This window comes from Tachysurus vachellii, chromosome 3, assembly GCF_030014155.1.
Source record: "Tachysurus vachellii isolate PV-2020 chromosome 3, HZAU_Pvac_v1, whole genome shotgun sequence".
In the NCBI taxonomy this organism is placed as follows: domain Eukaryota; kingdom Metazoa; phylum Chordata; class Actinopteri; order Siluriformes; family Bagridae; genus Tachysurus; species Tachysurus vachellii.
In genome coordinates, this window is record NC_083462.1 from 29,180,451 (window position 1) to 29,324,629 (window position 144,179).

General features: G+C 38.6%; 6 protein-coding genes across 19 annotated transcripts in view; 1 reads left to right on the top strand and 5 right to left on the bottom strand.

The window, feature by feature from the left end:
* Positions 1–5,110: 5,110 nt before the first annotated feature.
* igfbp3 (insulin-like growth factor binding protein 3) lies at positions 5,111–18,360 on the top strand. The gene is made up of 4 exons (XM_060866632.1): positions 5,111–5,712; positions 9,064–9,350; positions 10,191–10,310; positions 15,581–18,360. Exons 1-4 carry the CDS (start codon positions 5,334–5,336, stop codon positions 15,698–15,700), a joined length of 906 nt encoding a protein of 301 aa, XP_060722615.1. The 5' UTR covers positions 5,111–5,333; the 3' UTR covers positions 15,701–18,360.
* Positions 18,361–19,346: 986 nt separating this feature from the next.
* On the bottom strand, positions 19,347–22,187 carry igfbp1a (insulin-like growth factor binding protein 1a). The gene is made up of 4 exons (XM_060866634.1): positions 21,662–22,187; positions 21,303–21,475; positions 20,742–20,870; positions 19,347–20,493 (listed from the first exon to the last, which is right to left on the bottom strand). The coding sequence occupies exons 1-4, from the start codon at positions 22,029–22,031 to the stop codon at positions 20,368–20,370; spliced, it is 798 nt and encodes a 265-aa protein (XP_060722617.1). The 5' UTR covers positions 22,032–22,187; the 3' UTR covers positions 19,347–20,367.
* A 12,280-nt stretch (positions 22,188–34,467) lies between these two features.
* On the bottom strand, positions 34,468–78,019 carry adcy1a (adenylate cyclase 1a). Its single transcript, XM_060865112.1, has 21 exons — positions 77,992–78,019; positions 72,044–73,086; positions 65,577–65,726; positions 61,827–61,945; positions 60,893–61,004; positions 58,512–58,639; positions 53,710–53,868; positions 51,701–51,842; positions 51,162–51,317; positions 50,661–50,852; positions 48,905–49,002; positions 48,306–48,390; positions 47,984–48,073; positions 47,574–47,827; positions 47,202–47,328; positions 45,379–45,495; positions 42,091–42,237; positions 41,532–41,630; positions 38,953–39,067; positions 37,689–37,813; positions 34,468–37,611 (listed from the first exon to the last, which is right to left on the bottom strand). Exons 1-21 carry the CDS (start codon positions 78,017–78,019, stop codon positions 37,300–37,302), a joined length of 3,798 nt encoding a protein of 1,265 aa, XP_060721095.1. The 3' UTR covers positions 34,468–37,299.
* A 9,686-nt stretch (positions 78,020–87,705) lies between these two features.
* Positions 87,706–95,487, bottom strand: sirt5 (sirtuin 5). 7 transcript variants are annotated; one of them, XM_060866636.1, is made up of 10 exons: positions 95,349–95,487; positions 94,349–94,464; positions 93,762–93,895; positions 93,330–93,401; positions 92,197–92,350; positions 91,858–91,945; positions 91,708–91,761; positions 89,889–90,012; positions 88,268–88,383; positions 87,706–87,941 (listed from the first exon to the last, which is right to left on the bottom strand). In XM_060866636.1, the coding sequence occupies exons 2-10, from the start codon at positions 94,440–94,442 to the stop codon at positions 87,869–87,871; spliced, it is 909 nt and encodes a 302-aa protein (XP_060722619.1). In that variant the 5' UTR covers positions 94,443–94,464; positions 95,349–95,487; the 3' UTR covers positions 87,706–87,868. The 7 variants fall into 7 exon arrangements, with proteins under 7 accessions (XP_060722619.1, XP_060722621.1, XP_060722620.1 ...); XM_060866638.1 differs by having other exon boundaries at positions 94,349–94,430; positions 95,349–95,458; XM_060866637.1 differs by lacking the exon at positions 95,349–95,487 and adding an exon at positions 95,177–95,327.
* A 15,815-nt stretch (positions 95,488–111,302) lies between these two features.
* LOC132843372 (uncharacterized) lies at positions 111,303–133,117 on the bottom strand. Its single transcript, XM_060866642.1, has 6 exons — positions 133,002–133,117; positions 120,623–120,740; positions 114,648–114,908; positions 114,485–114,511; positions 113,256–113,315; positions 111,303–112,992 (listed from the first exon to the last, which is right to left on the bottom strand). Exons 2-6 carry the CDS (start codon positions 120,696–120,698, stop codon positions 111,770–111,772), a joined length of 1,647 nt encoding a protein of 548 aa, XP_060722625.1. The 5' UTR covers positions 120,699–120,740; positions 133,002–133,117; the 3' UTR covers positions 111,303–111,769.
* Positions 133,118–141,249: 8,132 nt separating this feature from the next.
* LOC132843374 (NAD-dependent protein deacylase sirtuin-5, mitochondrial-like) overlaps positions 141,250–144,179 on the bottom strand; it is a 7,853-nt gene continuing 4,923 nt past the window's right edge. For all 8 annotated transcript variants that reach the window (XM_060866645.1, XM_060866644.1, XM_060866649.1 and 5 more), the window contains 3 exons: positions 143,483–143,606; positions 141,811–141,926; positions 141,250–141,481 (listed from right to left, as the gene is read on the bottom strand). In XM_060866645.1, the coding sequence (XP_060722628.1) occupies positions 141,409–141,481; positions 141,811–141,926; positions 143,483–143,606 (313 nt within the window). In that variant the 3' untranslated portion in view covers positions 141,250–141,408. The remainder of the gene's footprint in view (positions 141,482–141,810; positions 141,927–143,482; positions 143,607–144,179) is intronic.

Sequence of the window (144,179 nt, forward strand, 5' to 3'; positions counted from 1 at the left end):
CACAGATACACAGTAAATCTAAGAAGGGTTACCCTGGGCCATTGATCCAGAAGTCAGATTATTCCTTGAAGCCCATTTTCTATTTCTAAGAAATTGCTGACAAATATTAAGCTCAGATGAAGGGTAAGAACACAGTTTTATTTTTTTTTTTAGCAATTGTGTTTCAGCACTTTTAAGAACAAAGATCGAACGCTTGAGAAGATGGATGTGGGTGACATGGTTCTCATTAAAAAAATCTCTGCTGCAAACTCATCAAAGACCAAGACATTTGTAACAGTACGATCAACACCCCCCACCAACCCCTTATAATACAAACATGCTTTCTCATGTATTTATTAGTTTCATTTGGGATACCCAAAATAGTCTTGGTTCAATAAAAAAAGCAATAACTTTTGAAGTTATAACACATTGACATGTGAAAATATTTACCAAAGTTTAATCAGATTTTATTTCGACATTTTCACAGTTGTAGCATTACAGACTTGTATGTTAAAACTGAGCTTCCCGAAGACTCATAAATCCCTGAGCCTGCTGCTGAAGTTTTAACTGGTGACATCAGACTCTCCACTGACCTGGCTAAGCAAATGAGACATTACATACCTTTAGATAAATATATATTACCCATGCATTACCCCCTACACAGTGACAACACTCCTTTGTGGAAACCACGTCCAAGGAACATGGCGACAAAAACAGGAAAGCGACTAGCTAGCAGGTCTTTTTTCTTAGCACAATCATGTTTTGCAGAACCTCTTGCAAGATAAGTGAACAACCGAAAAAAAAAAAAGCCTGCAGTTTATGCTGGAAAATGCCCAGCATTGGTTTCCAAGTGCTCTCACTTCCTGTCACAATGGCACACCTTGAGACATCCTGTCGGTAGTGGAAGTCCATTCTGTCATTACACTGAGTGAGCTAGGGACTGCATATGACTTGCTTTCTCAAACCCTTCCTGGCAATGGGCGAAAGAGTTTTTTGTGGGAGCTTTATTTACTCTTTTCTATCAAACTGCCTGCAGCCAAATCACACACACACACACACACACACACACACACACACACACACACACACACACACACACACATGTTTATCCTACTCTGTTATTAGTTCCTAGTGGAGACGAGGAAGTATAAAAGAGATCCATGAAGATCTGAGTGTTTTGGAAGTCTTTGATGGTTACGTGTGTCACCATGAAACCATCTGTTTCAAGCATGATGAGGTCTTACACTCAGCTCAGCCCTATTGTACCTGTCGCTTTACAACTGTATGCTTAATCTGCATGAATAATCTTACCATTTCTGGTCAAAACGGGCTCCATTGCCAAACAATACGGACAATACCGCTCAACTAATTATAGCCAGGCTTTGACAAAACTTCTAGTACGGACTATATTCCAAATTCGGTACTTTCCCCTCACTTTACTAAGGAAGCAATCTCATACAGATTGCTACATGCATTCAGACAGGTAATTGTTGAAGAGGAAGTGGTGAACAGGTTACCTGTATGAGCATTCATGCCTTATATCCACCACTGCCTGCTTCCTTTATTGTTCTAGTTAATGGTGGATAAACATTCCTTTTAAGTGCTCTGCTCCAGCGCAACCTGCTTTTGAACCAGAACACCAGATTATGCCATGCTGGAATTTGATCCCGCTGCTCACATGCATCTGCAGTGCTAGACTTGGATGAGTAGGGGGTTTAGATGTTTGTTCAGCCTTTAACAGCTCCATCCTGGAAAAAAAAAATGTTCCTCCTGTTTTAATTACAATCCAGTGCCTGGACCATGTCTCTGTGCTCTGTAAACAAGGATGACATTTGGCAGGATTTAGTTGGCATAAGATACTGTATATTTGAGGGTGATCTATTCGAGCTGTGTATTTAAACATGTTACCATTGCAATTTAGGCCATCTGAGAACTTGTTTACATATTTTAAAGCTACGCGGTGATTTTTTAAAACAATCTTGTTTATATCAGTGTTGGTGTATACACATTTAATCTTGAAGTCAATCTCTGTTACATCTCTCATCCTACTATGAGGCTCAGGACTCAATGCTGTTTGATGTATGAGACAAGTAATCATTATGTAAACAAAGCAATTAGGGGTTTAAAACAATTGAACATCGATTTATCTATCGATATCAGAGATGATGGCATCTTGAACTATAGCGATGTACACCATCTTATAGCTTTTGGAACAAATCCACTTTGATGGATTGAAATCATAACATATATCATATATACAGAGGTCCAAGATACCAAACATGGGAGTGTGTGTGTGTGTGTGTGTGTGTGTGAGAGAGAGAGAGAGAGAGAGAGAGAGAGAGAGAGAGAGAGAGAGAGAGAGAGAGCAAAGGTGCAATCAGTTAAGGCCATCTGCAATGCTGTACTAAATACAATATGCTATAGGGATCCTTCATCCCTCTTGTCTCTCGTCTCATCTTCATTCCCCTCATTAGGTCTGATACACTGTACATCTGAACAGAACCTGTAGACAGTCTAATGTTTGTTCCTCCCTGATTCCAATGTTTCCTCTATGTTTCTACTTTCCACAGAGTAACAGACCCACTAACAGAATTATGACAGGAATGCCAAGGTCAGCCGGAGAGAAAAATTCAGTCAGTTAGAGAAGTGCTGACAGCTAAAGGGGGAAGAGGGACGAATGTGCAAGAGGTTGGAAATGTACTTATGTAAATTCAAACAATTTAAACCTGCGGTTTGCTGTTTTTTTTTTTCTTCTTTATTTAACACTAGATGTTTTACAATATATTAATAATACTATCAAGTTAATGATAATAATATTGTGTAAAGGTATTTCTAGACATATCGTTTTAAAGGGAATACAGAAGAAAATATGCTTTAAGCAGGGTAGTTTATTATTGGCAGGCTTCTGTTTACATTTTTCTGATGCAGAAATTAGCTCTAGAGCTCACTTTCTATAAATGGTAACACGGCTTAAACGTAGGAACATGATCGGTTAAAAGAAAAGGATGTCTTTTCAATTTCACATCTCTCACAGATCTCTCAAACTGCTCCTTTATCTTTCATTTAAGAGCAACAATATATAGAGATTTCATAGAGAGAGAGAGAGAGAGAGAGAGAGAGAGAGAGAGAGAGAGAGAGAGAGAGAGAGAGAGAGAGAGACTGACTCTTAACTCCAAAAGGTTCTTGTATTGTACACTATAGGACTGAATGCTGCCAGATTCTCTTCTAATTCCTCTCTCAGGCCGGTAGTCCAGACACACAACACAGCTCTCAACATTCCATTCCTCAGGAGTAAATCCTGAAGCAGGTGGAAAAAAGTATGAGAGGAGGAATCAGAAGAAGAAATGTGCCGAGTAATAAAAAATACTAATCTATCTGCAAAGCTGGCTGGTGGAGTACGAGGGGCAGGTTTGCTTGTTTTCAATGGTCCAGTCTCAACACAGGGCTCTACTGATGGGCCCAGAGCTCCATGTATTCCAGGAACTGAAGCGCATGCCTCAGCAGCCTCCAAGGGTCTGTTGTTATTGCAGAGCACAACACTGCAAGAAGGGTATGCACTGCTGACCCAGCAAAATCCAACATCCAAGCCACACTCTAATCATCTTCTACCACCCACCAGGGCAGCCACCAGATGCACAAAGGCATAGAGAGTCAGAGTGTGTGTGTGTGTGTGTGAGAGAGAGAGAGAGAGAGAGAGAGAGAGAGAGAGAGAGAGAGAGAGAGAGAGAGAGAGAGAGAGAGAGGTGGTTAAATGAATGATCCACTGGTCTATTTAAAGCCATGTGCTTACACATACAAGCACACAGATAGACACACAAACAAAACATTTCTAAGCATGAAAGAAAAAAAAAATAACTCCATCATTCAGACCCACTGTAGCATCGTTATACATTTCCAAATATGCATGTACATATGTGTGTATATATAAATCACTGATGTGTGGCTGGCCAAATTTTCCATTACAAAATCGAAGACTTTGAAGCTTGAAGCTATCCTAATATCCCCTTTCATTATTATTGCTGCCACAAAGGCAGGCACAAGCTGCCTTCCCCTCTCACGGTGTGCATATGTGTGTGTGTTTGTGTGTGTTGGTCACCACAAGACGTTGTGTTGTACATAAAGTGGTATCTGAAAGTTTGAAACACCACTAGAATGTTTCTGTGCTTCTTGTTGCATATATACATGAAGGTCAGATTTTTTTGCATTTGGCATGCCACGCCACCGTCTTTGCTTTAATGACACAAGCATCAGATCCACCAGTTTGTCCAAGACTTGATAATCCATGATAGATCAAATCCATCAGAGTTGTCTAAACGTGTGCCACAGAGTTTTCCTTTGTAAAACGCAACTAACAAGGACAATATCACACAAAGATGCTTGAATTTAAAAAGTAACCTAGCAATAAACAGTGCAGATACCAACAAATCAGTTTATTTCTAGTTTTAAATGAATGTGGTATCTGCCATTTATATCATGGCATGTGGAATGTCCCAGAATATAAAGTTTTTATAGAGATGTTTTATGTCATTATGTCATATTATTGTCATATAATAATAGGTGTCTATTGGTAATTAGTTTATTAGTTTATTGGTAAATTAGAATCTCGATAATGTATTATATTATTCCAAAGTTAGGATGCTATTCTCATGTCACATTTCCACTGGATACTTACTGGGATCATTTAGGCTTTATGTTTGATTTTATGACTGACCCTCCTTGAGCTTTGGATAGCTATAAAATGATATCTTTATATATTTTATCTAACCAGATATAACAGCTCCTTTAACATCATACAAGAAATGTCAAGTATAAGATCAAGTCTTATATGATCTTTAGCAAAAAAAAAGAAAAAGAAAGAAAGAAAATCCTCTTCTCGAGCATGCAGGCAAGGAATAAATGAACTGCATATCACACTGTTTTATATTACATACAAGAGCTGAAACTCAGCTCTTTCAGCACGATTCGCAGTTAGAGATGCTGAGTGTGTCACATTGTGTTCTGCGCTCCATGCTGAGTGACTATGAAGGATGTGCGCGGTCCCTTAAGACCGAGCGCGGTCTACATAATTCATACCGAGGGGAGTGACTTGTTGCTCGTGCTTTTTCTCCCCCCTGCCTTTATAAAACCTGAGGTTCCCAGCAAATCAGACTTACAGATGGAGAGACCTCGCCGCTCCACCGGGTACTACGCTCGAGTTAAACCCGACGCGACATCCCGATCCTCCCCGGTGCTGACATTTAGCGGCTTGTGTTGACTTCCTAAGGGCACAGCATTTACCCGTCAAAAGGCGCTCTCATACCGATCACTGTTCCATCGTCGCCCCCATACACACCTACCCCAGTGTGCAGGTCATCATGAAGCCCTTATTCCGGTCTATTCGGCTTGGCTCGATGGCGGCTCCGCGGGCACTCTGGCTGACGGCGCTGTTTGCGGCTCTTGCCCGCACGGTGCATGCTGCGGGGCCCGTGGTGCGCTGTGAGCCGTGTGACGCCGGTGCTCTCGGCCAGTGCAAGCCGCTGCCACGTGACTGCGCTGAGCGGGTGCGCGAGCCGGGCTGCGGCTGCTGTCTGACGTGTGCGCTGCGTGAGGGCCAGGAGTGCGGCGTGTACACGGGACGATGCGGCTCCGGACTGCGATGTCAACACCGGCCTGGTGAGAACAAACCCCTGCTGGCGCTGCTGGAGGGAAGGGGTGTGTGCACCAAAGCCAGGGACAGAAATCTATCGAGAGTCGGTAAGCGCCCGAATGTCTTTCTTTCTTTCTTTCTTTCTTTCTTTCTTGCGCGCACTATTTCTATACAACCTTTCTATGTTTCTTCTAAAATCCCTCTAGTCAGTTAGTATCAAAAGTTTTTTCGTCGCTTTTCTTTTACAGTTTATTCGTTAAATCGTCTACAGGAACTACATATATATATATATATATAATATACTACACTACATATATATATAATGCTTCCTATCCTTATTAAATGATAGATAGATAGATAGATAGATAGATAGATAGATAGATAGATAGATAGATAGATAGATAGATAGATAGATAGATTTTGTGTGTGAGAGAGAGCGAGAGAGTCAGATTATTTCAAGACTACCTACCATTATTTAACCTGCACACACACACACACACACACACACACACACACACACACACACACACACACACACACACACACACACACACAGTATGTGCAAGGATGAATAAATAAAAGCCACATATTCTGCACATGCACCTCGTAATGAAGCATAAGCGGCGAGTCTTAGTGTAGTCCTATAGGCCGCAGTGTTTAAACTGAAATTTGACATCAGAACAGGATGGATTTGTTCCTGGTTTTGCAGCTTTTAGTTTTGTACTGTTCCCGGTTTACTCTACTGTGATTAACGCAGTTATTTCAGCCCGGGCTTATACAGTTCCCGCCTGTCAGTGCAGCTCTGGTTTGGAGGCACCAGATAAACTGCACGTATAGGCTTTCGGATTGTATGCAAGCAAACAGAGATGCTTCGATTCGCTCTCTGTATCAGTGTGAAAGCCTTCGCTCAGTGATACGGTGACTTCTGTGCACCACCTTGCTGTGCGCTAGTGCTCTCTGCTCATAAACAGCTCGCTGTACCGTGTCACGGCCCCACACTGGCATCTTTGTTCTCTTCTGTCCGAGGACAAGCGCTACAGCGAGCCCTCTATGCTGGTGTGAGTGTGTGTGTGTGTGTGTGTGTGTGTGTGTGTTTTCAGGAGGGAGAAGCCGCGCTGTCTGCGTGTACACAGGGTGCGCGCTAAAGTTTGGCCGCTCCAACCCGATCGTTAAGAATGCCGCGCGCGTGTATTTTTAGAGTTAAGCGCAGATCGCTGTTGTGTGTGTGTGTGTGTGTGTGTGTGTGTGCGCGCGCTGTTTATCTGCTCTAAAGCACGCCTTGACAGATACGCAGTACTTCCGACATCGAGGACAACATCCTACACACACTCTCACAACGCCAGAACATTCTGTTCTCTTGGCTCTATTAGTCCAGCATTTAAAACAGTCTTGTGTGTGTGTGTGTGTGTGTGTGTGTGTGTGTGTGTGTGTGTGTGTGTGTGTGTGTGTGTGTGTGTGTGCAGGTTAAATAATCTCAGCTACTCTTGAAATAATCTGGTTGTACCTCATTAAATGAAAAGTGTTGGAGCCACAAACGATGCTCCTCAGATGTACTCTATGATTATTGTTTTTTCACACTGAATTGTTTTGCTCCCCCCCCTAGAGTTATTCTTGCAGCAGTGCTGTGCACAAAAAGTTGAACATACTTGGTGTAAATAAAGAATAAGTCTCATGCATGAGTTAGAAAACACTTAGCTTCCATATTATTGATGCATTTCACACTAGAACATACAGTATGTTTGTGTTATTCTCCTTCTAATGACTTATGCAATTAATGCATAATTAATGCAGTTAATTAATGTAGTAATAACTGTAATATAATCCTAAACCAACTTATGAACCTCAGTCAGCAGACTCCTTTAGATTTCTTTTTTTTTTAAGGTTTTTAAGGTTTTTAGTTGCATTTATTTTCTTACATTCCTGTCCTCGCCCTGCCCGTAAAGTTCACTATGCAGCCATTTGATGAAGCCACAAGTGTTGTGTTGAAGCAATCAACTATGACAATGTGACATACAAAAACTATTGTCAGGCTACAGAGTAACTTTTAAAAAGCAGTTTAGGGGTGCCAGCCATTTTATAGCCTTACCTCATATTCTGTCCTTCTAGTCTTTAATTTTAGCCTCTCCCGTCCTCCTTTCCCATCATACCGCATTTTATGGTAATTACATATCTCCTCCAACCAGTGAACAGGACTATGTCTCCTTGATACTTTATGCTCCACCCCAAATGGTGTTTTTTTCTGTGTATATGTATACTGGATACGTAAAAATATATTCATATCAATACCTTGTTTAATAATACTATGAGCCTGTGATTAGTGTTTCCTTTTTGGTCTATTCTGGGTCTAATTTTGTTTAATGCTTGTATACTTTGTGTGTGTGTGTTTGTGTGTGTGTGTGTTTGTTGTACACATTTACTTGTGTTTATATTGTATGTTAAACTGTTTACCTGTTTGCGTACATGAGGTCACCTGGGTTTTTTATTTTTTAAATAAAATGGTAAATGTGTTGCTGAAAAGGGCACCACAAACGTACAAAGGTTTACATTTTGGTTAAATATTGATGTTTTGCAGGCTCCAGAATTAGATGTTGCTCAGTTTAACCCTTCTACCCTGCATATGACTTTCTTTTCTATTTCCAGTGAAATTATAGTGGGTCAAGCAGAGAAAGTAGGTTATTACTATGATTTCAGTGCCCTTGTCTCTGATTATACATTGTCATTGAAACCTGTTAGGCATGTATTGTGTTGTTTATGTTGCTGCTGAAGGTTTTAGTTGTTGTTGTTGTTATTTTACATCATTGTTAATAAGGTTTATCTACTGATGCTACAATTTTGGCTGAACCACAATTCCTCTCTCTCTTTCTCTTACATATACTTTGGACTTAGCTTTGATTGTGCTCATTTCTTCCACTCCACAAACATATGTTCTTCAGTTCATCCTTCCATTGTCTCATTGCCCTCATACTTGTTTTTACAGTATGCACTCCAGTTACTTTAGGATTGGTCTGCATTTTAAATTTCAGTTGCTTGAGTCAAATAATTATTTGAAATTTTGAATGTTGGAGATGACCCAGATCAAATGACTGAACTCTAGAAACATCCTGTTTTTACTGAGTGTTGATCATTTAAAAAAATTAAAATGCACAATATGCACACTATTCAAATTCAACTGGAATATTATTCAAGAAAGCACTTCAGCCAGTTGCACCAAATCTGGGCAATCTAGCTTGGCCTCTGGGAACTTGACAAAATAACAAGTAATTCTTATGTTTCCAAGCAAGAATACTATGAAAACCTCACTTCTACCATTTCTACCAACTGTTCTTTCATTTATTTGTTGTTTGTCCTTGTTCAGACTTTTTAAGTGGGTTCTTATTACGTCAACATATTGCGGCTATACATGCATTGGGTGCATCTTTTTGTACATGTTGTCTAACACTGCCCTTTGATCCTCTCAGATGACTCAGGTCACCCTGTTGAGGATCATCTGCATACCACCACCATTGCAACAGTCATCAAGCGCACTGAGGTGGCGCAGGACACTGCGACAGGTTCGGGGGTTGGAGAGGGCTTGCATAGAACAGCTGAGCTGGAGACTAAAGGGCCTCTGCTGAACACTAAGCTCGGCATGATCCAGATGGAGGAGTTTAAGCAAAGCCAGATCTACAAAGTGGAGCCAGTGACCAATGGAGTCCACTCTGATAGCCACAATTTCAGCCTGGAAACCAAAAGAGAGACTGAGTATGTAAGTGCTTCTTTACCACCTGGCAGGAGGTCAAAGATGGTCAAGAATAAAGCAGGAAAATGTGTGTGTGTGTGTGTGTGTGAGAGAGAGAGAGATAGAGAGAGAGAGAGAGAGTGTGTGTGTGTGTGTGTGTGTGTGTATGTGTGTGTGTGTGCAATTGGAGCAGTGGTGCATTGGCCCATAAGCTCAGGCTCATCACCCGAACACAAACTCTGATCATTAGGAAAGTCATGTTTGACATATTTACCATATTTGAGATTTTAAACTGATCAGCAGCGACTGGTATTTCAGGATATATTAGGAGTCAGGAAATAGAAGGACTCTTCCGGCTTATAGATTACAGTCACAGCTGTGCCACATGCCGTTCATAGCCCGAGGTCACTTAGAGTGCAACCATCCCTTTTCTCATTTACAGCAGAGCAGTACTGGGTGACCAGGGAAAGGCCCACATGCTATAAATATAGCGAGAAAATTTGAAAAAAGTTGAAGTACATTTTTCTTGAATTTCACAAAGAACTGCTACACAAAAACATTTATTCAGAATTTATTCTCATATTTTATTTCTGGGTTACTTGCTAGCTACAGAGAGATGTGTGTTTAGGTGGTGGTCAGGACAGCATTCTACTGTATGTAAAGAAGTCTGGCTATTAAAAAAAAAGAAAATAAAGAAAGAGAGAGAGAGAGATAGAGAGAGAGAGAGAGAGAGAGAGTTTGTATCATTTCTAAGATCTCATGATTGACATAGCAAACATTAGGATAAGTTGTTCTGATTTTCAGTTTATATATAAATATATATGCATAAGTTAATAAGTGTGTGTTTGTTTATTTGTTTGTTTGAAGGGCCCATGTCGCAGAGAGATCGAAAGCATTTTGAAGAGTTTTAAGATTTCCAGAGTGATAATCCCTCGATTTATTCGCATTCCAAACTGTGACAGGAAGGGCTTCTACAAGAAGAAACAGGTGAGTGCTGCCATGGACACCAGCTAAATCATTATCCCAAATATTGAGCTACATCTGTGCCAGGCTGCATCTGGGCTCCTAAGAAGGAAGAGGATGTTGATGGTGGAAATCAGGGGCTTTTAGAGATGAGTGTGAGTCATCTAGCGACTCTTTCCCCCCCCCACCTCGCAGTAAAAAGAATGAGTCAGAGTTTAGGTTTGAGCATGTTTAATTGGGGTGTTTGGGTTACGTGAGTTTAGGCAAACAGGATTATTCAGTAGCTTACAGAACAGGAAGACTGTAGCATTACTGATAAAGACATTTGTACTGAATTCTCTGAACCGAGACTTAGACACTGACAGGACACGCTTGATTACTGACATTCTAACTGATATTCACACTGACTGACATCATATTAAACTGACCCTGTTTCATGGACAGAGTTGACTTAAGACAACAAACTGAATTGCTCTTGCTGTCTGTGCAAATCAAGCAGCTTTGTAAATTAATGCAAAGCTGTTTGAACTTGCTGATACTCGTGATAGTCGTGTATATGTACATGAAAAAAGTGTTCTCTGTGCTAGAAAAACACACTCAAAAGTAGCACTGTGCTCAAAAATGCGATTTGGAATTAATGAGTACCTCCTGAGTGGTTTATTTCGATTACACTGGAGACTTTCTAAGTACTTCAGTATAGAAGGGATAAAGGCTGGTAAATGGAGCATAGTTATGATGCCAAAAAATAAGCTCGAAATAGTTCTGAATGTCATGCAAAGTTTTACTATTCTCATTCTAGTTTACTGCTTATGCTGTAAAGGCTAGAGGTTGTAACTGGGAAATTACAAACTCCAATCAGGATAAAACAGAGAAAACATTACAACTGTGTCCAAACGACATCTATTTTCAAGTATATACATTTTAGAAGAGTACAATAACACCTGCAGTTTTTACAGATGTACATTTTCCTACAGATGTTAAAAAATAATAAAACAAAATGAGCTAATTTGAAAAATCTTGAAGTGCCTTGAAGTGCACTTCTTGTCGGAGGTTTTAGTGTGAACAAAGTACTACTTCAAAATAATATATTGATTATTGTGTAATTGACTTGGAACACACCTTGAGTCATGTGAACTCCAAAAGTGACGTCAAATCGAATTAGTTGTAAAAATAGCACTTCTTATCTTTAAATGATTTCTGCTGTTTTAGCTGTGTTGTTAAATCTGAATCACAGGCTATACATTTCCCATCATACACCATTCACGATCAGTTAGCTGGCTAGCTTGTTCCTCAGAAAAAGACTGGTGTTCGTGTTCGTGTTTTTTCCCATTTTGTAGCTCGAATGCAGAGGCTGTAAATGAAATCATTCGAGCTCTGACGTCACACTGACGATGTAATGCAGAATGCAGCATATGCAGAATAAGAGCATATAAATGGAGCCACAGATGACACTAAAGTCTGCATGAAATCTAAATGTAAACTAGATGCCTTTTTTCATAAAAATAAATAAATAAATAAATTTAAAAAAAAAAAAAGAAAAAAGAAAAAGTTCATAAAATTCAGATATTTTATTGAGGCAGAAGAGAAGAGACACACAGGCATACACACTGTTTCATACAAACACAAATGAGCACAACCGTAGATATCCTGGGTGCTCCTCCACCCCCAGAATAAGATTGGTAATGACTGTGTGTGTATGTTTGTTGGAGGCCTTTCCCTTGGAGGGCACACTCAAGTCCAGGGTAATTTTTAGCTCTGATTATATGAATTGGCTTAGTGTGCAAGTTAGAGGCGAGGCATTCTGGCCTCCATCCTCCATCCTCCACCCTCCACTCCCTGAACCCCCCAAGGCCACGCTCATCTCTGCCCTAGGCAGCGTGTATTCTTGCTGGGCTGGAGACAAACACTACCCCCCTGACCCGCTGGCTCACCCAAGGCTGTCTCCACTCTTGCTTTCACACTGAATGAGATCTCAGTGATGCAGTGGGAAAGATGAGAAGAGAGGGAGGTGTGAACTGCAAGACACACTGGGAACGGGCTGTGCACAAATACGCACTCGGGCACGCACAAACACACACACTCCAGAGGTCCTCTCTGTGTACTTCTCTATCTTGATCAGATCTTCTTTTACTGCACACATGCGCATTGTACCCTGCTTGGGTTTATTAGCCCATTTATTATTGGGTGTATTAATACATATCTGGTTGTTGTATGCCTTCAGTATGCGTTTAGATACACAAAACTCGACACACGTATTCAAGCAGCTCAAAACGATGAATGAATTGACAGATGAACACATATGTAGTCTAGGACAGCGTCTGGACGGTAAACAGCCGCTGTTCATATTCACATGCAGATGTTAAAAACGCATATTGGCCATGTGCGTGTTTACACTGTGGCTGCTTTTAATGTTCTCCTGGCCTTCCTGCTGCCCATAAGGCCAACATTATGGACCAGCAATGGTTGAGGCTTGCTTTGTTTCACATAAAACACACATTTGTGCGCTCTCTCTCTCTCTCTCTCTCTCACACACACACATGCACACACACACACCTTGATACACACAAGGCTGTTGTGTTATATCCTCTTGACATTGCCTCACTGACAGGATTATACTTAGCAACCTTTCAGTTTCTTCATTTCACAACACTCACATGTGCTGTCTATCATCCAAATAAACAGACACACCTGCATGTGTGGAATCTGCATTAAAAACACACACACACACACACACACACACACACACACACACACACACACACTCACACACACACACACACACACACACACACACACCTATCCCAACGAACTTGTTTTTAGGTTTAGCCCTATGAGATGTCAGTATTGAGAGCTGAACGTTTGCAGCAAAGCAGAGATCTCAGAATAGTACATATGTTGATAGAAATGTCACAGAAACAGATTCTGGCACGGAGAAGTCAAAGTCATTCCAGTCCTTATTCAGACTGAAGCAGTTACATCGGTTAGAGACACAGAAAGCTCTGTGTAACATTCTGCACGAACATATTTTACTGCCAGAAGTACTCTTGTTCTCTCCCAGTAATCGTCCGTCCTTTGTTCCTCTAACTTTTCCTTCTCATGCTCTTTGCTCTGTGAGATTTAAAAAAAAAAAAAAGTTTATTTGTTGCAAAAGATCAGCCATGATAAAATAAGGGGAAAAGGCTAAGAATGTGTGATGTGATGAGATGAGATGAGGAAGGAGAGAAGGAAACATGCAGAGAAGATGCAAAGAGAAAGAAATGATTAAAGGAGGAGACAATAAGAGGGCAGAATGAATGCACTGTTTTATTTCCCAAACTGGTCTTGTTCTGCCTGAGGTATTTTAATTTGGTCCCCTCTCAGTTAAAGTCTCTTTGATCTCTCTCTCTCTCTCTCTCTCTCTCTCTCTCTCTCTCTCTCTCTCTCTCTCTCTCTGTCTCTATTTTTTTCTGCACTTTTCCTCTAAATATTCTGCACACACTTTCACTGAGAAATGAACCTATTTCTTTTCTATTTCACTTCATGCATTCATTTCTGTACATGAACCACCCCAGTATGTGTGTTTGTTTGTGTGTGTGCGCGTGTGTGTGTGTGTGTGTGTGTGTAATAAGCTCCAGATGACTTTTAATCGGTACCAGTTTCCAAAAATAGTCTGACAGCTCTTTAACTGTGTAGGGCAAATGTTTTAGCAGAGCCAAATATACCCTTCCGCTTTTTCATTAACATTATAAAGGCACTACTCAAGCCGGCGTTTACCGTATTTTCAGCCCTCATATGTGCACACAGTTGTGTGTGTGAGGGTATGTGCACAATTTGTTAAAATTACCAGGCTGAGTTGGAGAGTAGCTGGCTCTTGAGACCACATAAATGTAGCCTTGGTCTGGATCTGGGTCTCATTAGTCGGTCTTGGTCGGAGTCTGGGTCTCGGCTTATGGACTCCAACGAGACCGCAGTGTCTTTCCATGCTGTAGGTGATAATGATAATCACATATTCCTAGTCTGTGCTGTAACCTCACCACCATGGAGAATTCAGGACTTCTTGGATATGTGCATGATTATAGTACAATAGCCCAGCTGTTAGCAATTAATTACTTTGAAATGATCTAGTCAGATCTCATGTCATTTACAGGGATGTTTTGTATCGATTGGGTCAATCCAAGGCGAATAATAAATGAATGAAATGCCTAATTGTTTTTATGGTGACAGTTTCTGTAAGGAGATATTTGTATAACCTTTATGAAAGTCGTCTCAGGTGTCGGCACTTTGTACCATTTAGTATGTTTTTCACCACAGGAAAAGCTTCAGGTTTCAGCTTTACCACTTCCTAGTTTTTCTGTAGCTGTATTTCTTTTGTCTTATTAATCAATCAGGAGTAAGATAAAAGAGAGATTGTTGAAGAATACAACACTTTGCTGTGCTTTGTTTTTTATTCCCTACTTCTTTTATCATATAAATGTCAGACAGGTGACAAAAAAGGGTAAATATCTTAAATCATTTCCATATTTTTTAAAGATTTTTCTGCTTTTTTCATTGTCTTGCATTCTTCAGCATTTCTTATGAAATAGCTTTAATAGGTAAAGCTAAAGGTGACAGTGAGTTTATATTACTTTATTAAATATATAGTTCATATCTCCAATAGCATTGCTGCAGTCTGCATTGAGGTCCTGTTGGCTTCATGAAGCATCTCCAACAGTCCTGCATCCACCCAGACAATGCAATCAATGCAAATAGACACATGTAACTGAGCCAAGCACACAGACTTATACACACGCACATACTTATACACACACACACACACACTATACAAAACTATACACACATATGCACACCGAGCCAATGGTAGGAATACATTCTTCCATCAGATGTGATATTTGATTTGCTCCAAGTTTTGACTCACAGCCAAAGTGAACAAGTGAAATAGAGAAAAATAGTGAAAAAGGTGTTATGTCATGAATTGAACTTATAATAGCTTAATATATTTTCAGATATTAAATAATGGTATTCTGATATTTTATTTTAATTATATTGATTTATTTCGGGTTTTTTTTTTTTTTATCAGAATTGTATTATGGTCTCTGTCTCAGTCTCTGTCTCAGTCTTACTGTCTCTCTCACTCTAGTTTCTAGTGTTGGTGTTACTCTCTGTCACATGGGTGAGATATGCTGGAAGAAATGTGTTTTTTTTTCTGGTTTTTTTTTTTTTTTTTCAGGTTTATGCCTTCCTCCATTTGGAGTCTGTTTTCTTTACATATACATGTCTCTAACATTTCTCTCCTCCCTTACTGTCTCTCCCTACAGTGTCGTCCATCCAAAGGCCATAAACGTGGTCTCTGTTGGTGTGTGGACAAATATGGACAGCCTGTGCCAGGCTATGAGAGAAAAGACCATAATAAGTGTTTCAACCTGGAAAAGAAATGAGAAACGCAGGAGAGACTGAAGGAAATTTGGAGAGGGAGGAAGATCCCCTCTGAATGGTAGGAATCAACAGTGAAAAGGGGGAAAGGGAGATTTTTAAAGGCGGTGCCCTATTTCCGAGCACCCCACATATGCACCGGAGCAGGGACTCATCAGGTCACTTTCACACATCAGGGGAGTAGAGAGAGGGGGCAGGAGAAGGGAGGGGAAGATCTGCGCTATTCTATTTTTATTATAGCCCAGTGAGGGCACCATTTGGATTACATTAACAAAAGAAATGTTTAAATTACACTTTGGGCTTCATTATCTTTTGGTTATGACTGACAGCTTCTTTAGTATATGAGTTCGACTGAAGTGTCCCTTTCTCTTTCTGGTGAAATGAAACGCCTTGAGTAAATCACTGCCATGACTATCACTGTCTCTCTTGTAGCATTGCGTCCTGTCTCTGCCCTTCTGGTGTAAGACTGTTTGAGATGGGCATGCTCAGTAGTGTTGGCCTGCTCTTGCCATTGGCTCCATCAGAAGCACAAGCACTTGATGCACTTTGGTCCCTCACTGAACAACTACCCCATTCTATTACAGTAGCCATATGTTACAACACGCCTAAGAGCATTATGAAAGTGTTTAAATTTTACGCTATTCTAGGACCTATTAATCACGCTGAAGGACTTTTTTTCCAAAAAAAGTCATTACAGTGTTTCTTTTTTGTTTTGTTTTGTTGTGTTGTCATTGTAGTTATTTTCTTTTATTTACTGCATATGCGATCATTTGCTGATTTATGCCCAGTTTAACCATGTAGAAAAATAACTACTTGACTTTCTGATACATGTTTTCATCTTTTTTTTTTGTTATTCAGCTGGAGGATTGGAGATTTAGCAAAGCTACAGCATGCAGCATGCTTCGAGTTAGATTCCAAATGTATATAATACACAACTTCTATTTAATGCACTAAAATACATCTCAGAGCACTTCCCAGTTCCTAGTGCTGAAAATGTCGACCGTGTCATATCGTAGACATCTTGTGCAATTCCTAAAACAATTGCACAAACTGCACAATTATATTTTTGAGTTTTTAGTGAAAAAAAAAAAGAAAATCAGCAATATCTAGCATTGCTATCTAGCATTACTCCAAAGCTTGATATTGATCACTCAATAATCAAAATTTGACAAATAATGATTATTGTTTAGTGCTCTGTCTCTTTAAACACTGTCTAGTTACTTCACCCAAAATAATAGCTAACAGATCAGCTCAGTAACCCTGATTAGCTTTGAATTATATTGCAGTAAGGATGATGGGATTATTTTTTTTCCTTTGTCTAACCTCCTGTGAAAAGACTTGAAATATTGATGGTGCCAGAGAGGTATCCTCACTCCCAGTAGCTCAGTAGTACAGAATCAGCCAAAAGCTTGACCCCTCAACACCCTCCCAAAAAAAAATGTACAAAATATATGTAAATATTTATTCAAACAATATACAAAAAAGACTTAAAAGACATGTTGGTGCTACACCTTGAAGAGTATAACAAAGTACAAAATGGTTGTCTCCTTGAGGTTGTGTCATTTCTATATAGCTAGATATATGTTTTGGGTTTATTTTTTTTTCCTGGCCAGCTTTGTGTCTGCAAAGGCATGTGAACCTTAAAATATTGAAGTTATTTATCTAAGAAAAGCATATAAGCTCATCCTTTTCTCTCTTTTTTGAGGATTAAGTGACTCACTGATTGCACAACGGCTAATAGTTAGAACTCAACATATTTTGGGAATATAATCACTAATGAGTTTTTAGATATTATGTCAATAGTGCATTGTACAAAATTACAATTAAGAGATAATTCTGTCCTCGGTTAGGTTGCAAGACGTCTTCAGGTTTTAACGGCTAGTTCTAAGCAAAAGTCGGTCTGAGGCTTAGAAAGATTCAAGCTTATTCGCTTCAAATTAAGCTAAAACTACATGTTAAAATTAATCTGAGTGCCACTCTTAACCTTTCTGGGGCCTGAAGCAGAATTCTTCTATCTTTATTCCAATTTCTCTTTCTGTTCTGTAAATCAACTTTGATTATGAATACATCCATAATGTATAGGTACATAATGTAATGTACCTTATGTAGTTAATCTGTTATCTGTCTTTTTTTTTTTTTTTAGCATGGAGGCAGAAATTCATATGAATAATTATGGATAATGGTAGTATGGCAATAAACCAACATTAGATATATACTAATACTAAGCTAAATAATAATGAGCAATATTAGCATGGCAGGCCCCAGGGGTGGTGAAGGGGGAACTGCAGAACTTGAAAATTATACATATAGGAAGGACCAGCACTGGTCATGCTAAGCTACTTTTTAAAAGCTCCACCATGGCTTATATTAAAGCTAATGCAAAGTTGAGTTAAGAAAAATAATAACTTGCCCTTCCTCATTCTGTTGTGCAATGTTAGGGCCACTTATAGCCGCAAGTCACTTTTAAGGATCTCTCCATTCACGGGTAATTGTTCTTTTTTTTTATCATTTTGAAAGAATTTTGATTTGTTAAAAAAGCTTTTCATGTTACTAAAATAAATATTACACAACTATGCCTTTCTTTAAGAAAGGAAAATGGTTTTGTGCATATATGATTTGTATTTAATGTATTTTTTAAAATAAAAATAAACACTATTTTAATGTAGATGTGACTTTGTTGATTGGATGAGGAAAATGTCAGCAACATTACCGTTCATATTCCAATGCTCCTTTGTTTGTCATTGCTCCGTAATATTCATAATCACATATACATGAGCTATGTGAAGACTTTCCAGTTATTTTAGATATTAATATAAGCATATACTGTACTGAAAAATCAGGTCATAAGAACTGCTTACCTCTAACAAGAATTTCATCATTTAAATGACTTTTTGGTTTGGTTATGAAACATGAATACAATTCATAAAAGAAATACCAAAATTCATAAAAGATAGGATTTCTCCCATCATTCATACATTTTTCTCAAATTTGTTTTTGTGCTTGTAGGCTATATAAGGAAAGTGTATTCAGACAGCAAGCCTTTTGGGCGCTTGACACACATGTTGACTATTTTCTTGTGTGCAGCTTTTGCATTCACTTTTCCTGCGTGCACTTTAAGTGAACATTATATTTATCCCAATAAAAGAGTTATTATTCTTCAGCTGATGATGATGCAACTCTGTCCAGACCCCATGACACTGCATTTCATATAAAGGCCACAAATCATTATGGACAACCCCAATAAATAAATGTACAAACCATTTTCACAGATTCAGACAGATCTGCATTTCAAGTGTCTCTTACAGTACTCAGATTACACGACTTGTAGCTATAAGTTCTTGCATGTAATTGTTTAAGAGTGCAAATGATGGGGCGGGTTATAGTGAAAGCTGCCAGAGAGGCTGCTTACTTGGGCAGTAGGAGGGGGCAATTCCTGTGCCCGATCTGCACAAGCAGAGAGCAGGTCAAAGGCACTGCAGAAAGCCTGGTTCCCCTAAATACCGAGCTAAAATTAGTGCACCGTTCCGTTGGTGATTACCATGATAAGGACACAAAAGCCTGCAAATAGAGTTCTGCCCACAAGCAAACAAAAAACCTCATAATCATGAGCTGGCAAGGTATATTTTGAGAGAAATAATGAGAATTCATGGCTTAAGGTTGTTTCAGGTATCTTGTAAGTTACACCATGTTTGGAAAATGATATTTAATGCTTTGTTTCAAGTTGTTTCACAACAGCAGAAATGGGTTATTTTCCATGGCACACCAGACGAAGTGACACCAGCTCTTTTACTGGCACGAAGTGACACCAGGACAAAGTCATTTTCTCCCACAATTTATTAAAAAAAGCACACGTATATTATATTTTATATATATATATTTTATATATATATAACAATGTATATCCACCAATTACAAGCACTCAGCCTTAAGTGGTCCTAAGTCCATGGTCAAAAAGCCACAGTGGCAAAAAGCAAAGTCTCTCAGAAATAACACAGACACAATAAATCTTCAAAAACAGAGGTAGGAAAAGGTAGTTACCCGTTTCAGAAGATATGAAGACCAATACCCATCATGCACTGCAGAACAAAATAAAGAATTGTGAATGTTTTAGTCTTCTTCACTTACTTGTGCAATAGAGGAAAAGAAGTAAAACAAAAAAATGTCAATAGTGTAAAAACAGAAAATGCATGGAAGGCTACATGTAGTGACAATGTGGTTTGGTCATGCAGTGCTTTTTTCCATTAAGAGTCCAACAGTCTGTTGGAAAGATAAGACAACTGACTTATAAAACACACTGAACATATACATTTATACATCATACAAAAATAATAACAGTAATAAGGCATAAGGTATAAATATTCTCACCCAAAACAATTATATTGGAATACATTCAGTTTAAATAAATATGCATGGATGTATTAAGTAAATATTAATACAGAATCCTTTTAGAAACAAGAAAATAAAATGCAAAGATTTTGGTGGGTTTAGTGAACTAATATTCACTCATTTAAAAACAGTGTACCTGCATAAAACAAAACCATATAAGCTACAATAAATAAATAGAAAATAGAAAAGAAATCAGTGGCATAATGTTCTGTATGTATATCTGTGTGAAAAACAGTCCATGAGTGGAAGAGTTCCTTAGGGCCTGGATGTGTGTGCGGTTGTGTGATCAGTGATTGAGCTCCTGAGGGCACTCAGCATCTGTGGGTAGTTCACTCGATCCCACAATCTTTTTTCCATTCCACGACGTCACACACCAGCACTTCCCCCTTTGGCCATCCAGAGACGATTCACACTGCAGAAAGACATGAAACTGTGTTTGTACATATTCTGACTCTGAGCAGTATGTGAGCTGCATTGTGTTGTGACACTGCACAAAGCAATTACATCAGCCTAAACAATGTGTGTGTATGTCATCTCTGTATTTCTGTTCATCCTTAATTTCACACTTCACAGACACACAGTTATTTGTGCTTTTCAGTTCTTTTACTGTTAAAGACATTACTGTAAAACCTAGAATCATCCACTATGCTTTTCGCTTACCTGCTTAGTTTTGTACAGTCCTTGTTTATCACAGTTAGGCAGATAGAACTTGGTCAGCTTTTCTTCCAGCTTCTGTTGGGATCGAGCAATCTTCTCAAGGGCTCTCTGCAACTCCACATGGCAGGGGCCCTGAGACAAAAGGGAAAGATAAATAATTTTATTATCAGTGTTGTTATTTACGATCAGACCTGTTAAACATTGTTGCACCTTCGTAAATATTCAGCCAGTCAAATTTCATTGTAAGTGTAATTTCTACATTACTTTAGGGTTCACTTATCCGATTACACTTCAGCATAGATTAGAACTTTCAGTAGTAGCATATGCTATATTTGTTGATCCTTTACTATCAGAGGTGATGTAACTGCACAATATCATTCAGTAAGCTCACTGAATGCCCAGTTTACAAACTTGTGTGTCAAACTTGTGATTATTTTTTTAAGTGTTATGCTTCCCTCTAGTGGTAGGAAATGATAACAACATGAAACTTGGTGTCGCCGATTGATTTTTTAACACTATGTTTAAAATGCAAGCGTTTTTAAAGCTACTGTATAGTTTACTCACCTGCTCAACAAGTTTCCTCCGGTAGTTGTTCACTTTGGACTTCATGCTCTCCTGTGCGCCGCTGAGAAGCCACGGGTCGAATGGTTTGATGTGACCCGACACCACGATCGGTGAAGCGGCTTCGGGTCCCGCAGAAGCGTCGCTCCGACCATCAACCTCCAACTCGTGCTGATCTGGATGAGAAAAAAAAACGAAACAGTCGTTTTTCAGACACAGGCACTGTTTAAGCATTGGGATCACATAAAAACACCCCACTAATCAAGAAGTGCAAACGCTCAGGCATCTTGTCTGACTTATCCGTTCTTAGTCTAGCGTCAGATAAAGCTCGTGAAAAGGATTTTGTAGGACAGGCTGCCTACCTGGTGAATGGTGCGTGCGGCTCTGCACGTCCTCCATGATCTCAGTGCACACGGCTTGGCCCCGTGTGAGGGCGTGCAGCGGCCGCAGTTCTCCAGGTGTGGGCAAGCAGCGTAGCCCAGAGCCGCAGGGCGCCGTGTAAATGCCGCAAGAATCCCCGCGCTTAAGCGCGCACGCCAGACAGCAGCCGCATCTCGGCTCCCGCAGCACCTCTGCACAACCAGCATCCACTGTAGGACACTCAGCCACGCGCTCTGCGGTGCACTGCGCGCACCGGATCGGCTCCAGGAGCGGGGAAGCGCGGAACTGTGGTGCCAAGAGGACCACGCCAAGTAGCACCGCGTGGAACAACTTCAGAAAGACTCCGCTCATTCCAAAACGATCAAATACAAATAGCTATAAGATAAATAAATAAATAAATTGATCCTAAGTTCTAAGGACTTTGCTTTGTTTCTCCGGTGGACAAACTAGTGCTGTTCTCCTTGTGCACGGTGAAATGACTGAGCTCTGCCCTCAACGTGCCGAGTATTTATACGCTCCAGGAGCAGCTGGCACGTTAATGTTTGACGCGTCCGGAGATATTAATGATTTCTAAAAAAAAAAAAAAAAAAAAGAAGAAGAAAGAAGGAGTTGAAATCCCGCGCCGCTCTGATTGGACAGCTTGGAACTGGTCCGAGATGCTTATTTTCATACAACACGCAAAATGCGTCAGTAGATCTATTTATTTTGATGACACGTGGTGCCGGTTTGGGGAGCACAACATGAACTAGTGATGCAATAACCTTTAGACTTGCGTGACTCTAATTAGGCTGCTTCTTATAGCAGCAAAGGCTTCAAATGGTAATGAGAATGATATGTTATGCTATGGAATAATCAGATTTTCATTCGATTTTATTCCCTTAATGAAATCTGTGGATCTAGTGACCATTTATTTATAGAAGATATCACTTGACTCCAGAAATAACAAACAAAGAAGAATAAACACAAACTTAGCAATTGGAATGATTTCTATCAAGTAGTTTAGTTGGGACCAGCAACACATCATCACTTGCATGATATCATTGTTGAGCACTACATAACACGTGAGTTGTTGATCCCACATTGTTTCATGCTCCCCCACCTCCTAAACAGGCTGAACATTTACCCCTGAAGTGGCAGACTTATTCAGACAGATTTAAATGGTTTGACTGGATAATATGTAGAAATTTGAAGATATGTGTATACTTTACATTTCCATGTTAAATTAAGAACAGCCAGTGGTCTATATAGATATTGGCATTAGATGAACAATTGGCTCCATTCAGGTTTCCCTCTATAGAAAAGACTCACACCAAACCCCAACCCCAACCCCCGTAAACTAATTTATGACGCCAGATGACGGCGTCTAGGGTGCTGTCCTCACACCCCAGTCAGTCAGACTGGCTCCCATCCAAAACAAGTTTTTGTTCCCGCGCGCAAAAACGCGCGCCGCTGCCCGGCAACGGTGATACGTGACCTTGCGCGCGGAATGGATGGACGCCTGTCCCGGAAGTGGAGGAGTTCTATTGTACCGACCCGTTTCCCGGGCAGTGACAGAAGTGTGTAACGCAATGCCGACCAAGCTACAAGTACCCTGGCACGTCTCCCATGCCGTGTCTGGGGAAAAAAATCATGATGTCCGTCACGTGCCAACACTTTTACATGCTGTCTGATTTTTCCAGTTGAGATAAATCCGTTTAACTTGCTAATAATAATAGCAGAGTATAATAGAACTCTGTAGCATGTTATTTACTCAGGAGTAGCATAAAAACGTGTTGGGAAAACGTGTCCTTATGATGTAGATGTAGATGTAGATATTGCATCCATGGAACAATACCTAAAATTTTCACTTTTAAAGTCTATTCAATAATTATAGTCATTCTGCACTAAAGCATTGTGTGAATGTATCCAAGAAATCTTTAAAACAGATTGAAAATTGTGCCACTCAAAAAAAAAAAAAAAAAAAAAATTCAAGATATCTAGACCTCATTGGAGCTAGAGTGTAAATGTGTCAGTCTGGTCCCACATGACAAAGTGCTATTATGGCAAAGTATATTATGACAAAAACACACGACTGTGCGACTGCTCAATATAAATAAAAGTAAAAAAAAAATGCTGTGTAAAATCATGGTTAGGAAAAAAATACTGCTAATTTAAAGGCTTTAAGATTTAAGACAGAACAGGTGTAAACCTAGCCTGAGGCGAGAGTAATCCCTTGAAAAGATGATAAACAATAACATTTCTAAACCTGCTCACAGGGATTTCTCTGTTAACCCCTGTTAAATTCATGAACATTTCTTTTCTTTGGGGTCAATTGAACCCAGCAATTAAAACCTCTAGAGTAGAGTATGATTTCAAGAAGAATTTTAAACATCTAGAAAGATTGTATTTGTTAAACAGAACATTATCATCAGAATATCAGTAAAGAACACATAACAGTTCTTTATTTACCAAGACACAAATATAAAAAGTAAATTTGAGCATTTTGTCAGGGATTGTTCTATGCTAATGTAGGTGCCATGTATCCGAATACGTATTTGTGAAATGTGTAACAAAGTAGTCACCAGAATGTGTTGGACAAAATATGAACAGCATATTTATATTTTCTACAGCACACCAGAAGGCACAGTTCAGCCTTTTGTCTGCACTAGACAAAATGTCCAGAGGGCCTGTGTGTGCTCTTTGCAATGTATTTCTTGCATTTCACATAGGTTTTTGGGTCTTAGAGATATGGTATATTTCTGTGAATATAGTAACCTTTCGTTTCAGCAGTTCCTTACCCAGGGCATACAATGTGAACAAATGGTCACATGTAATGATATGACCATTCAGTCCTTCAGCCATATCTAGTACCACACTCATGCCCTATTTTTTTTCAATATGTACACCTGTATAATCTAGTTAGAGATGTAAAAAAGAGACATGAGGGTCTGGATTGCAAAGAAAGGGAAATCACTGGACCTATGGGACACGTGTTCTATGCATTCCAAATTGCTGTGTCATGCTGTAATTCCATGCTCTTGTCGGCACTGCATGTTTCTTTGTCATCAAAGTGTATGACATGGGAGAAAACATGAGACATAGTAGCATACCATATAGCATAACGAATATAGGCTGACAACATATTTGGTGGGACCTGGAATCATTTTGATGACATTAGCAACATCTTGTCATTCAAGTGACCACAATATATTTTAATTTTTGGAATCTGCTGATGGTTAAAGGACAACATGAGGATCAACACCTACAGAGAATATGTCTCCCCATATTCTCATGTCATGTGAAGTCTCAGTGGTATCTTACAGCTAAAACAGCCTGGGGTCAAATAGACCCCAAAGAATACTGATGCCTCTGATTTACTTATTTGTTCACATTAAGTTAGTAAAGGTCATTAATAATGAAGCAAAAAAAAAAAAAAAGAACTGTCAATCATGTCACTCATGTATTTTAAATATTGAATGGGGTCTATGCCCTATAGAGTTATTCATGAGCTTATCAATTTATTTTAAATCTGGAAACTTCACTCATTCATTCAAGGTTAAAAAATGTTTTCATTCAATTTGAGTAGTTTTTATTGCAATATCAGGCTACTGTTTTTGAAATAATCTTAACACACTGATTCATAGTGTTGGGGTTATTTTCTTTTTAACTACTTAATAGCCCACTTCTTAATTTTGGTGCTACTAGCTTCAGATTCTTGAAAGGGCATGTTGCATATCCAGTCATTTATTTACGCAAACCTACAACAGTTTGTGATGTACTTCTGGGATGTAATGATTTCAACATACACAGGGCAACAACCTTTAGTCAGGTGTAGAAGCAACACAGTATAATAGCATTTCTTATGTTCTTCTGCTTGTTACAAGATGGAAAGCACAAATTGGGAAACATTTTGTACAGACATTCTTTAGTGTTTATATAAATAAAGTGTGCGAGTAGTCATTTTTCGTCATTCCTTTTTTTAATTTTTTAATTTTTTTTATTTAACAGGATACTGAGGGAGTTTTGTAATTCGGACTGCAGTTTTTTTTCTTTGTCTTTTATTGTTTATGCTCTTACACTGAAGTGTTTGTAGTAGAATCCCGTATCTGAATCAGGGGGTCTGCTTACAGAGACAAGCAAAACAATGAGTAACTTCAACTCTGAAATACTAAACTATCATCTCTAGGCACAAAAACACTGCAGAATAGCGATGACATCATTTATCAAATTCGTAGTCATTGCTGCCGGTTGTTGAAGAGGAAATCCATGTATGGGCTTGTATCTTTAACCAGGCAGTTTGAAAATGTCAAGAAGTATAAGCACTCTTTGGATATTTGTAAATATTGGATTGTTGCCCATGGGGTTAGATTTGATCTAACCTCGGGAGCAATAATCAATCTGAGCTGTAAGAGTTACAGAGCTGCATTATGGTGTCCCTAAGAGTTCAGTAGGAGTGTAATGCAATACCACTAACTTTTGTATCTCAGCCCGTCTTTGTTTAGTGATGGGAAGATCTGTATCTGGTTTTGAACCTAAATGCTTTGTAGTAATTATTAAATTTGAATCTGAATAAAGAAATTATTTTGAAGAAGCGATAAAACTGATATTAATAGGCAAAAACAAATAACAAAAATCATAAGATAATATTGCAGAAAAAGAAGAAGATATAGTTGCACTGGGAAGCAAGTATATCTTCTTCTTTTTCTGCAATATTATCTTCTGCTTTTTGTTATTTATTGTTACTATTACAGCAATAGCAGCTTAAAAATAGTTTAACTGATTAAATTTAGATTTTGGGTTTGCTGGACCTACTTTCAAAATGAAAGTTGAAGCTGGGGATTTCTCAAGTACCATCTGTTTATAAAGACTATGTGATCCAGAAAGACGCAAACAAAATAAATAAAAATAAATAAATAAATAAATAAATAAATAAAGGGGGAGGGGGGCACGGTGGCTTAGTGGTTAGCACGTTCGCCTCACACCTCCAGGGTCGGGGTTCGATTCCCGCCTCCACCTTTTGTGTGTGGAGTTTGCATGTTCTCCCCGTGCCTCGGGGGTTTCCTCCGGGTACTCCGGTTTCCTCCCCCGGTCCAAAGACATGCATGGTAGGTTGATTGGCATCTCTGACAAAATTGTCCCTAGTGTGTGATTGCGTGAGTGAATGAGTGTGTGTGTGTGCCCTGTGATGGGTTGGCACTCCGTCCAGGGTGTATCCTGCCTTGATGCCCGATGACGCCTGAGATAGGCACAGGCTCCCCGTGACCCGAGGTAGTTCGGATAAGCGGTAGAAGATGAATGAATGAATGAATGAATAAATAAATAAATAAATATGTTTATTTATTTTAATGTATTTTTTTGCATTTTATGTGTTCTCTTTAGTAGATTTAAGCTACTCAAATAAAATTCACATTAACAATTCACATCTGTAATTGTATCTGTTTATAAGCTTTACACTTTATTACATCCCTACGAAACACTAGTGATATATTTATTTATATACATTTGTTGCATATCAATAACACGGAACAAGATTTTGTAAAATGCATTGAGAGTTTCTAATAAAGCAAGGACTCAGTCTTTCAAGACTGCTAATATTTCCAATTTACACTTCAGTAAGATATAAATATATTCTGAACTAATCTATTTCAGATGTGTCAGAGGTAAAGTAGCACTTTGCATTTGTTTGAATCATGTAGATGTAGAAGTAGACGTCTTGCATAGACTGATATTTTATTAAAATCTCCTCACACAGAAAAACAAATAGCTGCGTAGTCATTTGTTTTACTTAAATACTTGATTATGCCTTCCCATAAATTAATAACAGAGACAATTCTGTCAGGTTAGGAGGAAATCAGCATCTTTTCAGCTTTATCCATTATTTCCACTGACTGAGTGCAATGCAGCTACTGAGGGATAGAATGCTTCCCTGTCAAAAATGCTTAATTATTTGAAGTGTGATGAATATTTATTTATAAGAAATGCTTTAAAACATTAAAAAAAAAAAAAAAAAAAAAATCAAGAAAAAAATCAAGAAAAAAATTTAAATATTCCACACCCAAACGTTCTATAAGGTTACACTTTCCTTCTGATGTAGTTTTAAAGTTACTGATGACAATGATAACACTTTTATCTTTCTTTTATCAAAATGTGCACATTCACACTACATACTGTATGGTACATTTGTATGGCAGAGTCCCATGGTTGATGTGAACCAGTGTGCACAGCTGGGCTTAAAACGATGCTATACCTGTCTTTCTCCAACCCTTGACACTGGCACACCCAGATCCTATACCTCAGATGACCTTGTTTTTCTACTAAAGAGTTACAGACAGTAGGTTAAGCCTTGTGGGAATTTCTGTAGCTCTCTGTTCACATCAGCAAACTGAACATCTTCAAACCTCTGGACATTATGTGTCATAACACTCTTTAACATGCTTATCGCAGTAAAGTTTTGGTTAGGGAAGGTTCTCTAAGGAAAGAGAAGGTTCTTTAATGGAGGGAGGGGAGGAATGGACTGTAAAAGAAACCAAATTAGTCAAAGCTGAGTTTTGTGGGGTCATAGTCAGATTCACAAAGAGAGGCAAGCACTGACACACATATACACACACAGGGCAACAGCCTGAAGCAGAAAAAACAGAGCAGTGATACTAACAAATCATACAGTTGCTGCTTTCCCCCTACCCCCATCTGAGGACACAAGGTTGTTGCCGTATAAGGCAATGTAAACTGCAAAAGACGTCCTTGTGTTTAACTGGAGAAGGCATCTGAGGACTGAAAAACACACACACACACACACACACACAGAAAGAAAGAGAGAGTCTATAGAAAAGCATTTCAGAATGCACAACACTGCAAACATTGAGGCTGATGAGCTCCCTACTGCAGAAGCCTACATCAGGTTCCTCTCCTGTTCTCCAGACAAGAACGGGAATCTGAGGCTACAGCGAGCGCGACAACTGGGCCGATTTGGAAGATATCACCTTGTCTTTTTCCAGTCTTAAAATATGTCTTATTTGAATTACTGTAGTCTTCCTGTCAACTTGAGCCAGTTTGACCATTCTTCCATTCATCTCATCACTAAGGCATTTCCACCTGAAAAACTGCATGTTTTTTGTTTTTTTCAGAACATCGTGCATAACACAAATGACTATAGTTTTGAAAATACCAGGAGATCAGTCAATTCCAGAGAGCTGAAATGCTCAAAGCAACAATCATCACATTTTTTTTTTCTGTCCTGAGGTATATATATATATATATATATATATATATATATATATATATATATATATATATATATATAGAGAGAGAGAGAGAGAGAGAGAGAGAGAGGGAGGGAGAGAGAGAGAGAGATGTTCTTTAAAAGTCAGCCATGGCTGAGGAAGCTAATGGGATTAGTTTATCCTAAAACACCCTGCCACACACACACACACACACACTTACTCTGTACTCACTATAACACATCTACTCAGGTGATGAGCTTAGTTTGGTGAGCCAAAAACAACATACTGCACACACATACACACGCATGTTAAGGAAGCAACTGTACTTTGTGACTGATTTCACATCGCAGCATGCATTTCCCTCTATTCTTGTATGCCTTTTTAATCCAGAGCTATACAAGTTTACTCTTCATATACTACAGTAAATGTTCAATAACAAAAGAGAGCCATGCTGTTACATGAAACTCAGCCTGTAATTCTCTGTGCATTATCATGTTATTATCACACATGCTGTCAATCAGGAATTAGATTCTCTACAGAAATGCTAGTTTATTAGTATTTTGTGTGTGCGCATGTGTGGGAAACACTTTTCACACACACTCCCATGCACAGGCATCCATTGTGTATGGCTTCCTCTGGCTCCTCTCGCCGGCTAGCTTGGAAGTGGCCAAATGAGAAATGTTTATTTGAGTAATGTTAAAATCCAGGCATGGCCAATGCTCATTCATATACATAAACACACACACACACTCAAACACACTCATTCTCTCTCTCTCTCTCTCTCTCTCTCTCTCTCTCTCTCTCTCTCTCTACACAATGGTGTGCAACAGTCATTCATGCACTCTCGCCTAACAAATGTTGGCACCAAACTTGTAAACACGACTTTCCTGAATCGGATTATTTCTTAGCCAACGTTGAAAAAAAGCGACTGGCACATGTAAATTGTTCATCAGCACTATTGCAGTTCCTTAATTTCCATAATGTCTTCAAGGACAATCTTCTACCATATAAATTATAAGGGTTTCAACCTCTGTATGTTAATTTACATTGCAAGTAATGTAACTATAGAAGAAAAACAATTATTACACAATTATTACACGATTATTACACCGTAGCACCGAGAATTTATGTCATAGCTGTGATGGAAAGCCCCATCTTTCCTCCCACACTGCTGTCTTTGTTTTTGCGTATTTACACTGACGCTGCTGTATGTCACTCCCTAACAGTCACCGTTGAGCAACTCTAACCGAAAATTCCTGTTAGCTTAGAGGACCCTGTTTTCCTCTACACTTGTTCCTGGTGATCCTGCTATGCTGTTAATGTATATTATTAATATTAATAGTCATATTATGATATGTATTGGATTGTGACCATGAATTGATGAGTGATTTATTTTTATTTTGTATGAGTGTTATGGTAAGATAAGAAACATCCAGTTACTTACAGGTTGCACCTCTCACCGTAAACATCGGCATTTTTATTTCCTTTTGTCTGCTGGTGGATTTTTGCAACTTTATAATTTAACAAACAGAAACTGAAATAAAATAACAACTAATATAATGTTAGGTGAAATAAAATTCACAGACAAAAATAAAGATTTACACACAGAAACATAAATATGTCAATATTCTTAATCATTTGTGTTACTTCTTTCAAAGACGGAACATCTGAAAAAACAACAACAACAACGACAACAACAAATATATATGTTAAATAAATAGATTAAAAAAAATAGTAAATTGCGCATCGATCATGCTAAATCACATTCGTTATTTTATATATATTTTAAAGTGAAAGCTATTAAGTAAAGCTATTGCACTCAATTGAAGTTATAATTAAATGTTATGAGGTTTATGTTTGATTATAAATGCATGCAAGTTATGGCTATAGTGTGTAACACTTGGTTGGTAGATACAGTAGAACACACACACACAAACATAAACTACACTAGGTTCACAACACAAACACCCATTTAAAAGAAGAGGTCATTCACCTCTACTTGGTTTGCACAACACCAAAATATGGAGTGTAGATTGGTTTTCATCTGTCAGAAGATATTGCTCAAAATATTGAATCACACTCTGTCATTAATAGAACACTCACAAACTGTAAACATGGCAATCACAAACAACTTTTTCCACTCTTGGGCAACACTTCTCCTGCCCTGATACTTGGCTTCAAAGCAAAGCGGCTAACAAAATATTTGTGCTTTGTAAATGCCAGTCATCTCTGTAGGTAAGGGGAAATCATTAGCCATGTCCAGACCTGAGGCCTGAGACAACACTCCTAAACACTCCTACGCTCTACTCATCTCCATGTGCACCACATATATACAAACACACACAGACACACTCACGTGGGATGAAAAGGAAGCACTTTACTGTTTCCAGTAAAAAAAAAAAACAATGATAAAGACAGAAAAGAATTGAAGGTTCTGTAAGTGAAAGATAATTAGACTTCATCTGTGCCCTATGGCAGATTTACTGCTTAGTTTCAGTTACATGATGATGGCATGGCTAATCCTTGTCTTGGGATTAGCCATACAGGCCCAGACCTGTCACTCTTACACAGTTCAAAGGAAAATTCCCTTTACCAGACCCTAATTTATTGTGCGTGTGTGTATGTGTATAGTGTATAGTGTGTGCGTGTGTATGTGTGTGTGTTTTTTACATAATACACAGCTTGTTTTTTTTTGTTGTTATAATGGATGAAAATAAACACTACAAGGTAACACCTAAGCATTAAAACATGTTCAGAGATTATAGTTATTGTCATGCTGTCATGACCAGAAGATTTTTTTTTTTTTTTTTTTTTTGTGTGTGTGTGTGTGTGTGTGTTTGCATGTGTGCCTTTTTTACTTTCTTATTTCTCACAGCATCCAAAACAGAATCGGATATTTTGTGTTCATTTCTTTCCTGTGGAAGAATGCAGTGTGCTAACACCAGCCTGATAAGAATCTGTATTTCGGGATCTGGGAAAGCTGGCTTCCGGCCGGAAAGCTGCATCAACGTACAGGAAAAAAGGAATGGGTACATTATTCCGGAACTGCAGCCTTCCAGTGACCTTCCATGTTCTCAAATGCCACAAACCTGGACATGCAAAAAAACAGACTCGTATTCAATTAAAGCTCATATTTTTAAAGCATTTACACAGTATGTATTTATGAAGATTATGAAGGTTTTACCACTAATTCTTCACATTTTTAATATGCCCTGTATTACATTCATAAAACAGGGATAAATTGATAAATAAAATTTCATGAGGTTGTAAAAACAAAGGCCCAAACATTACAGCAATTGATAAAGTCTAATTTCACTTTGATGCTGGCTGCTGCAGCAAAGCTTGGCAAATTACCCATAATCCTTCTTATCGCTATTTCCACTGCCACACGAGCCACACCATACTACTTACCCATGCTTAGTTTGGTTATTCATCTTAGGCAGGTAGTGTAGGTGCTGAGCCAAGATATACTAGTAGAGCTAAAAATAGTAAACACTAATGATTGATCAAAGTCAAACAGATTTCCAGATTAGTTTCTGGCTCAAGAAACTTTTTTTTTTTATTTTTAATTGAACTAAAATCTTCAGTAGCAGTGGCTATCTGCCAAAGTTTCTTGCTTATTCATTCAGGAATTGTAAAACGCAACAAAAGCATAGATAATTAGGAGACCAAAAGAGGAAGTCATTCCTGGAGTGGCCCTAAAAGATTTCAGATTTTCCATGAATCACAGGGAAGACGTGCTTAAATACATCTAAAGTAAAGTAAGAAAAATAACTGAGTTTCTTCCCTATGATCTGACTATAATCCATGAAAATTCATCTATCACTACAAATGATGCATCTGTCAAGTATCCATCCAGTAACTTCCAGATAACTTTTCCCCATTCATAAAGTCTCTCTCTCTCTCTCTCTCTCTCTCTCTCTCTCTCTCTCTCTCTCTCTCTCTCTCTCTCTCTCTCTCTCTCTCACACACACACACACACACACACACACACACACACACACTAGGTTCTGGTTTGTTGCTGAGCTGTGCTGTTCTATGGAGAAACACTAAGTAAGCAGATACCGTATTTATTTGGATATGCCCTAAGGAGTCTAATGCCCATAAACTAGCGGCATATCTTCCACAGGAACGAGTACGCTTGCACACTTACTGAGCACTTTGTTAGGGAACCTACCAACTCATGTAATTATCCAACTATCTAATCAGAGGCCTCACACCTCTCCAGGGGCAGGTCTCCATGACTGACAATGGTGATAAATATAAATGATAACCTGTGAACAGTGTCACAGCAGGCAGCACATTAACCACAGCTTATCAAAAACAACACAAGAATTCCCCCAAAGGCCTCTTCTGTCATTGTGGCATAAACTTGGCTTATATTTTACCTGGTTCATTAAAGGAGCAACAGGGTCATAGGCACCTAGTCATCTATGCACATGTTGATTGAAGGATAGTCTGGTGAAATCCTACAGAAGAGCTACTGTAGAAGGAAATTGCTGAAAATGTGAATACTGGCTAATGATAGAAAGGTCACACAACTTGATGCGTATTGGGCTGCATAGCTGCAAACAGGTCAGAGTGCTTATGCTGACCCCTTTCCATGACCAAAGGTGCCTACAAATGGGCATGTAAGAATCAGAACTGGATTGTATAGCAACGAAAGAGGATGGAATGGTCTGATGAATCATGTTTTCTTTTGGACTTGTGCGTAAGGGGGCCAGGATGCACGCTGAGAATAATTCAAAGATGGTCAGAGGCAGTGTGATGTTCTGGGCAGTGTTCTGCTTGGAAACATTGAGTACTGGCACACAAGAGGATGTTACTTTGATGCCTACCTAAACATTGCTCCAGACCAAGTACACCACTTCATAACAAGTCTGTTCCCTAATAGCAGTAACCTATTTCATTTGGATAGCGCTCCCTGCCACACTGCATAAATTGTTCAGGAATGGACTGAAGCACAATCTGACTTGACTTCGTATTCTCTAGATCTCAATCCGATCAAGCATCACTAGCATGTGCTGGACTAACAAGTCTGATCCATGGAGGCTCCACCTCACAATTTACAGCACTTGATGGATCTGCTGCTAACTTATGGTGAGAGATACAACATCACATCTTTGGAAGTCTTGTGGAGCATGGCCTTGACGGGTCAGAGCTATTTTAGCGGCACAATGAAAATTGACAAAATATGGGGCAGGTGGTTTTAATGTTATGGCTAATCAGTGTGTGTACTGTACATGCATTGCAAGTGACCATTTAAAGTGGCCCTGGTTATATGGCAGAAAAAGTCTATACAATAGACTATTCAATAAAATAGTTTTTCAATAAAAACTTTTCAATAAAAGTTTTATGTAGATATGTCAATGTATGACTAGGGTTATAGCTGTTGCTGGATGTGGTGCTCAAGTCTGGGACACTTGCTCAACTTGTTTTTCCTGAGGTCCAATGGTCACTTATTGTATACAATCACATACTCAAGGACACAGCTTTGACCACACAAACAGGGTGCAATGACACAGTGACACATGAAATACAGAAACACCCAAACAGACCGAACTCCAGCTTAGTCTGTCATTGTCATTTTATTCCAGAACAGTGCAAACACAAGTATAAAAGTTCTCAATATGAAATTTACATTCACATATATCAACATTGCAATAAATACATTGCAACCCCAAAATATAGCACATATATTTAAGGTTATAAGTAAAATACTTTCAGTTTACTCTGCAGTAGATTCCATACATGTAATATTTTAAACCCGTATCATATAAGAAAATATCTAATTAACATGAAAATCTAGGGTGTTTACTGTGAACATTTTATGCATTATTAAAGTTGTAATATTTAGCATGACAGTATATTAGGCCACCGTAGTTTATATATAGAAAATAGATCATTTTTCATGTGGCTACATTTGTTCGATCATAAACTCTGATCTAGGCATATTCAGAGATAAAATGAAGAGTTTGGTTTTTCTATGGTTTTTATATACATTTATCATAAAGAAAGATGAAATTATGTTGGATTGCTCAGTTTTATTTTGATTTTAAAACCTTCACTTTTGGGATGAACACATGTTGTTGACTACAAGAAGTGCAACAATGCTCAAAGTGTAATTTTGTGTCCACTTATATGCTTATAGAACCTTGTTTTATGTCACTAAGTAACCCATAAATGTATCACTAATGGATATTCAAGAAAATATACTTCTCCAAACCCCAGAAGACACCCAACATCGAAACATCTAACCCCAACATTTTACAGGAAGCCATAACTGTACTTCTGATGGATCGAGCGCTTATAAAACTGTATTATTTTAAAAAGTTGAATCAAACACAATATCACAAAATTGTGCTACAATATAACACTGGAATTGATATGTTGGTAACAAAATGTGTTGGCACAAAGGAATACACCCAAACCAACAACCCCTGGATAGAAGGCAGTCACCTCAAGAGCCAAAAAAGGCAGCGATGCTACAAAACTCCCAAGCTTTCTCCAACACTTCACAGCACCATGCATGGAGAAAAAAAAGCAGACAAGCTGTCAATAAAGGTTTGAGACCATAAACACAGAAAAAATGAACAAAAGGCCACTCTTCTACATTCATGCCGTGCAACTAAAAGCCTTTTCTAAATAGTTACCCATTACATGTTTCACCCTTTTTTGTTCAGGTTTTTGCATTAGTCATGCATTAGAGTCACATTGCAATTAGCAAAAAGAACAAGACAAGGTAGAACTGTGGCATGCGAAGAGGGACATGCAGAACAGCAAGCTTGAAGCCAACTTCATTCTCTAGGCATATTTGGAGAAATATCAAAGTTACAGTAACATTTCACCAAGAAATGAAAAAAATATCTAGTAAAATAAATATTAAATACTAACTGATCCAATCAAATACACTTTATGCCCAAGAAACCAAAATGTCAGAGGCCCTTTTTATACCCTGAATGCATGGAAATCCATATATTCTGAGTATGTATGACAGCAACCACCACTATTTAAATCCAATGTAGTTTTTTTTCTATGCTAGCACTCCTTCTTCTGCAAGCACAAGTCTAAATCCCCTTGCCACCAGCACTAGCAAGATCCAGCTGAGCATTAGCCTACTTAGAAACTCTGAATAGAACAAATATCACAACTGTTTCCACAAATAAGAACAAGCCATGTGAGCTATTTTCAAACTTATAAAAAGCTGCTTATTATCCCCAGTAGACACTTAAGTTTCTTGCAGCTGATATCGTACATTTTATTCTTTATTAACAGCTAAGCCACTGCTTCACATACTGATTTCACACGTACTGTTCTGGATTCTGGGAACACACCAACACCTTTAGCGTGTAAGATGTATATTCAAGTCAAAAGCTTGTTCCGTGTTTATGTTTGTGTCAGACACAAAATCTTCGTCATAGTAAAAGGTCAAAGAGCAGCAGGAAGTGTACACTGACGTCAAGAATGTTCCTACTCCGAACACCAGTGTGTAAGCGTTAGCAGCTTTACTTTACTGATGCTTGGAACCCACGTCTTATCCTATTGTTAATGGTAACAGGACAATATTTACAAGATCATCTGTTCAGTCACTTATTCCATCAGTTCACTCGAAAAGGCAACAAGAAATACTTTGAAGGATACAAATCAGAGATTGAATTTTTTTTCTACATCAAGACAGGTTGTGAATTGCCTCACATTTTCATAAACTTACCACAGACTAAACAGAACACCAACAGGATTTTCTTCCCTCGTCATACCATGGGCATTGATTGGTTTCATAGTTGGAACTATGTTCCTATAAATACTCTCCCTGCCAGTTTTACACATGCTAACTCAAACACACACACATTTAAAATACAGCGCTGTTTAAATGATAACTGTTTGGTCCCCACTGCATACACGTGCTTTGAATGGTTAATGCCATGGCATTAATTTCCTACCATTAGTTATTATTTTCATAGGCAAACATACACACAAACTCACACACAGCGGAGTGTGTGTAGCTCCTTTGTTGGTGTGAAGCTGCCATTATGGTAAAACACATGCTCCTCTTTTGGAGCCCCTGATATCTAGCTAGACTGAGGAAGACTCGTTAAATCAAACACACACACACACGCACACACACGCACACACACAAACACACAAATAGACAAATCTGCTCTTTATGTTTGTATTTGTGTGGGGAGGTGGGTTATTCTCTGCATGAGAGATTTAAATGTCTGTCTCTCATCTCGTTTAAACATCACAGTCACCCTGTGGATTTCTGGTTTCTCCGTCATGCATCGCTCTCATTTTTGTTCTCAAGTGTTTCGGTGCCAGTGTTTTCTTCTGTGTCCTCCTTCACCACCTCATTCCTTCATGTCTCACTCCCCTTATATTCACAGACTGGTTGGTTGCCATAGATAATGCCTCCTCATCAGTCACACCTCCATCTCCACATCTACAGAGACAGAGGGCAGGTAAAGGATGCTGCTTTTTGAGGAGGTGGGACCAGGCCCAACATTCTGTGCTTTGACCCCATAACTGCTCGCAGTGGGGGCGTGGCTCAAATTGGTCTGGATACAGGGGCTTTCCCGGTGCTCCAGGCTCTGGGAGCAGGATTGGAGAGGGCCTTCATCAGACAAGCTCTCTAGGAAGTAGGTAAGCATTTGACCTTTGCCTTTCACACTGACCTGACCACGGCATAGGAAGCGGTACTGGCCAGAGAGGAGGCGGAAGACGTCCTCAGTCACCTACCAAAACAGCACTGGATTGTGTTTTAACGCTTTATATTTGAATTTCAACATATTTAAGGGTTTATGTATTTTACCTGGATTTTGCCTTGTACTCCAGTGCTGTCCATCCTGCTGGCCACATTCACTGTGTTTCCCCAGATGTCATACTGAGGTCTTCGGGCTCCAATAACTCCTGCAACCACTGGACCTACATTAATGCCTGATCAAACACAATCACAATGAACTAATAAATTAAGTTTATTTTCATATTTTTAGGTTACTGAGTTTAGAGTTAGTATGGTGTATGTGTGTTTTATGTGTGTGTGTGTGAGAGAGAGAGAGACAGAGAGAGAGAGAGAGAGAGAGAGAGAGACAGAGAGAGAGACAGAGAGAGAGAGAGAGAGACAGAGAGAGAGACAGAGAGAGAGATGTTGAAGAGTCATAAATGTTTATGGATATTTCTGAGAAGATGTGAGCAGAGGAAAAACGTCAGCAAATGAATGTGTGTATTGTTGTATGTATCCTGCAGATGTTCTTAGGATGTCCTGTGCATGGCCAGTATAGTTCTCCTACACACATACCACACATACACATTCACACATATGTCTTTGTTTTATATACCATATTGGTAAAAAAAAAAAAAACCCTGACAATTTGGGTTGTCAGACCAAATATTGACTTTATAGAATTTTTTTTGTGTATAAACATTTAATATAGAATTTCTTTCTATTGCATGGATAAAACCAGAAAAAAAATCAGGAGTAACCCATCCTTGCCTCAAAGAAGTCAATAACTCAAATACAGTAATTACCCTTTACAACAAGCAGAAAAGCATCTCAGAAGCAAACCGCATCAGATTTCAGGAGTGTTGAGTGTTCTTCTGCTGTTGTACCACATCCATTGCAAGGTTCAATGCTTTGTGCATGCTAAGATGCTTTACTGCTCACCACAGTTGTAATAGCCTTCCTGGATGCTCAAACCAATCTGCTCATTTTCCTGCACCATTCTGTGTAAACTCAAAAGACTGTTGAAATCCCTAGAGATTTGTTGAGAATGTTGAAACTCTCTGTAGTTTATGAAATACTTAAACCATAGATTTATGTATTTTGTAAAATACTCAAACCCATCTGGTACCAACAGCCATACCCTGTCCAATGACACAAATCCTGTATCTGCTTGATTATTTGCATTGTTCTCCTGCCACATGATTAGATAACTACATGAATGTGCAGGGGTACCGGTGTCCTAATAAAGTCTCTCTCTCTCTCCATCTCTCTCTCTCTCTCTCTCTCTCTCTCCATCTTTCTCTCTCTCACACACACATATGCATTGCTTATTCAAGAGTGTTGATTTACTCACCCACACGAAGCACAAAGTCATTGTATGACTGGTAGTTTATCGCATCTAGAACTCTGAACATCTCTATTGCGAAGTCGGCCACTGTGCATAAATGTTCAGAAATGGACTTCTTGGCCTTTCAGGGGGAGACAGAATACAATATAGACTTAAGTTTACATTAGATACACTTTGATACACTGAAAGCTATTCTACAGTTTTAAAGTGTCATTTAAAAATGGTTTATAGTGATTTAGTTTTCTAAGCAAGTATTTTATGGGATATTATTAGATCTAACACTGCCCTTTATCAGGCTTGCTCTTTTTATTAAAGAACATTAACCACTAGCAACTATTAAGTATTTATTATGACACAAATAAGAAAGTCATATAATTACTTTAATGAGGACTTAATCAATAAAATGCCAAGATACTATAATTAGAGGTGTGTCACAAATCGTACACTTATGCACAGTTTGACTAGTTTGTCCAAAACTAAAAACTTCAACAAGAAGAAGTGTACTTCAAGTAGCCGGATGATGCACTTTTTTCAATAAAATAATGAAGTGTAGAATGTAGGACACTTCACATACTCGATATTATGTAGAAGAAGATGGGTGGAGCTACCAGACAATGAGGATGAACAAGAATATAATTTCAAGAAGGCCAGTGTCATGTTGTGTGATTTATTTTATAACATTTAAAAATTTACTTATTCTGCTAAAATAGCATTTGATGGATGTACGTACACACATATATACACACAGTTGCGCTCAAAAGTTTGCATACCTTGAGACAATTTGTAAGATATGCTCCATTTTTTTTATAAAAACATGAGCAAGAAGACAAAACAAATTTATTTTATTTCTTATAGGAAGTTAATATGTAAGGCATAACAGAATGGCACAACTGTCAAACAAAGCATAACAAAAAAGAAAATAAGGAAATGATCCCTGTTCAAAACTTTGCATAACTTTAGTTCTTTATATCATGTATTGCCCTATTAGCATCAATGATGGCATGCAGTCTTTTGTAATAATTGTGCATGAAGTCCTTAATTCTCTCAAGTGGTTTCTCTGCCCATTCCTCCAGTTCCTGTGCATTTTTTATTGGTATTGCACAAACTGCACTTTTGAGATCTCCCCAAAGTGGCCCAGTGATGCTGAGGTCAGGAGACTATGATGGCCTCCTCAGAACCTTCAACTTTTTCTGCTATAGCCATTGGAGAGTCAACCTTGCTTTGTGTTTTGAATCATCGTCATGTTGGAACATCCAAGAGCGCACCATGTGCAGCTTTCATGCTGTAGAATGGTTCCCTGTGCCAAAATATAAGAGATCCATAATATATATATATATATATATATATATATATACATATATATATATATATATATATATATATATATATATATATATATATATATATATATATATATATATATACACATATACACACACACGTGTATATATATATATATATATATAACTCTATGTGCTGTCTAGTGTACTGAAGGCAGACCTTTTTATGGCAAGGCGCAGTAACGGCTTTCTCCTGGAAATCATGCAGGTTATTTGTGTTCAAGTACCTCTTTATTGTGCTCCTTGAAACTACAACACCACTTTTTATCCAGAGCAGAAAGTATTTCTCTCTAAGTTGTTTGTGGGTATTTCTTTGCATAGTTAAACAATTCTTCTGGCAGTAGTCGATGAAATTTCTTGGTCTACCTGACTGAGGCTTAGTATCAACATAACCTCTTATTTTCCACCTCTTTATCAGAGTTTGAACAGTACTGACTGGAATTTTCAAGTGTTAAGATAGTTCTTAACAAGTTCAACTACCGCAGGTCCATTGGCAGTTCTTTCGACTTCCCCTTGGTGCAGTATCCAGCCAAATCAGTGCATCACCTCACGAGCTGAGAAACTCACTGACTATTTATACACAGACACAAATCACAATTGCAATGAGTCACAGGTGTGGAACCTTCCCTTTAATAGCCGTTTAAACCTCTGTGTGTCAACCTGTGTGTTTATAATGTGGCCAAGCATTCAAGGATATGTAAACTTTTGATTAGGGTTGTTTGGTTTTAAAAAGGAGTCGTGTGAGAAATAATGACAACATGTGACCACTATCCGTAAATAAGAAAAAACTCTTTTGCATTATCAGTCATATTTTCCAAATAAATGGCAATGTTTATTTGTAACTTTGTTTAATTGTATAATTATGTAACCTAGTGAACCAGCATTAATGTATCCAATGATAGAGATTTAAGCACTTATGTACGTCGCTCTAGATAAGGGTGTCTGCCAAATGCTGTAAATGTAAATGTAAATGTTTAACAATTTCTTTCTGGGTATGCAAACATTTGAGCACAACTGTATATATAGAGGATACAGTATGTTAATCAATAACAAGCAAAAAAATCTAGCTAAATGTTCCTGGGTACTACACTGTCCATAAATAATTGGCATTTCAGATACGATTGATCAGAAATTGAGTTCATACTTGGGATGTGTTACTGAAGTATTATTTCATGCTTGGTTTTCCTTAAGTTCTGCTTCTCATTTATTTGCTCATTCATAGACAAAGACGCATACTTTGAGTACCTTAGATCCAGTGGTAGGTACAAGGCCCACTGCTGCCATGTAAGTGCTGCCTATAGTTTTAATCTTCTCAATATCCTTATAGCACTCCTTATCCAGCAGCTACAGAGAGAAAGAGAGAAGAAGAAAGAGAAGCAACTAAGCAACTCTAGAAATGTCTCAAATAACTGAAAGTCGGTATGAATTAACTTTGTATACATAAATATAGTTTTATATTTTCTTTTCTGCAGAAAATGCATATTTTTGAACGCTTTATATATATATATATATATATATATATATATATATATATATATATATATATATATATATATATATATATAAAATTTTATTTTATTTTTTTTTTATCTTAAACAGATATTACAAATCTCCAAACATTTTACAATTGAAAAGAGCAGCGTAAAGTATTATAATGACTATATATGAAAATGACACTATATTCACTGCTGCATCACTGACAATTGTCAAAGTAGGTCTTTGTCTATTATCCCTAAGATGTCAAGCTTTTAAAAAAATGTGGACACTGTACAAGAGGGCTCAAGGGAGACTGAGGGATACTCACTGCATCAAAGTCTGCGATGATCTCATTAAGGAGCCGCAAACACTCTACACCCATGTTGTTTCCATCCAGCTCGATGTAGAAGTCGTTAAAATTTGGGATGGAGGCAAACAGGACACCCACCTGAGAGTAGGACTGATAGTACAGGTCCTGTGACAGACAGGGAACAGGAAGTACTGACTTATATACAGTAACAGTAGTCATTTTGTGCTCTAGTATAGTTCCAGGTGAAGGTGAAGCAATTATATTTTTAGAATAAAAAAATTCACAATAAATTAGTAGATCAGTTGGGTCTGTGTGCGTGTATGTGTGTGTGTGTGTGTGTGTAGTCCTATGGGAAGAGTGCATGTGTGTTTGTGTGATCAAAAAATTCCAGGATGTTTGTTGACATCATTTCCTGTGAAAAGGCATAGAGATCAATAGAAACTAGCAGCACTAATATTAACCCTTCAGTTATACCAAGGAGCCTATAGATTACTACAGAAAAAGGAAACCAATTACAGTACACCTTTAATGTTCAGACTTTGGTATGGCACTTAAATTTAGCAAAGCAAATACACTAATGACAAATGACACATTTACACAACCATAACACAGCAGAATCTGTATTAACCTTTCACCTAATAACACCTGCAAGCACTTCAACATCACTACACAGTGGAGACATGGGGAACTGCAGCAGCATAAAGGTGTGATAGAAAACCTGGGATACAAAATTAAAGAGGCAGAAAGAATTTTTTCAATCAAATATAAAAGTATTAGTTAATATTTATTTGAAATTTGTCAATTTCTGAATAGCCACTAAAATTAGGACGCGTGTTCACTTTATAGAAGTCCCATGGTCACATCTGGCTTGGTCACCCTATCATTTTCTCATGACTAAATATTCCTTGTATTCAGCCAAAAAGCCTAAGGACGGAGGATGTGAGTCTCAAGCAGGGTGGGTGTAAGAAAATATCTGAAAATTTGGTTTATAAAATGGTAAGTTCTTCCTTCTGGGATGAAGAAAAATGTCCCCATCTGAAATCTTAGATGAACACTATGGTTCCAACTCATTCACAACACAGCATAATTTGTTGCTCTGGCAACAAGGAATGCTTCTTTCCACAATGTAAGGAGATCGAGGTGGTGAATCGGCTGTGTTTCCCATGCCCTTTCATAAAACCTCTGCCTTGACGAACATCCTCAAGACGAACTTCCTCAGCCCATAATGTCAGGGCCCTTTCTACTTGGCAGCCGGAATATAATAACATATATAACATAATACAGAGCCACTGTTTCTTTCTTGAGGCTGAAGCAAATTCTCCCACAATAAGTGTCTCGAGGTTTCTTGCAGGGTAAATATGTTTTGAACCACATTTTTACTGGAAGTTGGATCAAGAAGATGGAGAAGTGGAGAACCTCCTGGAATGAAAACAAAGACTGGGACCAACAATTGAGTCAGTTTCTCTTGTTTGAGAGACCCAATTCCCTGAACACAGTTTATCATAAATAATAGTTGAGAAAGGTTCCCAATGGTATGATCCTAGCTCCTTGGTGACATGGTTCCTCAATGTATGTAGGTATACACTAATACTAGGTATTAGTGTTCCAGAGGAAGTCTGAGAGGGGTGTGAGCAAAGAGGGAGGGAATGCAAGCAAAAAGGCGCATGTCCTGCTGTTCCTCCTTCCTCCTGCCAAGGCCACACAAACTGTACGTTGCTTTGTTTTTCAAGACACACCCAATCCTAAATAAGCTGCACAAACCCTGACCAATAAGTTCCCAAGATTAGTGGGTGGGTAACATGAGGGTCCAACCGCCACTTTGTTTAATGCATGTGACCCTTGTATTCAATTCTGAGAACCGCCGGAGGATATACGTTTAGATATCTATCTAAAAATATCACCTTCATCTTGTAGCAAAACACAGTAACAATACAAATCTTGAATCACGTGCTGGAAGATCATAGACTGTGTGCAATTGACTAAGACCTGATTCATACTGTACATGACAGGAAATGTGAATGCAGGCATACGCCAACACAATTTTCTGCTTGCTATATATACTTTTTAGTTTTTAAGTGAAGAAGTGAGAGTTCCAGTATACTGTAGATTAACAAAAACAGTGGATTGTCTCACGTTAAATGAACTTCCCAATGACTAAAAAAAGACTTTTTCGCGTCAAGCCGAGAACGCTGACTGATTTTACAGTGATACTGAATTCTTGTGAATTTTATCCCTGCCAAATGTACTTACTAACTCCTGCATGTTTTCTTCTTCATGATTTTTCTGTCCACTGAATCTGCTCAACTGCTTTCAAGACTTATTTCAAGATTTTCTGCTGCAATACACTTCTTGCTGATCTCAGTTTATATGCTTTTTCTCCCCTAGAGAATTCAGAATAATGAAGCCTGGCTGGTTTGTACAAAAATAAAAAAGCACTGCGCTTTTCATAAGCACATTCCACACATTAAAGAGCACTGCACCATTTTGTCTCCGCACCTTGATCCAGAACTACATAGTGGCCTGTCAAATCAGGAAGCCTTGTATGTCTGTTTCTAAAGTCAAATGATGCCCAAAATGCAATAAATTGCTGTTTCATTGGTCTGGCTCTTTAGAGTGTAGTGATTTCTTTTTTCCACCTACTCCACCCTAGCACTAGATTAGCATTTGTTTTTAGTCTTCCATGTTACTAGTCTTTATAAATTTGGTATATCATTTGTATTGCTTCAACTGTTGAGAGTCTATACTAAATGACTTAATACAAATGTAAACAACAGACTTGAACACAGATAAACACACAGAAGTGTAGCGCTGTTTTGACTCTAAATGTTGACTTGTGTTGTATACAAATGGTCGATCATTGTAAATTTGCAACTGAAAGGCTCAAACAACAAAGCTATGTTTGTTATTCCAAGGCCTGATGAGTCAAAGCACAGTCATAGTATTTACCCTGTTTTGACTGAAATGATCAGATGGCTGCTTCCTGTCCTGTGAGGAACCAGGGACATTTAAACAGATCTGTGCTAATGTACGGTACTAGTCATTGGGTGATACTTTTAGACAAAATTATTTGGTAAAAAGCATTTTTTTTTTTAAATTCTGTAATAACAAGAAAACCTTTAGTTGTAATGGAGTTATGTTGAAATGCTGAAAGTGATTGTATATTATAATATAACAGCTAGGCAAAAATAATATTAGGTATATACAGTAAATTGCCTCTGTAAATTGCTCCGAACTAAGTTGAGACATCAGGGGTGTGAATGAGTGGGATAAAGTGTGAAACTGTTTCTGCAGAGAGTGCATTCAGACCATGTTGCGTGGGTTGGATAGGAGAAAGTGCTGGGCCACATGAGCAGGGAGCAGGTTAAACAGAATCCTCTTATTGTCCAGTTTCACTCTCTCCATGTCATCTCTTTCCTCTTCAGCCTGGAAATCACACACACACACACACACACACACACACACACACAAATAAAGCAATAAAGTATGTGTAAATTAGAGTGTGAATGATGTCTACATTTTCACACAGAAGCATTATCACATTTATGTTGATTACACTTAAAATCTTTTAACAGAATACAGAATACCACAGAAGTATGTAAACTTGATACTATATTGGCAGAAAATGGGAGAGAGAGAGAGAGAGAGAGAGAGAGAGAGAGAGAGAGAGAGTAGGTGTGTGTGCCTGGTGTTAGAAAGTGAGCGTGCATTTTTAAAGCTCTTTTCATGCTCCACCAGGGGGCACTGTTCAACTGTGAACTTTATGAATCATCAACACGACATTTGTCCATGTTTATTTATTATGGCAAAGTATATTAGATGATATCTAGCTGAAAAGTTGGCTCAGGTTTAGTTAATGTGCTAGGTATTAATATATCACTTAACTAATCTGGATTACATCATTTGAATAGAGTAGAAATTGTAATTAGTAGTATACTTATTACAACCATCAATTTTCTGTATTGCTTATCCTACACAGGGTCATGGGGTACCTGGACCTTATGTCAGGCAACCACCTAGATGGGGTACCAAGCCATATGAGGCACAATCAAACACACACACAAACACACACACACAGGGACGAAACTGGAAAACCCAGACTAAACCCCAGGTAGCACATGCAAACCTTTGGTGAAGTTGATCTAGATATCCCAGGTAATATTATTCAGTGCTGGGATTGACAGTAAAAAAAGTAGCTAGCAAGTTGTGATTAGAGCATCTAAGTTGCAATGCACAAGGGATCTTTGAAGTGAGTAACTCAACAGATGTGAAAACAAACGCGAATAATGTTTATGTAGCTTCCTGATGTTTAAGTTAATGTTAATTCTTCTGTTAATTTTAAAACTTAAGGTCTGACTGTTTTTAGCAATCAGTATCAAAAAAAAGATTTGTCTCTTTCTTTTAGCACTTTTTGTAAATATCATAACAACAATAACATATAAATAAATATAATCATATTTTCTGCATTTCCTATGTGATTCCACATTACTGCTGATCTTAAATCATTCCATCTTTTTTTCAGGATCCTATTACATTTCCTGTGTATTCTACTAAAGCCTGTCAGCAATTCAAGATGATTTGTATTAATCAACTGGACTGACAACATGTTCTCTATTATTTATGCAACAAATAACAAGCTGGAGATTTTTTCATAGCTAGTGGAGATCACATTGCTTTTCTACACCAGTGGTCTAATGACGGCTTCTTCAGTTGGGGATTAATGCCCAGCTAAAGTGATGGATTTATCAAGTTTGAACATCTGTTGTGAGATCTTAAAACTGTCTTTAAAAAGCTAAGAGCCACAGGATCAAGTGAACAGCTGGAGGAATTTAAAAATGAAATGACTTTGGATTCAAAATTAACTGCTGCAAAGTTTCAAGTAATACACTTTTAATGACTATGCCATTTGGATGGAGAAAAGAAACTGACTTGTGGTTATGATAAATTTGAGACAATCTTTGAGACAATCTTTAGACTGATTGTTTACACACACTCGATAAGCGGTAGAAAATGAGTGAGAGTGAGTGAGTGAGAGTTTACACACACACACACACACACGCACACACACGCACACACACACAAACACACGCACACGCGCACACACACACACGCATACATACATACACACATACCTGTGTGGCCCATAGATAGTCAAGTCTGAGTTTGAGGTCTTGTTGTCTGAAGTGGAGTATCATTGCACCAGAGAAGAGGAGCATGGCCAGAACAGGATCATACCCATGTATGTGAAAGAACCCTCCTCTACACACAAAGACACCCAAACATACTTATTGACTTGGATGTGACGTAACACAGTGTTTGTATTTTATTAAAACTCGCTATTATTATTTTCAATAGATTATGGTATAAGAGTATGTTATAACCATTATCTATATGTCTATCTGTATGAGTTATAACAGTGTGAAACACTTGTTAAAATCTAATGTTATCATTTCGTTAGGCATGTGTAAGCACTGTTTTGATGTTATCGTTGCACGCCTGCTCACCCCACAGCCTGCCGGTAGCCGCTGGTCTCCATGACAACGGTATGGAGGACGTTGAGGAGAAGAAGCAAGAGAATCTTGGGTAGTGATGAAACACGCAGGTATAGAGCCACAGACAGGGATGCCATCACGCAAGACAAGAACACATATGGAGTGTATTTACACACACCTGTGCCCACTGCCGTGCCATTCACTATGACAACTGTGATAATGGAGATGCTGGAGTTGGCCTCCCATGACCATGGCATGCATGTCACCTGTAAAGCAGAGCGCAGCAAGCCTCCACACCTTGTTTTTTTTTTCTTAATTTCAGCCAATAAAATATGTTCCAAAGTTTGAGAAAATAAAGAACAGGTCATATTACCTTATAAAAACAAGAAAAATGGGCTTTGTGTGTGCAGATGTACACTCACCACACAGCCCTGCGTCACAGAATACGTCAGAAGGACCAGAAAACCACACAGAACCGTCCTAATCTGCAGAGTGAGACAGTCTGGAGAGCACTACAGAAAGATGGAGGGATTAATGTTAAGGAAAAAAGTAAGGAATTAGGATTAGGAACGCATTTTATCAGATAATTAGGAATTGATTATTTAAACTACAATTTGCTTAGGAGATTAAAAGGCTAAAAGTCACAGCATCCAGAAATTCTATTCTTTTACTGTTTCATTCTACATTCTATTCTTTTTTTTAAATGTTTTTTCAGTAATAGCTGTCTGTGTTAATTTATCTTACCTGTATGTGAGTGACGTGAAGATACATTACGCTCACCATATGAAAACAGATACAAACAACCAGCAAAATAACAATCACCAGACCTCTATAAAGTGAGTGAGAGAGAGAGAGAGATAGGGAGAGAGTAGGGAGAGAGAGAGAGAGAGAGAGAGAGAGAGAGAGAGAGAGAGAGAGAAAATTACTGTGTATATAGTGTGAATATGTTATTATAGCAAATTCAACAAAAAAATAAATCAAATTTAATTAACAAATCCACAGAAATTATATAAAAAAATGAATATTACCTGGAAAAGAATAAAAATAAAAGTGAAATAAATTCCCTCTTAAAAAACAAACAAGCATTAAATTAAATAAGTGCCAGTTTAAAGGAGAATAACTGTGTAAATTGTGAAAAAGAATGAGATGTGGTATTACTTTGAAAGTAGGATATATAATTTGCACAGCAGTTACTGACAGATCAAATTACTAAAATTAGTTTTTTAACTAATGAAGGTTACCAAAACCAAAAAAGAAAAAAATAATAATAATAATTAAAAAAAAAACAATTATTAAACTAGTAGTGTAGTTGTGAGTGTGGTAGTTCTGTGTGTGTTACATACTGAGGTATAATCAGAAAATAGACGAGAGCGAAGAGTGAAGTGAGGATGAGAGAGATCACCACAGCACTGATAAAGCCATCATCATAAACCTGCTGATACTGAGAGAGAGAGAGAGAGAGAGAGAGAGAGAGAGAGGGAGAGAGAGGGAGAGAAAGGGAGAGAGAGGGAGAGAGAGGGAGAGAGGGAGAGAGAGGGAGAGAGGGAGAGAGAGCGCAGTGGGTATTCTAGAATCCGAAAAGCAATTTCACAATAATTTCTTCTGTCTTCAGTATTATTTTTTCTGAATATATGACCCATTCTTATGATGGATGATGGTTAAATCCACATGAGAGAGAGAAGCTCACTACAGTCTACCAGCAGCCTGACACTGAGGTGAACATGAGCTCGCTGAATGATGCCTTCTCTTCATTAGTGCTGAAAACTAGCATCTGTCTCCCTGCTGCAATATATACGCATTGTCATTACTCTCCTGCTGAGGCTGGGGAACGCCAGCATTCCCTAATGCCAGAGAGAGAACGTGTGTGTGTGTGTGTGTGTGTGGGCACAATCTTCAGACATCCCAGAACTGTTACAGTTGCCCCCGTTCTTTAGGTGGGTGGGTCCCTTATGACAGTACAGTAGGAGGTGAGAAGAAGAGATTGAGGGAAACAGAGAAAAAAGGGAAAGAAGAGCGAGAAAGAGAGAGAGAGAGAGAGAGAGAGAGAGAGAGCGAGAGAGAGAGAGAGAGGGGGGAGTAAATGTGGGGGTGAGAGGTGGATGAAAGTGAGAAGAGACAAAGAGTCACGAAGCACAAGAGAACAATGTGGGGGATGCAGTTTGTGTGTGTGTGTCTGTGTGTGTGTGTGTGTGTGTGTGTCTGTGTGTGTGTGTGTGTTTGTGTGTGTGTGTGTCTGTGTGTGTGTGTGTGTGTGATTTGATATCTCTGAACATAAGTTTAGCTCTAATCATTAAACAAGAAACTGTACAAATGTCAAATGTCAAATTTAAGTTCATTTATTAAGCCAGGGCCTAAATGATGATGCTACCACCCCCATGTCTCACAGCTAGGATGGTGTTCTTTGGATTAATGGTTTCACCCTTTGTTCATAATGCTTAGTTATGGTTATTATGATCAAACAGTAAAATATTAGTTTAATCACAGATTTTAGGACATAGGAGGATTAACAAATGTCATATAAACTGTTACCATTAAAAAAAAGAATTGAGATGAAATAAGTTCTACTTTAATGGGAAAAAAACAGCTGTCAACAGACTAGTGTCATTCTGGGAGTATTTTGAACTGACACAAAGCTGAGCTGTAGCTCATAATCAGTCAAATCGAAAACAATTAAAAATGAACATGATTTTTTTGTGAATATAAATCTTTCGAACTTTGAAAGAAATGATCCAGGACAGACACTAACACTTTGTGTTTTTTATTTTTTAATATCTATTTCTCGAGCTCATCATTTAAAGAAATAAATAAATAAATAAATAAACAAACAAACAAACAAATAAAATAAAATAAAAACAAATAAAAATTGCAAATAAAATCATGCTGATCAATAGGAAGAAAAATTGTAGAAAAAAAAGCTTACAGAGTATTTAAACCACACCAAAACTACCTAAACATATACTGAATTTCTTTAGGAGTTGAATAAATACATTTAATACTGAAATGTTATGTGTGTCTCAGGAGGTTATACAGCGAGAAGCCACATCAGATGTGTATACATGTAATTGTAAATGTATTGTCTGTGGTTATGATTGTACCCACCGTTCTTTCTCTTTCTCTGCTCCTGTAGGTCAGAGTGATGTAATTGAGATCCGCAGTTTCTGATTCAGTTTGTCGAGCTTCGATCAGTCTTCCAATGTAGCGGTTCACACGTGTGCCGGGTGAGTTATGCGCTACTCCTGAGAATGAGGTGCGGTTGCGTAGCTTCTCTGATGCTGTGCGTAGAGCTCGTCTCTGTAGTGATTAATGCAGTCAGTCAGTATCGACCATCGTACGTGAAACTGTGAAAATTCGAATTATTTTTCTCTAAGTCATTTTATCTATGAGATGATTTAAGGCTACTGTATACAAGAAACAATAATCAATCCTACAGTTGCATGCATACACACAATGGATACACACAATCCATTAGTGGGCCTCTGTGAATGGACCATTTCCTCAATTAAGCCATTTCAAGAGGACTTAAGAGGAACACAAGTTTTACTGCTAATCCACACTCACATGCAAATGTCATTATAAAAGTATACATCTGTAAACACGCACCTTATCATCATCCTCGCAGGTCATGACATTGGAGAAAGGAATCTCAGCCTTAAACATCTTCCTACAGTGCATGAGCTGCACCAGCAGGTAGCAGACCGTCTTAAACTTCATCTTCTTTGCTGGCTTTATATCAGACAGAATCAAGCCAGGAAAAATCTGGATTAAAAAGGGAAAGAAAGGGAGCAAAAGCTTCTTTTTTTTCAGTTTTATGTGAAAGAAAAGTCTAAATGTGAAAAAAAGGAATAAAGTAAATATCAGTACTTCTAATAATTAGAATGACAAGAAAGAAGCATAAGTGTCTGCGACTATAAAAATAAACCACAACATAAAAGCTTATCAGTAGGTCTTTATTTTCAGGAACAAAAGCCTGAGGTCATTTGCATGAGCCACTAACTACAGTATGTGTGTGTGTGTGTGTGTCTGTGTGTTTCACATAAATTAAACATCTTCCTTGATTTTTGAGGTGATTTTCATCTGAATAATGCAAGTGTGTGCATTGCAGAGGCATGATTGTACACATATGTACATGTGAGTCTTACCTTGCGTCTGTGAGAGGGCACAATAAAAAAGGTCTCGATGGCATGTTTGCTGAGGAAGGCATGTCTCTCGTGCCCATAGCCTGGCTCCACCTCATAATCTCCATTCAGACATTCAAGAGTGGCTTTGGTAATATGAACCTTACTGTGGAGGAGACATACGGAACATTCAAAAAACATCTTTTGCAATTTTCGGTTTCAATTTTGTATGAATGTTTACAAAATACAAGACAATACAGTAGTGCCAGTAATACAGTAGTACAATAGAACCTGGAGTCTATGCCTGTGGACTCCGAGCGCAAGGCAGGAGAAACCCTGGTCAGTGTTCATGCACAATCTCACACCCATTCAGGTTCATTAAAGGCTATTGAGATATGTCAATCTGGCTACAACATGTGAGGTTGGACTGGGGGAGAAAACCTGAGTACCCAGAAGAAACCCCCAATGCACATGCAAGCTTTAAGCATTTATGGTGGAAGTAGGAATCAAACCCACAACCCTGGAGGTGTAAAACAATCATGTTAACTGTTATAAGTGTTAGAACAGGACATTAAAACACAAATGACCTATATTAAACTCTATGGTAGTGGACTACTAGACCCACTTATATACTATGCTCCTTCACTGTAAAAAACTGATATCAAGTCAGATAAGTAAATATGACAAACATATTCAAGTAACAATTTCATTTATTCATTTCTGCTGTGTGAGATCTATATATATATAGCCTTTAATGAACCTGAATTGTGCATGAAATATATATGAAATATATATATAAGTGCATAAGATGCATGTGTATTATGCATACAGTGCATAAGATGAAAAACTGATTGCCAGTATGGATGTTTCTTACACAAACTGTTGCCTTAGATTTCCAGAACATTGTTGACCTTCTCCATTCTTACACTCCTACCAGAACACTAAGATCTTGTAATCAGGCTTCTTCTATCTGTCCTGGATTGTCAAACTAAAACAAATTCTGGAACAATCTCCCATTTCATGTGAAGTTTTCTCCACTGCAAGCCATTTTTAAAGCTTTCTTACAACATATTTTTATTCTCATAAATAATCAATGTGTTCAAATATTCTTTTCTATTCAAATATCTTACAATGTTAATGAATGTAATGTTATATGGTGTTATACAGCACTTGGAATCAAACATTGTTTACCTTAAATATATTTAATAGAATAGAGAACGGGGCATAGAAGCCTTTTTTATCGCCACATATACATTACAGAACAGTATAATTCTTTTCTTCACATACCCCAACTGAGGAGGTCGGGGTCAAAGTGCAGGGGCAGCTATGATACAGCACCCCTGGAGCAGGGAGGGTTAAGGGCCTTGCTCAAGGGCCCAGCAGTGGCAGCTTGGCTGTGCTGGGCCTTGAACCCCAATCCTCCGATCAACAACCCAGAGTCTTAACCAGTTGAGCCATCGCTTATTTATTTTATTTAAGTGATTTTGAGCCATCACTTATTTATTGATTTATTTTTAAATCTAATAATATTAGATTTGACTTGACTTAGATACCAAGCTTTTTTCCATGTATCAAGGATAATAAAGATTAGGGAAGTAGTAACTCAGTGGTTAAGTGGTCCAACCACTTATCAAAAGGTTGTGAGTTTGAACCCCAGGGCTGCCAATCATGGGCCCCTCAGCCCTTAACCCACAGAAGCTCAGTTTATAAATGACAAAATTGTAGGAACTCTAGATAAGGGCACCTGCCAAATGCCGTGAATGTAAGATGCTACTTAGTAATCCAGGCTTGTGTGTTTTACACAATCAAACTCTTAGTAAATCACTGCCTCTTCGCTGTTAGATAGCTGAACTGGAATCATGGGTTGAATCAATTGTTACACAGCACATGTTTAGGTCTGACCCATGGTTTAAAATCAGGGTTCTGTTACCTCTTTTCCACTCACAGGATTATGCAAAGAATCTGACACTGGCTCAAACACCTTATAGTATATGTGTGTCCAGTGGTCATGAAGCAGCCTTGTAGTAACTGACCCTGGAAGTCCTCCCGCCTCCATCATGTTTGCCAGCGTCACATCGTTTGACCAAACATCATACTGCCACTTCCTCAATCCCAGAACCCCGCACAGCACACGACCTGTGTGTAATCCCACACGCATGTTCAAATCCACCTCCGTCGCCTCTGCAACAGACCTGCAATTAAAATACACACACACGCACACACACACACACACACACACACACACACACACACACACACACACACACACACACAGTATTGTACACTCTTTTTTTTTCAATATTTGACAAAGTCTTCTTTATTACAAGCAAAAGATAATGATTTATGTTTTAATAGTCTTATGTGTGATAATTAAATAATGTGCCAGTTGCCACCACAAGGTCAGTTAACTGTTTTTACCAGATGCCAAAAAAATGGAAGTTGTGCCTGTTTTGTTTTGTCCATGTTCAGCATTGGATTTCTTTGTCATGTCACACTCCACAGTGTCGATGGCTTGTATGAAAGTAGATATTCAGGGTTCAGGTTAAAGAGTTAAACAGTTCCTGCTTATACACTGTTTAAAATTGAATCATCTTACATTCAAAGGACATTTAATACTTTTGTCTAAATTGAATAGCTGTCAAATAATTGTTTTCAGGCAGAAGTGCAGGTGAAATAGTGCGAGTGATTACATAGTGCATGAAAGGGTAATAAAAGAAGTGATGTTGGGATTCTGTGTAGATTTGCTTTTGTCATGCAGACCTGGAGCAGCCAATCTGAAGTACCCTCAGAGCTACTAGCACTGCTCGACTGGTCCCACCATCTCTTAGGGTAAGAGGTAAGTATAATACTAAAGAAAAAGACTCTTTTCTTTTCTGGCACCAAGGTGGTGGAATGAACTTCCCCTAGGGGTCCGGACAGCTGAGTCACTGACTGTCTTCAAACGGTGGTTGAAGACCTACTTATTCATGAAACACTTCAACTAGCACTTTCTAACCTGATTGTTGTATTTTAAAAAAAACAACAACCTTTGTGTAAGGACTCTGCCCGGACTCTGGCCACGTGCGTTTGTTTACGTTTCTCGTCACGTGTCTGCCCCGCCTTTGTCTGCTCCTCCCTGTCATCACACCTGATCCTTATTGTGTTGTCATTGTCTTTTGTATTTAACTGTGCCGCGTTGCCTCGTGCAGCGCGGCATCTACTGTGGTCTTGGTTTTGTTTAGTCCTGTCTCGAGTCCGTGTTCCTGTTTTGTGTTTGTGTTAATAAATCCCTTTTGTTTTAGCTATCCTGCATTTGGGTCCGCTTCTTTTCCACGCCATGACACTTTGACTGTTTTAGGCTCATGGTATCTTAAGTCTGTAACGTAGTGAACCAGAGTTAAATATATTCAATGATAGAGATTTAAAAGCACTTTTGTATGTCGCTCTGGATATGAATGTCCGCCAAATGCTATAAATGTAAATATAAATGTAAACCTCATATATAAATGCAGGCAAAAAGCAAATGACATTTAACACTAATGTCTTTTCATAGTTTTAGATTACTATTTAACTTCAGCATGGCAGGTTACAATGATATGATTCATTTTGCTGCCACCTAAATATGATTTAATTCTTATATTAAATAAAGTAAAATAGTTAGGCTATTACAGTACAATTGTGCAAATGAGTCAGGAAATCCAAATTAAGATAAGCCATCTCACAGAAACATCAGTGAAGATAATGCAGCTGTAACGGTCTGCTACATGAATTTAATAAATATAGATATCATTCCGGAAAAAATGGTTAAATAATCCTGGGTACGGTTCGTGATCTAATTCTGAAAGCAAAAATGTCTTTACTTCATCCACAGAGTAAGCGATCCCTAGTTTAAAGCATGGAAAGAAATCTCCTCCCACCTCGCTACCTACATAACACCACACACCAAAGAAGGAGAGAGCAGGAAAGAGAGCACAAAAAGGGTTTGCTGGGTTTATTTTTAACAACACAAACTAAATTGAGGGAAGAAAACTTGAGAGCCTGAGATGGGGGAATGTCAGAGTGAGCAGAAAAAAAAAGCTTTTATATTGTGTGTGTGTGTGTGTGTGTGTGTGTGTGTGTGTGTGTGTGTGTGTGTGTGTGTGTGTGTGTGTGTGTGTGTGTGTGTGTGTGTGTGTGTGTGTGTGTGTGTCCACCTGTATTAGGTGATAAGGGATTCCAGCCATACTTAGGAACTAGAGATACAACTACCGGCAATACAGTCAGCTCTCCCACAATTATCAAAAATATCAGTTACCATTGCTAATGTGCAATTTCACTGCAATCAGCAGGGACACAAAATATTACAAACACTCCTTTAAAGAGCACCATAAACAGTGAACTATTAGTACTGTGCCACTTAATAAGAAACAATTGTACAGCGGTTCATCCATCCAATCGGACAACCATTTTTATTGTGGCAGCAGCATAATGCACAAAATAATGCAGATACAAATCAAGAGTTTCAAATTCACATCAAACATCAGAATGGCGAAAATAATGTGCCATGGCCACCCATAGCTAGGAGACACCAACCAGTCAGGGGCTTCTGAGAACTAATAATATTCAGAACAAGGTAGATAGTGCTTTCATCCCAGTGTGTTACTTTGCAAACTGACAAACAGTTTGATGCAGCTGGGGTTTCATGTGTTTATAGGATGGGAAGTGACAAGAAACTGATCTTTTCCTGGGATTTCCACACACACACTAACTAACTCAACTAACCCCTTGTGATAACTCGATCCAAACCCATGGTAAGGTTGTGGTGAAAAGCATGTCAAAACACAGCAAACCTGCTAATAAATAAATAATAAATTAAGTAATTAAAAAAAATGAATAAACAGGACTATACAGTAAGTCCTGTTGGCTACTGGTTTGTATTTTCAAATGGCCTATAAAAACAAGTGTCTTCTTTCAGCTTGGAAAGATATCTGGTTTGAAAAACAAATATGCTCAGGAACACATTTTTAATTGTGATTTGTGCCCAGTGTGCGACATGTTATAAAATACATGCTGGCTTGCTGTTACTGTCTTTGCAAGAGCTTTTTCTGTTTTAGAAACATCAGAGTCTCACTCAGGGGGTCTTTATTAACTATAATGTATCTTTGTAAGATTATCACTTTCTGAATATATGTTTATTTTTAATATAATTGACTTTTATTATAATTTAATATAATATATATTTCTAATATATTTCTGTATATATACACAATAAAGATACAATAAAGTGTTTGTATGTGTATTTAGTGTCAATATAGGGTACTGTATTTTACTGATCCTTCTGCTGACAGAAAACTCACTCACTCTCACTCATTTTCTACCGCTTATCCAAACTACCTCGGGTCACGGGGAGCCTGTGCCTATCTCAGGCATCATCGGGCATCAAGGCAGAATACACCCTACACGGAGTGCCAACCCATTGCAGGGCATACTCACACACTCTCATTCACTCATGCAATCACACACTATGGACATTTTTTCCAGAGATGCCAATCAACCTACCATGCATGTCTTGGGAGGAAACCGGAGTACCCGGAGGAAACCCCCGAGGCACGGGGAGAACATGCAAACTCCACACACACAAGGTGGAGGTGGGAATCGAACCCCCAACCCTGGAGGTGTGAGGCGAACGTGCTAAACACTAAGCCACCGTGCCCCCCTGACAGAAAACTACTGGAAAGAATCGTCTGGAGAAACGACCACTTTAATTTCAGTACATTTTCTGATTTTCCAAACTTGCACAAGAACACGACTTAATTATTTTATCTGATTATACATGTGAGTGAAAGAACTAAATGTAAAATGCATTTCAGTTCAAACAAAAGTATTCACGTTTTGAAGTTAGTAATTATTGAAACCTACCATAACGCTAGTGTGATATACTTTATGTACAGTAATACTGGCTCTAAACATGTAATACAATTTGCGAATTAGTCTTTTTTTCCCATTTGCTGAAAGGTCATCTTATTTTCCAAAAATCCCCTGTGGCAGTATGAGCAATAAAAAGGTCTGCATATTCTTTGCTTACAAACATAAGTGTCTCAGGAGAATTCAGCGGAAATCGTTTAGTGCAATTACCTGCAACTGCAATTGCTAGTTGTCTTTCAAAGCTGGAAGGTTTTTAGCTATTGCTTACATTTTAAAAGGCAATATTTTTTTTAAGTTTTACGTTACCTGTTTTAATCAACTCTGATTGAAATGACTGAAATGACTCTGTTTTACAAAAATGTATGGATAAAATTCCTTTCAGTTGTATTCATTTAGTGCTTTAAACATTTTGAAGCTTTGCAAAGAAGCTTTACAGAAATAAAAATATTAGGAATAATTTTTTTTTTTTCATTTTTAATTTATACTCATTCTCTAATGAGCAGAGGCAAGGAAAAAAAACCCTGGGTTAATAAGAGAAAGAAACCTTGAGATGAACCAACCTTAAAAGGAAAGCCATCCTCATCTGGGTGTCATGGAGAGTGTGAGTGAAATAATTCCCTTTCTATAATTGAGTGCAATCTTGTAACCAGGAGCTTTTGGGCAACTTATAAGTGTAAGCTAAGCATACTTTCTGTATTCATTATAATTTTAACACGAATCTGTTCTTGCCAAAGCCAACAAACTTGTAAAGACGGAAACCCGAGCGCAAAACAGCAAGAGCAGCAAGAGCAGTTCGAACAATCACCATGGTCACCAACTGGTAGTATCTACAGCAACCCCATCTATGTCTAGAAAAAAACATTTGCATCTAAATGAAAAAAAAAGGATGCTGCATGTCAAAGCGATGTGTATTGTGTGTTAAATGTGTGTGTAAAGGTGGGTACACACTCACGTGATGGTGTCAATCATGTCGAGGCCCATTTCCACACAGCAGTGGGCGTGGTCAGCTTTGGGTTGGGTCAGACCAGACACGCAGTAATAACAGTCCCCCAGGATCTTTATCCTTCTGCAGTGGTTTTCCTTTTAGTCAGACACACACAAACATACACACAGACACACACAGGCAGACAGGAGTAGGAGACAGAAGAGGAAAAATAGCATTGTGTTTCCAGTCAAAATTGTGATCATCATCAATTTATTCTGTTAAATCAGCAGGTATTCATTTGTTATTTAACACTTCCCTCCAGACACACATTCCATTCCTCAAAGTCTGAAATATGTACACACCTTTCCTCTAAGTATGAGTGACTGAATATTATGCTTTAGGGAGTCAAGGAAGCAGTTCCATTTGTACATTAACAATGCCTTCTAATCAGCCTGACACTCTATTGTTGTGATAAATTAAAGCACATGTCTGGATGTGTGTGTGTGTGTGTGTGTGTGTGTGTGTGTGTGTGTGTGTGTGTGATTCTCAGTGAATATGTCAAACAAGGGCATTGCTACAATTCCTATGATAAACTATTGAAGTAGATTTCCTCCCACTCAGGCTTGGGAAGGTGAGACAGGGAGAAAAAGAGAGACAGAGAGCACACATTCAGACCTATTATACTGTAGATCCTAATACAAATACTTTGCCTTTTGTTTTGTTCTTTCCATCACTCAGTATGAAGCCTGGCATTTTGCATCTTGTTCATTTAATTAAATGTTGTTTATGAATTATTTTATTTTGCTATCCTACCACAGCTACCAACTGGGCAGGTAGAAGACTAGCATGTTCAGGAACTCCAACCACAAATGGCAGGTGCATAGCTGTGATTCAATCCTGGAACTATAAGGATGCTGTTCTGTTGCAATTTAACAATTTAATTTTAATCCCAGCCTTCGGAACATCTGGAAGCTCAACAACATGGTTGTTGCTTGTCATCCAGAGTCTCCAAAAAATTTACAGACGTAGTATGGTGCAACTAACTTCCTGTGATAAAAATTATTTACTTGAAATGTATTATAGACATTGATAATATCATCAGTGTTTCAGTAATTTAGATTTTTGTGTTCTGTCAAGGAGCAATGGAGAAAATCTTTTGAAATGAATATTTGTGTGTGTGTGTGTGTGTGTGAGAGAGAGAGAGAGAGAGAGAGAGAGTCTGCTACCTCTGTAAGAAAGGAAACCCCTTGTCACATTAAACATACACCCACACGTGCACACACAAACACACAAACACACACACACACACACACACACACACACACACACACACACACACACACACACCATATGTGCTAGAAATATTCTCCAGCTGCTGCCAAGGATTCACACTAAAGAAAAAGCTGTTGGTTCTGACAATATTAACACGTAAAACACTTCATAAAACTTTGTAAAAAACCTTCAGAAAGCAATGCAATGTGTGAGGCATACAAAATAAACAGTGACAGATCCAGAGAAAGCGAGAAGAGAGTGGTAGTAAAAAGATAAGAGCAGATGAGTTACAAATAAAAAAATGTTTGACAAGACTGAGCAGATTTTGAATAAACTGAAGTGGTACATGTAAGGATATAATTTACCAGGGGAAAATGAGTGCAACCCAAAGTGTAGTGTTAGAGAGACTTAATCAAACTTAATCAAATAATTTCAAACAAATACTACCATCAAGAACAAGAGCAGCTTTTGGGTCAGTGTACTGTATAGTGTAGACATTTGGACAAAGCATTTTGCACCATATAGGCAAAAAGTATGTGATCTGTCTGCAAACTGCTGCAAGTGAGGAAAGTGAAAAACTTTAGTTTGGTCATGAGTCCTGTAAGTAAGTTTTATAAATGTGTCATTTCACCCTACTGTATGCTGAAAACCACAGGCAGTGGTTCAGCACCATGGACAGTGTATATGTAGCATACAGTATGTTGCTTAGTAACATGCCAAACTTTCACTCAGATGCGCTGTATGTCACAATGTGCACCCCAGTTGATCCAGCCTAACCTCCAACGCTAGGCTATTTGATATTTGATCAAAATATAAGAAATAATTGTACATATTTTATGTTATATATTATATTTATATTTATATTATATATTTGATATTATATTCTGTGTGTGTGTAACTGGATTGTGTTACATCACTGTCTACAATCACTACATGTGTTGTACTTTATGTAAACCTTGTTTACATTGGTTTCATTGTACCTTGCACAATGAAGTTAATTACATGCTTATATGCATGCTATAATTTCAATGTGTGTAAGCATGTAAAAATAAATGCAAATGTCTCTGTAAATAAGAGAAAATAAGAGAACACCCTCTTTATTTTTTATACATGACATATGGCACATGAGAACTTACTGTGGCGAGCTCGTCAAACTTCCCAAAGAGTTCGTTCAACAATTTGACCAACTCCTGAGCTGTGCATTGAGAAGCCAAACTGGTGAACCCAACAATGTCTGCAAACAGGATACTAACAAACATAACATAACATAAACAAATATAAACATGGTAGGACTGTCTTTATACGGCAATATAATTATTTTTGATACTTACAAATATTTCATGAGATTTCTATGCATTTTGCTCATTAGTAACTTAAAGTGACTAATGTGTGATTGCATGCATAAAGTACTTAAATGTGACTACTGAAAACAACGCTGCTTAAGTGTCTTGATTATATATACAGAAATAATTCAAGAATGGAAAAGTTAGTTCAGTTTGAAAATAGGTCAAACCATCATTGCTTATGCAAACCCCGGGATCCAGTCAGAAACCCTCCAGCTGCTCAGTGCTGGGCTTCCTAATGTAATCTAAAATACAACCTCAGCACTGCTCATTCACTACTCTTTAAGTCAATGTCTATGTGCCTGATTTTACAAATGACTGGCAGTATGCGATCTGTTTCTATGAAACATGAGTGTGTGTGTATGAGTGTGTGATTTCATGTGCTTTTTGTGCTATGACTCCCCCAGTCCTCCCTCTCGTTCTCCCTCTGTCGCTCTCTGACTGTGTGTGGGCAGTGAGAGCTAATTGAGCAGCTCTTGAGTTGATAGGGATAGCTTGGGGAGCTGTGTAGACTTTGGCTGCGAGCCATACTCAGGAGGTTGCGTAAGTGAGTGGAGAGCATTTGACTCCGGCTGTCTCACTGAGCATTCTCATTCCCCATTAATGTGCAACACAAGTGACACCTATAGTCAATGAACTGTCAATTCTCTCTCATTGACTTTTTCACTCATCTCTCTCTCTCTCTCTCTCTCTCTCTCTCTCTCTCTCTCTCTCTCTGTCTCTGTACCTCACATTATCATGACGTTGGATGTAGATCTTATGGAAGATTCTTTCTGGTGGTTTGAGAAAGTCCTCCTTCATCTCCATGGCGACGTTTCTGGGTAACAGACTCATTAGGAGGCGTTCCTGTAAGAAAAAGAATAAACGTTAATTTGCATAAATAGGCTCCTCCCATTAAACTGACTTCACCAATCTGTTTGGATAGGTAATTGTTCTAAGGGGTTCTGAAAACTAAATAACTTTTTATGTTGTCTATTTATCTTGCACGGATCCATGCACAAAGCATCCATGCGCAAGCTCCATAAACACAACCTATGTCCTGCATAGACCCCATACCCATGTCCCCCCAGGACAACTTTAGGATGAACTGGAACACTGATGTGCCACTGGAGTGGCAGATTTCCTTGCAGAACATCAGTTGCCTGAGCTCACTAATGCTCTTCAGAAGATTTTCCACACCACCATTGAACCCATGTTGTAAAGTAGTGCTGGAGTGATCTGGGTTGCACATGTTTTAGACTGACATGTGTTGGCTCATTACTTTTCTGATTACTGCTAAGTGGGTGATATCAGTGGGAGATCACAGCTAGGCATGGGATTTGGTTGGCATGGCAGAGGTAAGTTTCCCTGGAAACACTTACAGTTCACTGTCAGCCATGCATTGCTAAAAGCAGGTGATAAATGTCTTGTTGATTAAGCATGCTGTTACCAGTGAGTCAGGACACCTGCTCTAAGAGACTTAAACTGTAAGAAACTACTATGAGCTTTGGACTGTACTGGGCTTAGCTGGGCAGCATAGAATAGTCAGTGTGTTTGTGGCAACAATCAAGCTGGAGTAAAGCTTCTGACAGACATGTGTCAATCAATCTGTCTATGAAATGACGTTTCTTTTCTTAGACTTTTTTCTTTTATTGTCTAATTTATTTCCTCTTATACTGCAGCTTGTACCACCTTTTTTGTTTGGCCATTATTTATCTTTTTATTTATTTTTTATGGAGACCAAATAGAGGTCTAATAGGGTTGTTTCATGTAAACAAACACAACGCTGGCACTGACAACAATCACCTGAATCCTGCAAACGGAACCAAATTAAACTCTAGAATAACAACTATGTTGTGGAAAGATTCAGGATGACTGCAGTACCATAGAAAGATATTTTCCCATTGTGGGACGAATAAAGGTGTATCTTATCTTATCTTATAGAGAGCAACCTAACTAGCTACTCTGCACACAACCACAAGGCTATCCAGAGTGTAGTCACAGAATCTCAGCCCTATAAGCATACTGCCTGAAGAAAGTTTTACCAAATTACCCTATACTTAATTAGAAATACTGTGCTGCAGGAATGAATCCCAACACCAGGATATATTGGCTTTTATTCTGATGAATTTTGTTTAAATACCCCAAATACCCTTGCTATTTTATGTTCATTGTGTTCTTGTTGATTTTATTTTTTATTGTTGTTTCACTGGAAAGCACCTTGTGCTCCTTTTGGCTGTTGTAAGGTGCTCTATAAATAAAATTTGATTGATTGATTGATTGATTGATTGATTGATTGATTGATTGATTGATTGATTGATTGATTGATTGAAAAAAAAATACAACATAAAATATATCAATAGTGATTGATTAACTAGTAAACCCATTATTTTTTTAAGCTTTTTCATGTCTTGAAAAAAGTGGTTGCTAACTAAGTGATAAAATGGGGGTTGTCCCCCATCTATAGAGGTTGTCGGGGACATTAAACGTCATCAGACAGTTTAACATCTACTACAGCCTCACTGAGGTAATACTTGCAAACTTAAACTTTCTATTCATTCAGTATCAGAAACAAAAAGGGCACAGTGCTGAGCGGTGTTGATTCTGAAATCATGTGACAATGGTATAATTTGTTTATAGCCTAATGTAAGCATTTTACTTCTGATGATATGTATTTAGGCTTCAAAACTTATAAAGGTTATGTCCATTAGTGAAGATTATTGTGATCAACAAAACACATAAGAATCAGCAACCTTTGTTAGATACAGAACTTATTTTCTGCAATAATCCAAAAGCCAGTTGAAAAATTCCTACTGGCTTTTTGTTGATGGAAACAGAGTGATGCTAAATACTGGGTTGGACTACAAAAATACCTCATCTCTGCAGCACTCTGTACACAAACCATATTCCAGATCTGACAGATGCTTTCAAAGTGTCCAATTATGAATAAACAATCTAAAGAACAGTTTTTACCTGCTGCCTATCAGGTTCCTAAACAGTGCGTAGGCCAGTTCATTCACATACTTTTTTCCATTGATACTTTACCATGGCACAATGTATTACTGTGTTGTGTACGGCAAATTCTCTCTCTCTCTCTCTCTCTCTCTCTCTCTCTCCACATATACTGTATTTTTTACTTTACAGTGCATTTTGTTGTATCTCTTGTATTCAAGCAAAGCGCTTAAAGCTCTTAAAGAGTTTAAGCTCTTGTTTATGTATTGTATGTTCTGTACCATGTAAACAATTTACGTGAATTTCAACGTACATGTGCCTTGACTAACAATGGAAATGATAAATGAAATTGACTCTACTGCCAATTTTTTGAGTTGAGTATGTACCATAAAGATATTTAGTGTGTGTGTGTTAATGTACAGAGTGGGTGGTGTTGCCTTCTATTTGAGGAGTTTGTTAGGTAGGAGGTGGATGAGTCATTTGCAAACAATTATAACCAATTTCAGTCGCTAAGGAACAAGGAGAAAGTGTTATCTCTAGTGTAGCTGAGAGGAACATGTATACCATCTCTTCATTTCTTGCCTTATTCTAGGTAATTAACAAATCATTCAGTGATAATTTACTTCTGTACACAACAAAGCACTGAAGAACTGGCATGTGAGGTCGCTATGTTTTCTGAGAATCCTTTAGTTAAATCTGAGCTCTTCACCCAGCCTTCACAATGGTACTGTTACAAAACATTGCATGTGCACATATTTATATATTCTGAAGAATTTGTTATGATTGTTCCTGTAGCTCTGCGAGCTGTAGAAATCTTACATGCACCATGTCTGTGTGTTGGTCAATTTCCCCATTAGGCCTTTGGTCTGCTTATGATCTGAATTCTAATTCAGTGAGCCCAATACACCCAAGATCCCAATCACTCTGTGTGTGTGTGTGTGTGTGTGTGTGTGTGTGTGTGTGTGTGTGTGTGTGTGTGTGTGTTTGTGTGTTTGTGGCAAGCATGTATGAGCATGCTAGTGAGTGTGTGTGTGTGTGTGTGTGTATGTGTGTGTGTGTGTGTGTGTGTGTGTGTGTGTGTGTTTGCAGATAAAAGTTGACCTTTAGTGTAGTCAGAGAGGAATGAAAGCAATCTGGCAAGGTAATTACCTGTCAAATTTGCGACTTTTTAACTTGAGAAAGAAAATGAGATACATGATTATTTGATTTCAAGCATATGTACGTGTGTATGTGTGTAAGTGTGCGTGTTTGTTTTGATGGGGAGCAAATGTCCCCGAAAATACCAGAATATCTGACATTTTTGACCATTTTAGTGGGTCTTTCTGAAGAACATGTAAATACATAAATATATAAAAAAGAAAGAAAGAAAGAAAGAAAGAAGAGCCAAAATAATACTAAGATTTAGCTTATGTTTGGATTTAGGTGTAGCGTAGCATTAATTAACAGTGAATAGTACTCACAAAAACAGTAAAACAACCTAAATACAAACTGCTATGAATTCACGGATGTGAGCCCGTGTTGATTCTGTTTGTGGTGTGTTTTGGACCTGTTTTTCATTTTCGTCCTCCAGCTGCAGGCGTTCCTGGATGCAGCTTCTAGCTTGCAGAAAGGCCTTCCGCTGGGCACGCTCAGTATGGACTCGAACAAACACACCTGACAGGTTCACACCAATCAGCAGCACTGCGTTTGCCACCAGCTGCAAACACATAAAGTGTAATGTAAAATATATGATACAGTGTTCTATTTTTTAACTTAACCTCATTAATAGAGATCCAAAAATATGTCTGAATACAAAAAGTTTCTAACAGTCAATATATATATGTATAAAATAAGTATATTAGCTGCAACCTGGAATGTGTTTTGTCATTTACCTACTTCCTATTTTACTCATGCAACATCTCCTAATCACTTTGCCATTTATATGTTAATAAGATGGGTGTGTCCAAACCTATCCAGACATGAGACTTGTCCAGGGGGGTTGAGTCTGATACTGATGCTTAATGTAAACTAGAGCAGTGTCAGTGGCAGCCATCCTGCTCAACTGACTGGAATTTGTCCATGCTCTCATTAAAGTCAACATTTCTTTAAGTAAATATTTTCAGTAATGTTTAAAAAAACAGATTATAAATGTTCTAACATAATAAATCCGTTCATTTGAAGAAACAGAGTGAAGGGCTAGCATTTTTTTATTTTTTTTTTTACAAAATACATCGATGGTTTCTCATAAAACCATTTTGCAGTTTTGCGGAATTTCACTAAATTTCAGGGCAGAACTGTAAAATGCCTTCTTGTGAGACAAATAAGCATTTGCCTGTATCTGTGTGAAGAACAGTGCTTTAATAATGCTATAAGGCAGCCTGGGAAAGCCTGCCATATGCTGCCACCAAATATACTTTGAAATCTCTACTTTCACTGAAAATGGATTTATTAAACACTTTCACCCTTATATAAATGAGCCTCTGAGAGTGAAAAATAATCAGTCAAGTTATTGCCATGACTGATATACATCTGATAATAAAAACTGGAGCTCCGGATGCAGATGATCATTTTTCATCATAAACATTATACAGTGTTGCTTGAACTGGTATAATTCTGAATTCACTGTTCTATCAATTATGGCACGCTGTCCTGGCCCAGATGCAGCAATACAGACCCAAAGCATGATACTACCACCACTATGTTTCACAGATGGTATAATCTTATGCTGGAATTCAGCATAATTGTCCAAAAATAATGTTTCTCAATTTAAAACAACAAAAAAAAATATTTTGGTCTCATTCCTCCACAAATTATTTTTCAAATAGTCCTCTAGCTTGTCCACATGATCTTTAGCAAATTTCATGGACAATAATGTTCTTTTAGGAAAGTAGTTGTTCAGTGTTCACCTGATGGTAGACTCATGAACATTAACATAAGTAAAAGAGGCCTTTAGTTGCTTAGAAGTCACTCTGTATTCATTTCTGACCCAACATGCTTCACTTTTGGAGTGATCTTTCTTGGTTGACCACTTCTGGGAATGTAGCAATGGTCTTAAATTTCCTCCCTTTGTACAGAATCTATATAACTATAGATTTTTGGAGTCCAAACTCTTTAGAGGATTTTGTAACATTTTCCCACCTGATGAGTAACAATAACTCTTTTTCTGAAATCCTCAGAAATTTCAATTGTATTTGAAATGATTGCAGTGAAAAATACCAGGGATAATATATTTGTCTGATATGTTTGATTGTGTTCACTTTGTCTGCTTTTGGGAATCTGATGATGTTTTGGTTTATATTTATGCAGAAATCTAAATATATCTAAAGGTTTCACAAACTTTCGAGCGACATTGTATATGTTTCCTCGATATAGCCTGTCAGTATAGACGTATTTTCCTTACTATATTGTGACATAATTCAAATTAAAATGTAAATCATGTATTACCATTTTGCATTTTCATTTACACAAATGCACTATGTCTGTCAAATTTGTAATGGAAAAGCAACATTCATTTGCAGTGGCATTTCCCATATCTTATGAGATATGGGTAATACAAAATTTATATCTTGCCAATCATTGTTGGGTGTTGGAGTATGCTTTGTGTATGTAATAACACATGTATGTAATTACAGTTTAATTCATTATGAGACTTTCAGTTTAACTAATAATCAGTTTTCTGAAAACTGAAACTTAATTATCATTTGTATTTATTTATAGTAAAGTAGTGTCCTATCTCCTGCAAAGCTTCACCCCTGTTTACATTTATTGCATTGTACCCTGGATTGCAGATATTAAATCATCGCTGTTTTATCGAATGGATGATAATAACCCTGTAGTTTTACTGTGTTCTGTATTCAATAAGTTTTACTGTGTTCTGTATTCAACAAGTCATCATGCAGGCTGCAGTATAGACCTGTAAAACATATTGTGCTGATCTGAACACAGTGTTCATTGTACAGTAGAATTGACATCAGTCCTTTCAAGCCTTGACTTGTGTTTTGTTAAAAGAAAAAAGAAAACAAAAAAGATCAATAGCCATTCAGATATTACATTTTTTTCAATCAAATCCATAGACCACCATGAAAGGCCATAGGGCCATTAGACATGACCTGAGAAAATAGATAGACGTAAAAACAAAAGATATTCATTATCAGAAGTACTGAGTAGGTGGACTGACAGGTCAGATTAAATGGAGTCTTTGATTGCATGAAAGGCATTAGTTATTGAACTATTTATCGATTAGCCAGAATCTTATTGACATCAAACAAAGCGAGAGAAAAAGGTGACTTTCAATTTCACTTTGACTGAGTGTATGGTGGTCCTAGTGGAATAGAGTCTGTTACAAGCAACATGAACAGGAATCAAACCGTCCTTGACTAGCACAGTCAAGATAAATGAATTGATGAACATTTTAAATTTAATCTTTTCAATTAAGTTGATATGTAATCTGATTTAATGCAATAGTCAAACAAATGAATCTAGCACAACATATCTATAAGTATACACACCCAAGTTAAACTGCAAGGTTTTTGTGATGTAAAAGACATGAAAATCAAAGGAATAAAAAAAACTTCAAACCAAAATTATAAAACCAGGTTCTATGTGTCTGCACACCCTTTTATAATTGATGGTGTGGCTGTGTTCAGAATGAACTAATCACGTTCCATCTCTTGCTCACAAAGTCATACAGCTGACAGTGAAGTGATTCTGATTAACCTCAAATAAATATCAGCTGTTTCTGTCAGATTTTCTTCGTGTTATCTGACTGCTGAAGGCATGGTTAATCAGAAAGAGCTTACAAAACACACATGGTGTCTCACTTGTTGAAAGCTATCAGCCAGGAGATCAGGTGTAAAAGAATATCTAAAGCATTAGAATTACCATGGAACACCCTAAAAGCCATTATTAACAAAGAGAGAAAATTGAGAGCCAAAAGGCAAAACCAAGAACAGGACGTCCCTCCAAAATTTATAAAAGGACAGGACAAAGATGTATAAAGCAGGCTGTCAACAGACCTACAGCAACATTTAAGGAGCTGTGGAAACATCTAATAATCTCAAAAGTACATCATACCTACAGTGCAGCAAGGTGGTTTGAATTTTTCTCAGCCAGAACCAACTTTCTCAAGGTGGAGGAAATCATGAATAGCTACAAATACTCGACATTTTAGTGCACAACTTTCAGGTGCTAGTAAGCTGAAGATGAAAAGAAATTTCACATTTCAGCATGACAATGACCTGAAGCATACAAACAAATCAACAGGAATGGCTTAACTAAAAGTAGAACAGTTGAAGAGAGGTTTATAAATGAGCTTGCCAGGGCCCAGACCTGAATAAAGCTAAATATGTAGGGTGACCTGAAGCTAGCTGTGCCCAAAGAGATGCCCAGATGCTTCTGATGGAGCAAGAATGATTTTGCAAAAAAGAGTATTAACATATCGCCAAGTCAAATGCCGAAAAGAACAACGGAGTATTAGTTTAGAGGTGTTAATTGTGTAACCTAAAGGCTTTAGGTTATTCCACTTACTTGGTATTACGTAAGAAAGCCCCCAAATATACAGGAGAAACAGGGTTGGCTTTAGATTTTAAGGCCAATGGTGTTGTTATTACAGTGACATAAACACCCATTTAATACAGAACAAAAATACAATGCTGAATTTAAATACCAAACTGTCACTAAAGCTGTACTGTTAAATATATGTTGAGTGTGATTTTAATTTTTGGCTTCTACATTTAAATTAAGAAAATGTGGCTGAGATATTGGCGTTTTACTTTGTATAAATGTATATCTGCTTTGATAACAATTGATGACTATAGTTGCTATAGTTACTGTATTAATGCTGTACTTACTTTATTATACTTACAATAATTGCTTCTATAATTGTGATCATATTTATCATTTATAGATTAACACTCAGTTATTAACACTCAGCTAAGAATCAGTGTAATTCTGAGTCTGAATATACACACATACAATTATGCAGTCAAAAAGTCAAGAGGAAAGGTAATGTTCCAACAAATATCAGAATGGGGAAATAAACTAAGATCATAATAAACATCTTTGTGAATAAGAAACAACATAAAGCTGTTGAAGCATATGAGGCTGTACGTGTTGATATTTATACAAATGATTCACAGTCGACAAATCAGTTACTTAAACAGCAATAAATAAATAAATAAACAAACAAACAAAAGGTGTTCTGTTAGATTAAAGAGAAACTATAATGTATAATTTTGAAAAAATGTACATTGCTTACATAAAATTAAATTTAAACAAAAATCTAATTCACTAATCTGTCCAGGGTGTATCCTGCCTTGATGCCTGATGACGCCTGAGATAGGCACAGGCTCGCCGTGACCCGAGGTAGTTCGGGTAAGCGGTAGAAGATGAGTGAATGAATCTAATTCATGAATTCATAATTTAAAATCTTGAATTATGAGTGTGACCCACAGATGTCTCACAGATGTTTATTAATTTGTTCCCATCGGACTAATATGCACATTTAAATTAAGCAAATTCAGTCAACTTTTTATCAGCATACTGTAAAGAACCACAAACAAAGTATAACTAAAAAGAATTAAAGAAGCAAAGAATTATTAAAACATAAATAGATTTTAATTGACTAAAATATATACATCAGCTCCACAGCAATAAAATATTTTACATCATGTTAAATTCATCTCTTTATTTGTTTTGTACATATTTAACAAATACAATATGTAACCCCACACAGACAGGCAGAGCTTCAAACCAAACACACCAAGCTACCATCAATCCACAGACGACACCATCAAGCCATAGACGAGTCAGGTTAACCAAGATGTTAATCAGGTTCCTCACAATCACTCCATACAAATCTGCACACTTGTGTATAGAAACTTGCATCTTCTGTCTTTTTGAGGTACAGTACATGTCTGCACCAACAAATTTATGTATGACATTAGATACAAAGTGTTTTGCGATATATATAAAATAAAAAGCACCCCTGACAGACTAGCAAAAACCAGATGATATTTTTCAAATATTGAACTCTCTATTTTTGGTGCCAGCTGTAGCTTCAGATTCATGTTCTTGGCTGACAGAAATGTAAATTGATGTAATTTTCTGCTCTTGTCACCTGCTGCAAGTTTCAACGTGCCTTTTGAGATAATTTTCTGCTGTAAAGAATGTTCATCTGAGTTCCTGTAGTGAACCGGAACCAGTCAGCTAATTTTCTTCTGACCTCCCATGTCAACAAGGTGCACATGCAGCACTCTCTTTTCTCTGCTTTTCTTTTCTCCATTCTTTGTATAGACTGTTGTGAATCAAGTACTTAAAACAACCATGTACCACCAACAACAATGCCATGGCCAAAGAAACCACATAATTCCCATTCTGATCCTTGATGTGTACATTAACCGAAGCTCTTGACCTTGTGCTCCATATGATTGGCTGATTGTGCATAAATGCACGCACATGTGCAGATGTTAATAAAGTGGACAGTGAGAATGGGCTTATAATGTATAATGCAAAAAATGACAAAATACTACTATTTCTAATAAACAAACAAACAAACAAATAAATAAAATAATAAGAATTTAAAAAAAACTCAGCTATTCATGGATTAAATGTGATTTCGGTGGTAACCAAAACATTTGTGGATATCATTTCAGTCGTTATTATGCGCCTCGAATTTCTACATACAGTAATAAATAAAGTGTGAATCAACTGATATTTTTTGGCTTTTCTTAAAGTCAACATGTCTACCCCTGGCGCGTGACTCGGTCCTCCCTCACGCGTTTGTCGTTATGCACGTGCAGCGCAGACACGCGGTGTAAACAACATAGAGGTTTACGCAACGTGGACTGCACAGTTCTCCACGGAGCCTTAGCACAATCTGGTACACACAGTTTGGTGACTTCCGAACATCTACCAAATCTGGTCATTAGTTAGAGGTCTAAATTGTTATGGGCAGGAAAGTAAGCAAATTATGATGAAAAATGGAGCACCAGAGTTATTTCCTAAAAAAAAAAACAACAACATGAAATGTCTTACCGGACTCCAGACGCGCGGTCTGAGGGCAGTTAGAGACGTGGCAGTCACGATAAAATGGGATGCAGCGACCAGCACGCCGAACACGATGGCTAAGAGGGTCCTCACCGGCAGCAAAGAGTAAGCGACGAATGTGACGAGCATAAGCTGCCACACACCTTGCTCAGGTGCGGTAGCGGCGGCGTCGGGTCCGTGTGCGCCGTGCGCGCCGTGCTGCGTTCCAGGCCCGAGAGCGAGTGGAAACGGGCAGCAAAGAAGCGCAAACGTGAAGCTGAAGAGCAGCGCGAGCCTGGCGATCTGTTGCAGCTGCGTCACCTGCAGGTACTTGACGTTGGTGACGATGAAGAGCGAGGTGAAGATGACGCAGTGCACCGGGTGCGAACCTTTGGAGACGGTGAAGCGCGAGCCAGCGGACAGCAGTTCGACCAAAGCGAGTGCGGACGCAGCGAGGATGAGCACGGCTAACGCTTTAAGCGTTGCGGTCTGCTCGAGTTTTAGATTGTACTTCTGAAAAAGGTTTTCTAGCTCCTTGCAGTCGAACTCATCCTGGCAAGGAATCCCTGTCCTGACCAGGCGCCTTTTTCTGCGCCGTGCATGCACTCGAGGAACCGGCACTTCCTCCATAGCGGGCCATTCATCCGATCTTCCTCCTCTCCAGATCAGCAGGCATAGATTAAACGAAGCTCTGCACCAGCCGTCCCGTAGTTGTCTCACCCCGACGCAGCTCGAGGACGTCTGCGAGCGTAAAGCACAGCTCTGACGTGCCACACGCGCTACTGCTGTCTGCCCACAAGCCGGCGACTGCCGTCTGCCGTGCGGCTTGAAAATAACGAGCCCAGAGCGTGCACGCGAGCCCGGCAGCAGCCCGCCTCCGCTTTTCTTCTCGCTCCCGCTCTTGTCGAACCGGTCTTCCGGGGAAACAGGGCGCCCGGAGCGCGTGCTGCGTGCTCGGGCCCTAAACGAGGTGAGTGTTGACGGCGCGTTGCCGGGACTCCCCCTCTCTACGTTGCCAAGGCTACGTATCGGCCCTGCGCTCTCTGCGCAGACTACGCATGCGCGACTTCGGCTTGAGACGCGAGGCACGTCTCCCCATCCAAAACCGCCCCACACACACACACACGCACGCACGCACGCACGCACGCACACACACACACACACACACACACACACACACACATAAACAAGCACGCCAATTTTGACAGCTGTATGTGTTAGAACTACAAACATGAAAATGTTCTCACCTTAACACTTAAAGTAATAAAAATGGGGGCAAATTATCAAGTGCTGTTTTGAATTTGTTTTGATGTGAGTGCGTGAGACACGAGATGAAAAAGACAGAAATAACCGGGGAGATTTTCCCTGCCGCGCTGACGGGATGCAGCCCGGAGTTATAAATAGACGCGCGCGCTGATGAGGAGAGGTGGCCTTTTAATGATGCGCTTTAATTCCAGCTCATGTTCGAAGCTCCGCCACCGATCCGGTGAAGGAGCAGGTGGTTTGGATCACGCATCGCATTCATCTTTTATTCGCGCGCATCTGTCTCTACATTGATTATCATCGACGAGCGACTGAGTGGATTTTTTTTTTCAACTTTGGTATGCTGACTTTGAAGAGGCGCATGCGCAGCACCACTGATGCTGATGGGCGCGCCTTAATTGGTCCACCAAATGGGGCGATTCAAATCCTATTACTCATTCAGAAAAGAGCTTTTAAGTAGCAGAAAAAGAATCCCCGAATCATGTCATCTAGTGCTGTATGGCAAGCTCCTAGACTAGAGGTAGTGCTGAATCTTTGTAAGTTGACAGCAAAAAACTTTCCTGTGCCTCTTCAAAGATAAAGGTCAAGCTGTAACTGCAAGTTCACTGTAGGAAAAGCTTAAGAGTCAGAGTAGGGTTTGTTTTCAAAACTGGCTTGGAGATCATGTCACAATATATACAGTATATAAAGTGTGTGAACATCTGACCATCACATCCATATGAAATTCTTCTACATATACAGTATTGAGGCACATATACAAAGTAACAAAGGCTCTAGAGTCTGTATGTGCAGCAGTAAAAACATACCTTGGGCTGCCAAGGGAACCCTTATCAGTTCACATGTATCTTTTCTTAGTTAAAGGCAACACAAAATTAAGTAATTTGTTAAATTATTTATTAGTTATTGATTAAACTACAAACTATATATTCATTCATTCATTCATTCATTCATTCATTCATTCATTCATTTTCTACCGCTTATCCAAGCTACCTCGGGTCACGGGGAGCCTGTGCCTATCTCAGGCGTCATCGGGCATGAAGGCAGGATACACCCTGGACGGAGTGCCAACCCATCGCAGGGCACACACACTCTCTCATTCACTCACGCAATCACACACTAGGGACAATTTTCCAGAGATGCCAATCAACCTACCATGCATGTCTTTGGACCGGGGGAGGAAACCGGAGTACCCAGAGGAAACCCCCGAGGCACGGGGAGAACATGCAAACTCCACACACACAAGGCGGAGACGGGAATCAAACCCCCAACCCTGGAGGTGTGAGGCGAACGTACTAAGCCACCATGGCCCCCCAAACTATATATATATATATATATATATATATATATATATATATATATATATATATATATATATATATATATATATATATATGTCAAACAAGAAAGCCTACGTTTTCACATAAATTTGGGCATTAAACATAAATATATATATATAATAATATATATACATATATATGTATATATGGGCATTAATATATTATATTCATTCATTCATTCATCTTCTACCGCTTATCCGAACTACCTCGGGTCACGGGGAGCCTGTGCCTATCTCAGGCGTCATCAGGCATCAAGGCAGGATACACCCTGGACGGAGTGCCAACCCATCGCAGGGCACACACACACACTCTCATTCACTCACACAATCACACACTAGGGACAATTTTCCAGAGATGCCAATCAACCTACCATGCATGTCTTTGGACCGGGGGAGGAAACCGGAGTACCCGGAGGAAACCCCCGAGGCACGGGGAGAACATGCAAACTCCACACACACAAGGTGGAGGCGGGAATCGAACCCCGACCCTGGAGGTGTGAGGCGAACGTGCTAACCACTAAGCCACCATGCCCCCAATATATTATATATATATATATATATATATGTTTAATGCCCACCTGTGCCCTATTCTCCACTAAATAACGAATCCTATTTTCAAATTCATGTGAACACTTAGGCTTTCTTGTTTGCCCATCTGTAGCCCATATATGTTTTTGTACAGCCCAACTGGGCCTCATTTACAGTCCATGTATAAATACTATCAGAACCCATGTGGGCCACACTGAGCCATGCTGGCAGGAAAGGACTGTCAAGGGCAGGCAGGGTTGTCAAGGGCTGTTACAGTCTGTCAAGTGCAATCAATGGCTGACAAGGGCTGTTAAGAGTTGCCCAGGGCTTTCTAGGGTTGTTAATGGTGGTCATCAACTGTCAAGGGTGGTCAAGGGTGGTCAACGACTTTCAAGGGCGGTCAAGGGCAGGCTCAAGATTTCAAGGGCTGTCAAGGATGGTCAATCTATCAAATGGCGACTTTAGTTCGTGGTATCTTGCTGAACAAGTTTCAGATCTACCACTACAAGAGCCAGGTTGGTTGGTTGGTGGTTGTTTCTTCCTATGAGCAGTATCAGAGCTAATCTAGGGCACCAGTGCCAGTAGAGGGCAATGCCCGTTTTTTTGTTTGCTTGTTTTTTCAATATTCTAGCATACTTGGATCTTGGGGTCTAAAAATAGTGAAGGTAACAAAGTTAGAGACTGGCCATTAGTGGATATTAAATCAGAATGGAAAAAGTGGGCAGGCAGAGACAAAGAGGGAAAGCGAGGCACACCTTATGTCTACAGTGTCCTGTTTTCACAGATTAGCTCTTTATTGATCTATCTCTCACCTGTTCCCAATCTCATAGTCTTATTTATTATCAGTGCACACATTCTTGCATGGTTTCTTACTCTCTCTCTCTCTCTCTCTCTCTCTCTCTCTCTCTCTCACAGGTCATCATTATGAGTGTGTGCATGTTTTTATATATTATAGCGTGGCTTAACTGCAAAATACCCAAAAATAAGAGGTTATTTATGTATTAGCTTCATAAATAATCATATCAATAAGAGGTCCTCACAATGATGAGACAAACGTATGTGTGTGTCAGTAGTGTGAGAGAAAAACAGCAGAGGAATGGGAACAGACAGCTTTACAAGCACCAGTCTACTTGCATTATAATTGGATGGTAACAATGGACACGGAGACACATACTCGTACACTCACACTCACATATGCACATGCACTCACATACACACTCACACACACACACACACACACACAAACAAAATCCAAACAAACACAAGATGACAGCTTACATTTTGGAGGCTCTGTCCCTCCTCCTGGATGGCTGATGGGGTGTTTCCATAGTAACATAGAGAAATCTCCCCTTACCGGATTTATTTCAGATCGTGTACTAGGGTCCTGCAGACCGCATCACTAAAATACTCGGAAACACTCCAACTCACTCACTCACTTTTTCTCTGTCTCTTGCTCTCACCCCCTCCACATGCACAGGTAGCTAAAATGTCAGTTGGATTTAAGATCAGCTAGATAAAAGAGCTAGCTGACCCAGAAACTTTCTTTTATTCTTTCAATTTCCTTGGGTCACTTGCTGTTTTGATGCTAGATGAGACTGTCCACTCCTGGAATGAGTCATGCAGCTCCTGCCCTTTACAAAATGGTGGACAACACACATACACACATTTCATTCTATAGCCTAATGTGATATTTTAGGTTAGATTTAACCTTCAGGTATGTTTTTCACACCGTGCTCAACTGAGTGTTTCTGTTTGTTGTGTCAAAAGGACGCGGAGGCCTAGTGAGAATTTCATTAAAGAAAGCTCCAGCAGGATGTTTTAACATAATAGTAGCATACATCTGATTTCCAGAGATAAATTTTGTGATGTTTCTGTGTAATGGAAAAATAACTGAGTAATATAAAATAATATTCAATTATTTTAACATTTAAATGACATGTTGTGCTTCCATCATGCCACTGCAAACCTGAACCTAGCCACACACACACACACACACACACACACACACACACACACACACACACACACACACACACACACACACACACACAAACTTAATGTAACCTGGTTGGAGATATAAGGGTTAAATTTCCTAGGGGTGTGTCCTTGCTTGTAGGGTTTGGTTACCAATGTTAAAATGTACTATAATAATGTTCATGTGTAAAAATTGTGAACGTCAATATAAGCTAAACAAGAAAACAAAAAACATCTATTGGGATCACCTCATGTTCGGCCTAACTGACTGTATTTTGGTTACTTGTACTTAGGGCATTTGTTTTTTTTTTTTATTTATTTTTTCTGACGGGTATGCTTAAGGAACATTTCTCTTAACTCCTTGCTAAACACAAAGTTTTAAATGTTATATGGTGTAATTCATTGAGGGTCATCATTGAGCATGTATTGTATTGTACATGCTAAGGATGATCAGCGCCAAAATCATCAATGGATCCCTAACATCTGGTCATGTACCAATTACCTTCAAGAGAGCAAGATTCCCATCCTAAAGAAACCTGCTCTGGCTCCATCAGATATCAGTAACTACAGACGGGTATCACTTCCCGCTTTTCTTTCAAAATTTCTTGAACGCATTGTCTATAATCAACTGTCTGTCTATCTCTCACAGAACAACATCCAAAATCCCAACTAGTCTGGCTTTAAAGCAGCACATTCGACAGAGACAGCCCTTTTGGATGTGTCTGAGAAACTACATGCTGCTAGATCAGCCAAGCTGTTATCTGTCCTCATCCTCCTCAACCTTTCAGCAGCGTTTGATACAGTCAACCACAAGACTCTTTTGTCCACCCTCAGGGTTCTTGGAATTTCTTCTTACCTGGAAGGTCGCTCATGTCAGGTAACATGTAGGCGAGTGACATCTGCTCCACACAGACTCTTCACTGGTGTCACACAGGGCTCAGTACTTGGTCCTCTTCATTTCAGGGGAATATACAGGGGAATATACTGTTGCTGTTTTGTTGCAGACCATAGGTTTGAAAACTGGGTAAGAGAACCCAGGACGGCCCTTGTAGTGTAGAGTGCAGGGCCAAAGGGGATGGTACTCTTAAGTAAATGAAAGTATTGAATCTTCTAAACTGAGAGAAATGTTTTTCAGGGATAGAAAAAAACAGAGGGTACTGTAAGTACCCGAAGACATTACTTACAATCACCCCCAGCATTATTATTAGCAGTATTACAATTTTTTGAATCAGAAAAGATGATCATATCAATGATAACCTTATGATGTTTTAGCAAATGGTTCCCTGATTGACATGTTACGCCATGTTTGTGTGTTTGTGTGTGTGTGTGTGTGTGTGTATGTGTTCTTGCTGGATTTGTACTTAAGCTGAACTTTAGACACAAAAGTATTGTAGCTTAGTCCATCTAATCTCTACTGTAAACATCAGGCTTATAATTGTGCACTTTAGCCGTGTTAATATACTCTTTAACACACACACACTGCTCTCAGTGGAGCAGCTTAGGTTGATCGAAATGATGAAGCAGCTACCCATTGCTTTTTTATTTTAGTTCCCTTTGGACTTTTTATGCATTTAAACAAAAGGTATTAGCTTCATCGTTCAAGTAGAACACACATACACAGAGAGAGAGAGAGAGAGAGAGAGAGAGAGAGAGAGAGAGAGAATGTATAATGAGCTAAATAAAAGATAAAAATAGATACCAGTAATACATTCTAGCAGCAGTATTACATTATATGTTTAAGTAAATTTGTTTTAGCGGTTATTGCCTCTAGTTTGGCAGAAAACAACTACTAGGTTTGTATTTTTCCTTTGAGCTCTTCATATGCTCTTAAATACAAGGCATATCTAAATATCTAAATACAAGCTTTATCTAAGCATTATCATTTAAGTAGAAAACACATCAAAATCCAGGGACACACACAAATACACATACATATACACACACTAGCAGCACTGTTTGCTCCTTGTGTTGAAGTAGCATATCGTGTAAATTATCATGCAGTTCTGGCCTAGGGCTTATCTCTGACCTGTCCTCCACTTCAAAACACATGAAGCCAAGAGCATCTGTAGTACACGCTAGAATTAAATGTTGCCAAAAGCCAAGTAAGTCTATCTGTTCAAAGAAACTATTCCCTCATCGTATTCAGGTGTCTCAGATTACATTATTTATTATTTAATATTTATCTGTGGTGTAGATGAGCAAGACATCAACTCTTCACTTGATAATAGAATAGAATGATCTACTAGCTAGGGGGTTGAAATTGAGAGAAAAAAACTGCAGATAAACCAGTTTCAATCTGGAATAAATGACAGTACTATCTTCTTCCCACAATCCCCCTTCGGTACACATTATAATTATAAGACTCATGCAGTTGTATTCTACTTTATTGTGGTTAATAATCAATAAAAGCTATGGATATATGTATTCGTACTTTCTTTAGCACGGTAGCAGTCACAGTGGCTTCACAGCTTGTCTGATTCGATTCTGAGTTTGTCTGTGTGGAGTTTCTTTGAGGAAAAAGCAAGTGTAATCCCTAAAGAACTGGAAATTAATTTGATTCCAAAATCCAGTGGGCTTCTAAAAGGCAAGTTAAAACTTGTCTGCCCTGGGAATTGGGATTAAACCTGCTCTAATGTGAGTTGAGAAAAGCACTCAGTGTTTTGCTCTGAAGCTTCCAAACATTTATTTGTGTTTCCGTCTTCTAACAGATCTGACATGTCAGTATTAAGAAGTATAATGTAAAAAACATAACAAAAATTATTATTAATAATATAACAATTTCTAATCAAACCATCCAGTTTCCCCTAAATGAGGATGGGTTCCCTTGAGTCTGGTTCCTCTCAAGGTTTCTTTCTCTTCCATCTAAGTGAGTTTTTCCTTGCCACAGTCGCCTAAGGCTTGTTCATTAGGGAGAAACACAAACACATCTAAATATGTATAATATTACTCATGAATTTTTTGTTCTACATTTCTGAGCTTCCTTTAAGCTTCTTTAAACACAATGTCCACTGTTAAAAGCGCTATACATAAATGTAATTAAAATAATAATACATTAAAATAATAATTAATGAAATAATAATTTAAAAAATAATAATAATGATGAATAATAATGATAAAATGTGTAATTCACGATTCTCATTACTGAGTTCGAGAACATTTTAATTTGGTCAAGACACAATCAAATAAACACGTGCATTTGAAAGCCATGACATGCGGCCCTGTGAGTGCTTACTCCTCTGGATGGAGCTCCTGCAGGCCAAGCAGGACTGATGAGGGGTATTAACATAATTGACTAAATGTTAGCTGCTAACCTAAATGAGGGTCTCTCTGCCCAGCAGAAATACTGACCTGCAGGCCATAGCATCACTTCAAACTATGAGAGAGAGAGAGAGAGAGAGAGAGAGAGAGAGAGAGAGAGAGAGAGAGAGAGATAGGGAGGATTAAGAATCTAAGTATTTTATGAAGAGACAAACTGCAAGTATGAACCTAGAGGCTTCTGTTATGTTCTGTTCTGTCCATGCAGAGCTTGAGGCATCCGTGGTGTGTGTGTGTGTTTGTGTGTGTGTGTGTGTGTGTGTGTGTGAGAGAGAGAGAGAGAGAGAGAGAGAGAGAGAGAGAGAGTCAGATTGGGTTTTGGCTTGAAATCACAAATGGATGCAGTAATCCCTGCATGGCTCTGAGACTGAGTCTCTAAGCAAAGCTTTTTTTTCTATTTTTAAATCTCTTAATCTGCACAGAAGGCTTGAGAAGGCACATAAATACAGCCTCGCATATGACACAACGCTATATAGTAAGTGTATATATATTTATAGTCACCAGTGACTTTATTAGGAACATATTCTTAGTACACCTCCTCATTTATGCAGTTATTGAATCAGTCAGTCATGTAACAGCTGCACAATGAATAGAAGGTCAGGACCTTCAGTTAATTTTCACATCAAACAGGAAGAATTGGTTAAAAGTGGTTAAAAGCAAAAAACCTCCAGTGAGCAGAGGATCTGCAAGCTGAAACACCTTTTTTGAGAGCGATCAGAGGAGACAGGCATGTCCGAGCTGACAGAAAGTCTATAGTAACTCAAATAATCACTCTTTTTAACTCTGGTGAGCTAAAAAGCATCTCAGAAGACACAGCACATCAAACCTTGAGGAGGTCAGGCTACAGTATTAAGTCTCACTCCTGTGTGCCAAGAACAAGAATCTTAGGCTATCATGGGCACAGACTCACCCACACTGGACAGCTGAAGATTAGGGAAAAAAATGGTCTTTTTGCAGTCTTCAGCTGTGCCGTCATAACCTCAGATGTTTTTGGAAAAAAGCTCTTGGAATCCTGGTGGCCCAGCGACTGGATGTATGTTTGTCTGAATTTAGAGGATTTTCATAAATACCAAATTTTTTGCTATAAAATCTCATACAAACAAAGTATGCATAGATTTCCACAGAAATTCACAGAAATTATCACGGGGCAACATGCACAAACACATCCACACACTCATTCACCAAATTAGCTTAGCCAATCTGCCTACCTGCATGTTATTGAATATTTAGAGGACCCTGGAGAACCAAGAAGAAACACATGCAGAAAAAGACTTTCTTAAATTGAGCTCAGAGTCAACTGAGGGACCCTAGAGCTGTAAAGCATTCAGTGCTATATTGTATAAATGGATTTGCAAGACAACTGACCTGGCTGGATTTTTGTCCCTCTGGGCCGGAACAGAAAAAGGCCGATGTAAAATTTATGAATTCAGCATTCTTGTCACAAGATTGAGAAAGAAAACAGGCAAGATAAGAAGTAAGACATCCTGTATAACATATTCAGTGATAACATTTGCATGATTCTTTGAAGAAAAATGATAGAGAATACAGTAGGTTTTCATCAGTGTATATCATCATTTAAATTGAAAGTGACTATTGAACTACAGTCATTCATTCAGTCATTCTGAATGAAAGGGGCAGTCTTTCACATCTGGATGGAGAACAGGTGGCAAATATTGCTGCTCCTCCTCAATGTGCCATGTACATAAACAGGGGCTCATTCATGAATATTCGCATCAGGACGTTCAGGAAACGTTCAGGTCTGATTCCAATCAGCATCATGCACCCTCCACCTCCACCTCCTCTCTCCCCCCCAGCAAGCCCATGCTGAGGCGGTGCTCAGATTGGTGTGAAATCGACATTTAATGGAAGAGTGTGTGTAAGACTGGTGTCATGTGCCGCAGTGTCTTTGAGTCTTTGTGTGTCATTAGAGATTCACATTGTGTGTGCCTTTGTGCCATTAAGCTCAGATTGGTGTGAAATCACGGTTTAATAGACAGGAAATGGTGTTATTTTTGGAGCATAGAGAGTCTTCTCTGCAAACACCTCGCTCATCGCCACAGAAGCTAATGAGCCGCGGTGTCACCAGGATACCAGGCACACACACACACACACACACACACACACACACACACACACACACACACACGCCAGAAATAATTTACATTGGCCAGGTTAGTTAGCTGCATGGAGAATTTGACCAAGCTGAATGAGTGTTGAATGATCTACCAGGCTAAATTATTAAAACAGCATATAGACTATCTGACTACATTCAGATACCTTTTTGGTGCTAAATACAACAAAATCCACTGTATTTATTTAAAGCACTAAACACTTATACATACAAAAATGTGTCACAGCTTCCCTGTTTGCTGGTGAGTGCTCCACTCCTAGCAATTCCACTCAGTGTCAAACGCAATAGTGCCTTTCACCTGTGTCTTTCTATAAACTGAGACAGTTCACCATGGAGAGAGGCAGAAGAGAAGGAGGAGGAGATGGAGGAGGAGGGGATTTCACCTAGATCATGGAATTCAGAAGAGACAAAAATCAAGGTGACCCCATGCTCACTCAAACATACACGCCACTGTGACTGACAAAAGTACTAAACCACTACCAAACCCTGGAATTTGTAAGAATTATAAGCATAACAAATTCTAAATATTGATACTCAATTTGAATTCAAACCCAGTCTCACTGAATTTGGAAATACCAAGTGGATATATTAAAATATCTGCTAACAGAAAATACTAGAATATTTAACCTTCCAGGGAAAAAATATATATTTTGCTGAATTGGATTTGATGGCATAAAGGGTGACATGAGGATATTTTTTAACTGATTCCATTATACAAGACTCAAGTTTCTTTTATTGTCAATATGCTGGATACAGTGAAATTAAAGCAGTCCTTACGGTGCAATTCACTAATAATTTGGTGCAAGATACAATTTTGAAAATTGAAATAAAATTAAAAAAAATAAACACATATGCACATATCAAGGTGATAGTAATTACTGTCACATATGCTATTGATAGATAGGAATAAATAAGTTATTGCACAGTATTCAAACAGTAATTTGTACTGTATATAATGAGAATGTATTAAAGTGTAACGGTATGTAAACATGTCAATAATAATAACAGTTTAAGCCACCTGTCTTGAATATTTAGACTATTTATATTGACCCTATTATATTTCAAGGAGGGTTTTAATTTTATAACCGCTAGATTATATATATATTAAGATTTTTATCATTTATTTTATTATTAATAAAAAAATTTATAAAGTAATATAAATCAATATCATTTATTACTATGCATACCTATCTGTAAAATTAGTTTGAGCTGTATGCTTTTTTACATTACTAGTGCTCTTGTTGGTTCTTTCTTTTTGTAGCAAAACCTCAATATATAAAAAAAAAGATACACATTCTTCCTCTGACTATTTTTTTTTTTGTTTTAAGGTTGTCACAGCAACTCAAAAATTCTACGTGCATAAATATTCACTCCAGATTCAAGATACTGTTTCAACAAGGACACAACTGATATAGTAAATCCCCCATATTCTAAAGCACCTCATTAGAACCGCCATTAAAGAGACAATTGGTCTAAAAGAAAAGAATGAAAATGAAGGCTAATGAGCATTTTAAGGAAGTTAAATATAATATCATAGAATTCCTATCATTTAAGAACAGGGTGTAAAATTATCGCTTATATCTAAGAGGTTGGATATCCTAGTAAGCTGTACTAGATTGACCATGAGGAACTGAAACATGGTGTTGGCAACATCATGCTCAGGGTGTTACAAAATTACTCGCTTCAATGTGCAAAAAATATAAATAAAATAAATAAATGAATCTCAGGATAAAGTTCACCTTTCAGCAGAAGAACTGTTCTAAACACGAGGCTAAAGCAACAGAGCGACGAAAATTCTTAAGTGGAGAAGTCACAGTCACAGATCTAAATCCAACTGAGAATCTGTGGCACTGCATCACAGAATGATCGTTCTACTAGTTAATAGTCTGAACAGGTTAAATACATTTATTTTAAGCGCTGAATAAATTAAAAATTCTTTTTCATTGTGATATGAGATTTTATTCAAATTTGTCATACTGCATGTAAGAACAATCTGTACCAGGGTCATTAGTAATCCAGGCAAATGTGATGAATTTGAAGGGAGTGAATACTTTTGCATTATTGCACAACAACTTTTTTATATCAGGCTTTTTAGTGACTGTTCTGAAATAAATGGTAGCTTATACTTGTTTATGTGATAAACTAATTAGTACTGACATTAGATTAATAGAGAAGTAACACTTCAATGTTGTCCCAGTTCACTATAAGCATTAATATTCTGCCAAACTGCAGTTTTAATTGCACAAATGTGTTCCAGTACATGCACAAAAGTCAGGACATACACTTTACAGGTTAAAAAAATACATATAACATACAAGCATTACTACTCTCTACAAATTCCTTAAAATCTGCTTAATAAATAAGGCCCATGTGCACAAATACTGAATAAGTTGTTAATGGTGCCAGCTAATGATTTAATTAAAGTGTAACGTTTTTTCTGTATTTCCTAAACTAAGCTTATGTCACCTGGTGTGCAGTTTTATTATATTCAAGAAGCTGTTTATCATTTTCAGATAAAGCAATGAAAAAGCTGACAAGCCTTTCTGTTCTTGCCATCTCCTCTGTGTGTGAGATGTCTTTTTAGAGAAAGAGATAGAGCTAAACTGTTCACCCCTCAGAGTTGAAGCTCATTTTCTGTAACTGATTTATGCTGGTCAGGGTCATTGTGAAACCGCAATGTCAGTACTTTGCAGGAAAATCTTATTTCCAACCCACAAAAATGTATACTGTATATAACCTGATAAATAGATTTAATGAATGGCTATTTTGTGGTTCAGTGTTTCAGGTTTCTTTGAATAAAACTTCATCATTCACCAATTAGCAATAACATTAAAACCACCGATAGGTGAAGTGAATAACACTGATTCTCATTATAGTGGCACCTGTCAATTAGTGTTAATTTCGTCAGACGAGACGAGACGAAATATGTTCGTCAACAACCTTTTTTTTCATGACTAAGACGAGACAATGACAAGACTGCACCACTGTCCAAAAACGCTGACTAAGACTAAATTAACATGCATTATTGTTGACGAAAAAAGACGAGACGAAAATGTTTTGTATAAAATAAAAACTAAGATAAAATCTCTCTTCATTTTCGTCTACAATTGTCTCTGCTTTTTCATCAGCTGTTACGCCTTTAAAATATTCAGAACGAGTTCGCGGCTTCGCGCTGTTGCTCAAGTTACAGGTCCGCGAAGCGGATCCCGTTTATTATATTGCTACCTACCAAATAAATCAATAATTTATCAACAAAATATAAAAATAAAACACTCCGTCTCTACGGTTAGAATCCTGTGTGTCCATGGCAACGCTCTGTTTTTCATGGCAACGGTGTGTTATAGTTCGCAGCGGTCTGTTATCAAGAAATTAAAAAGTGTGTGTAGAAAGAATTCATCCACACGCCGCTCAAACAAACAAATAAATAAATAAATAATCCTGAGCGCAAGTCCACCCCTGTTCTAGTCAGGCTTTTTGTGTTAAATTATATTTCCTGTCGCTGCGCAGGCTCTTTTATTGTACATGACAGCTTATGTCCCGATGACCGGTCTTTGCATTACGATTAAAAGCTGCGTCAATAAAGTAGAAAATGTGATGTGCAGTCAAGTTCGAGTGTATGCACTGTTTAAACGAGTGTTCTCAACTTCTCACTAATACTTTTGTGATTCGCGGAGTTTTGACCAGTTTTATAGCCTTGATATTGTTTCTTATTCAAAGGTGGTGACAGAAAAAAACTCAGTACCCCAACCTGAAACCTCTTCCCACACCACTGTCACAATCACATCATAATCAAAATGAATAATTAGGCTTAAAAACAAATGTATATGTAAGGGAATCAAGTTTAACAATTACATGTAATATTGCCTTAAGTTATTTATTTCCACTATAACGCTTGTGTTCCTGATATTATTGCATTTAATGAGGCCTGGTTGTATTTATTCTTACAATAGATTCCAGATGTGGTCAAGCTACAATTTTTTGACTAAAACTAGACTAAAATTAAAAGACTTTTAGTCGACTAAAACTTGACCAAGATACCTTGAGTTTTCTTTTGACTAAAACTAGACTAAAATGATGAGACTTTTAGTCGACTAAAACTAAGACTAACAAAAAAGATGTGAATGACTAAATATGACTAAAACTAACAAGGACATTTGGCACAAGACTAAGACTAAATTAAAAATAGGTGACGAAATTCACACTACTGTCAATTTGTGGGATTTATTAGGCAACAAGAATTCAGTTCTTGAAGTTGATGTGTTGAAAGCAGGAAAAATGGGCAAGTGTACGGGTCAGAACATCTACAAAACAGCAGTCGTTGTGGGGTTTTCCCAGTATGCAGTAGTTAATACCTACCAACAGTGGTCCAAGGAAGGCTAACCAGTCATTCGGTAATAGGTAATGGGTGGTACGGTCCAAGGCTTACTGATGTGTATGAGGAGGGAAGGTTAGCCCATCTGTAGAACGATATCACTGGCTACATTTCAGATCGCACAGTGTACTACACCCTAATGACAGTGCTCTCTTCTAGTGGGATAATGCTGCCTGTCTCACTGCAAAAATTGTTCAGGAATGGTTTGAGGGACATGAAAAAGAGTTCACAGAGTTGACATGACAATCTGATCGAGCATCTGTGAGATGTGCTGGACAAACAAGTCCAATCCATGGAGCCTCCAGCTTGCAACTTATAGTATGTTCGGTACAGTCTTGGTATCAGATACCACAGCACAAATTCAGAGGTCTTGTGGAGTCCATGCCTCGAAGAGTCAGCGCCATTTTGTTGGCCATGTAGGAGAAATAAGACATAGTATTATACTCTCAGTGAAAGTTGCTCAAGAAAAGTGAGGTCATAGTGAATAAACCTGTGACCTATTAAACTAATCGTCATTGAATACTAGAAGCTGTACTAAGAGTTTTCTTGAAACAGAATCTGGTTGAAAATGGCTTGACCAAAAAAAAAAACGATTCACCATTTCCACCATCTGTGCACTCAGTTGATGTAACTGAGGGGTGCAAGGGGTTCAAGCCAAGTGACAAGACTTTTGGACAAAAAAATATCAGTGTTATTAATAGCTGGCTGCAGCTGTAATAGGAAAAATAATAATAATTAAAAAACAGGCAGTCTTAAAGGCATAGATGGAATTTTATTAATTTTTGTCAAAGATTATATTTTGATTTCACGTCAAATAAAACACAAATACAGTGACGGGACATAAAAGTACACAATGCTAAAGATGTGCTGCTTGTTATAAAGTGCTGGACCAGGCGCTTTGGACTGGTGGATTCCTCAGACACTCTCGCTCTCATGGGGTGCCAGGGCAGGAGGTAGTGTGCTGCCACACGGACCCTCAAAATGAAACCTGATGAAGAGAAGGTTAAAACACCTCGATTGGCTCACAGCTGCTTTTAATAGTGCATCACTGGAACACTTCAAAAAAGTTTTCAGGATGCACTCACATCACAGGCATTCAGTTTGAACACCTTTTTATATCTAGAAGAAAGGTAAATGTGTCACTCAGTAAAAAAAAAATCTCAGGGGTGTTTTTTTAGACCGTACTCAATTGTGTGTAGAAGATGGATTGAAATAACACCCAGAGAAACAGAGATCTCTCTCTCTCTTTCAATGTCTCTCTCTCTTTCACTGTGTGTGTGTGTGTGTGTGTGTGTGTGTGTGTGTACAACTCACATAAAGCGCTTGGTGGCAGGTGTGCATTCCATGTTAAATTCAGCCACAGGCACTCCCCTAGCTGCCACCTGAGGAGCAAACATGGCTGCTGGGTAAACTATCGAGGAGGTACCCACCTAGAGAAAAGAGAACGCACACACACACACACACACAGTTTAAGATGCAAAATGTTTATTTTACAATTATTCATAAGCCAGTAGATTTTGCTCCAAATAATGTTTAATCCCTGAGTATAGTGCTGACTGTTTTCCACAGTCTTTTCCTGCCTATATAAGTCTCCCTCCTTGAGCATAAATTAGGAACGCTTGTGTTCCTGTCACACCTGCAACCTTCATCATAGCTGACAGGGCTAAAAGAACAAAAACCAAAACAAGCTGGCTGGCTTTCTTGTATTGAACATCTTGCAATTAATTAGCATCAAAGCATGTTCTAGTCTATGAAGAACATATAATCCTGTAGTATACGATAACACATGCACACATATAGTTTAACACAACAACACTGAAGCAGAAGCTTCGAACATAACATCAGAAAAAAAGCCTCATTACACACAGGGATTTAACTGAGCTGGCAGGATTAATTATATAATAATTTCCATTAAGTACTAGTAAATCTCCCAAAGATCCAGAACAATTAAACTCTAACTAAGTTAGGGATATAAATCCCAGAACTTCTTATTCAGTGAAAAAAAAAAGCTATTCAGTTATGTAAAGTCCACTGTGTATTTTTGGCACCGACCTACATTACCAAAGTGTATCTTCTGGACTCTTATTGAAAATTAAACAGCTTAAATATCTGATGCAAAACCGAGAAGGTTCGACTAAGCCCTGTGAAACCGAGTGCATGAAATGCTCAAAAACTAGAAAAAAGGAGTGAATCGTATCAGCTCATTGTCTTATTTGCCACAAATTCTTATACCAAAGCAAGCTGGCAATGATGACAAGATTTTATCCATTTAAGAACGTCGTTTTGTACTTTGATTCTATTCTAATTTCAGTCAGTACAGAAAAGGTATTTGTATCCTTAACCTTACATCTAAAGAGACAATAATGTGTTTTAAGAATAAGTGACATTTATAAAGTTTGGTGTTCAAGCTTAATAAAAGTATTATGAAACTCGTTTGTAAAATATTAAGGTCTTCTGATACAAAATCCACATATGAAGACAAGACTGGCTAATTGATTAGAACAAAAGAAATGCACCCCATGACAGGAAGAATGTCTGAGAACGTCTGAAAATAAAAAATAAAAGTTTAAACCTGACAGGAATTCTTAGTCCTTTTTCTACATGAAAACACTCGGTGAAAACTACTCTGTAGTTCCTGTTCATACATTATACAGCCTCTCTATATTCCAATCTCCTAATGATTAGAAAATTATAATATAAAATAATAATCAATTAAGAGCTATTCGATATGCCATAAAATCCTGTTCTATCTATTGTAGATGTGTTCAAGTTGTTTGTTGTTGAGTGCTTTAAATCATTTTTATAGACACTTAATAAAAATGTAATTAAAACGTGGCAGCACAATCGGTATTGCTAACCTTCAGTTTTTAGTATGATGAAACTACGCCGTAAAGGCCGCTTCCATCACCTACCACATCTTTCTTCTCATACTCACCACTAAGCAGAGATCACATCTATCCAGCTCTTGATCCACTCTGTCCAGAATATCAGGATCCAGTGATTCTCCAAACCACACCACGTGAGGCCTCAGAAGACCTCCACAGCCCTGCACCTCACATCTACACACAAAGACGTGCTGCCACATGAGCATATATAATGAAGTTATTATGCATTGCTTAAGAAAAATGTGAGTCTTTAAGGTGCCACATGATTTTAATGGTATGATCTCCTATAATAGAAATTAGTTACTGTAAGTGCTACGGTTAACTGTTTAAGTGCTTAGAAGCACCACTAATTTGAAACCCTGCAGTCTTCAGCTGATTCAATTAGATGGCTCAACTGCCATCATCTCATCCCAAACATGTTGACGGTATCTCCTTTTGAAACAGCAAGTCAGAGTGATAGTGTGTTGAAGTGCTTAACTGATTCACATAACAAACAATGATATTAGAGATACACTAGTCCCTGATTCTAGTCCCTGACTCTAAACGAATGTGACAGTAGCTTAGCAAATTAGCACATACGGAGAACAGCAAAAAGAGATTTGCCATGTGTTATGGGAGACAAACTGTACATATTTGAGCTCAGGCTGACCATCAGCAGTGACAACAGTGCCACAGAGGCACAGAATTATCATTGTTATGCTACTTTCACGCAACAGAAAATTGTTCATATAAGAGACCATAAGTGACAGCAGTATTTGGTGAATAGATGTTGGTGTGTCCAGATGAGAAAAGTTGTGCAGTGCCATGACTATCAATGGGAGCACTCGCTGCTTATTCTTTATCTTGTATGATATGATGCAGATATTCACTGCTGAATTTTTCACTGCTGAAAATGAATGTTTCATTTTAGCTATTTTTTCTAGTTGTGCCAACCGCTGCCGACTTGTGTGGATGTAGCTTTAGGCATCTGATGCTTCTGAAATCTGATGCTGACAATTCTTATATTATTTGACAAAATGATCACTTAAGCCATACAAATATAATAATAATAACAATAACAATAATAATAATAATAATAATAATAATAATAAATATCCCTATAAAGGCATAATCACATTGTCAATCACTTTGAGGTTACAAGACATTCCGTTATTGAAGAACCCTGTGTTTGGAAAGAGATGGTCCGACTCTGCACTAAAGCAACAGAAGAGGCTGTGTCGTGAAGGAAGCACGCAAATAGCCTTTACCCTCCTCAATTAGAAGCTTTCGTATAATAGGAGAAACCTAACTTTAGCACAAGACTAAAATAAGGAAGAAAAGAGAGTATAGTTTCTATTGCTTCTATTTAATTATATGAATACTAGAGTAGAAGAAATAGTGTCATTAAAATGTATTCCCCAAAAGTGATGAAGCATAAACTTAACACAAGAAACTCGCACAAATATTGTAATTTTTCTAGATGTTCTATTATAACACAACACAAAAAGCTCTGAAACACTGATTTTGATTTCAGAGGTACTTTAAATACATTAGTCGCAATGCAGAATTACCCCGTTTATAAGTATTTGCTGCCCTCTAGTGGAGCAGCACTCAAACCTGTTCGCGCATCTTTTAAATCAGGTGTCTTCAATTTTACCTGCAAAGGGCCAGTGTGGCTGCAGGCTTTCATTCCAGCCTTATAAAAGACACTCTTGTTAGGTGATTGGAAACCAAAATGAAAATGGCTCCCGATGGGTTCGAATGAAAGCCTGAAGCCACGCTGGGCCTTTAAAAGTGACGACCTCTGGGTTAAATCATTGGTGTCACTCTATTCAGCAGATTTAGGGCAAAGAGTTACATGCAGTAATGTACTTCATTTCCTCTACACACCTGGGCAGATGTTTTTCTGGTATTCTGGCATCTTTGGCTTTGGGATCAGGTGCTCTAAGGAAGCAAATAAAAAATAATGATATAAAAAAAAAAACAGAGGTATACGTACGATGTGTGAATGTGTGCACTTCTGCATGAGCCGATATTTACCCTTTCCCCTCCAAAGCAGGGCATATAGGGCTCTTAAAGTTTGCCTTGACTTCACCACAGCTCATGCAGCGAGTTTTAAACAGACTACCTACACCAAATGATAATTCCCAATTATTATTAAACAGTGTGCAGCATTCCTCTGTGCAAAATATAATATATACATACACACACGCACGCACGCACTTTCACGCACACACACACTCACACACACACAACTGCATAAGCACTCTTTCTGTAGGCAATATGTCCGTTTCCTCCGCACAGGGTTTCATATTATCAGCTGAGTAAATCCAGCTGAAATTGACTTCACTATGTGTCAGTTAGATGTGCTGTATTCACCATGGATCTCCAGAACATTTTTGGAACCTGCTCGCCGGTGCAGCTCATCAATATTCTGAGTAATGACAACTACAGAGCGGCCCTGCTGGCTGAGGCGGGCCTCACACTCGGCTATAGCCAGGTGGGCTGGATTTGGCTCCTTGCTTTGCATAACCTGCATCAACAATAAAAAGAATGTAATTATGAATACGGTTAATGAAAACTACCGGGTTGAGTTCTGTAATATTCAGTATAGGAGTTATACTGCTCACTGTTTATAGTCATAGCTATAAATAGAGTCGAATAGAAGAGAAAAGTACTTGGGATGATCATTAATAAAAAAAAATACCAGCTGCACTCAGCTGTGAATCCACAGTACCAAAAAGAGGTATAATAAAGAGAATAATTAAATAAATACAAATTCATTGGCACACTGCATTTTCCTATGTTGTTGGCATGTTGTACTGCTATGAGGGAATCAGGTACTGTTTTTTAACCAGTTCAGAACTAGTCCACTAACAAAAAGTATACTATCAGGCTGAAAGCATGTGGACACCTGACCATCACGCTCATATGTGGCTCATCCTTAATCTTTGGGCACAGAATTGGAAACACACAATTGGCTAAAATTTCTCTGTCTGCTGTAGCATTACACTTTCCCTTGGAACTAAGAAGCTCAAAGCTGTTCCAGCATGAAAATACCCCGTGAGCAAAGCGAGTTCTATGAAGGTATGGTGTGTTGGAAAGGAAAATTCAAGTGTCCCACACAGAGCCCTAAATATGACCTCGCTAATCCCACTTATGCTGTTGTAAGCTGAATGAACACAAATCCCTACAGACACACTCCAACATCTAGTAGAAAGTCTTACCAGAAGAGTGGAAAAGGGCACTAAAGAGGGCAATAAATCTTGAGTGGGATGTTTAACAAACACCTATGGGCATGATGGTCAGGCATCCACACACCTTTGGACACATTGTGTAACTTGGCAAAAGTGGTCCTGTGGTCAGAAACTGAGAACAGTATAGCATCCAAATAATTTCTGCTCAGCAGTAAATATTGGAAATATACATATACATAGCCAAATACCATCAGAAACATACACCAAGGATCTTATTATTCTAATATATTGTAATTAGAACTATTATTAGGATACCTCACACCTATAGTGATAAAACTCCCAAACAAGTGATGGATCACGAGAGAATGCGTCAGGGGTGGCCAAATCCTGCAAGAAAAAAGATACTGATACTTGATATTCTACTGCTAAAGTCTATGTAATACAGCACGTCCAAAAATCCAGGAACCAATATGAATATGTCAGTCTGAATATTTTGAGCAAAGGCTGCAAAAAATGTGATGCAACGGCTGAGGAAAATGTGTAGAGCACGAGTGGTCATGTATACAATATGCTGTAAATAATAAATAGAAAATTATTTGGATAAAATGTTACGATCATTGGTTCCTATAGTTTTAGACACCCTGTACAAAACAACACAATAAACATACAAACACACAAATACATGTACAGTACTCATGTATAAACCAGTATTAGTAATAAAGTGCCTTAAGGAACTTTTTCTGCTACCTGAGCCTGCCACTTCCTCCAGTAACCACCAGCTCCTCTGAAGGTTGGGACTCCACTCTCAGCACTGACGCCAGCTCCAGTGATTATCGCTATGTGCTTGGCCTTAGTAAAGTCTTTATGAAATGCTGCTAAATCTGTATATACACACACACATGATTTTATATAAAAACTAAACGTTTAAATCTAACTATAAAAGCAAAGGATGTTGTTGATTCATTAATTAAAAATAGTAATCACTGGCAAAATTGCTGCGGTATAAGAGAAATAAGAACACTTCAGGACAAGTTGTTATAGGAAAATTATCCACTTCAGGTTGGTAACAAATCTGTCATTTATCCTTTATTTATTTTGTATTCTACTAAAACTATTCTAGTGTGTTCAGTTGTAATGTCCTCTGACAATCTTCATACAGTACTTCATGTAATGTTTGGGTATAATTACCATGACAACGCAATGATTATGCACATTAGTCTATGGCATCATCGGCAACTTTTAGTGAGATTTTAAGGCTACTGTGCTACTGCTCATGTGTATGTGTGTGTGTGTGTGTGTGTGTGTGTGTGTGTGTGTGTGTGTGTTGACTCTACCTGAGCTTGGTCTGGCCATCTTTTCTGCCCATCCGGTGAATTTGACACACATACGAAGACTCGCAGCCTTGCACACTAACCTCTGCACAATCATCAGAGCAGGAAAATCACACACTCTAAAACAAGCACAGATATAAAGGAAACGTGTGTTAAAATGACACACCTGCATAATCACACACAGGGTGGAACCTTTCCAGTAGTTTCCAGAATTTAAATTCAGAGATCTCACACACACTATATAGCTAAGCGTTCGTAGACACTTTGCCATCACAGTTTAATGCCGTTCTTTCCTAAACTGTTAACAAAAAGTTGGAAACACACAAATAGTGATGATCCATGTAGACATGGTTTGTCAAGGCTGGTGAAGAACCCTTTTCTCACTAATGCTCTTGTAACTAAATGATCACAAATCCACACAAACACAATACAACATCTATTGGAAAACCTGTTTAGAAGAGTGGAGCTTATTATAACAGCAAAAGGGGAATGAATCAGGAAATGGCTGTTCACCAAACACATATGGTTGTGCTGGTCAGGTGTCCACAAACTTACAGCACAATATTGTAATTCATTAAAAAAAATCACTGTCCACAACTCAACCCTAAATAAATACGGGCTTAAATTAGCTATTTGTCTTTACTCTGATTTACAAGCAATGCAGTAGTCGGTTTTAAATAGAAATATACCGTGTTTGCTTGTCAGTGTTTATTTTTTACACCATTGTTGCCTACCACAGCTATTTATAGTTCATTACGTCACTTTAGCTGTTATCAAGCTTTAGTCTGAATAAAATTACAACTCGTTATTTTAAAAACTATCATCACTTACCCTGATAAACAAAAGTTCCTGCGGTATTCAGACCAAGGCTAATCAACAACCATAAACAACCATAGGCTAGCTAAGTGACAGGACAAAATATTAAACGTTATGACTACTGTAAGACCTTGTCGTCGCTTAAATATCGTTCACAGTATACATAATAAGCAGCAGTCAAGCTCACCTGGAAACTATAGCTTCTCCATAAACGTAATTCAGACGTTAAGACGGGGAAAAGACGCCTGCAGATGTCGTTTTACGGGCAGTCATCCGTCAGCACGTCCGCCATATTGGATGGGGCATGAATCCCTCATAAGCCGGTACAAGTTCATTCATTCATTCATTCATTCACTTATCCGAACTACCTCGGGTCACGGGGAGCCTGTGCCTATCTCAGGCGTCATTGGGCATCAAGGCAGGATACACCCTGGACGGAGTGCCAACCCATCGCAGGGCACACACACACACTCTCATTCACTCACGCAATCACACACTACGGACAATTTTTCCAGAGATGCCAATCAACCTACCATGCATGTCTTTGGACCAGGGGAGGAAACCGGAGTACCTGGAGGAAACCCCAAGGCACGGGGAGAACATGCAAACTCCACACACACAAGGTGGAGGCGGGAATCGAACACCGACCCTTCCCAGTCACAACACGAACTGCCTGAACTTCATATGACTAAATATTAAGAACATTATTTAAGTTATAGAAAATTAAGCCCATTATTAAATGAAAACAGTCTTGAAGCTTTGTCCTGTTTAAATTGATTGTTACATCTATATTTTGCATAATGTTTGTCAATAATCTTAATGGATGCTATGTGGGAGCTCATTTAATTCAGATAAATGGAAAAGATTAAGAAAATTTGGAAGATTTGGCCCTCACCATGAGGGCAATGTTGTAGATGTCAATCTTATCTCAAAGGTTTCAAGGCCTATCTATGCTTACTATATACACCAGACACAAATAAAAGGAGGTCAAGGGAACACATCTGGTGTCCTGAGAACTGTATTTAACAAAAGATGTTAAAGCATGCAGCTGAATGTACCTCATTTTCTGGTGTCACCTAGGAGGTGCTACATTCATCTGTTTTCTTCTTTTAAGACTTTAAAAGGAAAAGTGTAGAGAGAACCCTTATTCAATACTGATATAGATAAGTTACATTGAAATTAACACAGTCTGACCCGTATGTGCAAGTTAAAATTCTCAGTGCAAAGTCGATCACTTGACAATTAAACATTTTTCTTTAGATTCACTCTCAAAAAATATGTTAAAATGTTAGACCATCTCATGAAGTATTTTATAAATTGAACCTAAAATCAATTGATTAATTATTTCTGCCTACAACATTCAATTACCTTATTCAACGCTTGCTCTGAGAATTACAGACCACTTGCCAATAATAACACTTTGAATGGCAATCACAATGGCTGATATGCTAAGCACCCACCTACTGTAGCTTAAGAACACCCACCTAGCTCATTCACCAGTTTATTGTTGTTTGTTTTTGTTTTAGCTTCTGTTCAAGATCATGAAAAGTGTCTGCTAAATTTGGAACATAAACTTGCTTGCATAGCCTCAATTTAAAGATTTCAGTTTCGAATTACATTGCCAGGGTTCCCACGCGTCCTGGAAAACCTGGAAATCCTGGAAAATTAATGACCAATGTTCCAGTCCTGGAAAACACATGGAAAATGAGAGAAAACATAAATTGTCCTGGAAAAAATCTTGTTGTCCTGGAAAATTATTATTTTTAAATGTTCTTGATCATTTAAAGAACAGTTTACAACTGGTCGAAACAATTAACGTTAGTAACAGAAAGCGCTCTGTTCAGGGACGCTGAGTTTTGACGGGTTTTTTGTTATGCTGTTTAATCTCGCTGTGACGGACGACGCTGTCTTGTGTTGGCGGTTTCAGGTGCTAGGAATGGTTTAAGTGCTCGAATGTTTTCAGCAAATGGTGACGGGTAAGCAGGTTATATTAACCTTGTTTATCTGAATATCATGTGCAAGGGGAATGCACAGCAAACTAAAGCATGCATGACGGCATTGGCCTGAGAAAGGAAAGGGTATTAATATGTGCGGTCTTTTTATTTTATAAATGTTGAAATTTCATTCACATGACAAATTGTCTTTAAAAGTATAGTTAAGTAATAGCCATAAAGTGTACGTTGTTTTTAAGACTTCTGGAGAGAAGAACATATTACTTTAGGCCGTGAATCTGTGATCCTTGTCTTTTTTTTTTTTTGCTAAATTTGAAATGTCCTGGAAAAGTCCTGGAAAATGATCTCTGAAAAAGAGCGGGAACCCTGATTGCAGAGTAGGCTTTTATTTGCATAACCTAACCAGGAAGTGGGCTGAACTATAAAAACTGACTTCTGTGTAAGTCCTTCTATGCGACTGCTCTCATTTGAACTGGTTCTTATTTATTTGTTTAACTAAAATGGCAGAGGTTAATGTTTTAATAAATGAAGACAAGTTCTGCTGTTCAGTCTGTTTGGAATTACTGAAGGATCCAGTGACTTTAGCTTGTGGACACAGTTACTGCATGTCCTGCATAACTAGAAGCTGGGATCAGCAGGTAGGGATCTACACTTGTCCTCAGTGCAGAGCAACCTTTGATACGCAGGAACAACATGCTGGCTGGTTTAGTGGAGAAACTAAAACAATGTGGACTAGAACTCTCTGATCACTGTAATGCTAAATCTGGAGATGTGGAGTGTGATATCTGTACTGGAATTAAATACAAAGCAGTCAAGTCCTGCCTGGTATGTCTGGCATCTTACTGTGCAGATCATTTTCGACCTCACAAGGAATCTTCTGCCCTGATGAAGCATACCGTGACTGAAGCCTCTGCAAAACTGCATGAGAAAATCTGTCCACAGCATGGAAAACCTCTGGAAATATTCTGTCGTACAGATCAGAAATGCATTTGCTATCTATGCACCTTGGATGAACATTCCAACTATAATATTGTTTCAGCTGTAGCTGAGGAGCAGAGAAAGAGGCAAGTGAACATGAAACAACTGCATGCACACATACCTTACTAACACTGTTAAGAGTGCAGAAGCATGCAGAACCTTTTTACAGTCATATTTCTAAGCTATAGTATTCAAGTTGAACATTCCTTAACTTGAACATTCCATTCATTTCCATAACGTAAACCCCTGATTAATGCCAAAGAAATATGCTGTTGTTCTTGATTCAGTTATTGTATTTACACATGGCTGCCAACTTTCGAGTTCAGCTTAGAGTGAGATGTTTGGGGCGGGGCTTTGGTTATAGGGGAGGGGCTTATTGAGGGGCGGGGCTTGGTGTGGAAAAAAATACAAATACAAAATCCTTGCATTAGCAGAAGTGTATTAAGTATATGCTGATTGTCAAAGTATTTGGTATCTGTACAGAATTTCTTGGGAGATTTAGATGACATTTAATTTTCCCAAACATTTTACAGAAATAAGATTAACGTGATTAACATGTACACAGATCTATTGTCACTATTGTAAGTGCTGGTGGCTGATTTTGCAGACTTAATCACTGATTGGGATGTCGTTGACTTGACATTCTGTTCTTAGAAAACAATAATTAACATTAACTACTAGGCATGTCCAGATATTTGTCATCTGGAAATGCTTTTGTACAGTTTTTATGATAAAGTTATGTAAAATAACTGCTCAGTGCTGCAAAACAAACAACTCTGCTAATGCTAACTTAATTCTATATAAACTATATAACAGCATGGGTCTATTAGTTACTATCCTAAACTGGACTTAATTCTTGGTGTTATCTTTAGGCAACACTGATGAAAAAAACGTTGTCAGCAGAAACAGTGGTGGGTAATGCATTTAGAAATTGATCTAATCACTGTTCTCTGTTGCAGACAGACAGAAGTTGAAGGGGGAAGTGTGTGTGTGTGTGTGTGTGTGTGTGTGTGTGTGTGTGTGTGTGTGTGTGTGTGTGTGTGTGTGAAGAGTCGTTTAAACTACTGAAAATCAGAAATTGAAGAGAAAATAAAGAGCTGTTAATAATAGAAATATGTGGTGGTCTGTTAAAACCAGTCACAACAGAAAAAAGCAGAAAACACATAATGACAAAAATAATGTTTTTTTTTTCTGCCTATAACAGAAACATGTGAAATTTATGTTAATATTAAATAAATGTATTGGATGTGGGAAGTTAAAGATTAGAAATGATTACATTTTGATGGTTTTGAACAGAAATGTGTTTAAGGGGTTCAACACTTTTTCATGCTGCAACAATTTGAATGATTTTCTTTGGACTTGACATCTTCCTGCAATCATGTTAAGTAAATGAAAAAGAAAAAATAATGATGACTGTGAAGATTTCATTAAAGGTCTAATTTTATTGCACTGTTCATGAAACACTTCAGGTTCAGCAGAATCAAAGCAAACCTTGAACAATATCAGTTCAGACATGTCTTTAATCCAGTTTTCTAGATCAATGTAAATTAACATTCACTCACACACACACACAGGACTGAAATAAAAAAAAAGTCATGTACTGGAAAATACAGTTAGAGCAACACAGAGAACAGTTAAAAGACAATTATATCAAGTTTAAGATCTTGACTTTAAAACCTTGTAGCATATTGTAATTATAATAACTGTAACGCTGAGAACTCCGATTCTTGAAATGGAGAGCCAGGAGAACACACGCATGTTAGCAGTACAGCTCTAACCTACAGGGGAAAACACAATTATTGTTAGGAATCGTTCAGTTCTGGATTCTGATTGGTCAGAAGTTTATGCTAAGTTTCTTTTTTTCTATTCAGTTGTTTTATTGTACATTAACTTGTGTTGTATTGTTTTGGTAAATTGCTGTGGAACAAACAATAAGTAATAAAAAAATGACCAAATTCAGACATTAAATAAATGTTGTTCTTAAAGTTCTTACTTGTTTCATTATGTGAATCTGTCGTTCCAGATTCTGGACGGTTTGTTGTGTCTTTATTTTTACAAATAGATCAGAAAAGGAGAAAATACACAGAAATGATACTAAATATAAATAAAGTGAAATATTCAACATTTAATGCATCTGTAGACATAATTCTGGTTACATTGTTGATCTGGAATTAGCAGGCTATCAGAGTAAAACTGTTTACCTTCAAATTGCAGACGTGTTCCAGATGTCAACGTCACTACACTTCCTTCCATTTCTCCACAGAAATATTCTCCTTCATCATCTTCTGTTGTTTTTTAATGCTGAGATCAAATTTATTGTCATTTACACTGATACTGTAACAATCATGATTAAATCCTTCAATAAATCTGTAGCCCAATTTGTTCGTGTATGGTTTTGCAATAAACTGAGGTAATTTTCCTGAAATCTGTCTGTACCAAACTACAATATCTTTCTTTGTGGCACTGCTAATGTTACACTTCATAGTTACATCTTCTCCATGCTTTACTGTTCTCATGTCAATCTCCTTGATGTTAGACGTTTTCACTGTAAAAGTGTTTAATATTTATTGTCAGTAAATGAGTTAAATATGAAATAATCTCAGAAAATAGCCTTACTGCACTCTACCTTACCGAAACTTGGATTAAACCAAATGACTACATCGGTCTAAATGAGCCTCGTCAGACTGGTCGTGGAGGTGGTGTCGCCACTATTTTTAGCGATTACCTTACTGTTACACAGAGAACACGGTATAGATTTAATTCTTTTGAAGTGCTCGTCCTCAATGTTACACTATTGCACATGCATACGAAAAAATCCCTGACGTCTCTTGCGCTAGCGACCGTGTATAGACCACCAGGGCCCTACACCGATTTTCTTATAGAATTCACAGATTTTCTTTCTGACCTATTGGTTAGCTTTGATAAAGCATTAATTGTAGGAGATTTTAACATTCATGTAGACGACACAAACGATGCGTTAGGACTCACATTCATGGACTTACTAAACTCACTTGGGCTTAAACAAAACATCACTAGAGCAACTCATCGTCGTAATCATACACTAGATTTAATAATATCACACAAAATAGATGTCACTGATATAGATATCATTCCTCAAAGCGATGACATCACAGACCACTACCTCATAATGTACACACTACCTGTAGAACAGACTAACTGTGTCTCACCACGTTATCGACTCGGTAGAACTACAGTATTATTCTGACCACTAAAGACAGATTCACAAATAACCTGCCTGATCTGTCTCAACTTCTTACTGTACCCTTAAACACAAACGATCTAGATGAAATTACTAACAGCATAGGCGCTACATTCACTTGCACATTAGACACTGTTGCCCCAATCAGATTACAGAAGGTTAGAGATAAAACGCTTGCACCTTGGTACTGTATAATAGTCATACTCACACCCTCGAGAGAGAGAACCTCGAGCGAAAGTGGAGAAAAACTAAATTAGAGGTTTTTAGAATTGCGTATAAGGAAAGTATGTCCAACTATAGACAGGCTCTAAAAGCTGCCAGGGCTGAGCACCTGAGCAAACTCATAGAAAATAACCAGAACATTCCCAGGTTTTTATTTAGCACAGTGGCTAGATTAACAAAACACCAGAAATCTGAACACACTATTCCATCACAGTTCAGTAGTGAGGATTTTACGAGATTCTTCACTGATAAAATTGAAAGTATCAGGAATAAAATATGTGACACTCAACATATGAGAACAACTAGTGACCCAGCCTCACCTAAGGCTCTAGACACACAACTACATTGCTTTGCAAGTACAGGACAGGAAGAGTTAGATAAACTTATTACAACAGCTAAATCAACAACTTGTTCACTAGACCCCATTCCAACTAAATTACTGAAAGAAGTGTTAAATAAAGCTGGTGAGCCTCTTCTTTATATTATTAACTCCTTGCTATCTTTAGGTTACGTCCCTAAGTCTTTCAAGTTGGCAGTTATTAGGCCACTCATCAAAAAAACCTAATTTAGACGTCAACGTCACTACACTTCCTTCCATTTCTCCACAGAAATATTCTCCTTCATCATCTTCTGTTGTTTTTTAATGCTGAGATCAAATTTATTGTCATTTACACTGATACTGTAACAATCATCATTAAATCCTTCAATAAATCTGTAGCCCAATTTGTTCGTGTATGGTTTTGCAATAAACTGAGGTAATTTTCCTGAAATCTGTCTGTACCAAACTACAATATCTTTCTTTGTGGCACTGCTAATGTTACACTTCATAGTTACATCTTCTCCATGCTTTACTGTTCTCATGTCAATCTCCTTGATGTTAGAGGACGTTTGACGAGTGACGTTTTCACTGTAAAAGTGTTTATTTATTGTCAGTAAATGAGTTAAATATGAAATAATCTTAGAAAATAGCCTTACTGCACTCTACCTTACCGAAACTTGGATTAAACCAAATGACTACATGACTACAACTACAAATGACTACATAATTTAGATCCAAATGAACTATCAAATTACAGACCTATTTCACACCTTCCTTTTATGTCTAAAATGCTTGAAAAGGTTGTGTCCGTTCAACTGAGCTCCTTCTTACAGGAGAACAATATCCTCGAAGAGTTTCAATCAGGTTTCAGGCCCCACCATAGCACAGAAACTGCACTTGTGAAAGTCACAAATGACCTGTTCTTAGCTTCGGACCAAGACTGTATGTCACTATTAGTTCTACTTGACCTTAGTGCTGCATTCGACACTATAGATCACAACATTCTCCTAGATCGTTTACAAAATTACACAGGTATTCATGGACAGGCTTTAAGTTGGTTTAGATCCTACCTATCTGATCGATACCATTTTGTAGAATTAGATGGTGAACCCTCCAGTTTACTACCAGTTAATCATGGGGTCCCTCAAGGATCAGTTCTAGGACCTCTGCTCTTCTCAATATACATGCTTCCATTAGGGAACATCATTAGAAGAAATGGGATTAGTTTCCACTGCTATGCTGACGACACAGTTATATAGCTCATCAAAACCAGATGAAATAACTAAATTGTCCAAATTAACTCAGTGCCTTAGAGAGGTAAATGACTGGATGAGCTGTAATTTTCTGTTATTAAACTCTGATAAGACAGAAATACTACTTATAGGTCCAATAACCAGTACACAGAAACTCTCACAATTTAACTTCCAATTAGAGGGATGTACTGTTACTAGTAGCTCGACAGTGAAAGACCTGGGTGTTATATTAGACAGCAACTTGAAAATCCTTTGAAAATCATGTCGCCCATACCACAAAAACAGCCTTCTTTCACCTTAGAAATATTGCCAAGCTGAGAAACATCCTGTCTGTATCTGATGCTGAGAAACTAGTTCATGCTTTCATGACCTCTAGACTGGACTATTGTAATGCATTACTAGGTGGTTGTCCTGCATCTTTAATAAATAGGCTACAGTTAGTTCAAATGCAGCTGCCAGAGTTCTCACTAGGACAAGAAAGTATGACCATATAACCCCAATTTTATCATCTCTACACTGGCTTCCTGTTAAGTTTAGAACTGACTACAAACTGCTGCTACTAACATACAAGGCTCTTAATGGTTTAGCTCCCATGTATCTAACTAGTCTTCTAACACATTACAATCCTTCACGCTCTCTGAGATCACAAAACTCAGGACTTCTGGTAGTTCCCAGAATATCTAAGTCTACTAAAGGCGGTAGAGCGTTTTCTTATTTAGCTCCCAAACTCTGGAATGGTCTTCCTGATAGTGTTCGGGGCTCAGACACACTTTCCCAGTTTAAATGTAGATTAAAAACTCATCTCTTTAGTCAGGCGTACACATAACGCATCCCATTATATTGTGCACTATTACACAAGACTTGCACATTTTTATGAACAGCAGATATGTTAATCCCTCTGCACTGCTCTTCTCTTTTTCTACCCATGCCGAGACACCCAGACATTGTACCAGCTCCGATCGTCTTCCGTGCAATGACGTTTTTGGACCTCCACTGAGATGAGGCCGACTCTGTGAGAATCCTGAGACATCTACAGATCTACCAGCTCAAGTTGGACTCTGATACTAAGAGGAGATCTGAACTCCATGTGATCCTTACACCAATACAAGACTTGCCTGACTGTATATTTGTAATCACACCATCTAGTGTCACCCATATGAGGATGGGTTCCCCTTTGAGTCTGGTTCCTCTCAAGGTTTCTTCCTTTACCAATTTAAGGGAGTTTTTCCTTGCCACTGCTGCCTCAGACTTGCTCATTGGGGATAAATACATATACATACATACATACATACATACGCACTGTGAACTATATATATATTTTAAATTTTTATTATATTAATTCTTTATATTACTCCTTATGTTTATCTTCTGTTCTACAGTATGTTTATGTTCTGTAAAGCTGCTTTGAGACAATGTCCATTGTAAAATGCGATATACAAATAAACTTGAAAAACTTGAAATATTATTGTTTTACATTAAAGTTTCAGAAAGTTACTCACCAGCTGTGAAGAGAGAAAAAAGCACAAAGAGCAACAAAGAGTCTGATCATCGTTCCTGTTCACACCAAGTGATCTAATGAACTTGTGTGTCCAGACTCACACCTGATTGGATGATTTGAAGCTTTGAACTGATTTGATTGGTCTATTAGCTGTAACGTGTATTCTGATGGTCACATGGACCAGTTTTAGTCAGAAACACACACTTCCTCAGTTTGGAGCACTAAAACATACACAGGTCATTAAACTAGACTCTCTGACTGCAGCACAGAAAGAATAATGTGTATAAATGACAGAATAATTGTGTAATGACCATCAGACTGCTGTAGTCCTTGAAATAAAGGAAGCGTGTGTGGTGAATGAGTTTTGTTTCTCAGGCTTTACACTGCATGATGGAGCTGTTTATGTTAAAACACAATGAAGGTTTGAAAGTCCTGCTGCAGCCTCGAGCACGTTCAAATGTGTTAATTACACTGGTTCAGTCCTATGAGTTAATGCTCCACCTTTTGTGTGTGTGGAGTTTGCATGTTCTCCCCGTGCCTCGGGGGTTTCCTCTGTGTACTCCGGTTTCCTCCCCTGGTCCAAAGACATGCATGGTAGGTTGATTGGCATCTCTGGAAAATTGTCCCTAGTGTGTGATTGCGTGAGCGAATGAGTGTGTGTGTACCCTGCGATGGGTTGGCACTCCGTCCAGGGTGTATCCTGCCTTGATGCCCGATGACGCCTGAGATAGGCACAGGCTCCCCGTGACCCGAGGTAGTTCGGATAAGCGGTAGAAGATTGAATGAATGAATGTATTTCAGCATTGGTTCAAACCTGACCAACTGCACATCAATAACATTTAGTGAGAAATCTTTATTTTTAAATATACAGAGTGTTCCTGGGGAAAGCATTGACTCAATCCACAGTTGAGAGAGTAAAATTGAAGTACATTTGTTTTCAGATCCCTTACTTTTATGAGGTCAAATACTGTTTTTGGAGATAAATGCAGTCTCATCGTCCTCAGCACTGCTGCTCTGACAGGATACACCGCTATCACATGGATGCATCCCAGACCACTGAACACATTGCAGCCTAAAAAAGACAAACTGGATTCCAATTCCCACAACACACCTGCACTTCAACATTCACAGTCACAGTACTTTTGATTCCACCTCACCTGTTGCCAGTTGTCTCACACTCACCACAAAACTTTATAAACCATGTTTAGTTTCAGCTTATCTGCAAAGTATCTGTTCAGTTTCCTTACTTTTCTGTTCATTCAAGCCTTTTTTATTGTTTGCCATCATTTGGGTCCTGAATGCTTCAGTGTTTGATTTTCTTATTATTGGATAATACTGTTTGCTGATCACTAAATAAAATTATGTAATAAAGTTATTTCTCTGCACTTTTGACTTTCTCTTAGTTTATCTCTACATTTATTACAAACACAAAGGATAAAATATAAACATACACAAAAAAGCAAAAAGCAAACAACAAATACAGATTTGCCGACATGAATAAATCAAGTGTTTATAATTGAGCATATAGCAAGTCAAATATTTTAAAGGCCTCCAGAAATTTGTGCCTCCAATCAGGGCGAGGCATCAATCAGAGTCGTCCAATCAGGAGCTGCCAGCATTAGAACACAGAGCACTCACATGTATAAAGCATACATAGAGACAGTAAAACAAATTGGGTTGCCATAACTATAACTTCACCCCTGACCTGTGAATGTAGCTGGTGTCGTAATAACAGTTCTTCTGGGATTTTTCTTCTCAGCTCTCACAAAATCTGTTGTCAGATGTTTTTTACCTCGACTGACCAATACAGTGTCTGTTTAGTATATTAGTGATTTTTCTCTTCAGAACATTCCATATTGTTGTACTGTCAGAAAACAGGATGCTGGGGATTTTAATGACTGTAAAATATTTTCAGGTCTTTTGGAACTCGCTGGATGATTTTTACAGTAAATTAAGGAGAGTTTACAAAACAAAACCCAACCTCATTTTGCTGTTATTGTCTCTAGTGTGTAACCTTTTTATTTACTGTTGTATTGTGTTGTTGTTTCTTATGTCCTATACTTTCTCATTGTGGTTTTATACTGTTTACTATGCCAACTCCCTCATTATACCTGAGAAAACTGAACTAAAGAAGAAATTCATTGCACTCAAGTAGAAATGATGATAAAGAAATAACACAGAAATAAAGATCCTCTTGACCTCTAAGGAATGTGTAATAATAGGATGTTCTGGATCAAGTGCTATTCTGTTGAAATGGATGATGAAGGAAATGAATGTTTAACTTCATGCTCATTAGATAAACCTTATCAATGCTATCCAGCTTCAAAACCCTGCTCTCATATTCCCATACAAAAGAAAAGTGAGATTAAGGCTACAAATACCAGAAATCGTGGAGCTAGGAGAAAAAGACAAAGAGAAGAAAAAAAGAAGAGAATAGAAAAAGCAGCAGAAGAAATAAAACAACTGTTGAATAAAATAAAGAATATGAAGCTTGAGGAATGAAGAAATCAATGGATGAAGAATCGGACTCTTTACCGAGACAGAAATGAAGAATGGATCAAGATCAAGAATATTAAAGTGATTAAGTTTTCTTTATTTCTTTATATATTTTTTTCTTTCTTTGCTTTCAAAATATCTATGCAATAATATTGCTTGTGTGTTAAAAGATAAGATGTGCTTGTTACGTGCCAAGGCACGTATTTTGCAGGTGTGTTTTAATTGCTTGTGTTACAGCAGATTGGCTGCGTGAGCGCGATGCAGTTTACCCAATACCGGTCGGTGCAGGGCGGAGACGCAGCGTATGGACACCGCCCCGGAAGAAGTCCGCGACCATAAAAGCGCGAACGTCGTGTCAACTCATTGTTGGGTTGTTGGTTGGCGAGTTGTTGGAGAGTGTTGGAAAGTTTTCAGAAAGTTATCTGCTGTGTATTTTGCCGTTGTGAAATTTATGCTGTTGGTGTACAACTGTTCTACGTACGGGGCTGGAAGAGGTAAGAAGGAGCGCGCTCATACATTGTACACCACGTAGTACAGGTAATACAGCCTCCCCCTGTATTCTAGTTAGAGGGGGAAGTGTAGTGTAGTTAGGATTTTGATTTCACTTTTGTTTGTAGATGAGCGTGACTAATATAAAGCAGTGTTAGGTAAGCGGGTTTTGACTTTCTGTTTGTTTCTTTTCTTTGGCACCGCCGATTTTCCAGTCCCGCCTGGTGTAGAAGTACAAACCATTTGTATATCTTCTTCTTCTTTCGGCTTTTCCCTTCAGGGGTCGCCACAGCAAATCATCTCTCTCCACCTATCCCTATCTTCTGCATCCTCAACACTTGCACCCACTAGCATCATATCCTCATTAATTACATCCATATACCTCCTCTTTGGCCTTCCTCTTTGCCTCCTGCCTGGCAGCTCCATGTTCAACATTCTCCTACCAATATACTCACTCTCCCTCCTCTGAACATTTCCAAACCATCTTAATCTGGCCTCCCTAACTTTGTCCCCCAAACCTTCAACATGGGCTGTCCCTCTGATGTACTCGTTCCTAATCCTGTCCAATCTTGTCACTCCCAAAGAGAACCTCAACATCTTCAGTTCGGCTACCTCTAGCTCTGACTCCTATCTCTTCTTCAGTGACACTGTCTCTAAACCATACAGCATGACTCAAACCTCCAGCTCTCCAGGTTTTCCACCACCTGCTCCCTGCTCTCACTACAGATCACAATGTCATCTGCAAACATCATCGTCCAAGGAGACTCCTGTCTGACCTCCTCTGACAACTGGTCCATCACTATAGCAAACAGGAAGGGGCTCAGAGCCGATCCCTGATGCAGTCCCACCTCCACTTTGAACTCCTCTGTCTGACCTACAGCACACCTCACCACTGTCCTGCTCCTCTCATACATGTCCTGCAACACTTTAACATACTTCTCTGCTACTCCTGACTTCCTCATACAGTACCACAGCTCTTCTCTTGGCACCCTGTCATATGCTTTCTCCAAGTCTACAAACACACAGTGCAACTCCCTCTGACCATCCCTATACTTCTCCATCAACATTCTCAGAGCAAAAATTGCATCTGTTGTGCTCTTTCTGGGCATGAAGCCATACTGCTGCTCACAAATTTCCACCACCTTCCTTAACCTAGCTTCCACTACTCTTTCCCAAGGCTTCATTGTATGGCTCATCAACTTTATCCCCCTATAGTTTCTGCAACTCTGCACGTCACCCTTATTTTTAAAGATCGACACTAACACACTCCTTCTCCATTCCTCAGGCATCCTCTCACTTTCTAAAACCCTGTTGAACAAACTAGTTAAAAATTCCACTGCTGCCTCTCCTAGACACTTCCAGACCTCTACAGGGATGTCATCAGGACCAACTGCCTTTCCACTTTGCATCCTCTTCAAAGCCTTCCTGACTTCATCCTTTCTAAACTTATCTACTTCCTGTTCCACAGAGTTCACCCCTTCTACTCTTTTTTCTCTCTCATTTTCCTCATTCATCATCTCCTCAAAGTATTCCTTCCATCTCCTCTGTACACTCTCCTCACTTGTGAGCACCCTTCCATCTCTATCCTTAATAATTCTAACTTGCTGCACATCCTTCCCATCTCGATCCCTCTGATCCCTTGGCAATGTTTTACGCCGGATGCCTTTCCTGACGCAACCCTCTCTATTTATCCGGGCTTGGGACCAGCACAGAAGTCACTGGACTGTGACCCCCATGGCTAGATTACAAACCATTTGTATATATGTGTGTACTGTATATATTATTGTAAATACAATTACCACTTTGTACAGTAAAGAAAAAACTCACCACAAGCATTGTGTACGCATATGTCATTACTGTTGTCGGCAATTTATAGTAATTATCACACTGAACCAGTTAGCCTTTTCCATCCATTCACATCGACATTGGTCATCACTAGTTGCTGACTCTGAGAACTCCCTAGCCTTAACTCGGGGTCGTAACAGTGCTGAGAATGTTATATGAAGGCTCACTTGAAAAAAAAAGTCAACCCTCAGTGCTCTCTCTTAAAAAGATAAAAAAAAGTCAACCCTCAATGCTCAGAAGGATACCGCCGACAGTAATGCGTAAAGGGAACTTTACTTTGTTGGGGAAAACTCCCCAACACTTGTTTGGGAGGGACTTAGTAAAATGATATCGCAAGCTTGTGCTGTTTGAAAGGAATGTATACCTTAAAGAATACAACCGGTTCCTGACCACAGGGTCACTGGTTTGGGAAAGAGGAATGGAAAGGAATGTTGGTTTTAAAGTCAAGAATGCCATATTGGTGAAAGGCTTGGACATGTATAAAAGCTTGTCTTGAATTGCATTGTGTGTGCATTCTAGTGTTGGCAGGCTCAGTGCATGTTATTCTCTGTGTGCATCATAGAACAAACACAAGCTTACATTTGTTTGTTGGTTTGTTATAATCTTTGCATTTTAATTACTTTTACTTATTCTAATACTGTTTGATTATTTGAAGGAGAGTTTATTTGTAATTTTATTTTATTTTACTTTACATATCTTACACACATCTATCTGTATTACACTACTTTTAATAAAAACAAGGCCTCCCATTATGAGGACCCTGACAAGACAAAAATGTCTACGGTCTGACTCCTTCATTTAAAGATTCAAACAATAGATTAGGTAGAAGAACTTGAAGAGTATCCTTTGTTCGAAGACCGAGGGACTTCTAAGGACACCAGTGTTCAAGGTAAGACCAACTCTGATAGTTAATCTTGTGTTTTTAACACTAACCTGTGCAAACTAAAACACATTCCTTAGTGGGATTGTGGAAGGGTTTCCTACGCAATCAGAAAACATGTGTCACTAAAGGACATGTATGTCATTATAAATTACCTCAATGTGCAGATTAAAACTAATTATTGTGATCATTAACACTCAGATTATATTTTAAGACTGATTGCATTATGATAGTGAACTAGATGCTAATAAAAAATCCCATCTTGGATATTTTAACTACAGAAAAATCTGGTACCCTCTGTTTTAATATTTTGAATGAAGAGTTAAAAAATTCTATTTAATCAGCTTCATAATCCAACTCTGTATTTGAGGAACTTTTCCTGATTAAATATTGGCATAAATATAACCCTTTAATAGAAATATATCAAGACCTTACTCTGTGGTCCGTCGGGGACCCTGTTTTCTGTGGGATGTAAATAGAAAACTCTCACACACTGTCAAAACACTGTGTCACACACACACTGTGTGAAATTTATACTACTTATATTAATAAAGTTCATACTAAAACTTTAGTTCCAGATATTTCTGTGCATGGGGTACAGTGAAGAGGCTTTACCCAGTTCTTCAAACATGTCTGATTCCTTCTCTTTCAGCCAATCATAGAAGCAGTCAAAGTGAGCATGTGCTATTGAGACAGTCAAAAATTTCACGGGTCTTTTCTTGCTTGGTTTGTAATGCATTTGAAATTATCATGCAATTCATTGTGAATATGTCTCTTCGGTAACGTTTTATAATAACTGCACACTAATAAGCATTAGTTAAGCATGAGTAAATGCTTAATTAATCATTTAAAAAAGTATTGCACCTTCATTAGCAACCAGATTATAAATGCTTTTCTTGATCAAAAAGCATACAATCATGTGCTTAATATTTACATTTACATACTTTATTAATGATCAATTTATATTTTAAAATAAAACACCCAATAAATAACTGGCTTATGAGTAATTTATCACTGGTAAAATGGGATGTTGTTACAAATAAAAGATAAAGTAAAGGGGATTTATTAAGAAAACAAAACACATGGAAAACAAATGATCTAAAACAAAAACCAGGGAACAATACACAAAAACACAGGTGTATATAAGGAGGGCAGTTACTGAGAAACAAGGAATAGTTTTGTAGAGGCAGAAACAGATAAAGGATAGGGTGGGAAAAACAAGCATGATACACAAAACAAAAACAAAAGCACATGGCACAAGACAAACAAAGCCTGCCAGAATGTCCCCCTAGTGTTCAGACAGGGAATAGTCCAAGCTGTCCATAACATGTACCTGCTATACCCAATTCTTGTGTAATGCCTTTGATAGATTTCTCTCTTTTACACCTTAAGAATGGCTTTGCATCCTTAGGCATTCATTATAGATACAGTGTTCATTTACAAGTTTTTAGATTTTTTACTGTACTCCGATGAGAGAGTACAAATTCTCTTTCTGAATCATTTTGAACATTGCAAGAATGGGAGCAAACGCTTCGAAAACAAATCTTGTACACTTATCTATAGGCACTTTGGTCTCATCATATTCAATCTGATGTTCAGTAGGTTTTTTAGGACCTAAGATTGTTGCTTTCTTAATGTTACACACAAACATTTGATAATGGACCATGGTCTTAGTGCTGATGGAAGTATTATCATTGGCAATAAAGATAATTTGGCTCTCAGGAGTTGAGTCCTTATACACCATGACATTTTCAGCAATAAAACATGGTTTATCACTGTGTTCTACCATGTTTTTGATTGAAATCTGGTCAAATGTTTTCCTTAACTCTTCTTTAGAGCCATTACATTGTCTCAATGCCCAGTCACGAAGCAGATTATCCTTCCCTTCTTTCTTCTTTTTCCTCAGGGATTCTGACTTTTTCCTCATTTGTGTAGCTTTAAGCTGATCTTCAACCTTTTTGTTTGTAGTTAGTGTGGCTGTGTCTGTATATTTTGCTAAGATCTCTGTACTACTAATATCTGCAACTGAGCCTATGTTGCTCTCCGGCAGCTGCTTTGAAGAAAAATGCTCAGGGTCAACCTCCATTTTTTCTTGCACATTTTGCTGCATGTTTCCACATCTTTCTGACTCATTTTGCTTCAGGTTTGGTCGACATGATCTTTGAGGTTCCTCATCTGTCTCTCTAATGTGTGTATCCTGCATGTCTGTTCTTCCAGGTCCATCTTCTAGTAACGTTTCGTTTTTGGTGAATAGCTCATTTTGGTGCTCAGAAGGAGAAACATTTTTATGCCTTGACACATCTGATCTTTGAGACTGCTCTTCCATCTCATCAGTATGAATATCCTGAACATCAATTTTGTCCACAGACTTTTTATGATCAGTGGAACTTTGAACATTTCTACATTTCTTAAAAAACATTTTAAGTGTGATTTTAGGAAATCTTGCGTCCTTTGTTGCACTGAGAAACGTGTCAAGTTCCTTATTTTTCCTGATTTCATCAATATTGTCAGCATTTAAGCATAAAGAATTTTTGGGTTCTTGGTCCTTTAATTCTTCTTTCAAATCTACCACGCTCTTATCAGTAAGCTTTCTCTTTAAATCACACAGCAGCTTTTGGCTGATGTCGGGGTCAGAGACCCAATGTTCCAGTTTGGGGAAGGTGGATATCATCTTGAGATCTGTTTCAGTTTCAGAAAAAAATTGTTATATTTTGTTGTATTGTAAGAAAGAAAACAGCTTAAATTCCATTCATAATCATTTTAACCCAAATAAGGCAACCAATTTAGATAAATAAAGAAGATTTTATCTGCTTTCACTGAAAACCTTTTGCCATGAAATCAAAGACAATTTAGAATTTTTAACATTTTATATACAGATATATAATATTTTTAACAATATTAAATAATGGTTTAACGTCATTTTGTAGCATAAATAAACTTACCAGGACGTTTTGTAATATTATTATCCGTTTCATCCACATTCTCGAGTTTTGCGCGTTTTTCTGTACATTCAAACAATGAAAATATAAAAGATTATGAGACAATTAAAACACAGAAGTACGTACCATCTAAAACAACAAACACAAAGGGATTAGACTTCAGTGATTTGACTAAAATGTTTTACTCAAATGTGTGAAGTGATTCTGATCTTCTTGCATGTTATCAGTTTAAATGAGGAGAAACACACAGTTAGACAGTTCAGTTTTTGTTATTAAACCTATTTCTAGAATATATTTCTACAGATATACAGTAGAATCACTGATGTTGAAATGCTGCACTTTCTAGCTATTGAGGGAATTCAATGCTATTTTTATCACCTCTGTTTACATCCCACAAGTGGGCATGCAGTTGGCACTTGGTGATATACACGTTAGCACATTACGCATGAGACCACGGGTTCAAGTGCCATTTTTATTATTGCTGTGGATTTTAATGACTGTAAACTATTTTCAGTTCTTCTGGAACTCGCTGGATGATTTTTATAATAAAATGAGGGGAGTTTACAAAACAAAACCCATCCTCATTTTGCTGTTATTGTCTTCATTTTGCTGTTATTGTCTCTAGTGTGTAACTTTTATATTTACTGTTGTATTGCATTATTGTTTCCTATGTCCTTCTACTTTCTCATTGTGGTTTTATATTGTTTACTATGCTAACTCCCTCATTAAGGAAACTGGACTAAAGAAGAAATTCATTGCACTCAAGTACAAATGACAATAAAGAAATAAAACAGAGATCCTCTTGACCTCTATGGAATGTGGAATAATAGGATGTGCTGGATCAAGTGCTATTCTGTACACTGCTGAAGAATGTGTAGATTAAATTTCTGTTGTGATCATTACAACTCGGATTATAAATGCAACAGCATTTATTTTTATTTATTTTATTTTTGAGCTTTAAGACTGATTGCATTATGATAGTGGACAAGATGCTAATAAAAATCCCATCTTGGATATTTTAACTACAGTAAAATCTGGTGCCCTCTGTTTTAATATTTTGAATGAAGAGTTAAAATTTCATTTTAAACAATTTAAACAACTCTATAATCCAACTAGGAGGACCTAGGAGGTATTTGAGGAACTTTTCCTGATTAAATATTGACATAAATATTTTGGACTTTAAATGTTGATTCTGAATGTAACCCTTTAATAGAAATATTTCAAGAACTTACTCTGTGGTCCCTCGGGGTCCCTGTTTTCTGTGGGATGTAAATAGAAAACTCTTACACACTTTCATACTCAGTGAAATTTATATTACTCATATTAATAAAATGCATGTTACTAAAACTTTAGTTCCAGATATTTACAGTATGAGGTACAGTGAAGAGGCTTTACCCAGTTCTTCAAACATGTCTGATTCATTCTCCATCAGCCAATAATAGACGACGTCATAGTGAACTGTGCTATTGAGACAGTCAAAAATTTTACGGGTTTTATCTTGCTTGGTTGCCTTTTTATTGATAGTTTCATACATTTCATTGTGAATATGTCTTTTCCTTAGCAGAGCATCAGCCAGTTCAATGGGATTTCGTATCTTTTGTATAATTTCATCTATGTGGCCCATCAGAAACTTTTTTTTTCCTTCTGCCATGTTGACTGTTAAAGAAGAAAAAGAAGAAAAATGTTATAACTATATCACTGCACATTAATGAACAAAACCAAGCGAAACATTATCAAATTGTATTCAATTATCTGCCTAGAGCAACATATACACTTCATTTTCTTTATTATTTCATTACTTCATTATTTATCTGATTCATTATTTAAAAAATATTATTATACCATATAAACTACTATAGGTTATGTTTGTAACCCGAATCCCTGAGAAGGAAACGAGACGAGTCATCATGGGTTGGAACTATGGGAACTGTTCATGGAAGCTCATCACCCACAACGAGGACCATCATGTCAAGACCGCTTCCCACGTACCAATGAGGAATTGAGAGGTTCAGTCATCTACAGTATTTGCTTTAAATGAAAGATTAAATTCATGGTGTCTCTTTGTTGCTTTTCTATGCTGATGGCCACACTCCAGCAGAACTGGAGTGGAACTCCTCTTGGACAAAAAGATATAGTAAGTTATAACTCATGTCACAATTACGATAGCAAATGTTCATCTTTTCTAACTGATACACATAGAGCCTATTCTATAGAAACCATGTCTGTTCCCTGAACAGTGAAATCATAAAAAAAAAAAAAACTCACTACAAGGTCTACAAATAATCTTTATCACATTTAAATCAGAAGAACGTCAAATAGGCAAACAAAAACAGTTCCTAAAGTTTGGGCTTCTAAACATTAGATTTCTTGTGTCCAAAGCACTGATTGTAAATGAAATAATCTCAGATAATAGATTTACTGCACTCGGCCATACTGACACCTGGCTTAAACCAAATGATTACATCAGTCTAAATGAATCTACCCTGTCAGGATTTGTCTATGTCATGGAGGTGATGTTGATATATAGCAATCTTCTTTCTGTTAGTCAGAGAACATGATTCAGGGTTAAATCATTTGAAGTGCTTGTTCTTAATGTTGTACTCTCACATATCTCTGCTACCACCTATATATATATTTATATAATTTATATCATATTTATATTATTATATTATATTATTTACCTATATATTATTATTATTATTATTATTATTATTATTATTATTCATTCATTCATTCATTTTCTAGCGCTTATCCGAACTACCTCGGGTCACGGGGAGCCTGTGCCTATCTCAGGCGTCATTGGGCATCAAGGCAGGATACACCCTGGACGGAGTTCCAACCCATCGCAGGGCACACACACACACTCTCATTCACTCACGCATTCACACACTACTGACAATTTTCCAGAGATGCCAATCAACCTACCATGCATGTCTTTGGACCGGGGAGGAAACCGGAGTACCCGGAGGAAACCCCCGAGGCACGGGGAGAACATGCAAACTCCACACACACAAGGCGGAGGCGGGAATCGAACCCCCAACCCTGGAGGTGTGAGGTGAACGTGCTAACCACTAAGCCACCGTGCCCCCCATTATTATTATTATTATTATTATTATTATTATTATTATTATTATTATTATTATTAAAGAGTTTGCTCAGTTTCTTTCACACCAATTGGTCAATTAAGACAAAAGTGTTGATTGTAGGAGATTTTAAAGAGTTGTGTTTAACTGTATTAAATATATAATTAATTAAATGCTGATTTAAACAATGAATTTTCTAAAGGATTTGTCTCAAAAAGCATCGTGTGAAATAAAATATTATTGCAGTGGGATTAATGAAAAAACAAATGCAGTGTCAAAGTAATCATTTACATATAAATTCACTTTGTCACATGAGGAAATGTTCTTGATTAAATAGAACAGGTTTTAAATTCAGAACAATATAGCTGCAAGCAGCGATGGCGGGCCCTCGCACATTTTGTTTTCGCTATACGGTGCCTCCCAGAAAACAATGCACGGTGGGCAAGTGCATCAAGTGGGTAAATATCAGTGGACTATTTTATGTTGTTACTGACCCATTTGGGGACTGTGGGTAAATGAAACCCCACATTTTAGACAAACGGGGGCGCTAATGAGCCACTTAAGAGACACACCTTTGTCTGACCTTTTTGTCCACACTTAACAGCCGACAAATGTGATGTATGTGTCAAATTTCAAGTTAATCTAAGCACGCCAAAAGCCTTAAATATGCCTGAAATAAAAGTAAACTTTGACACGATGCCATGGCAACAGTGTTTGAGATATCAAAAATCCGTTCGCAATTTCGCATTTCTAGTATCTCTACATCATGGTGGCCAAGTCTGGTCTCAATTGCATGAATCCCCTAGGAGGAGTATTTAAAGGTTTACCGCATGCAGCTGTCAAAAAATCCACCTTTGTGACTGACACACTTCCTGAGGCCTGTTGGTGGCGCTATACCCGGGACTCACAATAAGCACATCGATGCGATCGGAATCCTTGGCCGAACATACACCGAATAAGGCCGATTAAGAAATTTTTTGCCTTAGATAGAAGACACTTCCTTTTTCTCTGAATCCGCCATAACTTAGTCGCCTCGCCATGGCAGCACCGTTCGAGATATCAAAAATCCCTTCGCAATTTAGCAAGTGCAATGTCTTGGCATCATGTTCACCATGTTTGATGTCAATCGCATTAATTCCCTAGGAGGAGTATTTAAAAGTTCACCACATGCAACTGTTGTGACTGACACACTTCCTGGCGCCTGTTGGTCGCGCTATGTCCGAGATTCACAATAGGCACATCGATGCGATCGGAATCCTTGGCCGAACATACCCACCGCGTGTCTTCCCAATAAGACATTTTTTGCTTTAGATATTAGACACTTCCTCTTTCTCTGAATTCGCCATAACTTTGTCGCCTCGCCATGGCAGCACCATTCGAGATATCAAAAATCCCTTCGCAATTTAGCAAGTACAATGTCTCGCCATCATGTTCACCACGTTTGATGTCAATCGCATGAATTCCCTAGGAGGAGTATTTAAAAGTTCACCGCATGCACTTATAAAACAATCCAAACTGGCCGACTTCCTGTTGGGCGGAGCTCATAGTTTAGAGCGCGAAAGTTGTTCGGGTCGATGAGATCTATACGCGTACCAACTCTCGTACATGTGCGTACATAATTGCCCGATCTGTGCACCAATGTTTGATTTTGCATTACAGGGGGCGCTACAGAGCCCCCCTGCCACGCCCGTATTCCAACCTTTGTCCAATCCTAGTGTCGCACGACTCTGACGTGTGTGCCAAATTTCAAGAGTTTTCGAGCATGTTAAGGGACCCCAATTGGCCAATGTGTGGGGAAAGAAAAAAATAAATAAATAAATAATACTCCCGAGGAAAAACAATAGGGCTTCGCACCATTCGGTGCTCAGGCCCTAATAAAATAAATATAGCTGCAAGCAGCGATGGCGGGCCTTCGCATGTTTGTTCATCGCTATACGGTGCCTTCCAGAAAACAATGCACGGTGGGCAAGTGCATCAAGTGGGTAAATATCAGTGGACTATTTTATGTTGTTACTGACCCATTTGGGGACTGTAGGTAAATGAAACCCCACATTTTAGACAGATGGGGGCGCTAGTGAGCCACTTAAGAGACACACCTTTGTCTGACCTTTTTGTCCACACTTAACAGCCGACAAATGTGATGTATGTGTCAAATTTCAAGTTAATCTAAGCACATCAAAAGCCTTAAATATGCCTGAAAAAGAAAGTAAAGTTTGACGCTTTGCCATGTGAACAGCGTTCAAGATAGCAAAAATCCCTACGCAATTTATCATCTACAACGTCGAAGCATCATGTTGACCACTTTTGGTGTCAATCACATGAATCCTCTAGGAGGAGTATTTAAAAGTCCATTGCATGCAACTGTGAAAAAATCCACCTTTGTGACTGACACACTTCCTGGTGCCTGTTGGTGGCGCTATGTCCGAGATTCACAATAGGCACATCGATGCGATCGGAATCCTTGGCCGAACATACACACCGCGTGTCATCCCAATAAGACATTTTTTGCTTTAGATATTAGACATTTCCTGTTTCTCTGAATTTGCCATAACTTAGTCGCCTCGCCATGGCAGCACCGTTCGAGATACTGTATCAAAAATCCCTTCGCAATTTAGCAAGTGCAATGTCTTGGCATCATGTTGACCACTTTTGGTGTCAATCGCATGAATTCCCTAGGAGGAGTACATAAAAGTTCACCACATGCAACTGTTGTGACTGACACACTTCCTGGTGCCTGTTGGTGGCGCTATGTCCGAGATTCACAATAGGCACATAGATGCGATCGGAATCCTTGGCCGAACATACACACCGCGTGTCTTCCCAATAAGACATATTTTGCTTTAGATATTAGACACTTCCTGTTTCTCTGAATTCGCCATAACTTTGTCGCCTCGCCATGGCAGCACCGTTCGAGATATCAAAAATCCGTTCGCAATTTAACAAGTGCAATGTCTCGGCATCATGTTCACAACGTTTGATGTCAATCGCATGAATTCCCTAGGAGGAGTATTTAAAAGTTCACCGCATGCACTTCAAAACAATCCAAAATGGCCGACTTCCTGACCAACTCTCGTACATGTGCGTACATAATTGCCCGATCTGTGCACCAATGTTTGATTTTGCATTACAGGGGGTGCTACAGAGCCCCCCTGCCACGCCTGTATTTCAACCTTTGTCCAATCCTAGTGTCGCGCGACTCTGATGTGTATGCCAAATTTCAAGAGTTTTTGAGCATGTTAAGGGACCCCAATTGGCCAATGTTTGGGAAAAAATAAATAAATAAATAAATAAATAAATAAATAAATAAATACTCCAGAGGAAAAACAATAGGGCTTCGCACCATTCGGTGCTCAGGCCCTAAAAATACTCCCGAGCAAAAACAATAGGGCTTCGCACCATTCGGTGCTCGGGCCCTAATAATACAATATGTTTATTGGTGGGCATCAGGGTTTGTGTTAGACAGATTATTTTAAAGAAGAGAAAGGCTTCGAACACCAGGGGAAAAAGGCTTGTGCCCCACATTCAGGGCCTCGTCCACACCCAGGTGATTTATGAGTGAACGTGCAAATTCACTCCCTATTCACTCTTATCGAGATTTTTGTTCGCAGTCACCAGTGAGACCAGTAGCTCTACGTTTATCTTTCCCCGACTTGAGCTCCACCAAATGGTGTTTTACTGTAACTCCAGGCATGTGAACAAAGGCGCCTATCTCATTGGTTGGTACTTTAAACCAAAATAAACCAAAAAAAAAAAAAAAACGAGCCCAAGGCATTTTTTTAAAATGGTGCTTTTACACGTCGGTGTCACGCGCACATTGTCAAGCTGTTACAGTACACAGTGAAATGACACAATGTTTCTCCAGGATCATGATGCTACATAAAACAAAGACAGAGCTATAAGGACTTAGTAAGTTAGTCCTAGATACATAATGTGTATCTGTGCAACCTGTTGTACACAGCAGTGTTGTATAAAGTACTAGAAAGCAATAATTGAGTAAAAGTACAAGTATCGTACTAGAAAAAGTCTTTGGTAGCAGTGAAAGTTACCTTTTAGAATATTACTCAAGTAAAAGTTTTAAAGTATCTGATATATACTGCACTTAAGTATCAAAAGTAATTTTCTGATATTTAATGTACTTAAGTATTTGAAGTAAAAGTAAAAAGTAAAATTTCAGTGATTTTCGGTAGGCATAAGAGGCACTTCATCGGTAGGAAGAATCTTTCATTGCAATGTACAGAAACATTTCTTGCAAATACGGCCACGAGTGTATAACGTTATCTTCTTCACCCTGTTCACTGAGTTCACCACTATCGTCGGGGTGGTCGTCTACGATAACGGGAGGTCCTCCAGTAGGTGCTTCCATGGCGGTTTCAGTTGTGCTTCCTCCTCCTTTGCCAACGTTACACTGAAATAGAGCGTGCGGAGCATAATGCAATCTAGGAGCAGTGATTTGCCAAACCTCCCTTATGGAGAAATTTCATGCATCTGAACTTTACTTCGCTATTTAAATTTGTCAACTTTCACTTTTACTCCACTACATTTCCTAGATAAAATGTATACTTTTACTCCGATATATTTCCACTAAGCATCTTCGTTACTCGTTACTAAAAAAGTACTCGTATAGCATATTCGTTACTCGTTACTAAAAAATGTGTGAGACTGTATTAAGTACAGTATTTGTACTCCATTACATAACAACACTGGTACAAAGTGCAGGAAAAGACAAACAAGACAGACAGATAAGACAGAGCTAAGGACTTACAGTAATAACAATGAACACATTAGTATTATAGCAGCAGTTACATAAGGTATTGTAATGAGTGCAAAACAGCAGTCAACTGAAATGTGGAACAGAAACTGTGTAAAAACATCATGTAAACAGTTTACATTTACATTTACGGCATTCAGCAGAAACCCTTATCCAGAGTGACTTACAACTGAGCAACTGAGGGTTAAGGGCCTTGCTCAGGGGCCCAGCAGTGGCAGCTTGGTGGATCTGGGGTTCGAACCCATGACCTTCCAATCAGTAGCCCAACACCTTAACCACTGAGCTACCACAGTTTGATATGGTGGTGCTGTATGTAGACATGGTGTACTGTATATTGGAAGGGTTTGTGTTTGGTGCATGTCTGTGCAGTCCATACAGATGTGTGTGTGTGTGTGTGTGTGTGTGTGTGTGTGTGTGTGTGTGTGTGTGTGTGTGTGTGTGTGTGTGTGTGTGTGTGTGTGTGTTGTGAGCGCCTCCAAATAGATAAAACATGTGGAAAGCAAATCAGAAAACCTGCTTTTGTTCATTAATACTAACTGTATATAAACTATATCTGTAAAAGACTTAATAAAATAAAAATAAAATAAGCTGCTTTATCCTGACTAGTCAATAAGTCTTATAGGTGTAAATTCTTACCTGCTCCAGACAGCTGTTTATCAGATTGTGTGCTTTATACGGATAATAAAGGACTTCCTGGAACAATGAGGCACAGAGACGGCCTTAACATCGCAAGAACCAATGAGCATCCACTGAAGTGGCACGAAGACGACAAATACTTTCAGGTTTGTGGTTTTGTCAGCAAAAAGGAAGTATATATAAGAAGAGAGAAGACAAGCTTCATTGATTCACATATAAGTTCTAATTCAAATTCTATTGGTCCAGACACAATCATACACAAAGAAATACTCTTTTTTTTTTAATTGCAATTACAGTTCAGCTGTTTTTCCAACATGCCTTGATAGCAGAAACAGCATTGTTTTTTGTTTTATAATAGTCAGCATTTCTGCTGTAAAATATACATCCTCAACAAGAATTTGATCCGTTGTGAGATCTGGGTGAGAGAAAACGCTCAAAGGATGTGGTGAGGAAAACCACCACAACTTAGGTTCAACTTAACCCATTTTTATCTCATGTCCTGTTCAGAATCAGAATCAGAAATCAGAAAGGACTTTATTGCCAAGTATGTTTTCGCGTACGAGGAATTTGTTCTAGTACAGGAGCTCCACAGTGTAAACAGAATGGCATTGATAGTACATGAACACATTAATAAATGCAGTTGTATGTACAGTGGATAATAAAGGCAGTTTTATGTACAGTGGATAAAGGCAGTTGTATGTACAGTAGATAAAAAAGGCAGTTGTTCAGTGGAAAAATGTGCAAATCGAAATATAAATGTGCAAATTGAAATATACTGTAGATGTGCAAATTGAAATATAAATGTGCAAACTGAAATATAAATAAGTAAGTATGTGTAAATAATGTAAGACTAGAGTTTGTTCTGTGTATGTTAAGTGTTCATCAGATGTGTGTTAAGTGTTCATCAGATGGATTGCCTGGGGGAAGAAACTGTTCCTATGTCTGGTCGTTTTGGTGCTCAGGGCTCTGTAGCGTCGACCAGATGGCAACAGTTTGAAGAGAGAGTGTGCTGAATGTGAGGGGTTCAGAGTGATTTTCTTTGCCCTTTTGCTTACTCTGGAGAAGTACAGATCTTGGAGGGTGGGGAGAGTTGTGCCAATGATTCGCTCAGCAGTCCGGACTACCCTCTATAGTCTTCTGAGGTCAGATTTGGTAGCTGAGCTGAACCAAACAGTCACTGAAGTGCAGAGGATGGATTCGATGATGGCAGTGTAGAACTGTTTCAGCAGCTCCTGTGGTAGGTTGAACTTCCTCAGCTGGCGAAGGACGTACAACCTCTGATGAGCCTTTTTCGCAATGGAGTCAATGTGAATGTCCCACTTCAGGTCTTGGGATATTGTGGTTCCCAAGAATCTGAATGACTCCACTGCTGTCACAATGCTGTCCATGATGGTAAGTGGGGGAAGAGCAGGGGGGTTTCTCCTGAAGTCCACTATCATCTCCACTGTCTTGAGCGTCTTCAGCTCTAGGTTGTTAAGACTGCACCAGACAGCCAGCTGTTCAACTTCCAGTTGTCCTACTGAATGAGGCCGATCAGCATGGTGTCATTTGCAAACTTCAGGAGCTTGACAGAGGGGTCATTAGAGGTGCAGTCGTTTGTATACAGAGAGAAGAGCAGTGGGGAGAGGACACAACCCTGAGGAGCGCCAGTGCTGATGGTGCGGGTGCTGGATTTGAGTTTTCCCAGTCGCACTAGCTGCTGCCTGTCTGTCAGAAAGCTGGTGATCCACTGACAGACAGAGGAGGGCACAGAGAGCTGGGTTAATTTGGGATGGAGGAGGGATGGGTTGATGGTGTTAAAGGCAGAGCTGAAGTCCAGAAACAGGATTCTCACATAAGTCCCTGGTCTGTCCAGATGCTGCAGAACATAATGCAGTCCCATATTTACATTTACAGCATTTGGTAGACGCCTTTATCCAGAGTGACGTACAGAAGTGCTTAAGTCTCTATTATTGGATACAATAACTCTGGTTTACTAGGTAACATACTTAAGATAACATGAGTTTAAAACATTGTTCAAATTTTTTTAATGCATGTAATGACAGGTCGTGAGACTGAGGATCAATTGAATCGTGTGAAGAACATGGCCCACCGTGCTTGACGGGGATTCATCCGCTTGGCCGCACGTAGGTATGCGAGGTTCTTATGGTCTGTGATAACCGTGAACGGCTGTTGAGCGCACTCTAGCCAGTGTCTCCACTCCTCGAAGGCCACCTTCATGGCCAGTAACTCACGGTCCCCCACGTCATAATTGCGTTCCGTGACAGATAGTTTCTTAGGATAGTAAGCACACGGGAACAACTTGTTAGCCGGATCTTGTCGTTTGGGAGAGAACCGCTCCGATGCCTGTGCTGGATGCGTCTACCTCTACTACGAACGGCCGAGCCGGATCAGGGTGATGCAGGATGGGAGCAGTTGTGAAGAGCTCCTTCAGCAGGTGAAACGCTCGGATAGCTTCAGGTGACCATGACAGATGGGACCATTGACGTGAGTGGCACCGCGACGGTGCTGAATTCACGAATGAAGCAGCGATAGAAATTTGCGAAGCCGAGAAAGCGTTGTAATTCCTTGACAGTCTGGGGCTGGGGCCACTTTAACACTGCCTCCACCGTGGACTCGTCCATGGCGACCCCTCCAGTGGAGATGACGTAACCCAGGAATGACGTAGAGGTTCTGTGGAACTCACATTTCTCGGCTAAACTTCTCCCTTCATCACGACAAGTGAGCTCGGCTTGCAGTTCATGGCTCAGACCTTTCCGGAAAAGGAGCTTGAGAGGTCTCTCCTCCCAGCCTGCCTGAGCGGCGAGGGTGCGGAACGTTAAAGCATACTCCGCTGCGCTGTGGCTCCCCTGGGAAATATTCAGGAGACGCTCCTCTGCGCTCTCTCCTCCAGCGACGTGATCGAATACGCTGCGGAACTGGGCGAGGAAGTGGCTGAAGGAAGAAAACGCTGATCCGTCCTCTCTCCATACGGCGGTGGCCCACTCCAGAGCCCTTCCGGTAAGCAGGGTGCAAACCAGGGCTATACGGCTGGCGTCAGTAGGATAGAGAGCCGGTTGTTGTGTCACAAACAGCGAACACTGCATAAGGAAACCCCTGCATCTCGCCGGGTCTCCGTCGAATTTCTCCGGGAAGGAGAGCCGTGGATTAGTGGTCGCGGGGATCAGGCTGGCGGTTGTGGGGATACTTTGCAGGCGTTTCAGGGCTGTGACAAGTTCTCCCGTGAGTGATGCGAGGTGAGGCAGCTGTCGGGAGTGGTCACTGACTGGCTGAACTTGAGAGACGAGCTGTGAGGCAGCGGCTGGATCATGTGGCGGCGAAGTCTTCTGTAATGACAGGTCGTGAGACTGAGGATCCATGTGCACGCTTTTAATACAAGCTCGAGGTACAACAGGCGTAGGTCAGAATCGGCAAACACAATATCAAAGAGACTTCGCAGAGAAGGGAAGTTCAAGTTCCTGTTTTATAGGATGCCTGTGATTGAGATCAGCTGGTGGTGTAGTAATAACAGGAGCGGTGGCTTGTGGGAGATGTAGTGGGAGTCGTTAGGACTCGGGTGAAGGTTCCCTCTGGTGGCGGTCAGGAGACGAGGCAGGTGCTTCATTCATAACAGCAACAAAGAGGGAAAGAATTGCTAGTTGAAGTGTTTCACGAATAAGTATTGACTGCATCATTCACAGACGTGCTTACTCTGTAGGCAAACTGCAGAGGGTCCAGTAAGGGTCCTTCAGATAAGCCAAAACCAGTCTTTCAAATGATTTCAGATTAACTACAGATTTTGCAGTGAATGGATCCATCCCAAATCACCCCCTGCAGTTTATATGCAGTTAGTATGGTTAGTAAAATAGTATATTTAGTAAAACAAAGACAGAGCTATAAGGACTTAGTAAGTTAGTCCTAGATACATAATGTGTATCTGTGCAACCTGTTGTACACAGCAGTGTTGTATAAAGTACTAGAAAGCAATAATTGAGTAAAAGTACAAGTATCGTACTAGAAAAAGTCTTTGGTAGAAGTGAAAGTTACCTTTTAGAATATTACTCAAGTAAAAGTCTTAAAGTATCTGATATATACTGCACTTAAGTATCAAAAGTAATTTTCTGATATTTAATGTACTTAAGTATTTGAAGTAAAAGTAAAAAGTAAAATTTCTGTGATTTTCCGTAGGCATAAGAGGCACTTCATCCGGTAGTGTAAGGACTCTGCCCGGACTCTGGCCACGTGCATCTGTTTACGTTTCTCGTCACGTGCCTGCCCCGCCTTCGTCTGCTCCTCCCTGTCGTCACACCTGATCCTTATTGTGTCATTGTCTTTTTGTATTTAACTGTGCCGCGTTGCCTCGTGCAGCGCAGCATCTACTGTGGTTATGTCCTGTTTCTAGTCTGCGTTCTGTTTCGTGTTTTCTGTTATTAAACCCTGTTTATTTATGCTATCCTGCGTTTGGGTCCGCTTCTGTTCCGTGTCATTACAGAAGATGCCGCCACATTAGGACCCAGCGGGATAGCGCCAACCTGGACCGGCCGATTGGGAGCACCTTTTTTTTTTCTTATTTGTTTTTTCCCCCCTGGACTTGGCGCGTTTGGTGACATCGGTCCGCATTTTTTTGGTGAAGGACGCTTCCGGTTTCTCCGCGGGGGGCGCCGCCTCACTTCCTGGTTGCGGGCCATGTCACCAGCCCGAGTTTTGTTTTGTTTTTCCAGTGTCCTGTGACATCGCCCCGCACCTGTGTGGCGTCGCTTCACATTTGGTTTCCGTGGAGGACGCCGCCCCACTTCCTTTCCGCGGGGGGGTGTTGCAGGCCCGTGTTTTGCCCTGTTTTTGGATTTTTTTTCTGTGGACTTCCCTCTTCTGTGGAGGATTTTTTTTTTTCCCTCCCGCCTTCCCGTTCCTGGTTTCTGAGCGGTGGGTCTGGCCATGGTGCGTCGGGGGTTGCGCTCGGCCCTTCAGCTCGGCTGTGGACGTCGCTCGGCCCTTCAGCTCGGCTGTGGACGTCGCTCGGCCCTTCAGCTCGGCTGTGGACGTCGCTCGGCCCTCTCTGGCTGCGCCGCCGTGTGCCTTGCTCCCCCCACCTGCCTCGCGGCATCAACTGTCCTGTTTCTAGTCTGCGTCCTGTTTCGTGTTTTCTGTTATTAAACCCTGTTTATTTATGCTATCCTGTGTTTGGGTCCGTGTTCCGTGTCATTACAGGTAGGAAGAATCTTTCATTGCAATGTACAGAAACATTTCTTGCAAATACGGCCACGAGTGTATAACGTTATCTTCTTCACCCTGTTCACCGAGTTCACCACTATCGTCGGGGTGGTCGTCTACGATAACGGGAGGTCCTCCAGTAGGTGCTTCCATGGCGGTTTCAGTTGTGCTTCCTCCTCCTTTGCCAACATTACACTGAAATAGAGTGTGCGGAGCGTAATGCAATCTACAGTAGGAGCAGTGATTTGCCAAACCTCCCTTATGGAGAAATTTCACGTATCTGAACTTTACTTCGCTATTTACATTTATGTCAACTTTCACTTTTACTCCACTACAGTTCCTAGATAAAATGTATACTTTTACTCCGATATATATTTCCACTAAGCATCTTCGTTACTTGTTACTAAAAAATAAAAAATGTGTGAGACTGCATTAAGTACAGTAACAAAGTATTTGTACTCCGTTACATTACAACACTGGTACACAGTGCAGGACAAGACAAACAAGACACACAGACAAGACAGAGCTAAGGACTTACAGTAATAAGAATGAAAGCATTAGTATTATAGCAGCAGTTACGTAAGGTATTGTAATGAGTGCAAAACAGCAGTCAACTGAAATGTGGGACAGAAACTGTGTAAAAACATCATGTAAACAGTTTGATATGGTGGTGCTGTAGACATGGTGTATATTGGAAGGGTTTGTGTTTGGTGCATGTCTGTGCAGTCCATACAGATGTGTGTGTGTGTGTGTTGTGAGCGCCTCCAAATAGATAAAACGTGGAAAGCAAATAAGAAAACCTGCTTTTGTTCATTAATACTAACTGTATATAAACTATATCTGTAAAAGACTTAATAAAATAAAAATAAAATAAGCTGCTTTATCCTTACTAGTCAATAAGTCTTATAGGTGTAAATTCTTACCTGCTCCAGACAGCTGTTTATCAGATTGTGTGCTCTATACGGATAATAAAGGACTTCCTGGAACAATGAGGCACAGAGACGGCCTTAACATCGCGAGAACCAATGAGCATCCACTGAAGTGGCATGAAGACGACAAATACTTTCAGGTTTGTGGTTTTGTCAGCAACAAGGAAGTATATATAAGAAGAGAGAAGACAAGCTTCATTGATTCACATATAAGTTCTAATTCAAATTCAATTGGTCCAGACACAATCATACACAATGAAATACTCTTTTTGACTTTGTTATGAAAAATAGAATTTTAATTATAATATAGAATTACAATTAAAACAAAAATAAATATATAGAAATAAATGTAAAAAATCTATGAGGACAGATCTCTGGCAGAACAGTAATGAGGAATCTCTTAACACTGTCACTGGAGAAGTGACTGTGTAATGAATTAATAATTTAATTGCAATTACAGTTCAGCTGTTTTTCCAACATGCCTTGATAGCAGAAACAGCATTGTTTTTTGTTTTATAATAGTCAGCATTTCTGCTGTAAAATATACAACCTCAACAAGAATTTGATCCGTTGTGAGATCTGGGTGAGAGAAAACGCTCAAAGGATGTGGTGAGGAAACCAACACAACTTAGGTTCAACTTAACCCATTTTTATCAGAAAGGACTTTATTGCCAAGTATGGGGAATTTGTTCTAGTACAGGAGCTCCACAGTGTAAACAGAATGGCATTGATAGGACATGAACACATATATAATAAATGCAGTTGTATGTACAGTGGATAATAAAGGCAGTTGTTCAGTGGAAAAATGTGCAAATCGAAATATAAATGTGCAAATTGAAATATAGATGTGCAAATTGAAATATAAATGTGCAAACTGAAATATAAATAAGTAAGTATGTGTAAATAATGTAAGACTAGAGTTTGTTCTTTGTATGTTAAGTGTTCATCAGATGTGTGTTAAATGTTCATCAGATGGATTGCCTGGGGGAAGAAACCTATGTCTGGTCGTTTTGGTGCTCAGGGCTCTGTAGCGTCGACCAGATGGCAACAGTTTGAAGAATGAATGTGCTGAATGTGAGGGGTTCAGAGTGATTTTCTTTGCCCTTTTGCTTACTCTGGAGAAGTACAGATCTTGGAGGGTGGGGAGAGTTGTGCCAATGATTCGCTCAGCAGTCCGGACTACCCTCTATAGTCTTCTGAGGTCAGATTTGGTAGCTGAGCTGAACCAAACAGTCACTGAAGTGCAGAGGATGGATTCGATGATGGCAGTGTAGAACTGTTTCAGCAGCTCCTGTGGTAGGTTGAACTTCCTCAGCTGGCGAAGGACGTACAACCTCTGATGAGCCTTTTTCGCAATGGAGTCAATGTGAATGTCCCACTTCAGGTCTTGGGATATTGTGGTTCCCAAGAATCTGAATGACTCCACTGCTGTCACAATGCTGTCCATGATGGTAAGTGGGGGAAGAGCAGGGGGGTTTCTCCTGAAGTCCACTATCATCTCCACTGTCTTGAGCTTCTTCAGCTCTAGGTTGTCCAGACAGCCAGCTGTTCAACCTCCAGTTGTCCTACTGAATGAGGCCGATCAGTGTGGTGTCATTTGCAAACTTCAGGAGCTTGACAGAGGGGTCATTAGAGGTGCAGTCGTTTGTATACAGAGAGAAGAGCAGTGGGGAGAGGACACAACCCTGAGGAGCGCCAGTGCTGATGGTGCGGGTGCTGGATTTGAGTTTTCCCAGTCGCACTAGCTGCTGCCTGTCTGTCAGAAAGCTGGTGATCCACTGACAGACAGAATAGGGCACAGAGAGCTGGGTTAATTTGGGATGGAGGAGGGATGGGTTGATGGTGTTAAAGGCAGAGCTGAAGTCCAGAAACAGGATTCTCACATAAGTCCCTGGTCTGTCCAGATGCTGCAGAACATAATGCAGTCCCATATTTACATTTACATTTACAGCATTTGGCAGACGCCTTTATCCAGAGTGACGTACAGAAGTTCTTAAGTCTCTATTATTGGATACAATAATTCTGGTTTACTAGGTAACATACTTAAGATAACATGAGTTTAAAACATTGTTACATTTTTTTTTAATGCAACTGTAATGACAGGTCGTGAGACACCACACACACACACACACACACACACACACACACACACCCCCGACTGCATCATTCACAGATGTGTTTGCTCTGTAGGCAAACTGCAGAGGGTCCAGTAAGGGTCCTTCAGATAAGCCAAAACCAGTCTTTCAAATGATTTCAGATTAACTACAGATTTTGCAGTAAATGGATCCATCCCAAATCACCCCCTGCAGTTTATATGTAGTTAGTATGTTCCTTACATCTACTGTGTGTGAATCACTGTAACTGTGACTGGAAAAGTTGCACATGTGCGAGTAAAAGAAAACTCGTGAAGTCGCTGTCCGGGTCTTTATGTTAATAAAAGACACAACATTGTATAAGAAGTGGGATAAAAAGCCCAATTAACATTGCACATGACAAAATGTGCCAGAAGATCACAGCAACATGAGTGAACAGTGACACAGTATCACCAGCGGTGCCAGATTATCATAACAGGCCCTTCCCGTAATGGACAAGATGGAAATGCTTCATCTGCTGCCACCTTTATCTCTGCCCTCGAACATGGCTGAAAATTGGCCTTAGTGGGAACAAAGAATTAATTTGTACCTCACTGCCTCAGGCTTGTTGGATAAACCTGAGTCAAGACAGATTGCTGTACTACTGCAATGCATAGGAGAAGAGGCACTAGACATTTACAACTCGCTTGGGATTATCGTATCGTATTAAATACGAGGATTCACAACGTAAAAAATGAGAGGTCCTTGTGGCATTTCAGAAATACTGTGCCCCTCAAAAGAATACTGTCTTTGAGCGACATCGCCTCTTGGACCACACATACTCAGAGCATGCAGCAAAGAGAGATTTGTGACAGAGTTTAGAAACAAAGCACGCACATGTGAATGTGGAGAATCTGAATATTTTATGATACGACACAAAATAGTCTTCACCATAACTGACATTGGGAATGACTGCTGTCCATATCAGATCTCACACTTCTAAAGGCCATTGACATATGCAGGGCTAAAGAAATCACAAAAGAACACATCACAGCGATGGCAGCAACATCAGTAACACACTATGAACATGCAATTATGAAAAAGGGGTCACAGCCTGCACAGAGAAAAGAGATCTACCACACAGATTGGTAGAACATAAACAAATGGCAAAGCCAATAAGAGGACATGGTCACATACCAGGACAGTGCCCTGCCTATAATGAAGTGTGTAAAAAATGTGGCAAAAATAACCACTGAGCTAGCAGGAGTGACACGCTGTTTATTGGTTCAGTTGTTAAGCCAAACAACACTGACACAGGCTGGCACACAAAGTGTGCCACAAAGTGTCAACTTCAGGCTAAACCTCGGGTTCTGAAGCAAATGTTATTCGTAAGAAAATCATTAACCGACTGCAGATTCCTGTAAATATACAGAACACAAAAACAGTGCTAATATCATATGGAGGTGCCCCAACAAACCAGAAGATGTCACCAAACTACATGTGTAGACTAGAGACAAAACCACAGATAGTATGTTATTCGGTTCCAAAGCATCAGACATATCCCTGCTTGGGAGACAGGCATGTGTGCAGTTATACCTCATGAGAAAAGTATAATCATTTGTGTTTCAGGTCATTATCATGTTGTAAGGTGAATTTTTCTTCTTCTTCAGCTATCTAACAGAAACCTACAAGCTTTGTGTTAAACAGATTGATATTTGGAGATATCCATGATTCCCTCTACCTGGACTTGAGTCTCAATCTCAGAGAAGTGGCCGAGAAGTGCAAAACAAATTAACAAATCCGAAAACACATTAACAAATCCGAAAACACATTAACAAATCCGAAAATAAATTAACAAATACGAAAACAAATTAACAAATCCGAAAACACATTAACAAATCCAAAAACACATTAACAAACCCAAAAACAAATTAACAAATCCAAAAACAAATTAACAAATCCGAAAACACATTAACAAATCCGAAAACACATTAACAAATCCGAAAGCAAATTAACAAATCCGAAAACAAATTAACAAATCCGAAAACACAACAACAAGTCAGACAACCCGGAAACGGTAGTGTATTGTTTTTGAATGGAAACTTATCATTGGAAAAGACACCTGTCACTCAAGATATACAGGTATGGAATCTTATGTGTAAAGTTCTCCGTTTAAATATAAGAAAATAACAGAATTAATACACAGTAATCCATTCCATCCATCCATTCCAACTTTTCCCTGTGGCAGACTGCTGTACTTCCTGTATACCTTGAGTGACAGCCCTGCTGAAAAATCCAGCATAAACCAGCATGAATTCCATGCTGGTCCAGGTTGGTTTTTACTGGTTCATGCTGGTATAGTGCTGGTATAATGCTGGTCAGTGCTGGTATAGTGCTGGTATAGTGCTGGTATAGATGGGTGGCCAGCATAGTCATGGTGTTTTCAAGCAAAACGGGGCTGGTGTAGCTGGTTAACCAGTATGATCTTTCTGGAATGAGCTTTATGGGAACAACCTTTATTTTTAGTTGTGTATGTTTCTATGTGTAGCGCCCCCTGCCCTACTTAGTTGTGTCAAGTCTAAGCTCTTTAGGGTGGGGCGACGGGTTCAATAACTTGGGGTCTCTCGACTAAAGAAATTACTATACTCTGATACCTAAACTCTGAAATACACAATAAAGAAACATTCTTAAAAAAACAGTTTTGTATTTATTTTTGTTACCGATATAAAATATTGCAAGGTGAATTATGGAATTTGTATATGTATATGTTTAAGTAAGTAAGTTGACATGTGTTACAACATATAAGAATGACTAACAATAACCAATAGGTATTATAACAAACAAAATTAGTGTCCAATCCAATGTTAACAGTCCAAACACTTCCCTTTGCAATAAACTTGAACACCCAGCAAGGAATATGCACTCAAAGGAAAATACTTAAACACTCTTACTGTTAACTATTTTAGTACCGGTGCAACTGCAAACTTTAAACCAACACATAAATTACACAAATTGCAAATTTCAAAATAAAATGTTAGTGGGCCCACTCACACAAGCAAACACTCACTCACCCAACCCCCCGATGCAGGCCTGTGTCGTTGCTTGAGTGCGTTGTGGCCTTGGAAATGTGGACAATTGGCCTCTTCACTCAAATGAGCCAAACCCAATAACAGATACCTTTGCTCTGGTAATCACTCACAATCCTCTGCGAATAGTGGTACGTTTCTCGTGACCAAAGGCAAACCGAACAGTCTTGATGAAGGCAAGTTTTCGCCACCGAGTGCTTTTCATTCACCCGATCACAACGTGAACTCAAACTGATCCCTCTAAGTGTCAAACTCAAAGTATTAAATAGCGCAACACCACGGTAATACGCCGAATGTAGTATATCCGTCCCGTAACGTTACGTATAGGCACTCCGGATCAACACAAACGGCGATTTCTTCTCCAAGGGGGAAAAAAAAAAGGGGTCTCACCAACAGTTGATAAGACGAAATCACAGTCCATTAACACATATCCTGGGTTAACATTACTACATAAACAAACACTTTCGCAAAGAAACAAATCCATATAACACGCGTTTAACGGTTATTTTAAATTTTGTCTTTGCTTTTTTTTCTAGCCCCAGCGTTTCTGCTTCCGAACTCTCTCGAACGCCCCCCGTCTCAATCTCTCTCTTTTTTTTGATTGACTCATTAACCACCAATCACATTACACTCTCATATGCATGGGTGGGTATAAAATAATAAACATCCAATCACAGAAAAGATAAACTAGATGTCTTCCAGGTGCATCTTCACCAAACGTTAGTGCATACACGGGGTTTTTTTCTCAACTCTTTCGCCGCCATTTACGAATTAAAGGGATACACACACATTTTCAGGTCACATAAAACATGTTAATCTCTTTAAACACAACACAGTTCACTGAATAGTTTACTTAAACCTTACTACAAAACAAACCTTTTCAGCCACAAATATCTGAATAGGGCAGATATTAAAATTAGCTTTTAAATAACTATGACTGGAGCTTTTATATGCACCTATTTTTAGTAAAAGAAACTAGTTAAGAGGGTTACATATGTAACACATTAATATAAGATTAAAACACAATATATTGGAATATATTTAATTATAAGTCTGTTATTTCTTTTGCTCCCTCTTTTGAATAAAGAACTGAAATAACAAAGCTCAAAAAGCTTTGAATAACAAAGAATAAAAACATTTAAAAATCGTTCGTTAGGGATTAAAGTGTCTCCACAAATTCATTCATTCATCTTCTACCGCTTATCCGAACTACCTCGGGTCACGGGGAGCCTGTGCCTATCTCAGGCGTCATCGGGCATCAAGGCAGGATACACCCTGGACGGAGTGCCAACCCATCACAGGGCACACACACTCTCATTCACTCACGCAATCACACACTACGGACAATTTTTCCAGAGATGCCAATCAACCTACCATGCATGTCTTTGGACCGGGGGAGGAAACCGGAGTACCCAGAGGAAACCCCCGAGGCACGGGGAGAACATGCAAACTCCACACACAAGGGGGAGGCGGGAATTGAACCCCGACCCTGGAGGTGTGAGGCGAACGTGCTAACCACTAAGCATCCCAGGCTGGTCGGCCAGCACACCAGCAACCAGCACCTAATGCTGGACCAGCATGAACAATGTTATCACTAACACTGTGACCTGTTTCAGTTTGTGTCATAGGATGAAACACTTCTCCTGTATTCACCTCATCATCGCTGATGTTTTCCTGTTTGCTGTCTGTGTTTTCTTCACCATCTGAGCTTTCTGCTCCATTGCTTAAACTGCATTTTTCACTTACAGTGTTTGTGTTGTTCTGAAAAGTTTGCTTTGCAGATTCCTGATCCTGTGTGTTTATCTTGCAGAGCCTGGATTGATGTACTCTAACAAGAGTCCCCCCATGTCTTACAAATACAACAGCTCCATCTTGACCGATAACTGCCTCTGGTCCCTTCCACTCAGGACAGTCTGCTCTTCTGTAGTATACCTTGTCTCCTGTCACATACAGATGTCTTTAAGAACGAACGTCTTCTACCGCGGCATTCGGCAATTCATGCCGCAGCGTCCCGCGGCTTTCTGCACTTCTGTTCGGGGGGACTATCTTAGCAATCACCTTAATGTGTTTCGCTTCACAGAATATCCACCAGGTGGCGCATAAGAACACTTTTTCTCTTAAGTAAAGTTGGCCGCATATTCACAGATTGGAGTTTCCCGAGTCAATAACTTACCGAGTCAATTTTCCTCAATATCTGCTTTCCTCGTTGGTGGACAAAATACATAAGTCTCTATGTGCAGACGACTGAGAGACAGATTCCAAGGGACCATCTGCAAAGTGCAAAACCCGAAAAGCGAATACTAAAAAACAGAGATGGGGGACTCGAGTCATATCACTTGACTCGAGTCGGACTTAAGTCGCAAATTTGAGACTTGAGACTTGCTTGACAAATATTAAAAAAAGACTCGACTTGACTTTGACTTGACATTCATGACTTGAGACTTGACTCGGACTTAATTAAACGACTCGAAATAACTTGTTTTTTGTTTTTGTTTTATCTTTTTTGTCTATTTTGTTTTTAAATCTGTTTTTGAACGCACGCAAGAGAGTAATCTAACCACGTGACGCAGCAGGCACGCAGAGGGAGCGCGCGCACTAACTAATAAACCTTAACAGACGTGAGGAAACATGGAAGGCGCTACACCAAAAATAATTAAGTTCGGGTACCGGGATTTTGTGCAAGATGAGAAGAGAAGATCAGCAGTATGCGACCACATCGCTCACAATTGAATGACAAAATTCTATCAAATTAAATTTTTTTGCAAGCGCCATGTAGTGTAAATGGTTGGTCACTGTTCATGTGGAAATGTCAGCTTTTTTGCAATAGCACTTATAATTGGTCTTCAGTGTTAGGCTTTGAGTGAAAAGCGTATGGATCGTTAATGGGGATGCACATATATATAAAAAACATAAATATAAAAATAAAAAACTTCAGAGTTGCAAGCACGGCCATATTCTTGTCTCGCATGCACACGCACACACATTCAATATAAAGGGACAGTTCACGCAAAAATAAAAAAATTCTGTCATCTTTTTCTCACCCTCAGGATGTTACAAACCTGTATAAATTTCTTTGTTTAGATGAACTCGGAGGAAGATATTTTAAGGAATGTTTGTAACCAAACCATTCATGAGCCCCATTCACTTCCATAGTATTCTTTTTTCCCACTATGGAAGTGAATGGGGCTCATAAATGGTTTGGTTACAAACATTCCTCAAAATATCTACATGTGTGTTCATCAAAACAAAGACATTTATACAGGTTTGTAACATCATGAGGGTGAGAAAAAGATGACAGAATTTTCAGTTTTAGGTGAACTATCCCTTTAATTAATAAATTACACTCACTCCAATCATCTCTCTCTCTCTCTCTCTCTCTCTCTCTCTCTCTCTCTCTCTCCAATCTTTTTATTGAATCTTGTGGGATTCAATAATTTACGTTTTTTGGTTGACGTGATTGATTGTTGTTGTTATTCTGTTGTTAAAAAGGAAGGATCTAATTTAAGGATGTGTTCACGTCCCATTAAAAGGGAATGCCTGTTCAAAAAATGCCATTTGGTTGCATAGAAACCATTTTTTTATATATACTTTTCCATGGTCTTCTGCCATGCCTGAGGCATATTGAAACTTTTTATGCTTTTCTGTTGGCCTTATTTCAGTTACATTTACATCTTAGGCTTTGTAGTTTTGATTTTTATTCATTTTTAGATTTTTATTGTATTTACAATTCACCTGGATGTGGACACCTTTTAAAAATAAATGCATATAATCATTTTTGTTGCAAATAAAACTCTCATAGTCCATAAATACTGTAGATTTAACTTTGTTTAATATATACATTTAGTTAAATCATCAAACATATGTATGACTTGCCAGTGACTTGCTTGACTCAAGCTACGACTTGACTTGACTTGCTTGACATAAAGTAGTGACTTGACTTGACTTGACTTGACTTGACTCTCACAAAAAATGACTCGGACTTGCTTGAGACTTGAAGGTTAAGACTTGAGACTTACTTGTGACTTGCACATGTGTGACTTACTCCCACCTCTGATATAATGAGAGGGTATTAAAGTGTAACGGTATGTAAACATGTCAATAATAATAACAGTTTAAGCCACCTGTCTTGAATATTTAGACTATTTATATTGACCCTATTATATTTCAAGAAGGGTTTTCATTTCATAACCGCTAGATTTTATATATATATTAAGATTTTTATCATTTATTTTATTACTAATAAACAAAAAACGTATAAAGTAATATAAATCAGTATCATTTATTACTATGCATACCTATCTGTAAAATTTGTTTGAGCTGTATGCTTTTTACATTACTAGTGCTCTTGTTGGTTCTTTCTTTTTGTAGCAAAACCTCAATATATATAAAAAAAAGATACACATTCTTCCTCTGACTATTTTTTGTTTTTGTTTTAAGGTTGTCACAGCAACTCAAAAATTCTACTTGCATAAATATTCACTCCAGATTCAATATACTGTTGTAACAAGGACACAACTGATATAGTAAATCCCCCATATTCTAAAGCACCTCATTAGAACCGCCATTAAAGAGACAATTGGTCTAAAAGAAAAGAATGAAAATGAAGGCTAATGAGCATTTTAAGGAAGTTAAATATAATATCATAGAATTCCTATCATTTAAGAACAGGGTGTAAAATTATCGCTTATATCTAAGAGGTTGGATATCCTAGTAAGCTGTACTAGATTGACCATGAGGAACTGAAACATGGTGTTGGCAACATCATGCTCAGGGTGTTACAAAATTACTCGCTTCAATGTGCAAAAAAATATAAATAAAATAAATAAATGAATCTCAGGATAAAGTTCACCTTTCAGCAGAAGAACTGTTCTAAACACGAGGCTAAAGCAACAGAGCGACGAAAATTCTTAAGTGGAGAAGTCACAGTCACAGATCTAAATCCAACTGAGAATCTGTGGCACTGCATCACAGAATGATGGTTCTACCAGTTAATAGTCTGAACAGGTTAAATACATTTATTTTAAGCGCTGAATAAATTAAAAATTCTTTTTTCATTGTGATATGAGATTTTAATCAAAATTTGTCATACTGCATGTAAGAACAATCTGTACCAGGGTCATTAGTAATCCAGGCAAATGTGATGAATTTGAAGGGAGTGAATACTTTTGCATTATTGCACAACAACATTTTTATATCAGGCTTTTTAGTGACTGTTCTGAAATAAATGGTAGCTTATACTTGTTTATGTGATAAACTAATTAGTACTGACATTAGATTAATAGAGAAGTAACACTTCAATGTTGTCCCAGTTCACTATAAGCATTAATATTCTGCCAAACTGCAGTTTTAATTGCACAAATGTGTTCCAGTACATGCACAAAAGTCAGGACATACACTTTACAGGTTAAAAAAATACATATAACATACAAGCATTACTACTCTCTACAAATTCCTTAAAATCTGCTTAATAAATAAGGCCCATGTGCACAAATACTGAATAAGTTGTTAATGGTGACAGCTAATAATTTAGCTGCTTAATTAAAGCGTAACGTTTTTTCTGTATTTCCTAAACTAAGCTTATGTCACCTGGTGTGCAGTTTTATTATATTCAAGAAGCTGTTTATCATTTTCAGATAAAGCAATGAAAAAGCTGACAAGCCTTTCTGTTCTTTCCATCTCCTCTGTGTGTGAGATGTCTTTTTAGAGAAAGCGATAGAGCTAAACTGTTCACCCCTCAGAGTTGAAGCTCATTTTCTGTAACTGATTTATGCTGGTCAGGGTCATTGTGAAACCGCAATGTCAGTACTTTGTAGGAAAAGAAGCTTATTTCCAACCTACAAAAATGTATATACGTATAACCTATTTTGTGGTTCAGTGTTTCAGGTTTCTTTGAATAAAACTTCATCATTCACCAATTAGCAATAACATTAAAACCACCGATAGGTGAAGTGAATAACACTGATTCTCATTATAGTGGCACCTGACAATTAGTGTTAATTTCGTCAGACTGCACCACTGTCCAAAAACGCTGAATAAGACTAAATTAACATGCATTATTGTTGACGAAAAAAGACGAGACGAAAATGTTTTGTATAAAATAAAAACTAAGATAAAATCTCTCTTCATTTTCGTCTACAATTGTCTCTGTCTCTTTTTCATCAGCTGTTACGCCTTTAAAATATTCAGCACGAGTTCGCGGCTTCGCTGTTGCTCAAGTTACAGGTCCGCGAAGCGGATCCAGCTTATTATATTGATACCTACCAAATAAATCGATAATTTGACACAAAATGATGATTTAAAAAGGAGTTTATTGATTTAAAAACAATTGTATTGTTTCCGCTAAAGAAAATGGTGCGCTCCGTCTCTACGGTTAGAATCCTGTGTGTCCATGGCAACGCTCTGTTTTTCATGGCAACGGTGTGTTATAGTTCGCAGCGGTTTGTTATCAAGAAATTAAAAAGTGTGTGTGTAGAAAGAATTCATCCATATGCCGCTCAGATAGATAAATAAATAAATAAATAAATAAATAAATAAATAAATAATCCTGAGCGCAAGTCCACCCCTGTTCTAGTCAGGCTTTTTGTGTTAAATTATATTTCCTGTCGCTGCGCAGGCTCTTTTATTGTACATGACAGCTTATGTCCCGATGACCGGTCTTTGCATTACGATTAAAAGCAGCATCAATAAAGTAAAAAATGTGATGTGCAGTCAAGTTCGAGTGTATGCACTGTTTACACGAATGTTCTCAACTTCTCACTGATACTTTTGTGATTCGCGGAGTTTTGACAAGTTTTATAGCCTTGATATTGTTTCTTATTCAAAGGTGGTGACAGAAAAAACTCAGTACCCCAACCTGAAACCTCTTCCCACACCACTGTCACAATCACATCATAATCAAAATGAATAATTAGGCTTAAAAACAAATGTATATGTAAGGGAATCAAGTTTAACAATTACATGTAATATTGCTTTAAGTTATTTATTTCCACTATAACGCTTGTGTTCCTGATATTATTGCATTTAATGAGGCCTCATTGTATTTATTCTTACAATAGATTCCAGATGCGGTCAAGCAACAATTTTTTGACTAAAACTAGACTAAAATTAAAAGACTTTTAGTCGACTAAAACATGACTAAGATACCTTGAGTTTTCTTTTGACTAAAACTAGACTAAAATGACGAGACTTTTAGTCAACTAAAACTAAGACTAACAAAAAAGATATGTGAATGACTAAATATGACTAAAACTAACAAGGACATTTGGCACAAGACTAAGACTAAGACTAAATTAAAAATAGGTGACGAAATTAACACTACTGTCAATTTGTGGGATTTATTAGGCAACAAGAATTCAGTTCTTGAAGTTGATGTGTTGAAAGCAGGAAAAATGGGCAAGTGTAAGGGTCAGAACATCTACAAAACAGCAGTCGTTGTGGGGTTTTCCCAGTATGCAGTAGTTAATACCTACCAACAGTGGTCCAAGGAAGGCTAACCAGTCAATCGGTAATAGGTAATGGGTGGTACGGTCCAAGGCTTACTGATGTGTATGAGGAGGGAAGGTTAGCCCATCTGTAGAAAGATATCACTGGCTACATTTCAGATGGCACAGTGTACTACACCCTAATGACAGTGCTCTCTTCTAGTGGGATAATGCTGCCTGTCTCACTGCAAAGATTGTTCAGGAATGGTTTGAGGGACATGACAAAGAGTTCACAGAGTTGACATGACAATCTGATCGAGCATCTGTGAGATGTGCTGGACAAACAAGTCCAATTCATGGAGCCTCCAGCTTGCAACTTATAGTATGTTCGGTACAGTCTTGGTATCAGATACCACAGCACAAATTCAGAGGTCTTGTGGAGTCCATGCCTCGAAGAGTCAGCGCAATTTTGCTGCCATGTAGGAGAAATAAGACATAGTATTATACTCTCAGTGAAAGTTGCTCAAGAAAAGTGAGGTCATAGTGAATAACCCTGTGACCTATTAAACTAATCGTCATTGAATACTAGAAGCTGTACTAAGAGTTTTCTTGAAACAGAATCTGGTTGAAAATGGCTTGACCAAAAAAAAACGATTCACCATTTCCACCATCTGTGCACTCAGTTGATGTAACTGAGGGGTGCAAGGGGTTCAAGCCAAGTGATAAGACTTTTGGACAAAAAAATATCAGTGTTATTAATAGCTTGCTGCAGCTGTAATAGGAAAAATAATAATAATTTTAAAAAAACAGGGTGAGGCATAGATGGAATTTTATTAATTTTTGTCAAAGATTATATTTTGATTTCACGTCAAATAAAACAAATACAGCGACGGGACATAAAAGTACACAACGCTAAAAATGTGCTGTTTGTTATAAAGTGCTGGACCAGGCGCTTTGGACTGGTGGATTCCTCAGACACTCTCGCTCTCATGGGGTGCCAGGGCAGGAGGTAGTGTGCTGCCACACGGACCCTCAAAATGAAACCTGATGAAGAGAAGGTTAAAACACCTCGATTGGCTCACAGCTGCTTTTAATAGTGCATCATTGGAACACTTCAAAACAGCAAGTTTTCAGGATGCACTCACATCACAGGCATTCAGTGTGAACACTTTTTTATGTCTAGAAGAAAGATAAATGTGTCTCTCAGTAAAAAAAAAAAAAAAAATCTCAGGGGTGTTTTTTTAGACCGTACTCAATTGTGTGTAGAAGACGGATTGAAATAACACCCAGAGAAACAGAGATCTCTCTCTCTCTTTCAATATCTCTCACTCTTTCACCGTGTGTGTGTGTGTGTGTGTGTGTGTACAACTCACATAAAGCGCTTGGTGGCAGGTGTGCATTCCATGTTAAATTCAGCCACAGGCACTCCCCTAGCTGCCACCTGAGGAGCAAACATGGCTGCTGGGTAAACTATCGAGGAGGTACCCACCTAGAGAAAAGAGAACACACGCGCACACACACACACACACACACACACACACACACACACACAGTTTAAGATGCAGAATGTTTATTTTACAATTATTCATAAGCCAGTAGATTTTGCTCCAAATAATGTTTAATCCGTGAGTATAGTGCTGACTGTTTTCCACAGTCTTTTCCTGCCTATATAAGTCTCCCTCCTTGAGCATAAATTAAGAACGCTTGTGTTCCTGTCACACCTGCAACCTTCATCATAGCTGACAGGGCTAAAAGAACAAAAACCAAAACAAGCTGGCTGGCATTGTTGTATTGAACATCTTGCAATTAATTAGCATCAAAGCATGTTCTAGTCTATGAAGAACATATAATCCTGTAGTATACGATAACACACACACACACGCACACATATAGTTTAACACAACAACACTGAAGCAGAAGCTTCGAACATAACATCAGAAAAAAAGCCTCATTACACACAGGGATTTAACTGAGCTGGCAGGATTAATTATATAATAATTTCCATTAAGTACTAGTAACTCTCCCAAAGATCCAGAACAATTAAACTCTAACTAAGTTAGGGATATAAATCCCAGAACTTCTTATTCAGTGAAAAAAAAAAAAGCTATTCAGTTATGTAAAGTCCACTGTGTATTTTTGGCACTGACCTACATTACCAAAGTGTATCTTCTGGACTCTTATTGAAAATTAAACAGCTTAAATATCTGATGCAAAACCGAGAAGGTTCGACTGAGCCCTGTGAAACCGAGTGCATGAAATGCTCAAAAACTAGAAAAAAGGAGTGAATCGTATCAGCTCATTGTCTTATTTGCCACAATTTCTTATACCAAAGCAAGTTGGCAATGATGACAAGATTTTATTCATTTAAGAACGTCGTTTTGTACTTTGATTCTATTCTAATTTCAGTTAGTACAGAAAAAGTATTTGCATCCTTAACCTTACATCTAAAGAGACAATAATGTGTTTCAAGAATAAGTGACATTTATAAAGTTTAGTGTTCAAGCTTAACAAAAGTATTATGAAACTCGCTTGTAAAATATTAAGGTCTTCTGATACAAAATCCACATATCAAGACAAGACTGGCTAATTGATTAGAACAAAAGAAATGGCACCCCATGACAGGAAGAATGTCTGAGAACGTCTGAAAATAAAAAATAAAAGTGTAAACCTGACAGGAATTCTTAGTCCTTTTTCTACATGAAAACACTCGGTGAAAACTACTCTGTAGTTCCTGTTCATACATTATACAGCCTCTCTATATTCCAATCTCCTAATGATTAGAAAATATATAATATATAAAATATAATATAAAATAATAATCAATTAAGAGCTATTCGATATGCCAGAAAATCCTGTTCTATCTATTGTAGATGTGTTCAAGTTGTTTGTTGTTGAGTGCTTTAAGTCATTTTTATAGACACTTAATAAAAATGTAATTAAAACGTGGCAGCACAATCAGTATTGCTAAACTTCAGTTTTTAGTATGATGAAACTACGCCGTAAAGGCCGCTTCATCACCTACCACATCTTTCTTCTCATACTCACCACTAAGCAGAGATCACATCTATCCAGCTCTTGATCCACTCTGGCCAGAATATCAGGATCCAGCGATTCTCCAAACCACACCACGTGAGGCCTCAGAAGACCTCCACAGCCCTGCACCTCACATCTACACACAAAGACGTGCTGCCACATGAGCATATATAATGAAGTTATTATGCATTGCTTAAGAAAAATGTGAGTCTTTAAAGTGCCACATGATTTTAATGGTATGATCTCCTATAATAGAAATTAGTTACTGTAAGTGCTACGGTTAACTGTTTAAGTGCTTAGAAGCACCACTAATTTGAAACCCTGCAGTCTTCAGCTGATTCAATTAGATGGCTCAACAGCCATCATCTCATCCACACATGTTGACGGTATCTCCTTTTGAAACAGCAAGTCAGCGTGATAGTGTGTTGAAGTGCTTAACTGATTCTCATAACAAACAATGATGTTAGATATACACTAGTCCCTGATTCTAGTCCCTGACTCTAAAAGAATGTGACAGTAGCTTAGCAAATTATCACATACGGAGAACAGCAAAGAGATTTGCCATGTGTTATGGGAGACAAACTGTACATATTTGAGCTCAGGCTGACCATCAGCAGTGACAACAGTGCCACAGAATTATCATTGTTATGCTACTTTCACGCAACAGAAAATTGTTCATATAAGGCACCATAAGTGACAGCAGTATTTG

Excerpts from the sequence above, each read along its gene's own strand:
- igfbp3 (XM_060866632.1), top strand. The coding sequence starts at position 5,334 with ATGAAGCCCTTATTCCGGTCTATTCGGCTTGGCTCGATGGCGGCTCCG. Across the intron at positions 9,351-10,190 it reads CCAAAAGAGAGACTGAGTAT|GGCCCATGTCGCAGAGAGAT; the intron begins GTAAGTGCTTCT and ends GTTTGTTTGAAG. Across the intron at positions 10,311-15,580 it reads GCTTCTACAAGAAGAAACAG|TGTCGTCCATCCAAAGGCCA; the intron begins GTGAGTGCTGCC and ends CTCTCCCTACAG.
- igfbp1a (XM_060866634.1), bottom strand. The coding sequence starts at position 22,031 with ATGAGCGGAGTCTTTCTGAAGTTGTTCCACGCGGTGCTACTTGGCGTG. Across the intron at positions 21,476-21,661 it reads CCGCACGCACCATTCACCAG|ATCAGCACGAGTTGGAGGTT; the intron begins GTAGGCAGCCTG and ends TTTCTCATCCAG. Across the intron at positions 20,871-21,302 it reads GGAGGAAACTTGTTGAGCAG|GGCCCCTGCCATGTGGAGTT; the intron begins GTGAGTAAACTA and ends CTTTTGTCTCAG.
- adcy1a (XM_060865112.1), bottom strand. The coding sequence starts at position 78,019 with ATGTTACCTGACATGAGCGACCTTCCAG. Across the intron at positions 73,087-77,991 it reads TGACATGAGCGACCTTCCAG|TCTGCGCAGAGAGCGCAGGG; the intron begins GTAAGAAGAAAT and ends GCGCATGCGTAG. Across the intron at positions 58,640-60,892 it reads AGTTTGACGAGCTCGCCACA|GAAAACCACTGCAGAAGGAT; the intron begins GTAAGTTCTCAT and ends TCTGACTAAAAG.
- sirt5 (XM_060866635.1), bottom strand. The coding sequence starts at position 94,616 with ATGGCAAAGTGTCTACGAACGCTTAGCTATATAGTGTGTGTGAGATCT. Across the intron at positions 92,351-93,329 it reads TTTATCACTATAGGTGTGAG|GTTATGCAAAGCAAGGAGCC; the intron begins GTATCCTAATAA and ends TTGTTGATGCAG. Across the intron at positions 88,384-89,888 it reads GATGTGATCTCTGCTTAGTG|GTGGGTACCTCCTCGATAGT; the intron begins GTGAGTATGAGA and ends TCTTTTCTCTAG.
- LOC132843372 (XM_060866642.1), bottom strand. The coding sequence starts at position 120,698 with ATGGAAGCACCTACTGGAGGACCTCCCGTTATCGTAGACGACCACCCC. Across the intron at positions 114,909-120,622 it reads TGGTGAACTCAGTGAACAGG|TCAACATGGCAGAAGGAAAA; the intron begins GTGAAGAAGATA and ends CTTCTTTAACAG. Across the intron at positions 114,512-114,647 it reads AGACATGTTTGAAGAACTGG|AAAACAGGGACCCCGAGGGA; the intron begins GTAAAGCCTCTT and ends TACATCCCACAG.